Genomic DNA, 144,179 nt, shown 5'->3' with positions numbered 1-144,179 from the left:
GGACATTTAGGTTGATTCCATGTCTTTGCTATTGTGAATAGTGCTTCAATGAACATACATGTGCATGTGTCTTTATAAAAGAATGATTTATATTCCTTTGAGTATATACCCAGTAATGGGATTGCTGGGTTGAATGATAGTTCTACTTTTGGCTCTTTTAGGAATCAACATACTGCTTTCCACAATGGGTGAACTAATTTACACTCCCACCAATAGTGCACAATTGTTCTCTTTTTTCTGCAACCTTGCCAGCATCTATTTTTGTTAGTTTGTTTGTTTTACTTTTAGTAATAGCCATCCTGACTGGTGTGAGATGGTATCTCATTGTGGTTTTGGTTTGCATTTCTCTAATGATCAGTGATATTGAGCTTTTCTTCATATGCTTGTTGGCCGTGCATATGTCTTCTTTTGAAAAATGTCTGTTCATGTCCTTTACCCACTTGTTAATGGGGTTGTTTTTTTCTTGTAAATTTGTTTAAGCTCCTTATAGATGCTGGATAATGGACTTTAGTCAGATGCATAGTTTCCAAAAATTTTCTCCCATTCTTTAGGTTGTCTGTTTACTCTGTTGATAGTTTTTTGCTGTGCAGAAGCTCTTTAGTTTAATTAGATCCCCTTTGTCAATTTTTGCTTGTGTTGCAGTTGCTTTTGGTGTCTTTGTCATGAAATCTTTCGCTGTGCCTGTGTCTTGAATGGCATTGCCTAGGTTGTCTTCCAGGGTTTTTATAGTTTTGGGTTTTACATTTAAGTCTTTAATCCATCTTGAGTTAACTTTTGTATTATATGGTATAAGGAAGCTGTCTAGTTTCAATCTTCTGCATATTGCTAGCCAGTTATTCCAGCACTATTTATTGAATAGGGAATGCTTTCTTCATTGCTTGTTTTTGTCAGGTTTGTCAAAGATCAGATGGCTGCAGGTGTGCAATTTTGTTTCTGGGTTATCTCTTCTGTTACCAGTGAAGGGTGTCCAGGTTTTTGGTGTTTTGAACAAAGAATTGGACAAAACGCTCAAATAAAGAAAGGAAAGAATGAAGCAAGGAAAGCAGAAATTTATTGAAAATGAAAGTACACTCCACAGTGTGGGAGCGGGCAGAGCAGTACCTCAAGGGCAGGGATACAGAATCTTCTTGGGTCCAAATATCCTCTAGAGGTTTTCCCATTGGCCACCTGGGAGGCAGAGAACCTAAGGCCATTTCACGTCGACTTCCTAGAACTAAATTGGAAGGAAAACCCTAACTTTCCACACCTAAGCAACAAAAAGACCAGAGGCTACTCCCTTTGCAAACCCCCACATTTTCTTCTTGGCAGATGGGAAATTGAAAGTACCTCTGAGGCCGGGGGCGGTGGCTCAAGCCTGTAATCCCAGCACTTTGGGAGGCCGAGGCGGGCGGATCACAAGGTCAAGAGATCGAGACCATCCTGGTCAAAATGGTGAAACCCCCGTCTCTACTAAAATTACAAAAAATTAGCTGGGCATGGTGGGGCGTGCCTGTAATCCCAGCTACTCAGGAGGCTGAGGCAGGAGAATTGCCTGAACCCAGGAGGCGGAGGTTGCGGTGAGCCGAGATCGCGCCATTGCACTCCAGCCTGCGTAACAAGAGCGAAACTCTGTCTCAAAAAAAAAAAAAAAGAAAGAAAGTACCTCTGATTGGTTGCTTTTTGTCTTTTGCAAACAATCAGATATTTGCATGGCTTAAAGGCAAGCAATCAGAGGCTGAAGTGAAGTTACAAAGTTGCACTTCTATGCAAAGAAGACTTGGCCCACAATCGGTCTACTGGTTGCTGCAGAAATCAAACATCAAGAAAGTGAAAGGGAAAAAAAATTAAGAACAGAAATTGATGGCTTTTCTCTGCTGCGAGCTTCTAAAATGACAAAGAAAAGAAGGAACAACGGTCGTGCCAAAAAGGGCCGCGGCCGTGTTCAGCATATTCGCTGCACGAACTGTGCCTGATGCGTGCCCAAGGCCAAGGCCATTAAGAAATTTGTCATTCGAAACATAGTGGAGGCCGCAGCAGTCAGGGATATTTCTGAAGCGAGCGTCTTTGATGCCTATGCACTTCCCAAGCTCTATGTGAAGCTACATTACTGTGTGAGTTGTGCAATTCACAGCAAAGTAGTCAGGAATCGATCTCGTGAAGCCCGCAAGGACCGAACACCCCCACCCCGATTTAGACCTGCAGGTGCTGCCCCACGACCCCCACCAAAACCCATGTAAGGAGCTGAGTAAAAGATTGAAGACAACTATTCTCTGGAGAAAAATAAAATGGAAATTGTACCTGAAAAAAAAAAAAAAGAAAGAAACTGCTAAGCCAAATCAAGAGGAACAGCAAAATAAGGATATTAATAAGAGGAACTGCAGACAGCAAGCAGTCAGAGGCTGAAGTTACAAAGTTACACTCCTATGCATACATCTGATTGGTTGCTTTTCGCAATTTGTACTTTAAATTTCTCATCTGCAGAGCAGAAAGCGGGGGTGGGGGGTGGGGGGGGGTTGCAAAGGGAATAGCCTCTCATCCTTATTACTTAGGTGTGGGAAGTTAGTGTTTTCCTTTCAATTTAGTCCTAGGAAGTCAGTGTGAAATGGCGTTAGGTTCTTTGCCTCCAGACCCTATTCTCCTGCCTCAGCTCCATTAAAATGTGTGTTTGTTTTTGTACCAGTTCGTTTCCATTCTTATTATTTGTCTTTTCTCCTTTTTGCTTTCATCAATCTAACAGAATTTTCTGTTTTTCGAACAACCAGGTTTTCATTGTATTTTTGTCTGTGAATGCATTTGCAGGATAGACTTATGAAGGCTAAGCCACATTTAATTCTCTACTTAGTCAATAACCTTTGTTAGAATAAAATTATATGAGAAGAAATACCAACTGTAACAATAATCTGTTAACATAACAAATATATGAGATCAAGCCAATCCTGACATATCTAGCATGTATATTTGTCAACTTTATAGTCATATAAAAAACTAGTATTTTATTTTGCTGTTCCTCAACTTGGCTTAGTATGTTATTTTGTCAATTTCTGTTCTTAAAATTTTTTTCCCTTTCACTTTCTTGATGTTTTATTTCTAATTTCTTAAATCATTAGTCTTTCACCTTCTCTAATATAAGAATTTAAAACTCTATATTTTCCCTAAGTACCTCCTTAACTGCACTCTTTATATGCTCTGATATTTTGTATTTTCACTGTCATTCAGTTTTAAATATTTTCTAGTTTCCAGTACAATTTCTTCTTTGACTCATATGATATATAATTATAAACATCCAAGTATACATGGCTTTAAAATTATCTTCTTTTATTATTTTAATATAATTTCATTGAGGTCAGAGAATATTCTTTCCATGATAATATTTGGTATTTGTTATTTTGTTTTCAAGTTAGGGATCAATTTTTTAAAATGTTGTATGTGTGCTTGAAAAAAATATGTATTATCTAATTGATAGATGTGTGGGTCTATGTATGTCCACAAGAAAAATCCTGTTGTGTTTTCAAGTATTTTATACCCTTACTAAGTTCTCATCTGCATTTTCTCTCAAATATGAGGAGAAATGTGTTTTTTAAAATTTCCTATTTGTGTGCATTTAGCCTTTTCTTCTTGTGATTTTGTCCATTTTTACTTTATTTTTCCTCATAATGAAAATACACACAAGTTTAAAATTGTTATACGTTTTGATGAATTGTTTCTTTCATCATGATGTAGTAACCATATTTATGCCTAACAGTGTTTTCTACCTTAAAGTTTATTTTGTCTGATATTAATATAGTGCCACCAGTTTTCTTTTGATTATGCTTCCCAGATATATTTTTCTTTTGTCTTTTTACTTTCAAACTTCATGTCCTTATATTTTAGGTGTCTCTCTTATAAGCAGTGTATAGTTGGATTTTTAAAACACAGTCTGTCAATATATACTGTTCAACTTGTAAGTTTCATCTGTTTACGCTTGTCATTACTGGTTTATTGGATTTCTTTTTACCACCTTAATTTGTGGTTTCTATTTACCCTCTTTATCTTCTCCTGATTTTACTATTTATTTGTGCTTGTTGTCTTAGTGCTATTTTTAATCTATGGCTGGATTTGGGGAGAGGTTGAGCAAAAGGTATTTGTTTTTACTAGAATCTTTTAAATTCACTTTTACATTTTGTAAGGTTTCATTTAGTTAAAACAAAATCATGTTATCCATAAATTCACTTGACTTGGCGCAGTAAACAGTAAAACACTGCAATACAGTAGAAGCGAAAGGATGAACATGGCACCACTGCCAAACCCTCTGTACTATGGAACTTCCAGTCTTCTTCCAGGATACCTTGTATCCTGTTTCTTACACCAATGGTCAGACATAAGACTGAGTGAGGATGCCAATGATAGCAATCCATATATTAAATATTGATGCCTTACTCTTTGGTTTCAAAATATAAATGCATATTCTAATATTTTTATCTTACTCATCAAAAGAGCTGGTGTTATGGGTTGTGTTGTATCCCCCCAACAAACAGATATGTTGAAGCCCTAACCCCAGTACCTCAGAATGTGACCTTATTTGGAAATAGTCTTTACAGAGGTAATCAAATTAAAATGAGGTCATTAGGATGGGTTGGTTTTTTTCTTTTTTTCTTTTTTTTTTTTTTTTTTTTTTTTTTTTTTTTTTGAGATGGGGGTCTTACTCTGTCACCCAGGCTGGAGTGCCCAGCTTACTGGGCTCAAAAACATGCCAGGCTCGGCCGGGCGCGGTGGCTCACGCCTGTAATCCCAGCACTTTGGGAGGCCGAGGCGGGTGGATCACGAGGTCAAGAGATCGAGACCATCCTGGTCAACATGGTGAAACCCCGTCTCTACTAAAAATACAAAAAATTAGCTGGGCATGGTGGCGCGTGCCTGTAATCCCAGCTACTAGGGAGGCAGAGGCAGGAGAATTGCTTGAACCCAGGAGGCGGAGGTTGCGGTGAGCTAAGATCGCGCCATTGCACTCCAGCCTGGGTAACAAGAGCGAAACTCCGTCTCGGAAAAAAAAAAAAAAAAAAAAAAAAAAAAAAAAAAAACATGCCAAGCTCAAGTGATCCTCCCACCGCAGCCTCCTGAGTAGCTGGGACTAAAAGCACATGCCTGGCTAATTTTTCTATTTTTTGTAGAGATGAGGTTTCACCATGTTGCCCGGGCTGGTCTCAAGAGATACGCCCACTTCAGTCTCCCAAAGTGCTAGGATTACAGGCATGTGCCACTGCACTCAGCCTAGGATGGGTCCTAATTCGGTATGACTGATGTCTTTATAAAAATGGAATGTTTGTGCACGTTTGTTCACTGAAGCACTATTCACAATAGTAAAGACATGGAATCAACCCAAATGCCCATCAGTGATAGAACAGATAAAGAAAATGTGATACATATACACCATGGAATACTAAGGAACAAGATTATGTCCCTTCCAGGGACATGCATGGAGCTGGAAGTGATTATCCTCATCAAAATAACACAGGAACAGAAAACCAAACACTGCATGTTCTCACTTATAAGTGGGAGCTGAACACACGGACACAGGAAAACAACACACACTGGGGCCTGTTGTAGGGGGTATGGGGAGGGAGAGCATCAGGATAAATAACTAATGCATCTGTGCAGCAAATCACCATGGCACACCATGGCACGCGTTTACCTGTGTAACAAACCTGCACGTCCTGCACATGTATCCCAGAACTTAAAATAATTTTTTTTTAAGATGGGGTTTCACCATGATGGCCAGGCTGGTCTTGAACTCCTGACCTCAGGTGATCCACCCACCTCAGCCTCCCAAAGTGCTAGGATTACAGGCGTGAGCCACCGCGCCAGGCTTAAAATAATTTTTTTAATGGAATGTTTAGACAGAGATTGAGATGTGGGGAGAAAGCCACATGAAGAAAGATGAAGGCAGAGATTGATTGAAGCAATGCATCTACAAGCCAAGGAATGCCAAAGATTGGCTGCAAACCCCCAGAAGCAATGAAAGATGCATGGAAAAGATTCTCTTTCACAGACTTCATAAGAAACTGCCCTTGCTGACACCTTAATTTCAGACTTCTAGTCCCTAGATCTGTGAGACAATACATTCCTGTGCTCAGTTTGTGCCACTATGTTACAACAGCCTTAGGTAATGAATGCAGCATTAGTTAATGAAGCATTGATGTTATCCACCATAACACTGGACTAGATGTCCTTAAGGACACTTCTTTACTTCTCTAATACAAAATATTTAAAATGGTTCAATTCAATGATAGAAGACAAAAAGTTGTTGGAAATATGTTTAATTCATTTATTCATCAATAAATATTCATTGAACACACTATATGGCACTTGCTGGGGATACAGCATGGAACAAAACAGACAATCCCCTACCCTGGTGGAGTTTACATGCTAATGAAGGAGACAGACATGAAACAAACGATAAATAAGTAGGCACAAACTTGTTAAGTGACATTAAGAAAATACAGGGTGTGGCTGGGCGAAGTGACTCACGCCTGTAATCCCAGCACTTTGGGAAACTGAGGTGGATGAGTCACCTGAGGTCAGGAGTTCGAGACCAGGCCAGGTAACATAGTGAAACCTCATCTCTACTAGAAATACAAAAATTAGCGGGGTGTGGTGATGCATGCCTATGGTCCCAGCTACTTGAGACCCTGAGATAGGAGAATCCCTTGAACCTGGGAGGTGGAGGTTGCAGTGAGCGGAGAAAGCATCATTGCACTCCAGTCTGGGCAACAAGAGTGAAAATCTGTCTCAAAAAAGAAAAAAGAAAGAAAGAGAGAGAGAAGAAAGGAAGAAAGAAAGGAGGAAAGGAAGAAAGAAAGAAGAAAGAAAAAGAAAAAAGAAAGAAAGAAAGGGAAAGAGCCGGGCGCGGTGGCTCACGCCTGTTATCCCAGCACTTTGAGAGGCCGAGGCAGGTGGATCACAAGGTCAAGAGATCGAGACCATCCTGGTCAACATGGTGAAACCCCGTCTCTACTAAAAATACAAAAAATTTAGCTGGGCATGGTGGCGCATGCCCGTAATCCCAGCTACTCAGGAGGCTGAGGCAGGAGAATTGCCTGAACCCAGGAGGCGGAGGTTGTGGTGAGCCGAGATCGTGCCACTGCACTCCAGCCCGGGTAACAAGAGTGAAACTCCATCTCAAGGAAAAAAAAAAAAAAAAAGAAAGAAAGGAAAGAAAGAGAAAGAGAGAAAGAAAGAAAAGAAAATGCAGGGTACTAGGAAAGAGTATCAGAAAGCACTCACAGACGTCCTCTCTGGAGAGATAATATTTAAACTGGAAGTTTAAATATAATAGGAGAGGCAATCCCAGAGCTGGGCTTGTTAATAGAAGCCAGTTATAAGAGCCAAGTGGCTGTGTTTAACTGCTCAAAGCCAGAAGGCTGCAATTACCATAATGACTAGCAATCAGAGGAGCAGTCAAAGACACTTGACCACGGAGGAGTCAAGAGGAGTAATAGTGCATGATGTCCCTAGAGGCAAGATAGGTGGACTGCCAACAAGATATTAATTACATAATTTTTTAAGTGGCAATAGATGAGCAGGAGGTTGAGGGTCAACACCCCTATAAAAAGCCATGATCTCCTGCCTAGTTCCTGGACCTGAGTCAGTTATCAGACTCAGGACTCATTCACTGACGAGGTGGCTAGGTCTCCTGGAAGAAGAACCCTACATCACCATGGCAATTATAAACCATAGCTTGAGTCCTTCCCCAAAAAAGACCTAAGACTTAGATGACATTTAGAGACTACTGGAAATTGATATCTAGGGACCCAAAAAGTCTAACAAGGGATTCCAGGTAATAAGCAAGGAGGTAGAACACAGATTTGGATAGAAGATAGTTTACCAATAAAGGAGTACTCTCCTGGTATACAGGATTTAACACCCTAGGAAGGACCCTGGAAGATAGCACGAACACAATGCTAGGATAGATCCTAGAAGCATGAAAAAACATGTCTGAAACTAAGGTGCAGTAGAAATGCCTAAATTGCCCTGGCAGACAGTGAGGAAAGGAATTAGAAGGCTTAGGGAGGTGGACATGCTGGATGCATATGTTATGTGAGGCCAGAAGACCCACTGGAGGATTCTGTTGTACAGAAGGACTCAGGGAACATCCAGTTCACCCAGTCCATGAGGAATGTGCTGGAGAGAGGGATGCCAGCATCACCAGTAAATTCAACGTGGCTCTCCTCTGCAGGCCAGAGTGGATGGTAGGAGGGCAATCACAGAGCTGGGCTCATAGCTATCAACAGGGACGATAGGGCCTTTTCCATCCTAGAAGGGCCAGCAATGCATTCTCACAGGATGGACGCTCATTCTGAATATGGTTTTGCCTTTCCTGCCCACAGAATCTCATCCAGCACCACCATCCAGGGGCTTAAGAAGTGCCTGACCCACACCACGGATCCAACGCAGCACAGCATCCAAACAGGGAATTTATTTCATAGCAAAGGAAGTTAGGGAGTGTGCCTGTGACCATAGGATCCTCTAGGCATGTCACATTCCACACCATTCATAAGTAGCTGGCCTGACAGAGCAATGGAATGACAAGGAACAGCTAAAGCACCAGCTCAGAAGCAACACTCTGCAAAGATGTGGTAGCATCCTCCAGGATGCAGTGAAAGCACTAAATTAGAGACCTCTATATGGCACCATCTCCCCAAGAGGAAAAATACATGGGTGCAGGAACCAAGGGGTGAAAGCAGGAGTACCATCATTCTCAATAAACTCCTAGTAGCAAGACATTGTGCTTTCAGTCTCCACAAGCTGGGGCTCTACAGTGTATGAGGTGGGCGCACTCTTGCCAGGGGCATAGCAGGAGTCCCATTGAACTATACACCACAGCTACCACCAGAGCATTTTGGAGATCAGAGACATGGGAAGCAAGAATTAGAATACTCTGTTATAAGGTGCCTGCATTACTCATGGAGCAGTGTAGTGTTAGTTGAAGGTTGACTTGCATTAGTTTCAAATGTACATTACAGGCCGGACATGGCGGCTCCTGTGTGTAATGCTGACACTTTGGGAGGCCAAGACAGGATGATCGCTTGAGCTCAAGGGTTTGAGACCAGCCTGGCCAACATGGTGAAAACTCATCGCTACAAAAAATACAAAAATTAGCTGGGCGCCGTGGCATGCATCTGTAGTCCCAGCTACTTGGGGAGCTGAGGTTGGAGGATTGCTTGAGTCCAGGAGGTCGAGGCTGCAGTGAGCCAAGATCGCAACACTGCACTCCAGCCTGGGTGCAAAGTGAGATCCTGTCTCAAAAATAAATAAATTAATTAAAATGTATATTATAAACTCTAGAGCAACCATTGTAACTGATACATTAAGAGAGGAGAAAAAATGGAATCATACATTATAAAGGAGAAAAAAAAAGAAAAAAATGGAATCATACAAAAACCTCACTTTAAATCAGAAAAGGCAGAAAAAGAAGATGGGGAAGAAACAAAGAACAAAAGCAATTAATAGAAAACGGTTATTAAAATGGGTACAAATACACACTTAGAAGAAATAAGACCTGGTTTTCGATCATCAGTGGAGTGGCTAAAGTTAACGTGAATCAATTGTACATTTTTTTTTTTTTTTTTTTTTGAGACAGAGTTTCGCCCTTGTTACCCAGGCTGGAGTGCAATGACGCGATCTTGGCTCACCACAACCTCCGCCCCCCAGGTTCAAGCAATTCTCTTGCCTCAGCCTCCCGAGTAGCTGGGATTACAGGCATGTGCCACTATGCCCAGCTAATTTTGTAATTTTAGTAGAGATGGGGCTTTCTCCATGTTGGTCAGGCTGGTCTCGAACTCCCGACCTCAGGTGATCCGCCCACCTTGGCCTCCCATAGGACTGGATTACAGGCATAAGCCACTGAACCCAGCCAAAAAAAAGTTATTTAAAAAATGTGAAAAAAAATCAGCTGGGCATGGTGGCTCGTGCCTGTAATCCCGGTTATTCAGGAGGCTGAGGCAGGAGAATTGCCTGAACCCAGGAGGCGGAGGTTGCAGTGAGCTAAGATCGCGCCATTGCACTCCAGCCTGGGTAACAAGAGCAAAACTCCGTCTCAAAAAAAAAAAAAAGTGAAAAAATAATAATAAACCTATGCTGTTTATAAGAAATCCACTTTTAATATAAAGACATATACATATTAAAAGTCAAAATATGGTGGCTTACACCTGTAATCCCAGCACTTTGGGAGCCTGAGGCAGGAGGATTGCTAGAGCCCAGGAGTTTGAGACCAGGCTGGGCAACATAGTAAGACCCCATCTCTACAAAAAAAAATTAAAATAAACTAAAAAGGTAGCCTCAGATACACACACACACACACACACACACACACACACACACACACACCAAGAGAAAGTTGGGATAGTTATATTTCTATCAGATAAAGTAGGTTTCAGAACAAGGAATGTCATCAAGAATAAAATGGGGATCACACTGACCAGTGCTCCACAGGTCAGGTGGCTGTATAGTCGTGGCAGAGGGGACCATAGCCACATAATGTCCATAGTTCGTTCATCTATCTATGCCAAACAGATTGTGGGGAAGGTGATTGGGACAAAAATGCAAAAGACTGCTAAAGTGAGAGTGACCAAGATTGTTCTGGATCCCTATTTATTAAAGTATTATAAGCGAAAAACCTACTTTGCTCCAATGCCCTTCAGCAGTGTGCAGCTAGGGATATCATGCTTCTCTAAGCTTCACCTGTTCCACGAACAAAGCATGTGAAACATGAACTGGCTGAGATCATTTTCAAAGTTGGAAAAGTCAGAGATCCAGTGACAGGAAAACCCTGTGCAGGAACTAGGTACCTGGAAGTCCGTTGAGTTTGGAAACCAACCAGCTAAGCAAAAATCTGGAGGAACTCAGTGTCTCTTCAGCACAGTGAAGGGGGAGTGGGAGAAGGAGCTAAAGGGAAAGATTTACATGTTTATTTTATGGAAAAAGAAATTTTTCTAAGTTTCATCACAAACTGTGTCCAGTCTCCCTTGTGGTATTTATGAAATACCTAAAAGCAAATGAAGTAAAAGGCATACTATGGTTTTTCATAAAGGATAATGGTCATGCTTCAAATTTGCTTTTCAGTGAACATACTTTCACATTACACTAAGTATGTCTAGAAATCGGTTGCATTTTGTAAGATCACTGTTTTAGAAGGTTTTGTTTTTGTTTTTTGAGACAGGGTCTCACTTTGTTGCCCAGGCTGGAGTGCAGTGATGTGATCTTGGCTCACTGCAGCCTCAGTCTCCCTGGCTCCAGCAATCTTTCCATCCCGGCCTTCTGAGTAGCTGAGAACACAGGAGAATGCCACTGTACCTGACTAATTTATTGTAAATTTTGTAGAGATAGGGTCTCCCTATGTTGCCCAGGCTGGTCTGGAACTCCTGCTGCGATTACAGGCCTGCACCACTGTGCCCAGCTGGTTTTCTTTTCTTTATTCTAAGGAATCTTGAAATTGTCTTAGAACCTTTATTTTGAAGGAAGAAAGCCTTTGAATATAAACAGATAAGGCCACATTAAGTGAATATTTTGGATGCTATATATTCAGAATAAATATGTTATTTTTCTGATGTCACCAGTTCCAAAAAGAAATAATCAACATGTTTATGGTCAGAATTTTTTCAATCAAGCTGTATTAATAAGAATGTTGATGTGTGGAAAATATAATTTTCCAATTCCTAAAAAATAATAAAAGGGCATTATGGGGGTCAAGTCTCAAGAAAACAATACAATCTTAGAACATGTATGTACCTAACAACAAAGCATCAAAATAAATGAGACAAAAACTGATAGAACTACAAGAAGAATTAGATATATCTACTATTATCATTGGAGATTTCAACACCCCTCTGTCAGCAATGGATAGCTTGAGCAGGCAGGAAATCAGTACAAATATAGAATGGATTGTGGAGAAGGGAGAAGCTGAAACCTAGTGAGAGCCTTGAGACCAACTGCAGCAAGATGAGCTGTAGCTCTTCCTGCTAACCTCCTCTTCTAAGTCTTCCCTCAAGAAGAGAGGTTCACGGGAACTCTGAAGTTAATCCAGGCAGTACAAAGGGTGGACTGTGGCAACCATGAGGTACATAGCTCAGAACTCCCTTCAAGAAAGATTTTGCCATGGAACCATGAGGAGTGAAATTAGCTGACAGCCTCAGGTTGCAGGACTTCCAAGACCAGCTGCAGTATTCTTGACAAACCATGCTTTCCCTGGTCAATAACTAAGCAAGGTGGCAGTACTAGGGCCTGGCCACTTCTGCCCAATGTGAGGCTCTTTTAAGAGGCACTCTTACCTCCAGAACTCCACACTGGGTTGAAGAAAAGACTTTGTCATATTTGCCTTAAAGTCTAAGGCAATTCTGCCCAATTCTGCTTCCACTCCTTATCCTTTTCTATGTGTCAGATATGCACTGTGGTTCGAATGCCTTTCCTGCCCAGTCTTGCTCTCTGTCCTTTTATTTTCACAGGTATTAGCCATAAACAGCATCCTGCGTTCCTAACTCCATATTAGCATGCTTCCTAGAGGACCCAAATTGACACAATTAGCCACTTACCACTGCCATCCACTTTGGAAAAATTCTTCAGAATACATTTAATCAAGCATTTCAAGAGTCTCTTCATTATGATCAAAATGTTTTCAGCAAGTTCTTCAGTTGAATTCATAACTAGGTAAATCAGATAATGAAAACCATTTAATACCACAGCCTCACAATCTCCATTACAGCATGTGTGCTGCAGCTACAGTTTTTGCAATTATTGTGTTCAATTTATCTTCCAGGATAGAACACTGGTGAAGCTTGTCATACAAGCATATATTTAGGCTGTGTAAAGGTAATCCTAATCATGCTTATGATCGTTTTTTGATCCAGAAAGACACAAGATTTTTCTTGAAACTCAGTCAAGTGATGAATTTTCCTTAGGGAAGTCAGTGACTTTTCTTGAACAAAAGTAATTATTTATGGTCATTACTCACCTCATAACAAAGCTGGAAAATAACCTTTAACGTAACTGGCAAGCATTAAGTGCTTCTCATAATCTTCATGTGTAGCTTAGGTAGAGAGGGCTTTCTTGTGGTCAACAGTGTATACATGTGTTAGTTAGTGCTATAGTTTGGATGTTTGTTCCCCTAAAACTCATGTGGAAAATTGAGCCTCAGTGTTGGAGATGGGGCCTATTAGGAGATGTTTGGGTAATGGGGCAAATCCCTCATGAATAGATGAATGCCCTATCGAGGGAAGTGGTGAGTGAGTTCTCACTCTATTACTTCTCATCAGAGCTGGTTGTTAAAAAGAGCCTGGTACCTCCCCCTTCTCTCTCTTCTCCCTTGCTTCCTCTCTTGTCATGTGATCTCTGCACACACCGGCTCCCCTTTGCCTTCTACCATGAGGTGAAGCAGCCTGAGGCTTTTACCAAGATGCCCAATATTCTGGCCAGTGGAACCATCAGCCAAATACACCTCTTTTATTTTCTTTATTACTCAGCCTCAGATATTTCTTTTCCTTTCCTCTTTTTTTTTTTTTTTTTTTTGAGACAAAGTCTTTCTCTGTCACCAGGCTGGAGTGCAGTGGCGCAATATAAACTCACTGCAACCTCTGCCTCCCAGACTCAAGCAATTCTTGTGCCTCAGCCTCCCAAGTAGCTGAGACTACAGGCACGCGCCACCATATCCAGCTAATTTTTTGTATTTTTAGTAGAGACAGGGTTTCACTATGTTGGCCAGGCTGGTCTCAAACTTCTGACCTCAAGTGATCTGCCCGCCTTGCCCTCCCAAAGTTCTGGGATCACAGGCATGAGCCACTGCGCCTGAACAGATATTTCTGTATACCAACACAAACAGACTAAGACAGTCGGGTAGACTAGAATCTTCTGTGGTAAGAAAGAAACCGTGAAATTTCAGTGGCTTGACCAAAGGTTGATTTTTCACTTACACAAAGTCCCATGAGATGGTTCCTGTACGAGTAACTCTCCAGGGTGGTTTTCCTATGAGTGGTGAACCCAAGGATCCAGGTTCCTTGCAACGTTTCAGAATCCTTTGTTTCCTGCTGTACTAACAGCAAAGAGATTTATTAATAGCATGAAAAATCATGAAGGGTATTACATGGGTTAGGCATTTATCAATCCTACACACATCCCCTTGTCAAAACAAAACCAGATGGTCCCACTTAGGCAAAAAGAAAGCCTGGAAATGTAAGGGAGCATGTGAATATTCTCTGCATGGGAGGCGTAATAGACTTTGCTTTTGATATAATAGCTTAAAAACATGAAACAAGCTCTAAAGTTGGATTTACCATAGCTTTTACACTCTTTATAGTTTATCTTGACGCATCACTTTCAGTCTAAGTCATTCAATGAAGTCATCAATAAGCTTAAATTTCTTCTCTATGAACTATATCACCATCTGCTCGTTTGCTCAAGTACAAAATTTAGAAGTTATCCATGTTTCTGTTACATAGAAACTGAATAAAGGAGCCGGGCATGGTGTCTCACGCCTGTAATCCCAGTACTTTGGGAGGCTGAGATGGGTGGATCACTTGAGGTCAGGAGTTCAAGACCAGCCTGGCCAACATGGTGAAACCCCATATCTACTAAAAATACAAAAAATTGGCCAGGCGCGGTGGCTCAAGCCTGTAATCCCAGCACTTTGGGAGGCCGAGGCGGGTGGATCACGAGGTCGAGAGATCGAGACCATCCTGGTCAACATGGTGAAACCCCCTCTCTATTAAAAATACAAAAAACTAGCTGGCCGTGGTGGCGCGTGCCTGTAATCCCAGCTACTCAGGAGGCTGAGGCAGGAGAATTGCCTGAGCCCAGGAGGCGGAGGTTGCGGTGAGCCGAGATCACGCCATTGCACTCCAGCCTGGGTAACAAGAGCGAAAACTCCGTCTCAAAAAAAAAAAAAAATACAAAAAATTAGCCAGGTGTGGTGATGCATGCCTGAAATCCTGGCTACGTGGGAGGCTGATGTGCGAGAATCGCTTCAACCCGGGAGGTGGAGGTTGCAATGAGCCGAGATCATGCCACTGCACTCCAGACTAGGTGACAAAGCAAGACTCAATCTCAAAAACAAAAAACAAAAAACAAAAAAAAAAGAGAGAGGTTTTTTTTTTGTTTTTTGTTTTTTTTTTAAGAAAAATATATAGTATGTCAAATAGTGGTAAATTCTCTAGAGAACAAGAAAACAGGAAAGGGGGACAGGATATATCAAGGTGGGGGGTTATAATTTTAAACAGTGTTCAGGCCTCACTGAAAAGAAGACATTTGAGCAAATCTGAAGGAGGTGAAGAAAGTAGCCATTGAGATGGCTATGGAAAAACATTCCAGGCAGAAGAGACACCAAGTGCAGAGGCCTGAGGTGGGGAGTACCTGGTTTGTTTATGGGTCAGCAGAAAGGCCAGTATCACTGAAGTGAACACAGGGGACAGTAGTGGCGAGGAGTCAGAGAGGTAATGTAGGGGCAGTGGGAAGATGAGGGAAACATTGTGTAGGGCCTTGCAGAGCAGTGTTAGGATTTTGGATTTAACTTTGAAATGTGGAGTCATTGGAGGGTTCTGAACAGTGAAGTGACACCATCTGACTTTCATTCTAAAAGGATCAATCAGCCAGGCACCGTGGGATCAAGGGATTCTCCCACCTCAGGCTCCACAGTAGCTAGGACTACAGATGCACGCCACCACACTCAGCTAACTTTCAAAATTTTTTGTAAAGACGACATCTCACTATGTTGCCCAGGCTGGTCTCAAACTCCTGGCTTCAAGTGATCTTCCCACATTGGCCTCCCAAATTGCTGGGATCATAGGCTGATCCACCATGCCCAGCCTATAAATAGGATTTTTTAGTGTCACAGTAGATAAAGATAAACCCCTAACAATCCAAAAATACATATGCACAAGGTTATTCGTCACAACATTGTTTATAATTGCAAACTATTGGAAAGAATCTAAATGTCTATACATAGGTTTATTGTTGAATAAGCTATGGTACATCCATACAATAGAATACTACATGGCTGTAAAAAAAAAAAAAAAAAAAAAAAAAAAAAAAAAAAAAAAGTGAGAAAAATCACTACAAAGTGGAGTGACTTCTAAAATAAAAGTTACAGTGAAAAAGCAAAGTGCCAAAGATACGTCTGTAGAATGCTACCTTTTAGGTAGTAAATAAAAGGAAGCATTTTCATACAAACACCTGTGCATTAATGCTCACAGCAGGATTATTCATAATAGCCAAACACCAGAATCAGCCCAAATGTCCAACAACAGATGAATGGATGCTATCATTTGAATGTGTCCTCTCCAAAATAAAGGTGTTGCCAATGTGATGGCATTAAGCAATGGTGCCTTTCACAGGTGATTAAGCCATTAGGGCTCCTCCTTCATTAACAGGATTAAGGGCCTTATAAAAGAGGCTTCAGGTAGCATTTGGATAGCTTGCCATTCCACCTTTTGCCACAGGGTGATGCAACAAGAAGGACTCACCATACCAGATGCCAGCATCTTGGTTGTGGACTCTTCAGCCTCCAGATCTGTGGATAATAAATTTTTGTTCTTTTTAAACTACCCAGTCTCAGGTATTTTGTTGTAGCAGCACAAACTAAAACAATGGATAAACAAATTGTGGTACATCCATACTATGGAATTCGTCCCAGTAATCAAAAGGCAGAAACTATTGATGAACACAACATGGATAAATCTCAAAGGTATTGTGCTGAGTGGGAGAAGCCAGTCTCAAAAGTTTACATGCTATATGCTTCCATTTATATGACATTCTCGGAAGGCAAGATGACAGGGACAGAGAACACATCTGTGGTTGCCCAGGTGGGGGTTGGGGAGGCCTCGACTACAAAAGGGCAGCACATGAGAAGTTGGGAACAGTTCTGGATTCTTATTGTGGTGGTGGTCACAGGAGTCTATACATGTGCTCGAATTCCTAGGACTGTACACCAAAACATGGTGATTATGCTGCATATCAATTACAAATAGTGGAGTGGTAGAATTTGTGGTAAAAATGTTATGACTTTAATTGCAGGTCAGCTAGTTATTAGAGATGTATCACTCCAACACTTGGACCCTCTACTGGTATAAAAATAAATACCGGCCAGGCACGGTGGCTCAGGCCTGTAATCTCAGCACTTTGGGAGGCCGAGGAGGACAGATTACCTGAGGTCGGGAGTTCAAGACCAGCCTGACCAACATGGAGAAACCCCAACTCTATTAAAAATACAAAATTAGCCAGGCATGGTGGTGCATGCCTGTAATCCCAGCTACTCAGGAGGCTCAGGCAGGAGAATCGCTTGAACCCAGGAGGCAGAGGTTGCGTGAGCCAAGATCTCACCATTGCACTCCAGCCTGGGCAACAAGAGTGAAACTCCATCTCAAAAATAATAATAATACCAGTAGTGTCAGGCATAGTGGCTCATGCCTGTAATCTCAACATTTTGGGAGGCCAAGGCAGGAGGAGGATTGCTTGAGCCCAGGAGTTCAAGACCAGCCTGGGCAACATAGTGAGACTTCATCTCTACCAAAAAATATCGAAAATTAGCTGGGCGTGATGGCATATTCCTGTAGTCCTAGCTACTTCAGAGGCTGAGGTGGGAGTATCGCTTAAACCCAGGAGTTGGCGGCTGCAATGAGTTATGATCATGCCACTACACTCCAGCCTGGGTAACAGAGACCCTGTCTGTGAAAACAAAAACAAAAATAAAAAACAAATTAAAAAATGGCAGCAAAGAAACTAAAAGTATCATGCAACTCCCATGAAAAATAACTGAAATTTAGATTACCATGGCCTGGCCTATTGGTCTATTTTCACACTGCTGATAAAGACATACCCGAGATTTGGCAATGGATTTCCAATTCCACATGGCTGGGGAGGCCTCACGATCACGGCAGAAGGCAAGAAGCACCAAGTCACAACTTACATGGATGGCAGCAGGCAAACGGATAGCTTCTTCAGGGAAACTCCTGTTTTTGAAACCATCAGATCTCTTGAGACTTATCCACTATCACGAGAGCAGCCCAAAAAAGATCCACCCCAATGATTAAATTACCTCCCAATGGGTTCCTCCCACAACATGATGGAATTGTGGGAGTTACAATTCAAGACGAGATTTCAGTGGGGACACAGCCAAACCATATCACCTGGTAGTGAGAGAAAATTAAACTCCATTATGTGACATATATATCCCTTGCACAGTTCCTGATATAGAGTAAGTATTCAATAAACATTTGTGGAATGAATAAATGAATAAATGAGTGAATGAGTGAGTGAATAAATGAAAAGGCTCATATATTTTGATACGAAATCTTCCTGCTTCAAATGTCACCAAAAATTCTGAAGCAGAATGGAAGGGCATCATCACCTAAAGCTAAACACAATAAGCCAAAGGCAAAAGGTGTGGAAACCACATTTTATAATGTCATACTGAATTGCAAAGATTAGACCTATGGAATTCATTGTTCACACGCTTATTAAAACCGCTATTGAAGACACGGTAGAAATAATGACTGGGAACAAAGCAAGTGTCTTTGTCAAATACCACAGTTCTTTTTAAAAATTACACATGTGGCTAGAAACTTAAAATAGCAAATATCCCACTTTGGAGGAGGTTGATACTATTTGATGCAAATTGATGAGTCTACTGATCTTGTGAATTTAGCTAATATTTTGGTATTTATTGTGTTTAACCTAAATAAGCTATTTCATGAAGACATCATGTTCTACCAAGCTTTTGCAACTTGTACAACTGAAGAAAAGATTTCCTTCCTTCCTTCCTTCCTTCCTTCCTCCCTCACTCTCTCCCTCCTCCCTTCCCTTCTCCTCCCTTCCCCTCTCTTCCCCTCCCCTCCCTCCTCTTCTCCTCCCTTCCCCTTCCCTCTCCTCCCTTTCCTTCCCCTCCTTTCCCCTGCCTTCCCCTCCCCTCTCCTCCCCTCCCCTCTCCTCCCCTCCCCTTCCCTTCCCTTCCCTTCCTTTCCTTCCTTCCTTCCTTTCCTTCCTTCTTTTCATCTAACTAATGATTGCTGGCCACTAATGTGCCAGCCACCATTCCAGGTAACAAGGACACTGCTGTGAAGAAGTCAACTCTGCAAATGGGGGAAAGAACATTCCAATCAGAGGAAGCAGCTAGAGCAGTGGTTCTCAGCAAGAATAGCCATACTTCCTAGGAAGCATTTTGGACATTTGCGGGAAGGGTACCACAATGACTGAGGTATTCTGCTGGCATTGACTGGAGAAAGGCCAGGGCAGCTGCACGTCTGCAATGCACAAGACATTTCTGCATCTTTCATGGCTCTCAAAGATCCCATCAAACATTCATGTAGGTGGAAAACCTGTTTACAGTTATCTGCATTGAGAAATTAACTCTGCTTTAATCCTAAAGACAAAACATTTTTTGCACAGTATTTTTGTACATAGCATTTTCCAGGAACACAAGTACCATGTAAACAGAAGGAAAGTTGTATTTTGTTTGTTTCATTTAGAACTTCAAGTTGCCGGCCAGGCACAGTGGCTCACACTTGTAATCCCAGCACTTTTTGGAGGCTGAGCTGGGTGGATCACCTGAGGTCAGGAGTTTGGAGACCAGCCTGGCCAACATGTAGAAACCTTGTCTCTACTAAAAATACAATTAACTGGGTGTGGTGGTGGGCACCTGTAATCCCAGGCTAAGGCAGGAGAATCGCTGGAACCTGGGAGATGGAGGTTGCATCGAGCCAAGATCACGCCATTGCACTCCAGCCTGCACAACAGATTGAGACTCCATCTCGAAAAAAAAATTGGCAATGAAATAAAGATGTGTCATTAAAAGGACAAAAAAAAAAAAAAAAAAAAACCTCACCAATGGCAAGGCAATGTCACAGAAAACACTGCACCTTCAGAGAAAATTGATGGAGAAGAGAATTTTGTTTAATTAATAATACATGTCCGTAGCAAAAAGAAAAGAGGGGGGAAAAATAAACAGTATAAAAGGGCACACAAGGCTGGGCGTGGTGGCTCACACCTGTAATCCCAGCACTTTGGGAGGCTGAGGCAAGTGGATCACTTGAGGTCAGGAGTTTGAGACCGGCGTGGCCAACATGGTAAAAATCTGTCTCCACTAAAAATACAAAAATTAGCCGGGCAAGGAGGTGTGTGCCTGTAGTCCCAGCTACTGGGGAGGCACGAAAATCACTTCAACCCAGGAGGCAGAGGTTGCAGTGAGCTGAGATTGCGCCACTGCACTCCAGCCTGGGTGACAGAGTGAGACTCCATCTCAAAAACAATAAATAAATAAATAAATAATAAATAAAAGAAAAGGGCACTTAGTCAAAGCTCAATCTCCCTTTCACCTCTGTTCCCAAGTCTCTTGGTTTCTTTCCCCAAAGATAACCTGATTATCAGTTTTTTGGATATCCTTCCAGAGGTATTATTTTATTTTTGTATCAAAGGAAGGAAAGAAGGAAGGAAAGAAGGAAGGGCAGGAGGGAGGAGAAAGCAACCCCATATAAATATTTATTGGTCCAAGGCCCAGTGCAGTGGCTCATGCCTGTAATCCCAGCGCTTTGGGAGGCCAAGGCCGGCGGATCATGAGGTCAGGAGATGGAGACCATCTGGGCTAGCACGGTGAAACCCTATCTCTACTAAAAATACAAAAGATTAGCTAGGTGTGGTGGCATGCATTTGTAGCCCCAGTAGGGAGGCTAAGGCAGGAGAATCGCTTGAACCAGGGAGGCAGAGGTTGCAGTGAGCCAAATCACACATTGCAATCCATCTCTCTCTCTCTCTCTCTCTCTCTCTCTCTATATATATATATATATATATATATATATATATATATATATATATATGTCTAAGCATGAAAAAAATTATGAGGAAGAACATTCACAGGCACACCAAGCTCAACTGTGGTTACCTCAGGGCGTGGGCAGGGGAGCTTAACTTTCTTTAATACACTTCTGGACTATTTGTCTTGGTACAACAGGTATATACTACTTTTATAATTTATTGATATTTTTGACTCTTTTCCAAAAGAATCAAAAATAAAAGAAAATTAAGAGAGTGGGAATCAACATTAGTATAAATATAACAAGACAAACTATCATTTAAGAAATACTAGCAAGTTAAACTAAAGCAATGTACTGAAATTTCGGTTGGTGAGAAGATAAACTGAAAAATGAAAGCTGGAGAATTTTAAAAACTGTATAAAAGGGCACACAAGGCTGGGCGTGGTGGCTCACACCTGTAATCCCAGCACTTTGGGAGATGCCCTGATTGGGGCAACAGGAGGTCGCCTATGGCTTAGCTTTCAGCTGGCCACCTTTCTCCTTATATTAAACAATATAACTTCTAATTTTTTTTTCACTCACTGCCTCTTCCCTTTTCTTTAGTTATCATACATTGATTTTTTTAGCAGAGCACCCCAATTTCACATCACGTACATTTTCCAAAGTTGGAGATCATTAACCTACTATGTTCTCCACAGACTTTTCGACAAACGTGAAAAAGAGGCAGTAAGGTTGGCTTGAGTCTACAAGTCGAAATCCGAATCCAGGATATCCTCAGATTTATTTATTTAGGATCAATATACATAAGGTGCCCAATACTAAGCAGATGAATAAGACTCTGGGCTGGGGCAGAAGGATGGCTAGAGCCCCGGAGGCTGAGGCTGCAGTAAGCCAAGAGCATGCCACTGCACTGTGGCCTTGGTGACAGAGCAAGACTCAGTCTCCAAAAAAAGGTTAAAATAGAATATCAGTTCATTGTCTTTTTTGGCCAATAAGTATGAAGACTAAAATGACTCTTCTTGTCTCTGGCTCAATTGAACATCTTATTTTTCCTGAAGACAAGAAGAATGGCAGGGCTAAAGAAAACATGGCTGGCGCAGTGGTCTGTAATGCCAGCACTTTGAGAGGCCAATGCGGGCAGATCACTTGAGCTCAGGAGTTCGAAACCAGCCTGGATGACATGGTGAAATTTCATCTCTGAAAAAAAAAAAAATTAGCCAGGTGTGGTAGTATTCGCCTGTGGTCTCAGCTACTTGGGGGCTGAGACAGGACGATGGCTAGAGCCCGGGAGGTTGAGGCTGCAGTAAGCCAAGATCATGTCACTGCACTCTGGCCTTGGTGACAGAGGAAGACTCTGTCCCAAAAAAATGTGTGTATGTTGGGGGGTATACTTGATCCCCAAGATTAATGTAGTTGAAGCTCTCACACAAAATTCGTGTTAAAACAAAAGAAAAACGGGTCGGGTGTGGTGGCTCCTGCCTGTTTAATCCCAGCACTTTGGGAGGCCGAGGCGGGTGGATCACCTGAGGTCAGGAGCTCAAGACCAGCCTGGACCACATGATGAAACCCTGTCTCTACTAAAAATCCAAAAAATTAGCTGGGCGTGGTGGCGGGTTCCTGCAATCCCAGCTATTTGGGAGGCTGAGGCAGGAGAATCACTGGAACCTGGGAGGCAGAGGTTACAGTGAGCCGAGACCGTACCACTGCATTACACCCTGGGCGACAGTGAGACTCTGTCTCAATAAATAAACAAATAAATAACTTGGTTGATCCAATCTCCATACAATGGGATTATCGCATGAAATGTTCCAGACCCAGAAACTTCCTGAAGGAGCTTTAGAATCTTGTCCCCTTGTCCAACAAAGGGCTTTAGGAAGTACTGGTACCCGCCGGTTCCAACTCGAGCCCTTTTAAAGTCAGGGTCCTCAGGTCTTCAGAGTCATAAATCTTTCTCCAGCTTCCCCCAGCCATGAAATTAGCTTACAGCAAGACAGGAGAATTCATAAAACATGAAAATAAGCATTCCCCAATTGTTGAGACCAGAGCAAGGCTTCTGCCAACTAGAAAAAGTTCTCACAGTCAAAACCTTGTAATGTCTTACTCAAGTGATATTGACAGTGAAAAATAAAAAAGGAGAAACCCTGCAATGCCTTTTAGAAAACATCCCTCTAGCATTGTGTGTTAGTAAATGTAAATAACTACACAAGCCTAAAAGCAACTATGTACCCAGGATATCTTGCTCACGCCAACAGACAGCTGACTGTTCCTTTCCTTGTAAGTATTAGTGACATGGCTTTTTTTAGAAAAAAGGAGAGAGAAAGAAAATCTGAAATTTTGAAAATTTTTAACTGATTTTAAAAATCCTTGGATTCTGTCCAAGCCCCGCTTAACCATTCTTTACCTATATTGTCCTCTTAGCTTACAGAACCACTGAAAATGTCCCTACTGGAGTTAACTGTGCAGTCCTAGTAGACGCATAGTGTAGCTGTTCATGGAAATTGACATAAACTGACATAAATTTGAAACTGGTCTCTGCCTTGCAGGTAGCTGTATAAGCCTGAGCAAGTCCTCTCTGTGTCTTGGTTTACTCTTATGTAAAAGAATATCTGGGTTAGATGCAATGGCTCATCACTGTAATCACAGGAATTTGGGAGGCTGAGGCAGATAAATCACCTGAGGTCAGGAGTTCCAGAACAGCCCCTAACATGTCGAAACCCAGCCTCTACTAAAAATACAAAAATTAGCTGAGCATGGTGGCGCAGGCCTGTGATCCCAGCTACTCAAGAGGCTGAGGCAGGATAATCGCTTGGATCTGGGAGGCAGAAGTTGTGGTGAGCCGAGATCACGCCACTGCACTCCAGCCTGGGCAACAAGAGCAAAACTCCGTCTCAAAAAAAAAAATTAATTTTTTTAAAAAAAGAATATCTAATCAGAACTAAGACATATAACCTGCTTGCCTGTACGAGTCATTGTTCTTCAATCCTTACAACAACCCCGAGGAGGAAAGAATTACAATCTCTATTTTATAGATAAAGCAAATGATGAACAGAGAGGTTGAGTGATGTCCCCAAGGTCACACAGCTAATAAGCTGCAGAGCCAAGATCCTTAACGCAGGTTCAAGAGTCCAGCTTCAAATTCCCACACCCACATAGCCTCTGGTAACGAGGATACTCGTACTGTGGGCCGTTTTGAGGATTACATGAGAACGTCTGTAGAGTCCAGTATTTGACAAGTGCCTGAGAGATAGCAGCTGTGTTTCATTGGTCAGAAAAAAGCGAAGGGAACAAAAACAAAAAGCTAGCAGCTGTGGTTCTGTGGTTGGTAGTTTTTAACCTTCTGCACCGGGAAACCATCAAGGCTTTTTTGGTGAGGCAGGAGGGGGAAAAAAAAGAGGTTGGAGGGAAGAGGAGGAGGAGGAGGGAAGAGCCAAGGGAGGAAGAGAGAGAGGTGGGGTGTGAAAGGGAGAAAAGGGGCAAACCAGAGAGGCAGCGAGGGGCAGCGGGCGTGCGCTGAGCTCAGGAAGACGTCTAGCAGGCTGGGCCTTGAGAAAACAGTGACGGTTTCGCAACTGAAAATCGCTACTCCAGCTTTGCCAACTGGGGAGACTATAGCCATGATATCAGAGGCCTGGGACCCCGGGCCCTGCTGGCCCTCACGTCCGACTCCCTCCAGCCTCGGGCCGGGCTCAGGCGTGGATGGGCCCGTCCCTCACGCTGGTCCGCCCCACGCCGGGCGGGGCCTAGGGTCCGCCCCCTCCGCTCGTGGCCTGAGAGTCCCAGGCCCAAGCCACGGGATCTCCCCGGGCAGGGCCCGGGCTCGATGGCGACGTGGAGGCGGGACGGCCGGCTGACCGGCGGCCAAAGGCTGCTGTGCGCGGGGCTGGCAGGGGCGCTCAGCCTCAGCCTCACCGCGCCCCTAGAGCTCGCCACCGTGCTGGCCCAGGTTGGCGTCGTGCGAGGCCTCGGCCGGGGGCCGTGGGCCACGGGGCACCGGGTGTGGCGGGCAGAGGGGCCCCGGGCCCTGTGGAAGGGGAACGCAGTGGCGTGCCTGCGCCTCTTCCCCTGCAGCGCCGTGCAGCTCGCCGCCTACCGCAAGTAAGAGCCGGGCGGGGGTGGGGGTGGGGGTGGGGTGGGGGTGGCCGCGGCCCGCTGCCTGCACTCGGGGCCCTGGGGTGGGCACGGCCCCCTTGCCGATCACGGGGTGCCCCTCGGGGCGGTGGGCCACCTCTACGGGCCCCAGAGTGCAGTCCCAACGTTTTTCACATTCTCTTGGGGTTCCCGCCGCGCAAGATACAGTTTGTGGTCCTCAGCCCTTGCCAGAGAGGCTTTCCCGGTTGGACCCAGCGAGGAGGTGGAATGCAGCAAAAGGGTTTGTGGGAAAGGAATGAAGAGATCTCCAGAGAGATGAGTCCTAACCATTCCTACCATCCCCCAATTTGGAAACTTCTGCGTTGGCTGGCTTAGGAGGACAGAGACCCTTTCAAAAGTGTGGGTATTTCTGTGACCCAAGCCCCAAGAAGAAAGTGCTTGGTATAGGAAAAGGACCCAATCCATCCTTACGAAAAGGCCGGAGATGGCTGTCCACACATCTCCCCAACTTAAGTAAAGCTTGACTTCAGGATCGGAAAGAGGCTGCAGCTTCCCCTCCCCAAGCTGAGAACGGCCCCTCAGCCTGCTACTACACACCCCTGGCCTCATTCTTTGGGCCTTTTCCACCTTCTCCCACATCAATAGCTGCTCCTTAGCTAAAGGTGTAAATGCAGTCTTAGGGCTTCCACCGAGCTCAGAGGTACCTGCATTTGAAGTGGATACCAAGCCTAAAAGAATGAATTGGTAGTGGTGGCCTTTCAGGAAGCAGAGATGTTTCTCTATTGGGGGGATGGTCCCTGTGTTCCTCATTCAGTGGACACAGTGGCATCTCTGAAATCACCTTGGCTCTGAACGAGACAAACAGCCCACAGTTGGGACAGGCGGTCGTGACCATGTAGTTTAGCCTTGACAGCTAATCGTCAAAGGATTTTGCCTTGACACTGTCACTCACTTGGTATGCCGGAGCTGGAAGGCTCCCCTGGCATCTGACAAGCCGAATGGAATCATCCTTATCATCTAGGCCTCTATGCCAGTATTCATTCTGCCTCTGCCTGGAAATAGAGTTCTCTTCTCTTCCTCTGCAGAGGGACTCCTGGATAGGATCACGACAAGGCCCTTTTTCCTCCCCACCTCCACTTGCCCTCATCAACATCTGGCCTGCAGGCTGTAAACAGGTCTCCTCTGGACCGGGTGCAGTGGCTCACGCCTGTAATCCCAACACTTTGGGAGGCCGAGGCAGGTGGATTACAAAGTCAAGAGATCGGGACCCTTGTGACCAACATGGTGACATCCCATCTCTACTAAAAATACAAAAATTAGCTGGCAGTGGTGGCACGTGCCTGTAGTCCCAGCTACTCGGGAAGCTGAGACAGGCGAATCACTTGAACCTGCCAGGCGGAGGTTGCAGTGAGTCAAGATTGTGCCACTGCACTCCAGCCTGGTGACAGAGTGAGACTGCATCTCAAAAAAAAAAAAAAAAAAAAAAAAATCAGTTCTCTAAGTCTTAATGACTCAATTTTTCCCCCACTTCACCCTCTTCTCTACAAAGTAGTATGGAAATCTTCCTTTGGATGGGATAAAATATGTCCAGAGGGATGGGGAACAAAACTTCAAAGGCTGCTTTAAGTATTCTGGCTCTTCTAACCACCTAGTATATGCACATCATTAGGTTTTTATAGCTCCTGCCTCCTGCCCTGTGAGGTCCAGAAGACAGGAAGCATTGTGCCTGTTTGACAGATGCAGAATTCGGCTCTGAGTGATCACACCACTTGGTCAGTGACAGAGCCGCGCTCCACCACCTGGCCTTCTAACTCCAGATCTCACAGTCTTTCTATTAAATCATGCTGCCTCTCTGCATCCCTTTGGCATTAATGTAGTTAGACTTTATTAAGTCCTCACTGTGTGCATGATGCTGAGGACAATGCCGAAATGGAACAGTCATAGTCCCTCTGCCCCAGGAGCTTACAGAGTAATAGAAGAATAAGATTAATATGGCCATGACCATAACGCACAAGGTAACATGTGATTGTCATGGATAATGTGCTCTGTAAATGTGCCCTTCTGATGAGCCATGACGAGGAGAAAATGTGAAGACTTCATAGAGGAGGGAAAAAAATTGAGTTTGGCATTGAGAGAATGAGTAGGAGTCTGCTGGGCACAGATGGGGAGAAAGATACCGCGGGTGATGTCAGCAAAGGCACAGAGGTAGGAAGGCAAGCAGCAGAACAGGAAATATGGCCAGAAAAGCAGGTTGGAATGAGATCTTAGAGGGTTGGATTAAGGAGTTTGGACTTGACTTGGTATCCTAGGGTAGCCGTGGGAGGTTTTTGTGAGTGGTGAGGGGAGGAGTGTTGTGATTAAAGCAATTCAATGGAAATTATCATCACGTGGTGGCCAAGTGAGACCAGTAGAGCGGAGGAAGACTGGAGACAGCAGGATGAGTTAGGAACCTGTTGCCCTGGTCCACATGGCAGCTGAGGGCACCGGTGGTCAGTGACTGTGGGAGGAGAGGGGAGGAGATGTGTGGGAGAACAAGAACAGAGACTTCCCTGGGCTAGGTTTGCTAGCAGTTTTTTTCCCCTACAGGATTATTTTCTTTCTGGAAACTGAAAGTAATTATTTTGATAAATGGCAAGGTATAGTTGGAAAGCAAAGTGATTGATTAATCATGCTGCTGTCCTACCTCCATAAACATGATACTCTTGATTCATCAAGATACTGATTCACTTCTACTCTTTTCTGACCATGAATTTGCAAAACGCTTGGCTGGGGGCCTGTGATCATTAGTTTGAACAAAACATTAACATCCAGAATGTTCGGAGAATGGGGTGGTTACGTGACTTGTCCACAAACACAATTAATGGAAGAGCTGGAACTTGAAGCTAGGTCTTCTGGCTCCTTAATTCAGGGCTCTGTCCACTATCACACAGCAGAAATATCTCCTTAGTTGGATTTACAATGAAGAGTCCACTCAGTAGTCTATTGGGAGCTGGGTTATTGTAATGGTTGGCTTTCAGATGTATCAAATAGAAGACCCTCCCACACTTGTAACTTTACAACTGATTGTCTATCTTGTCTATTAGACATCAGTTTGGGTCCCTGAAGCTCTGAAATTGTTCATAACCAACACTATTTCCTTATTGAATAAGCACTTTATGAGCTTGTGTTTGGCTGCGGTTCCTGCTAACCTGTTAGGTTGAAGTGTTGGCAGTTCTAATTACATATATCCAGGGTGTGTGTTGTGTCTGTGCTGGTTAAAAGGAAAGGGTTGCTGCAATTCTCCAGTGTATCCAGTCTCACTGGAAAAAGCTTCTGTGCATGTATGTGTGAGGGTGGGAGGAAGAACAGAAAAGGGACCACTGCCACCCTAGCCAATCAGGCAAGAGTTTAAGATGCCCCGAGCAGGATGACGTCACTGGTGGACTATCAGGGTTGCCTGCCTTGACTCTGAAATTCTAAGGGGGAACAATTGGTAGGCCTTATCTCTGTATCAGATGGGAGAAGTCTGAGAAAAAAGGACTTCCTATGGTTCTTCTTTTTAATTGTGTGTATTTGATATTGAGACCCTATAAAAGAAACTGATATAAGGGCCGGATGTGGTGGCTCACACCTGTAATCCCAGCACTTTGGGAGGCCGAGGCGGGTGGATCACAAGGTCAAGAGATCAAGACCATCCCGGTCAACATGGTGAAACCCCGTCTCTACTAAAAATACAAAAATTGGTTGGGCATGGTGGCGCATGCCGGTAATCCCAGCTACTCAGGAGGCTGAGGCAGGAGAATTGCCTGAACCCGGGAGGCGGAGGTTGCGGTGAGCCAAGATCGCGCCATTGCACTCCAGCCTGGGTAACAAGAGCGAAACTCCGTCTCAAAAAAAAAAAAAAAAAAAACCAAAACCGAAACTGACATAAAATACAGCTCATTTTCCTAGTTCATCAAGTCATTCAGTGAATTAACGGCCTGTTTCCTCTCCACTTGCCCCTACCTGTCATATCGTTGTCAGAAGTGTTGAACTCCCTTAGGCACTATGCTGAGGGCTAACACAGGGTCTGCTACATTGTAGATGTTCAATAAATGGGTAATGTATTAATGGTGCTCTAGAAGTGACCAGGTGGGATGGGGAATAAGAGTGGGACAAGGAGGCCAGGTGCGGAGGCTCACGCCTGTAACCCCAACACTTTGGGAGGCCAAGGTGGGCAGATCACGAGGTCAGGAGTTTGAGACCATCCTGGCCAATATGGTGAAACCCCATCTCTACTAAAAATACAAAAATTGGCCACATGCCTGTGGTCTCAGCTACTCAGAAAGCTGAGGCAGGAGAATCACTTGAACCTGAGAGGCGGAGGTTGTAGTGAGCCAAGATTGTACCACTGCACTCCAGCCTGGGCAACGGAGTGAGACTCTATCTCAAAAAAAAAAAAAAAAAAAGAGTGGGACAAGGACAATGGATGGTGTTTCTCTGGGCATTTCAAACTCTACCTTCTAGGGTTCCAGCTTGCTGCAGATCACCCCTTCAGTCAAAAATTTCTACTTCCTCTGTTTCCCCTGCCTTTCCTAAGGTTCTCCTCCAACTTCCAGGGCAGAGAGGACGGAGGAATGAGGAAGCAGGCAGGCAAGCAGTACAACTGAGGCAGATGGTCTATTAGTGAATACCAGCTGTTTGGGAAAAACTCGGTCAAACTGGGGTTTTCCTGCTCTCATACCACAACAACTCTCAACACAGAAGACTCCTGTGACCAAATGTGTGGGAGTTTTCCCCAACACTCCAATAAATGGATACCAGCTAGGTGTCCTCTAATTCAGTTCTGACATTGTATACCCAGACATAGCATCATATATCACAGGTTGAGGGCTTAGTCACCAAGACTGGCCACCCACCAGACACCAGTCACAAGTCCAGACCTCCAGAAATTCTTTAAAAAAAAAAAAAAAGACTGAGTCTCACTCTGTGACCCAGGCTGGAGTGCAGTGGCATGATCTTGGTTCATTGCAACTTCTGCCTCCTGGGTTCAAACTATTCTCCTGCCTCAGCCTCCCAAGTAGCTGGGATTACAGGCACCCGCCACCTCACCCAGCTAATTTTCGTAACTTTTTTTTTTAGTAGAGATGGGGTTTCGCCATATTAGCCAGGCTGGTCTCAAACTCCTGACCTCAAGTGGTCTGCCTGCCTCAGCCTCCCAAAGTGCTGGGATTGAGCCACCATGCCTAGCCAGGCCTCCAGAACTTCTGACCGACCAGCTTCAAGTCTGGGTTCCCAAGACCCCCTCTTTGGGTTTGATTAATTTTCTAGTGTGGCTCACAGAACTCAGGGAATACTTAGCGTTTACCAGTTAACTGTAGAAGATACCACAAAGGATACAGATGAAGAGATGTGAAGGGTGAGGTAAGGGGCAAGGGGTGTGGAGCTTCCATGCCCTCCCTGGGCACACCAAACTTCAGGAACCTCCACGTGTTCAGCCATCCAGAAGCTTCCCAAATCCTGTCCTCTTGGGTTTTTATGGAAGCTTCGTTACAGAGGCATGATTGACAACCATGCAGACATGTGAATGGACAAAAAGCACATGATCTAAACCCAGCAAGGCCCGTCTGTTCAGACTCTTCTTGGCTTCTGTGCAGCATTCCTTTCTCTAGGGCAAAGGTGTCCAATCTTTTGGTTTCCCTGGGCCACACTGGAAGAAGAATTGTCTTGGGCCACACATAAAATACACTAACAATAGCTATGAGCTTTAAAAAAAAATCGCCAAAAAAATCTCATAATGTTTTAAGAAAGTTTACAAATTTGTGTTGGGTCACATTCAAAACCATCCTGGGCCATATGCAGCCTGTGGCCTATGGGTTAGACAAGCTTGCTCTAGAGTATGGGGAAGGACTGATTTGGAATAAGGATCTTTTGACCCACAATCAGATTAGAGCCCTACCTTGGGGAGGGAAAAAGAGGGCAAGAAGCCGGGCGTGGTGGCTCACACCTGTAATCCCAGCACTTTGGGAGGCCGAGGCGGGTGGATCACAAGGTCAGGAGTTAAAGACCAGCCTGGCCAATTTGGTGAAACCCTGTCTGTATTAAAAACACAAAAAAATAACAGGCCGTGGTGGCACATGCCTGTAGTCCCAGCTGCTTGGGAGGCTGAGGCAGGAGAATTGCTTGAACATGGGAGGCAGAGGTTGCAGTGAGCCAAGATTGTGCCACTGTGCTCCACTCCAGCCAGAACAACAGAGCGAGACTCTGTCTCAAAAAAAAAAAAAAAATATATATATATATATATATATATATATATATGTGTGTGTGTGTGTGTGTGTGTGTGTGTATATATATATGTGTATATATATATATATAAAGCTGAAGACCTCATTATTTTCATTCCCAGTCCCATCCCCTCTCTACTTTCCCAAAAGTCTATTTTTATGCTTCATATGTATGTTTCCAGCTATGAATAATATAAGATACTGTTTTGTGGGTATTTGTAAATAGTTAGTTTTCATATAAAAAATATTAAGCTTTTTAATTCAACATTATGCTTTTATGTTTATCCATATTGATAAACTCATTCTAAGCTCATTCATTTAGTACCCATTATAAATATCATCCATTGTATGATGATACCACTATTTATCCATTTGCCTGCGATGGACATTTAGCTTGTTTTTCATACTGCTGTGTCTTTGTATGTACACATGCAAGAGTTTCTCTAGGGGGTGCACCTAGAAATGGGATAAAGGTAGATGTTTTTACAATTTTACTAGATACTACAAAGTGGCCATACAAATTTACATTTCTCTCCGCACTGGGTAAGAGTTCCTGTTTGTACACATCTCCACCATCAGTTGAGATTATCAGACTTTTTAATCTTTGCCAATCTGCGGGGTGAGAAATGATATCTTGTTATTGTTTTTGTCATTTCACTGACAGTGAGGCAAACATCTTCTCTCATAATTATTCAACCAACATATTTTTAAAACTCAGCCAGGTGTTGTAGCTCACGCCTGTAATCCCAGCACTGTGGGAGGCCAAAGCAGGCAGATCACCTGAGGTCAGGAGTTCGAGACCAGCCTGGCCAACATGGTGAAACCCCGTCTCTACTAAAATTACAAAAATTAACTGGGCATGGCAGTGTGTGCCTGTAGTCCCAGCTACTAGTGAGACTGAAGCATGAGAATTGCTTGAACCTGGGGAGCAGAGGTTGCAGTGAGCTAAGATCATGCCACTGCACTCCAGCCTGGGTGGTGACAGAGTGAGACTCTGCCTAAAAAACAACAACAAAAAAACACAATTACTGAGAAACTCAAAGTTATCATTTCAAGAAATTTTATTCAAGTTTCAACAGAACTGAAAGATTGCACTCCAGTTTGATATTTACCAGGTACTTCTGTGCATTTACACCCCACAGGCAAGCCAGGGTTGATAGTTAGGTAGATAAAAGCAGAAAATGCTTAAAGTGGGAAGGACTTGGGATAGATGTAAATAAGAAAGTTAGGTATCTCTTCCTTATTGCTAAGTTAGCATCACAGAAATACAGAAAAATGTAAATGTTATTCATGAATGTTTACATAGTATTAACTTTTCACTTTGTAAAGCACTTTGAAATGCTGGAAAATATTTCAAGAACTAGTGGAGAGAACTCTAGCACAATCCCTAGCTGATTCCTCTGGCCTTTTTCCTTATTTTCTCCCAGGTTTGTGGTGCTATTCACAGATGACCTGGGCCACATTTCCCAGTGGAGCTCCATCATGGCTGGGAGTCTTGCAGGCATGGTTTCCACCGTTGTAACATATCCTACAGACCTTATCAAAACCCGGTTGATCGTACAGAACATGCTGGAACCATCGTACAGGGGGCTCCTCCATGCTTTTTCTACTATTTACCAACAGGAAGGGTTCCTGGCCCTTTATCGAGGGGTTTCCCTCACTGTTGTAGGTAAGATGGACCTTTTCACCTTGTCCAAGAAAAGGCTGTGTCCTCTGAAATATACAAATGTATTGTATACATTCGTGAGCCACTAAATCAGTTTTACTTAGGTCAAGGTTGTATGGATTCAACCTACATAGAGCCAACTAGTTTCATTCTATTACATAGTCATACACTCTACTCCTAAACTTTGGTTTTTTTGTTTGTTTGTTTTTTGTTTTTTTGGTTTTTTTGTTTTTTTTTTTTTGAGATGGAGTCTCACTCTGTTGCCCAGGCTGGAGTGCAGTGGCACCATCTCAGTTCATACAACCTCTGCCTCCTGGGTTCAAGCGATTCTCCTGCCTCAGCCTCCCAAGTAGCTGGGATTACAGGTGCACACCACCACGCTCGGCTAATATTTTTGTATTTTTAGTAGAGATGGGGTTTCACCATGTTGGCCAGGCTGGTCTTGAACTCCCAACCTCGTGATCCTCCCATCTTAGCCTCCCAAAGTGCTGGGATTACAAGCATGAGCCACCGTGCCCGGCCTCACTCCTAAACTTTGGCCAGTTATATCCCCAAGAGGGGAGTAGGACAGAAAGTGGAGGTGACTCAGCAAACTGGTAGGAATGCAATCCTAACCACTCTCCATCTGACTGCAGAAGGAGTCTTCAGTGTGCATACACGTTTTTATGCCATGAGGGCAACTAGGGTAGCAACTGTGTCTTCTGAGGTCTTTGTAACCTTTGCCAGAGCTACACATTTATGGCCCATTTGCAAAATCCAGTAGACTTTTACCCTTTATCTGACCTTGGTTGTAGCATTTGATAAGGTTGATCACCCCTTCTTCTGGAAACTTGGCTTCCAGGAGCCCTCCGAGTCCTGGGTGTCTTCCCATCTCTCTGGCAGCTCTTATCCGACTTACCCAGCCCATTTGGGTCATCTGACACTGCCAGCTCCTACATGTTGGTCTTCCCTTGGGCTCCTTCCTTAGCTTTCATTTTACCCTTCCCTTTAGCTTGCTTCTCATCCTCCAAACCCTCCCTGAGTGGCCTCATCTATGGTAGTGGCTTAAACAAGTGTCACTGTACTCCGTGACTCTCATTCTCTACCTCTTTAATAACAGTGACCAACTTCTCAGGGGAAGTACTTACCACATGTTGGGTACTGCGCCAAATGCATTGCACGCAGTTTCTCATGAGGCCTTATGTTACAGATGAGGAGATAGATGCTTCAGGAAGCTAAGTGACTTACCCAAGGCCACAGAGATAGAAAGCAGGAGAAACTAGCAATAGAACTCCAGAGCCCTCTGTTATCCCCTGACCAATACCAATTCCCAAATGGTAGTATGAGTCTCTGCTGTTGGACACCTTCACCTCCATGCTCCCTAGGCACATCAAGTTCAAGACTAACCCTGATGTCCTCATTGATCTCAAACTAACTCTTCCTCCTGTGTTCCCTAATGAATGAGACTACCTTCTTTTCACCCCATGGCCCAAGCCAGAAAAAAACCTAGGGATCACTTCAATTTCTCCTCTCACTCCATCCCCACTTGAATCACCAAGTCCTGTCAATTTGGCTCATCCTCTTTCCCACAGATTCTTGCGACTCAGAATATCAGGATCTCCCACAGACTCCAGCTCCTACCTGCTTCCACTGTTGGTCTCTCCTGCCCCAGTCCCTGTGTACTGCTGCCCGGCTGACGTGATCTCTCCACGTACAGTTTCATCGTTTCACGGCCCTAATTTCACTGCCCTCCTTAAAAGTATTCAGTGACTCCTGAGCTACAGGAGAAAGCCCAGATTCCTTAGGACATTTCAGACGCTTCTGACCTGGCCCATGCCAATCCTACCTCATCTCCTGCCACACCTCCACCTGCAATCATGCTCCAGCCATTCAGAAAAACTTGAATTTCCTGGAAATACCACTCCCTTTATACATGCTATTCCCTCTGCCTTTCCACTCTGTCAGTGTCTCATGAAGCCCTATTCATTCCTCAAGACCCAAATCAAAAGTACTCTCTTCCATCAAGTCCCTCCTGACTCCGCCAGGCACAATGAATCCCTTTGATCTTTGTGTGCCTAATGCATGTCGTAGAGCCCCCCTGTTGTGGCACACATCAGTAGTGTTATACTTAGTTTTCCCTAGCTGTCTCTTCTCCTCAATGATGAGCATCTCCAGAAATTAGCCTGCTCCTCTTTCAATTCCCAGTGCCTGGCATAGGGCCCGGCACATAACCTAAGCTTTCCAGATGTTTTCCGAATGAAGGTATATGGAAGGTTGGTGAGCCAATTAAATAAACATTACATTTTTCTAAAGATAAGCAATCTCACTTATCCCCTATTTTTTTTTTTTAAGACAGGGTTTCACCATGTTGGTCAGGCTGGCCTTGAACTCCTGACCTCAGGTAATCCACCCGCCTTGGCCTCCAAAGTGCTTGGATTACAGGTGTGAGCCACCACGTCCGGCCTATCCCCTTTTTAAATTTCATTTTGAGGGAGAAATTGAGTCCCTCTGTAAACCAAAGATGGCTCCTGAAGTTTCTGGAAGTTTCTGAAAGTGATACCTACTGTATTACTTGCTCATCATCTCAGTTCCTGGAAAGATGAGGAAGCCATACAATGTAGGGTACCCACTGGGCCATGATAAGATCACATCATTCCCAAAGGTGAGGTCAGGTGACCTCCCTCACCACCAAGAGCCTCTCACGTTCCAGTTTTCACAGACTGTTTCCTTCTCAGCTAGAGATCAGTCCCTCCTGTCCTCCAAAACATAATGAGGTGCTGCCCACTGATTTTTTTTTTTTTTTTTTTTACTGGAGTGATTTTTCCCCCACCATTAAAAAAAAAGTGTCAAACATCCAGAAAAATTAAAAGAAGTGTAGAGTATACACCCATGGACTATCTAGATGCAACAGTTAACATTTTGCTACCCATCTGTCCAGCCATTCATCAGTCCATCTTTTTTTTTTGAGACAGAGTCTCAGTCTGTCACCCAGGCTGGAGTGCAGTGGTGTAATCTTGACTCACTGCAACCTCTGCCTCTCCAGTTCAAGCAATTCTCCTGTCTCCGCCTCCCAAGTAGCTGGGATTATAGGCATGCACCACCATGCCCAGTTACGTTTTATATTTTTAGTAGAGACAGGGATTCACCATGTTGGCCAGGCTGGTCTCAAACTCCTGACCTCAAGTGATCTGCCCGCCTTGGTGCTGGGATTATAGGCATGAGCTACTGTGCCCAGCTAGTCCACAGTCCACAGACTGCCCAGCCAGTCCAGATCACAATCCCTCCCATATTGCTGGGATTACAGGCATGAGCTACTGTGCCCAGCCAGTCCATCTTTTTTTGTTTGTTTTATGATTTCAGTGTAACTTTCAGATATCAGTACACTTCACCCCTAAACCCTTCAACATGTGTATGATTAACTAGAGTTCAATATTTATGGATTTTTTTTGTTTGTTTTTTTGTTTGGTTGGTTTTTTTTGGAAACAGACTTCCGCTCTTGTCACCCATGCTGGAGGGCAGTGGTATGATCTCAGCTCACTGAAACCTACGCCTCCTGGGTTCAAGCAATTCTCCTGTCTCAGCCTGTGGCTGGGATTACAGGTGCCTGCCACCATGCCTAGTTCCTTTCTGTATTTTTAGTAGAGACGAGGTTTCACCATGTTGACAATATTGGCTGGTCTCAAACTCCTGACCTCAGGTGATCCACCCCCTTGGCCTCCCACAGTGCTGGGATTACAGGCATGAGCCACCACGCTCAGCCCATGTATGTTATTTTTAAACGTGTGATTTACATCCAGCAAAGTGGACAGACCTTTAGTGAACCATTTGATGCATTTTGACAAATGACACAACCCCTACCAAAATAGATTATCATCACTCAAGAAAGTTCCCTCAAGCTCCTTGGGTTGGAGGGATTGTAACAAGCCTAGAGCCCCTCCTGTTTACTTTCTCTGGAACCCCCTCCCCCAGGCATTTATGTTCTCAAACCGGTGTTTTCCCAAGACAGCAGCAGCCTCTTCCTGGCCTTGTTTTGCAGGTGCTCTCCCGTTCTCTGCTGGCTCCCTTCTTGTTTACATGAACCTGGAGAAAATCTGGAATGGACCCCGAGATCAGTTTTCTCTCCCGCAGAACTTTGCTAATGTCTGTCTGGCTGCTGCAGTGACCCAGACCCTCTCCTTTCCCTTCGACACTGTGAAGAGAAAGATGCAGGTGAGGAGTTATAGGGGCGGGTGGGGGTGGAATGCTTTGCAGTGTTTGTGGGTGGGTAACAACAGCAAAGAACACTGACCCCAAGTGATGCCAGGTTTCCAGGGAGCTTCCAACTGCTCACACAAATACTGTGCAAACCCCCACTCTGTGGCATTTTTGCTGCTATTTTCAGGGCTATTGGCTAGACCGAAGACTGCCTCCTCATGCCCATCCTCTGTTTTTGGTCTTTTAAGAAGCCTCCAGGCTGGGTGTGGTGACTCACGCCTGTAATCCCAGCACTTTGGGAGGCTGAGGCACGTGGATCACTTGAGGTCAGGAGTTCGAGACCAGCCTGGCCAATGGTGAAACCCTGTCTCTACTAAAAATACAAAAGTTAGCTGGGGGTGGTGGCAGGTGCCTGTAATCCCAGATACTCAGGAGGCTGAGGCAGGAGAATCACTTGAACTTGGGAGGCGCAGGTTGCAGTGAGCGGAGATTATGCCACTGCACTCCAACCTGGGTGACACAGAAACACTCTGTCTCCAAAAAAGAAAAAGAAGCCTCCAGATGAAACTGCCTTTTCTTTCCTGTCTTCCTGATTATATCACTTGTGTCTCTCCTTCCTCCAAGACCAGCAGAGAGTAGAATGTGAAATGCAGCCTGCTAATGCTCCCTGTTCTTGCTGCCTCTACAGCTAGGATGCCACTCTTGCTTTTCTCACTGTGCCCTACCACAGTGAAGCAGACTGGATAGGACCAACATAAGCTAGGAGCTATAACTAACAAGGCTCCAGCATCCCTGACTCCCTCACTGAGGAAGGAACTGCATTTAAAATGGGGTGGCATCTTAGTGAGACCCCTGAGGCAAAATCCTAGAATCAGAGGTTCCACAGTGAGTAATTGACTTAGCCTAGAATAAACCAATTTTGATGAAAGAAAAATCGGACTGGTTCAAATAAGGTTGGATGGATAACAGTTGTATCTGTACAGTGGGGGCAGGCCCAGAATCCTAGCAGGGCTGAGGCACTGTATCTTCTGTTAGCCCCGCTCAGGCCCTTAAAATTCAAAAATAGCTAATGCATGCTGGGCTTAGTACCTAGGTGATGGGTTGATCGGTGCAGCAAACCACGATGGCACACGTTCACCTATGTGACAAACCTGCACATCCTGCACGTGTACCACAGAACTGAAAATACAAATTGGCTGGGCATGGGGGCTCACGCCTGTAATCCCAACACTTTAGGAGGCCAAGGCAGGTGGATCACAAGGTCAGGAGTTTGAGGCCAGCCTGGCCAACATGGCGAAACCCTGTCTCTACTAAAAATACAAAAATTAAGCAGGGGTGGTGGCAGGCAATCCCGGTTACTCAGGAGGCTGAGGCAAAAGAATCAGTGAGCCGAGATCATGCTGTTGCACTCCAGCTTGGGTGACAAGAGCAAGACATCTCAAAAAAAAAAAAATTAAAATTAAAAACAATTCCACTTCCATAGGCTAGCCTGTCTCTGTGGCCTCTTCTGGGCAAACCCTGATTTATACAAGCAATATATTCCTGGAAGAACTCTATGGAAATTAATTTGGGGTCAGCCGAATCCAAGTTTAAATGATCAGTCCCAGCTGGGTTTGGTTTTCCCCGTGACTCTAACTCAGGCATCCCCAAACTATGGCGGTCCGCGGGCCGCATGCGGCCCCCTGAGGCCATTTATCCGGCCCCCCGCCGCACTTCAGGAAGGGGCACCTCTTTCATTGGTGATCAGTGAGAGGAGCACAGTATGTGGCGGCCCTCCAACGGTCTGAGGGACAGTGAACTGGCCCCCTGTGTAAAAAGTTTGGGGACGCCTGCTCTAACTTACCCTCCTTGCTCAATGCCCCTCCCTGCTCCTGCCTGCCCTCTGTAGTATTCCCGGCTGCCCTGGGCCGTCCCTTACCTCAGCACTGAACAGCCTGAAGGTGCTTATCAAAGCTGCCTTGAGACAAAACACACTATGATTACACTCAACAATGCCACTCCACTCTGAAACTTTTATCTGTCTGGGTGGCATTCCTTTCCTATCCTTGTCCAAACAGATAAATAAATCAGTGGTAAGAAGTCCTTATACATTAAAGGTATTAAACCTTTGTCATTTTCCCAGTTTGATATTTAGCTTTTTTTATTTTTTTATTTTTTTAGACAAAGTCTCACTGTCTCCCAGGCTGGAGTGCAGGGGCACGATCTCAGCTCACTGCAACCTTCTCCTCCTGGATTCAAGCCATTCTCCTGCCTCAGCTTCCCAAGTAGCTGGGACTACAGGCGTGTGCCACTATACCAAGCTAATTTTTGTATTTTTAGTAGACATGGGATTTCACTACATGTTGATCAGGCTGGTCTCAAACTCCTGAGCTCAGGAGATCCGCCCAACTCAGCCTCCCAAAGTGCTGGGATTGCAGGCAGGAGCTTCCGTGCCCGCCAACATTAGGTTTCTAATGCTGTTTATGTGTCGATGGTGGTAGGGTTTTGTTGTACATATTTTTAGAATTTTATCTAATTATAGCTATTACTATACTTTTGTTTCTAACTTTGCTTTTCTGCTTAAATGTAAAGTCTGCTTAGTGCACGCTTATCTTTTTTTTTTTAAGTAAGTATTTCTAACTTTAAAAATAATGTATATTTGGGAGGCCATCATGGGAGGATCACTTGAGCCCAGTAGTTTGAGACTAGCCCCAACAACATAGTGAGACCTTGTCTCTACTAAAAATAAAAAATTACCTGGGCATGGTGGTGTGTACCTGTGCCTGGGACGCAGCTACTTGGGCCCAAGAGGTTGAGATCACAGTGAGCTATAATATTGCCACTGCATTTCAACCTGGGTGACAGAGAGAGACCCTGTCTCAAAGAAAAAAAAAGTAATGCACATATACTTAAAAATGGTTACAATGGTTCGTTTTATGTATGTTTGACCCCAGTGAAAAAAAGTAATATGAATAAGTTGTAGAAAATTTGGGCGATACAGAAAAGTACAAAAAGGAAAATAAATTACCCGTAGCACAACACCCATGGATTATAATGATTAATAGTTTTCCTCCTATGAATCTTCATGTATATACATATACACACTCACACAGACACATATAAATATATATAAAATTATTTCTTTTACAAAATTGTGTTCACACTGTATATAAAAATTAGTATTCTTCTTTTTTCACTTATTATATGATGGGCATTTCCCTGAACCATTAAATATTTAATTATCAAATAATATTCCACCATATGGTTATGCCAGAAATATGTAACAATTTCTCATTTTTTTTAATATTTAGGCTTTTTCTAATTCTTGAGCATAATAACATTGTAATGAAAACCTTTGTATTCTTTTCATATCTGTGATGATATCTTTAGGCTGTATTCCTAGAAACTGACTTTTAGGTCACAAAAAAAACAATTCTGACTCTTCATGAAATTTGCACTCCAGAAAGGTTGTAAGTTTGTAACTTGCACCAGCAGTAAAGAACAGTGGTTCAGCTTCTAAACTCTCTATATTAATTGGTATTAATTATCAATAGTAATTACTTTTAAAATCATTGTGAATCTAATTGCTGAAAAATAGTATTCCATTGTTTTAATTTGAATTTTATTGATTATAAGCAAGGTTGCACTGGCCTTTTGTATTTCTTTGTAAGTTCTGTATTTATGTCCTTGCCCTATTTTTCTGGAATATTCAACTTTCTCTATTCATTGGTAAGAAATCTTTGTATTTTAAAGATATTAACCCTTTGTCATACATTTCATGTATTTTTTCCCAGTTTGATATTTGGCCTCTAATGCTGTTTATGTGTTGTTGGTGGTGGGGTGGTGGTGGTATTTTTTTTTTTTTTTGAGACAGGGTCTTGCTCTGTCACCCAGGCTGGAGTGCAGTGGCGGTTCAAGTGATTTTCCTGCCTCAACTTCCCAAGTAGCTGGGATTATAGGCGCATGCCACCACTTTTGGCTAATTTTTGTGTTTTTGATAGAGACAGGGTTTTGCCATGTTGGCCAGGCTAGGGTGGTGATGTTTTGTTGTACATAATTTTAGAATTTTATCTAATTATATCTATTAGTATTAGTTTTTGTTTCTCACTTTGCTTTTCTGCTTAAAAGGCCTATTCTATGACTATTCACTTATATGTTCTTTGAATACTTTCTTTGTTATGATTTTTACACTTGGGTTTTTTGTTTGGTTGGTTGGTTGGTTCTTTTTTTGTTTTCTTGTTTTTTTTAGGAGACAGGGTCTCACTGCCACCCAGGCTGGTATCAAATTCCTGGACTCTAGCAATCGTACCCATCTCCAACTCCCAAAGTTCTAGGATCACAGGTGTGAGCCACTACAAATGGCCTTACACTTAACATTTTGATACACTTAGAATTTACCTGGTATGGCCAGGCATGGTGGCTCACGCCTGTAATCTCAGCACTTTGGGAGGCCGAGGAGGGCAGATCACCTGAGGTCAGGAGTTTGAGACCATCCTAGCCAACATGGTAAAACCCCGTCTCTACTAAAAATACAAAAATTGGCTGGGTGTGGTGGCGCAGGCTTGTAGTCCCAGCTACTCAGGAGGCTGAGGCAGGAGAATCACTTGAACTCAGGAAGTGGAGGTTGCAGTGAACTGAGATCATGCCGCTGCAATCCAGCCTGGGCAACAGAGCAAGACTTAATATCCAAAAAAAAAAAAAAAAAAAAAATTACCTGGTGCACCAGTGCCGTGGCTCCTGCCTGTAATCCCAGCACTTTGGGAGTTTGAAATAGGTAGAATCACTTGAAGCTAGGAGTTCGAGGCCAGCTGGCCAACATGGTGAGACCTGTCTCCACAAAAAATACAAAAATTAGCTGGGCACACCTGTAGCTGGTACACACCTGTAGTCCCAGCTACTCGGGAGACTGAGGTGGGAGGATCACTTGAGCCCTGGAGGTGGAGGTTGCGATGAGCCGTATTTGTGCCACCACACTCCAGCCTGGGTGACAGAGCAAGACCCTATCTCAAAAAAAAAAAAAAAAAAAAAAAAAAAAAAAAAGAATTTTCCTGGTGCATGATGTGAAGCTAAGTTTAAAAAAAGAATAGTTTATCAGTTAAGTACCATTTTTGAATAATCCTTCTTTTCTCCACTACTTCGTGCTGTGGCTTTAACCACATACTAAATGTTTATATCTATTCTAGAGTCTCTGTCTATCTTAATGACCATAACTTTAGAAAAATGCCTTTTAATATCTAGTGGAATATAGCTCTCCTCATTGTTTTTCTTTTCAACATTTCCTTGATGATTTTCAGGCATTTGTTCTTCCAGATAACTTTAGGGCTATGGACTTTGTGATTATGACTGGAATTATGTAAAACCCATAAACTTGGAGTAATTTATGTAAAATATTTTCTCTTTTATTCAGAGACACAGTATGTCTCTCCTTTACTTTCAATCTTCTTTCTTTAGCTTGAATCAGATGAAATGACCAATATCCAACTTTGTTGACTTCATTCAAATAGCAATTTTATCTGGTTCAAACCTTAGAAAAGTTGTTTTCTTCACAGGATAATTATGCTCTCTCCAAACAAGAAAAAAAATAGTTTCTCTTAAAAAAGCTGGGGAGATCCACAAACAGAAGATCAGAAGTGAAAAAGAAAAAAAACTTGGGAGAAGTAGGGTCGTAAAGAAGTATGCTACACTGTAAGCTTTTAATTCATTTTTTAAAAACCCTGGTCCTAAGATTTTCTCACTGCCCGGGGCATCTCTCTGGCATTTTCTGCCACCTCATGCATAGTTCAGGGCTTCATGAGCTTAGCTTCCTCCCCATAGTGGGCCAGTCCAAAATCAGGGCCTTGAGCCTCAGCGAGTAGGGCTAGTCGGTGAAAAAGGATTTCAGGTCAGGCGTGGTGGCTCACATCTGTAATCCCAGCACTTTGGGAGGCTGAAGCGGGTGGATCGCCTGAGGTCAAAAGTTCAAGACCAGCCTGACCAACATGGTGAATCCCCATCTCTACTAAAAATACAAAAAAATAAGCCAAGCATGTTGGCACGTGCCTGTAGTCCCAGCCACTTGGGAGGCTGAGACAGGAGAATCTCCTAAACCTGGGAGGTGGAGGTTGCAGTGAGCCAAGATCGAACTTCTGCACTCCAGCCTGGGTGACAGAGAAAGAAAAAGAGAAAGAGAAAGAAAGAGAAGAGAGAGAGAGAGAAAGAAAAGGAAAGGAAAGAAAGAAGGTTTCAGATGAAGTTCAATGACATCTAAATCAGAGAGGGGAAGGGTCCCAGTCTTCCCCATAAACCTTAGTTTTCCTTTCTCTTCCTGGGAGCTAGAACAGTGAGCTCATCTGGAAGAATACAGCCAACACCACATTCTACACCATCTGCATTCTATATCCCTACCACAGCAACCCACTATACACTGGGGTAAGATACACTAGAAGGGGTATTTAGGGGTAATCCTGATTATCTTTTTCCTTGTATGGGAGCCTTCCAGATAAAGCATATACAGAGCATAAGACGACGTTTTCAAATAGATGCAAAGTCATGATGGTTGTTTAAAAAAATCCAAAGTGGCTCACACCTGTAATCCCAGCACTTTGGGAGGCCAAGGCAGGTGGATCACAACATCAGGAGTTCGAGACCAAACAGGCCAACATGGTGAAACCCCGTCTCTAAGTCTCTAAAAAAAAAAAAAATCCAAAGAGGTAATTGCACTGGTTTCACAAAATAGGATCAGCATGTAATTATGAGTAATAATATAAATGTCATCCAAAGATATAGGAAGTGAACTTTAGGCTTTCAGTGAAAGTGTTATTTTGCAGGGGTTAATAAACATACCAATACTTTGTCTACCCTATGTTAGAAAAAATTCACCCCCAAGACAGAACTGCAAGGCTGCTTTTAAATGCAAACATGGCATTGGGCTTCTCTGGCCATTAGATGTCACTGCAGTAAGTGGCGAGTAGCTGAACACCACCTGATTGCAGCCTGAAGTTTAGTGATCTCTGTCGAGTTAACAACTTCATAATCTTTGCCTGAAATCGATCTCCAGTTGGAGACCTAGAAACCACAGGCTAATGCTAAACTTGTTGGTTTTGTTGTTATTGTTGTTTGTCCTACAAAGCACACACTCCAAATTCACCAAGAAGAGAGGGCTCTAATAAGTCTGTCCCTGAAGGAGCAGGCAGGGTTTGCCAGCAGAATAAGTAAAGAGGGACCTTTGCAAGGCCACCGGGCTGCTCTGTCCTGAGAGCAGATAATGGCAACATTTGCATTCCATTGGCTTTCCCCATTGCACTGCCTTTCGTGAAGCAAATCAATGGCAGGTGTCTGTTGGATAACGAGCTACACAGGGAATTTTTCTCAATCCCTGCACTGACTGGCCCCTTTGTCTGGATGTCTCTTTCTCTTAATATGCTTTTCTCTTGACACACACAGCCCATTTAATGGCACATCAGGTTGGAACTCTTTTGAACATAATGACAGTAATCAGAAGTCTTGTTTAACCAGCTGAGCCCTTCCTTCACCATGCTTACACTCATTTTAACCCTTTTTACTTTACTTGCCTTGGCTCCTGGCTGGCATGCTAGAGAATGGAGAGGTAAATACATTATGCACGTGCATGTCTTGATAGAATGGATTCTGGTGGGAAGGGGGGTGGGTCAGGCCTGTGCAAACATGGAATGAGGTGCCCCCAACTTCGTGTGTTTTCACGGACCCCAACCACCCTGCGTGAACTCCCCTTCTCCACGCTTCAGAGCATCTTAGCTCAAACCCTTCCAGGTACAGCCTGGCCTTCTTGTCTCTCCCACACCTAGCCCAGGTCCTGGGCCAGAAGAGATGGCAGAACTTAAGTGTATTGAGAGAACAAGTAGGAAGGGTAAGATATTGACAGACATGAATTGATCTGATTAATCTGCATGCTTCTAATAAGAACCAGGGAGTCCTGAGAAAATGGTTCTCTGCACAGCTGCATGTGGAGGAGAAAGGGAGATAGGCTGGGGAAGGAACACTGCCCTGAAAATCCAGGGAGCAGCTAAGAATGTAGGAGCCTTGGAACCTGGCAGGCCTTCTGAAAGAATCAGAAGAGAGAGGCACCAGACCCGTGCTCGGTCCCCCCACAACTCTGACATCCTCCCATGTTACCCGTATTAGGTGTCTCAATGTCATCAAATATAAAACCAAGTGTGAGCCTGTTGCTTTATGCCCCAGTGGACTTTGACCCCATCCCAGCTCACAAGGTAAGCAGGATTGGGCCAGGTCAGCATTTGAACCGAAAGCACATAAGATGAAGGACAAAGGTGGCATCCGAGTGGTACAGCTGACTGAGCAGAATACACATGGTCGATGAATCAACAGAGGCCCCAGCCTGCTCAAATACCAGAGGCTCAATACCTCGGGTTACCTTTGCTGAATTGGACACAGTCACTTCATTCATTCCCTCTCATCCCCTCTTGTAGTTTTTTGTGTTCATATCTACAGCTTCAACCCTGACCTCCCTCCGGAGCCATGGTCCCACACTCCCCACAGCCTACTCGACATTACTGTTTGGCTATCGTATCCCACTGTCACCTCTAACTTAATATGCATGAAGGTGACTTCTTTTCCTAATACTTTCTTCCCAGAGTTTTCCACTTCAATTCCATCATTGCCGCAGTGAGTCCGGGTGGAAATCCACAACCTGGGTTTGATTCTTCCCCTTCCCCTCACCCAGTCAACCTTGAGCCCAGGTGCTTCTTCCTTCCGTTTTTTTTTTTTTTTAGCCCCAGCTGTTGCAAAATTCTTCATTCCTAATGCTCCCATGCTGGTCTTTCTTTCTGTCACTGCCCCCTGCCCTAATCTAGGACCTTATCAGCTCACATCTAGGCTATTGCAGTAATCTCCTCATTGTCCAGGATTAATTCTAAAAATGATCTTAAACATTGAATATTCATATGTACTAGGCACTGTACTAAGTGCTTTATGTTCAATATCTCATTTAATCCTTACAACAAGCCCTACAAGGTGGGCACTGTTATTACTGAGTCCATTTTACAGATGAGAAAACTGAGCTACCATAGCCTGCAAGTTCACCCATCCAGTAATTGAGCTGGGATATAAGGCCAGGGAGCTTGTCTCCAGAGTCAGTGCTCATTTCAGTCTTCTCCAGCCCAGCCCATATGGGATTCTGTTAGATGAAACTTTCTCAGATCTGTTGTCTGTGTTATATCCATTTTTTTTTTTTTTTTTTTTTTTTTTTGAGACAGGGTCTTGCTCTCTTTCCCAGCCTGGAGTGCAGTGGCACAATCACAACTCGATGCAGCCTCAACCTCCCGGGCCCAAGCAATCCTTCCACCTGAGCCTCCCAAGTTAACTGGGACCACAGGCATGCGCTACCTATGCCTGACTAATTTTTTAAATGTTTTGTAGAGATTGGGCCTCCTGGTCTCCTTATGTTGCCCAGGCCGATCTCTTGGACTCAAGTGATCCTCCCGCTTTGACCTCCAAAAGTGTTGGGATTACAGGTGCGAGCCACTGCACTCAGCCTGTTGTGCCCTTCTTGGTTGTCCCCAGAGAAAAAAGGCTGAGCCCCTTGGCCTGGCATGTTTCCCATACCAACTTCACAATCCTTATTGCACAGACGCCCTTTATATAAGAAGTTACAAAAGCAAATGCCTGCAGGAACTTGGAAGTAACATGAAAAAGAGAATGTAGGGAAACCCAGATAACATACACTCACCCTGCAAAGAATAAGCCTTCAGGCCTGAGCCTCATGGTCCACGCCTATAATCCCACCAATTTGGGAGGCCGAGGCAGGTGGATCACTTGAGGTCAGGAGTTCAAGACCAGCCTGGCCAACATGATGAAACCCCATCTCTACTAAAACACACACACCACAAAAAACTAGCTGGGCATGGTGGCAGGCACCTATAGTCCCAGATACTCAGGAGGCTGAGGCGGGAGGATCACTTGAACCTAGGAGGTGAAGGTTGCATTGAATCAAGATTGCGCCACTGCACTCCAGCCTGAGTGACAGAGCAAGACTTCATCTTAAAAAAAAAAAAAAAAAAAAGGCCGGGCACGGTGGCTCATGCCTGTAATGCCAGCACTTTGGGAGGCCGAGGCGGGTGGATCACGAGGTCAAGAGATCGAGACCATCCTGGTCAACATGGTGAAACCCCGTCTCTAATAAAATATGAAAATTAGCTGGGCGTGGTGGCGCACGTCTGTAGTCCCAGCTACTCGGGAGGCTGAGGCAGGAGAATTGCTTGAACCCAGGAGGCGGAGGTTGCAGTGAGCCGAGATTGTGCCACTGTACTCCAGCCTGGCACCTGGCGACAGAGTGAGACTCTGTCTCAAAAAAAAAAAAAAAAAAAAAAAGGAATAAGCGTTCAAATGCATTCTGAGCCATCATGGCTTTTAAAAGCTTTCTGGAGAGCTAAACTTCACTGTGCTCACAAAATGTGATTTGCATCTAAATATCGATAGCAGAAAAGAATAAAGAGAGCCAGCCAGTGGAGGCTGTGGCCAGCTCCTCCTCTCCAAAGGATGGATGACATTTAGAAATATAGACCCAGTTTTCAAAGGAGCCTACAATCCAGAATTTTATGTAAAATCTCCCAGTTTTTCACTGCTGGCAAATGGAAATTGTTAAGTGCTGGCTGGGCTAAACAAAACACACATTTGTCTGAGCTCTACTCTATTCAAGCCTCCAAGTTCATCGAACTAATCTTCTTAGCTTCTTCTCCCACGTCCTGAAGACTAGCGCATTTCACATTCCAGTCACCAGGCCTTTGTTCATGAGGTTACCTCTGTCTTGGAACATCTGTCCCAATTTCCTTGAAGGCGCAATTGAGATTTGTCTCAGTGATGGCTATCTTTTCTAACCTACTATAGCACCTACCTGTTGCTTTTGAGAAATGAGTTGGCTTTTCCCACCCCCAAAACAAGTGTCCTATGTTGATGGATCAAGGCAGATGTTTTGCCTTTGTAGAACCACAATGGAGGTGCTCCAGCCCACTTCAGAGGGGATTCTGGGGCAAGAGAAGCTGAGTTAACTAGCCCTCTGAAGTGGCCTGGAGCACCTCCATTCTGTATTTGTAATAGAGACGGGGTTTCACCATGTTGGCTAGGCTGGTCTCGAACTCCTAACCTCAGGTGATCTACCCACCTTGGCCTCCCAAAGCACTGGGATTACAGTCATGAGCCACCACGCCTGGCCAAATAACCCCTTTTAAATAATGCTGTTAGCCTATATGTGCCCTCTGATCCAGCCAGTTTCTTTTCCATGGCATTTCTCTCCATGCCCTATGTCTTCCCATCTACATGATCGCCCTGCTGTCTCTTCACTATCAAAGCCGCCTCCTGAAGTCTTCTGCCATCTCCCCAAGCAATAGTCTAGTGCTCCTGAATGTCCATAGCTCACTCTTGCTAGAGCTGTCTTCTGGCCCATGCCATATGCTTCCTTTTGATATAATCTTTTGTGTCCCTTATTTCGCCTAGATTGCAAACTCTTTGCCTATGGGAAGTATGCCTTACACATTTGTATATCCTCACAACACACAACCTCATGTAGCAGACACCTAATACTTGTTTAAAAATGAATGAAGTTTGGGGCTGGCTTAGGAGATCTCACTGCCTGTGAGTACAGAATTGAACCTTAGCTGCTGTTGGGTGAGCCCCAAGTCCGTGTGGTTGTACCTACCCAAACTGAAGGTAAGAACATCCCAAGCCTGCCTCCCACTCAACCTGCTGCCCTAAGAAAACCCCAGCATGTCCCCTGTCTAAAACTGCCTACCCGCTTCACTCTGAGAATGCACTCTTCCATCTCCTCCCCTGGCAATCAGGTTCTATGTGTCTCAGTGCAAACAGCCGTTAACATTTCAGGATAGACAGATATGCTAAAAGGAAGAAGGCAAAATTCTTGACACCATTTTGATCGACATCTCGTCTTCATTCCAGCCTACCGGTGCTTTGTATGGTGCCTGGAAGTGCTTGGGAAATCATAGCACCATCAAATTTATACAGTTGCCCCTAGGTATCTGCAGGCCATTGATTGCAGGACCCCTCTCTGATACCAAAATCCACTCATTTCTCAGCCCCAAAGTCAGCCCTGTGAAACCTGTGGACACAAAAAGGTGGCCCTCCTTATACACAAGCCCCGCATCCCAAATTTGGTTGTGGATGCAGAACCCACAGAAACAGAGGACTGATGTTATTGATTGAAAAAAATCCACATATAAGTGAACCAGCGCAACTCAAATCCACGTTGTTCAAAGGTCAACTGTAGGCCAGGCGCAGTGGCTCACGCCTATAATGACAGCACTTTGGGAGGCCCAGGCTGGCCGATCACCGGAGGTCAGGAGTTTGAGACCAGCATGGCCAATATGGTGAAACCCCATCTCTACTAAAAATACAAATTAGCTGAGTATGTTGGCACATGCCTGTAATCCCAGCTACTCAGGAGGTTGAGACAGGGGAATCACTTGAACCCACGAGACAGAGGCTGCAATGAGCCAAGATCATACCACTGCACTGCAGGCTGGGCGACAGAGCAAAACTCCGTCTCAAAAAAAAAAAAAAAAAAAAAAAAAAAAGTCAGCTGTGTTTGTTAGTTGATTGCTTTCTGTAAATGTGACCAGATCCGAATGAATGCATGTAAATCTATGCTGTACTTTGTTGGGGAGGTTTTTGTCAGGGATAAGGATGGGGGTAAACTATGTCAAGGGAGGTAATGCCAGGAAAGCCTTCCCTGGGATGAAGAAATTATAATACTATAACAATAACTACCACTTACTGGTCACTTAATGTGTACAAGGCAGTTTATTATCCCATTTAACTGTCTTTATTGACCCTATGAAATCAGTACTCCTACTAGTCCTATTTTATAGATAAGGAAACAAGGCACAGGGTGTCAGTCACTTACCCAAACATCACATAGCTAGTAAGTAAGTGGTGGCGCTGGGACTTGAACCTAGGTCTCTCCTTCCTCAGGCCCTTCCTTTACTCACCGAGAGTACAGGGGCCTATTCCTATAGCGAGGTCATCCGATCATTTTGAGTTCAGTTCCTTTGCCCCAGGTGCGGGAGTAGGAAAGCAGGATGAGGGAGCAGGAAAGCAGACCTTGAGATTGGGAGTCCACAGCCTCTGTGCAAGAGGAGTTGAGAAAATCAATACTTTGCAAGCTCAGAAACTGACAGGCCAGGCTGCAATAAAAATACCATAAACTAGATGGCTTGTAAACAACCAAAATGTATTTCTCACCATTCTGGAGACTGAGAAGTCCAAGGTCAAGGCAGATTTGATACCTGGCAAAGGCCTGCTTCCTGGAGCCTTCTTGCTTTGCCCTCGAATGGTGGAAGGGGAAGCTAGCTTTCTTGCATTTCTTTTATAAGGACCCAATCCCACTCATGAGGTCTTTACCTTCATAACCTAATCACCTGCCAAAGGCCCTGCCTCCTAAAACCACCACCCTGGGAGTCAGGATTTCAACAGATGAATTTTGAGAGGACACAGACATTCAGAGCATAACGAGCCTGACTTTGGCCAGGGAATGGTTAACTCAAGTTACAGAGAGAAAAAAAAAAAATCTTTGGAAAACTGAGCTGTCCTGAGGCCTGATTTAGTCCTTGGCAGGCTAGCAATGGAAAGCCCTACTTGTAGCTTTGACTTGAAGAGCTGTCCAATCGTAATGAGCAGTGAGCCACAGGCATAGACCATTCGGTAGCCACAGACCATTGGCCACCCTTGAACGACAACTGCTCAGAGAGGCTGAGAAGAAAGCCCACCTACCACAGGGGGCGGGGCAGGGGGCAGAAGCAAAGCCCCAGGACGGGAAAGTAAATTGTTGTAACTATCCCATCTTATACCCTGTGCTTTGTTTCCTCATCTATAAAATAGGAGTACTAAGAGTACTTATTTCGGCCGGACACCGTGGTTCATGCTTGTAATCCCAGCACTTTGGGAGGCTGAGGTGGGTGGATCACAAGGTCAGGAGTTCGAGACCAGCCTGACCAACACAGTGAAACCCTCTCTAGTAAAAATACAAAAATTAGCTGGGCATGGTGGTGGGCATCTCTAATCCCAGCTATTTGGGAGGCTGAGGCAGGATAATCATTTGAACCTGGGAGGTGGAGGTTGCAGTGAGCCAAGATCATGCCACTGCACTCCAGCGTGGGCAACAGAGCAAGACTCTGTCTCCAAAAAAAAAAGAGTACTTATTTATAGGTCAATAAAAACAGTTAAACGCCGGGCGCGGTGGCTCAAGCCTGTAATCCCAGCACTTTGGGAGGCCGAGGCGGGTGGATCACGAGGTCAAGAGATTGAGACCATCCTGGTCAACATAGTGAAACCCCATCTCTACTAAAAATACAAAAAATTAGCTGGGCATGGTGGCGCGTGCCTGTAATCCCAGCTACTCAGGAGGCTGAGGCAGTAGAATTGCCTGAACCCAGGAGGCAGAGGTTGCGGTGAGCCGAGATCGCACCATTGCACTCCAACCTGGGTAACAAGAGCGAAACTCCGTCTCAAAAAAAAAAAAAAAAAAAAAAAAAAAAAGACAGTTAAATGGGATAATAAACTGCCTTGTACGTAGTAAGTGACCAATAAGTGGTAGTTATTATAATTTCTTTTTTTTTTTTTTTTTTTTTTTTTTTTGAGACAGAGTTTCACTCTTGTTACCCAGGCTGGAGTGCAATGGCGCGATCTTGGCTCACCGCAACCTCCGCCTCCTGGGTTTAGGCAATTCTCCTGCCTCAGTCTCCTGAGTAGCTGGGATTACAGGCACGCGCCACCATGCCCAGGTAATTATTTGTATTTATTTTTAGTAGAGACGGGGTTTCACCATGTTGACCAGGATGGTCTCGATCTCTTGACCTCGTGATCCACCCGCCTCGGCCTCCCAAAGTGCTGGAATTACAGGTTTGAGCCACCACGCCCGTCTATTATAATTTCTTAATCCCAGGGAAGGCTTTGCTGTCGTCACCTCCCTTGACATAGTTTACCCCCATCCTTATCCGGAACAAAAACCTCCCCAACAAACTACAGCATAGATTTACATGCATTCATTCAGATCTGGTCACTTTTACAGAAAGGAGGAGGCGCTGTGAGGAGGTGATAACAGAGCTCCAGGTTTTCTGCCTACTTCAATATTTCCTGGTTGGCATAGCATCTACTCTCAGTAGGAACAGAGCTCTATTTTCCTAACAGAATCGAATTACCTGTCCAGAAGTACAAACACTGGTAGGTTCTGAGCCTTCAGGGTAGTGGGAGAGAAGGGAGCCTTACCTTTAGTTTGTTATATTTTCAATTCCCTGCTGTCATCTTACTTTTAGGTCTGGCCCCTTTGTGAACCAACTTCTACCTAGTCGGGAAGAATTATGTTAGCAGTCAGGGGGTGGGGAAGGATGCTTTTCAAATCCAAGTGGATGTCTGGACATCCCTTAGGCAAGATGGCTTTGTATGAGCATCACTGTTAAACTGAAAGGAAAGGAAAAGTCTCCCCCATTTTTTTTCAAAAGGTATAGAGTGCCCAAAATACTTTAGAGATGGCAGTTGTTGATCTTGGAAATAAGACTTGTCCCTAGACGGAAAGCAAGGGAGGTGTGGGAGGAGCCTTCCTAACTCCACTGAGGGTAAAATCACTCTCTCCTGTTCCCCTGACCTGAGCTGGCTTATTTCCTGGAAGAGATACAGGTCTGGGAGTCAAAATGACCACCCTGTGCTAAGCAGGCTTCTTTGAACTCCAGCTAAACAGTAACAGCAGCTAAGATAGGATCTTACCACCCTCACACCCCACCTCAAAGTGGAGGTGAAGAGGGAGGTAGGGGAAAGGGAGAGAAACGTCCCGGGAAAGATCTGCTGTCAACAGGGAAGACTCACAGCTGGCTGGGAGCATTCACAGGAAGCACCAGTTTTCACTTTTTTTTCACATAGCTGTTGCTTATTTGCCTACGATGGGTGTGTTCCTCTTGAGGCTGCAATGGGCAGACTAGCTCAGTGGTTAACAGTGTAGCGTAGGCTTTGGATCCCAGCCTTGCCCCTTACTCCCTCGTGAACTTGTGCATACCATGTAACCCTTCCGAGCCTCATCTTCCTCATCTGTTTTGAGGGTAAGAATGGTGCCGACCTCATCTCCCTGCAGCAAAGACTGAATTTGTTTAGTGCAAATGCAGAGCTGGACCCATAATAAGTACTCTCAATAATGCCAAGGTGCTACGTTTATTCTTCTTCAAGCATCCCTTCAGAATCTGTGCAGAGCGTGGAAGGCCTGATTAGAACCATAAAAGCCAGTCCAGGGCCAGGCGCAGTGGCTCCCACCCTTAATCCCAGCACTTTGGGAGGCCGAGGCAGGCAGATCACTTGAGGCCAGGAGTTCCAGACCAGCATGGCTAACATGGCAAAACCTTGTCTCTATTACAAATATAAAAATTGGGCCAGGCATAGGTGGCTCACGCCTGTAATCCCAACACTTTGGGAGGCCAAGGCAGGCGAATCACGAGGTTAGGAGTTCAAGACCACCCTGGCCAACACAGTGAAACCCCATCTCTACAAACAATACAAAAAATTAGCTGGGCATAGTAGCAAGTGCCTGTAATCTCAGCTACCTGGGAGGCTGAGGCAGGAAAACTGCTTAAACCCGGGAGGTGGTGGTTGTAGTGAGCTGAGATCCTGCCACTGTACTTCAGCCTGGGCAACAGAGTGAGACTCTGTCTCAAAAAAACAAAATATATATATATATATATGTGTGTGTGTGTGTGTGTATATATATATATATATATATATATATATATATATATATATATAAATTAGCCAGGTGTGCTGGCGCACGCCTGTAGTCCCAGCTACTCGAAAGGCTGAGGCATGATAATCACCTGAACTGGTGAGGTAGAGGTTACAGTGAGCCAAGATCACACCACTGCACTCAAGCCTGGGCAACAGTAAAACACCATCTCAAAAAAAAAAAAAAAAAAAAAAAGCCAGTCCAGATGTGTTTCCGTATTTCATATTTCCTGTGATTACTGTAAACATAAAAATGAGCCAGGGTCACAGAACCTCAATAGCCCCTTGATCTGTATAGCTAATGATGAACAGGGACAGGAAGAGAGTTCGTACAGAATTTTTTGGTTTGGTTAGTGTAACAACAGGCTTTACAGAGAGGCTCCACGCGCAAGCACAACACACGTCTGTATGTTCCCAGCCTTCTGAGAACTGTCACTGCCAAATCTTTTCCTTCACCCTCCCCACCCAATCTCACCCCCAGGCAAGGCAACACTCTCAAAGTTGATACAGCAGGCAGCACATGCAGGGCCTGTGACCTGGGCCTCAGCAGCTCTGCTCACTTGCATGGCAATTGCTTTCTGCAGTCAAGCCCGGCTGCAGTTGGGTTTCCCCACCCCACCCCCACCCCCAATCACCGCACAGGAACTGGCTGTTTCTCTTCTCTCTGTCTAAGCTGAATACTAACCTACTGTGCTTTGCTTGCTTCCCCCACGGTGATCGCAGGCTTTCTGAGCAGCTAGTCAGACCCCTGGTCTGCCGCTGAAACGGGAGGCATTCACGCTGGAGGGGATCAAGGGGAGCTTGTAGGCTTGCTGTGCTGGCGGGCAGCTGCCTCCATCCACTTGTACCAATGTCCCCGAGACAGAGTCCCGGCACTTCCCAGCTGTACGAGGACAACTATTTGGGTCCCGGCTATGCCAAGAAAAACATGGGTCATGTGGTTCACAGGACAGAAAGGCCCATTTACTCCAATACGATTGGCATTTTTTTTTTGTTTGATTATTGGAGATTTGCCAAAAGACTGAAACCTCCTGCCACAACCTCCTCCCCCACATGTATGTCCTCAGATGGACACCTTAGTCATCAGGTCATGTCCTCCACATCCACAGAAGATACAGGTTGTTTCCAGATAACATGCAGAAGGTTCTGAGCTCCTTCCTGTGTGCCCCAGCTCGAAGACTCTTCTTTTCCCTATGAATTTTTTCCCTTTTCTTACTCTGTTCTCTCCTTTCTAATAAATGGACTGCACTCATATTCATAAATGAGATTAAAGAAAAATTAAGTATTCTGTCTTTTGAGTAGGTAACACATGCACATGATACAGAATCCAAAAGGTGCAACGAGTATATGTTGAAAACTAAACCTTTCTAATCTTTGTCCTTAGCCGCCCAGCTCTCCTGTGAGTCAATACTGTTGGTAGCAGTTTCTTACCTGTATCTTTTTTTTTTTTTTTTTTTTTTTTTTTAGACGGAGTTTCGCTCTTGTTACCCAGGCTGGAGTGCAATGGCGCGATCTCGGCTCACCGCAACCTCCGCCTCCTGGGTTCAGGCGATTCTCCTGCCTCAGCCTCCTGAGTAGCTGGGATTACAGGCATGCGCCACCATGCCCAGCTAATTTTTTTGTATTTTTAGTAGAGACGGGGTTTCGCCATGTTAACCAGGATGGTCTCGATCTCTTGACCTCGTGATCCACCCGCCTCGGCCTCCCAAAGTGCTGGGATTACAGGCTTGAGCCACCGCGCCCGGCCTTCTTATCTGTATCTTTCCAAAGATGGTCTATGCAAAGATCCACATAAACTTGTACATTTATGTTCTGTTTTTATGTCAGCAACAGCACACTACACACACTCTTCTGTGTCCTGTTTTTTTCCACCTGAAAATGTATCTTGGCTGGGCATGGTGGCTCACACCTGTAATCCCAGCACTTTGGAAGGCAGAGGCAGGTGGATCACTTGAGTTCAGAAGGTCAAGACCAGCCTGGCTAACATGGTGAAACCCCATCTCTACTAAAAATACAAAAATTAGCCGAGCGTGGTAGCGGGCACCTGTAATTCTAGCTACTTGGGAGGTAGAGGCGGGAGAATCGCTTGAGCCTGGGAGGTAGAGATTGAAGTGAGCCAAGATCATGCCATTGCACTCCAGCCCGGGCGACAAGAGTGAAACTCCATCTCAAAAAAAAAAAAAAAAAGAAAAAATATATATCTTGGAAATGATACCACATCTGTCCTGATAGAGCTGCCCATATTTTTCCATTTATTTATTTATTTGTTTGTTTATTTATTTATTGAGATGGAGTTTTGCTCTTGTTGCCCAGGCTGGAGTGCAATGGTGTGATCTAGGCTCACAGCAACCTCCACCTTCCGTTTTCAAGCGATTCTCCTGCCTCAGCCTCCCAAGTAGCTGGGACTACAGGCATGTGCCACCATGCCTGGCTGATTTTTTGTATTTTTGGTAGAGACGGGGTTTCTCCATGTTGGTCAGGCTGGTCTCAAACTCCCAAAGTGCTGGGATTACAGGCGTGAGCCACTGTGCCCGGCCATATTTTTCATTTATAACATGGTATTCCACAGTATGATATATTATTTATTTAACTAGTCCCCAATTGGTGGACATGTAGATTATTTCCAGTCTTCTGCTAGTACTAACAATGCTGTAACAAACCTCCTTGTAACATACATGTTTCATGCACATGCAAATAGATCTGTAGGATAAATCAGGGGTCCCCAACCCTTGGTCCATGTCCTGTTAGGAACCAGGCTGGGCCACACAGCCCAAAGTGAGTGGCCAGCAAGTGAGCATTATGGCCTGAGCCCTGCTTCCTGTCAAATCAGTGGTGGCATTAGATTCTCATAGGAGTGCAAACCCTATTGTGAACTGTGCGTGCATGGGACCTGGGTTGCACACTCCTTATGAGAATCTAATTCCTGATTATCTGAGGTGGAACAGTTTCATCCCAAAACCATTCCCCCCAAACCCCTGTCTGTGGAAAAATGGTCCTCCACGAAACAGGTCCCTGGTGCCAAAAAAGTTAGGAACCACTGGGATAAATTCCTAGGATTTTTGCTTTGGTCAAAGGGCATATGTGTTTTACATCTTGATAAATATTGTTCAGTTATTTCAGTACTCATGGAAAGATTGAACAACCAAAATATTGCCTCTGTTGGAAGACCTCTGAAGAGTTTATCACAGGAATAATCAAACACTTTGCTTTTTTTTTTTTTTTTTTTTTTTTTTCTTTTTGAGATGGAGTCTTGCTCTGTCACCCAGGCTGGAGTGCAGTGGCACAATCTCGGCTCACTACAACCTCTGCCTCCCAGGTACAAGCAATTCTCCTGCCTCAGTCTCCTAAGTAGCAGAAATTATAGATGCCTGCCACCATGCCCGGCTAACTTTTGTATTGTTTTAGTAGAGATGGGGTTTCACCATGTTAGCCAGGCCGGTCTCGAACTCCTGACCTCAGGTGATCTATCTGACTCAGCCTCCCAAAGTGCTGAGATGACAGGCGTGAGCTGCTGCACCTGGCTCAAGTGCTTTGCTTCTAAGTCTTTGTTCTTTATTTGTATCTACTGTGCATTTGTTCTTTCTTTCCTTTAATATGTATTAAGCACCTCTACTGTGCACCAGCTAAGCTTTGAGGCCAAAACCATAAACATAACAAATGTGGCTGCTGCCCCCACAGTATTTACAGTCTAGGAGATGGAGCAGATGGGGGCAGGAGTACACATGAAAGAAATAATTATACAGTCAATCATTATAAACTGTGTTAAGTGCCATGAAGGAGAAGTACAGGTTGACTGAAAGTGTTCAATAGGCTCCTGACTTTGTGTGGGGGTCTCAGAAGACTTCCCTGGGGAAATGATGTTTATCCTGATCAATAAGACAGACTTAGCGAGGCTGAGGAAATGGCAAGTTTGAAGTCCTGGAGGAAGGATGGAGCATGGATTCCGGCCAGCAGCATGGATTACAGGATCTGGAAAGGGTCTTCAAAGTCATTTTGTTTCAGTCACCTCATTTGACATGTGAGGAAACGAAAGCTCAAGGAGCTAAATGACTTGACCAGGGTTATACAGATAGAAACAAAGTCAGGCCGGGCTGCTCTGATTGTTTCAGATGATGCCAGGCTGCAGAATCCAGTGTGCTCTTCCCAGGAACTGTGGATCTAGACTAGACAGCTATGGGATAGTTGCCTGGGTTTGTGTAGGAGGAATTAAGTTCCAGTTCTTGTGACAAGCTGCCTGACATGTTTCATGTAAGATAAAGTTTGGTTGAATGGCCATTCCAATCTAGTGGGTTGGTTTGGTCTTCAGTATACTTGTTTTTCTTATAAGTTTAAATAATAACAACAATAATGGTTGTTAATTCTCTAGCACTTGCTATATGTCAAATACTGTTCTAACCAGTTTACATGTATTAAATCATTTCATTTTGACAGCAGTTCTATAAAGTAGGTGTTATTATTACCCCATTTTACAGATGAGGAAATTGAATCTCCAGAAAGTAAAGGCCCTTGCCAGCCATCACAGAGCTAGTGAGTGGCAAAGCAGGGACTTGGTCCAAACAGTCTAGCTTCAGGGCCCATGTGCTTTCTCCCCCAGGCACTCTCAGTTTCAGCAGCGGGCTGATGGACTCAGGTTTGAGCCCAGAGCTGCCTTGTGCCATGGAAGGTCCACATCAGTGGCTCTCAACCCTGGCTGCACGTCAGAATCAGCTGGGAAGCTCATGAAAAGTGCTAATGTCAGCGGGGCACAGTGGCTCATGCCTATAATCCCAGCAGTTTGGGAGGCCAAAGTGGGTGGATCACCTGGGGTCAGGAGTTCGAGACCAGCCTGACCAACATGGTGAAACCCCATCTCTACTAAAAATACAAAAATTAGCTGGGCGTGGTGGTGCATGCCTGTAATCCCAGCTACTTAGGAGGCTGAGGCAAGAGAATCACTTGAACCTGGGAGGCGGAGGTTGTGGTGAGCCGAGATGGTGCTGTTGCACTCCAGCCTGGGCAACAAGAGTAAAACTCCATCTCAAAACAAAAAAAGTGTTAATGTCCAGGCCTTACCCCAGTTCAGTTAAATTGCAATCTCTAAGGGTGGTTCCCAGTCACTAAGGATTTTTAAAAGCTTCCGTGGTCAGCCTAATGCAGCTTAGGGTTAAGATGTACTGGAATCTGGCCTTGTCATTCCTTTGCCCTTTGGGAGCAACCAGCAACCCCTACTTGCCTTTGTGTTCTGGACACCCACTTAGTAGGACGCTTGTAGAGGCACTTATTCATACCACACCACAGGCTCCTGTCTCGGGATAAAGAAGTCATGCAGTGTACGTGCTGTGGCAGCCACATCCACCAATGATGTGTAGTAACAAGTCTGTAAAAGGCTAAGAGGGTATTTTCAGTCCTGAGCGTCAGGAGACAGTGTACCTTAGTGGTGTGCAGCTTGGCTCTGAGTCAAACACACCCAGATTCAAGTTGATGTGTTGTATCATGGTCTGTAATTTTAGAGACTGGTGTTTATCCTCTCACAGACTCCATTTTGTCATCTATTTAATCAAGCTAATATGACAATACTACCTCTTTCATGAGGCTTTTGTGAGGATTAAATGAGATAGTACATAGAAAGCACTCAGTCGCCTGTAATCCCAGCACTTTGGGAGGCTCAGGTGGGCAGATCACCCGAGGTCAGGAATTTTGAGACCAGCCTGGCCAACATGGTGAAACCCCATCTCTACTAAAAATACAAAAATTAACTGGGTGTGGTGGAGGTCAGCCATAATCTCAGCTACTCAGGAGCGAGGTGGGCAGATCACCTGAGGTCAGGAGTTTGAGACCAGCCTGGCCAACATGGTGAACCCTCATCTCTAATAAAAATATAAAAATTAGCTGGGTGTGGTGGAGGTCAGCTGTAATCTCAGCTACTCAGGAGGTGAGGCAAGGCGAGGCCTTAGATCCCTCTTTGGGAACAGAAAGTATATTCTCCTTTGAGGAGGCAAGGCGCTAGGAGTAGGTGGCCATCATGTTATCCCCCGTGGGATTCCATTTTTAACTTGACCCAGATTGTCTTGGGCTCCCTTTGCTTTCAGGGGACTGCTTCCCTGGGCCAGGCTGGGTAGCACTTCCTGCCCTCAGGCATGAATACAGACGGGCCAAAATGGTTATCCACTCAAGGCCAAAGCCTGCCCTGAGCCCAGGCACACGTGAGTCCCTCAACAATCTCTTCCTCAGCCAGCACAGGGAAATCCAGACTCAGGGTTCCAGAAATCCCCCATTCCCAAACCAAACCAATCATGGATCTTCACTTTAAGGGGTAGAATCAGCCTTTCGAGTTACAAGCCCCTGGAAAGGGAAGCAGGTCCCTATACAATCAGCCTTCCTCCTCTCTCTTCTTGAAACAGGAAGAAGGGCTGAACAGTCCCTCTTCCCCACTCCTGGCTGTCTGAGTGGGCACTTGTCTGGCTGCTGGCCAGCAGTGAAGGGCCACTTAGAGAAGTGACATGGCCTGGAGGAGATTCGGGGTACCTTTCCTCAGTGAGCTTTGATAGGATCCAAAAACAGCCTTACATCAAGAATATTTGTGGTCGAGGTGGGTGTGGGAAAGGCTGGAGAAGAGTTAGGTTTGTGCTTTGTAATCTTGGCATGGCTCTGCTGAAAGCTGCTAACTGGTAACAGGGTGGATCATGGTGAGGGCTAGGGATAAGGTCAGGGAACTCTTAAGCTCTGTCCCTGCCCTCTGTTCCTCTTCTCCTTTGGGAGCAGTTCTCTGACCTGCTACCAAACACAAGGGCAAGCTGTGTCTCAGGAAGGCAGCTCCTGTGTGTGCCTGGGTATGGTTAAGGCGTGGCCCAGAAGGCTTCCCTGGTACTGTCAGTCCGGGCAAAGCCCAGAACATCTGAGTGCATCTCTAACTTCCAGCAGCAACAGGTTGCTCAGAGTTCGAGTGTGGTGAAACAGGGTGTATTCTTTTCCACATTCTGTGTCATCTAGTCGTGCAGGTAGGGAAAAGTTGGTCTAATTGAAGATTGTACAGTTCCTAGTGGCAAGTGCCAAGGGGTTATGATACGGGTTTCTTGGGTCTGATGTAGTGTGAATAAATGGTTGCAGCTCTTAGCCCTTTTTTGATCAATGAAGCACATTTTTATTAATATTTTCTTATGTTAAAGGAGGAACCGTAACTCTCTATAGCTGTACATATAACACTTTTCTCCTAAAGAGGAATCAGTCAGTGCTCCTATGTTTTTAATTTCTTTGTCAAAGCAAGTAAATACTTTAGAATTTTTAAATGTATAAATAAAGTGAATAAACTTGAGTGTTCTGCAAACACACACACACACACACACACACACACACACACACACACACACGTGCCTCGGCCTCATCCAATCAGTCAGTGAAGGCCTTAAAAGAAAAGACAGCTGTTTACTCACATAAGCCACCCCGCCCTGCCCCTGGCCCCGCCCCGCCTTGCCTCCCTACTTTTTCTAGCCAGCACCCCCAAAGCAGTGGCTTCTCACAGGAAAGGACAAGTGGGGAACACAGCTGAGATGACTCTTGATGACAAGATGCTGCAGCTGGCCTGCTGTAAAGTTGTGGATGTGTATCCAGAATGCCTGATGGCCTGTGGGGGTCCTTACCAAGGAGATGCTGGCTTGACCCAGGCCTCATTTCCCTAGGAGCAGCAAGAGCTGAGGCACAGGGACTCCCCATCCCCTTCTGGCCAGCAAGCTGCTCCTATGATGTCACCCTCTGTCCACCATGACAAGGACAGACACATTGTGCAGAAGACTCTGGGCCACAGCAGTGCCCCATCTCCAGCAGGAGGCAAAACCAAGGCGGGAGAAGCAGGAGAGCAAGGAGACAGATACTCCGAAGCTCTCTCCATCTTCCTCCCCAAATGCTAGGCGACAGGAAGGACGGGGACAATGCAAAGTAAATGTGTGCTGTGACACCCATGTGTGACACAAGCCAAAAATTCTAAGTGGATTCACGAGCTACGCCACCCAGCCTCAAGTCCTCCCTCTACAGCTGTCCGAGGTCACAGAGCCCGGATTGGTCTCTGACATTGCACCGAAAGCTGCTGTCCCCTCACACGGTGTCTGCACTCTTGCTGAGCAGGGGAGGCTGCCCTGCGTCCCCATTCTGGACAAGCCAGCAACCACCCGCCCAGTGCTGAGAGCTGCATGCAGGTTTCCTGAGCACCCTCTGTGTAATCACTTTCCAGAGCTTAGAGCCCCAATGAAAGTGGGGGTGGGGGCAGCACGGTCCCAACAAGCCCCAGGCACACTCCTCTGTGTCTTCCACCCAAGTGCCCATTTGGTAGGCACGCTGCCCTGACTGGACGCTGAAGCCCAGCCTGCCACGACTGGCCACACCACTGAAACGACCAAGATGTCCTCTAGTCCCTCAGCCTGGAGCAGCAGATGAGATGCTGAAGAGTTAGTGGGGGAAAGAAGAGGAACCCTGGCTTGCTGTGAGGTGCAGGGGGCAAGGCAGGGCAAGGGCGAGGGCAAGGCGAGGCGACTCATGTTTTGAGTCAAGTGGGTAGTTGATTACATGATCCTGTGGTTCAGAGGAGAGATACAGATAGAAATCATCAAGCAGAGGAGAACAGAAAGAAGGCCAGCACAGTTGAAGGGTTTTGTGACTTTGCTCCGCATTGCAGCCAAGTACCCTTCCAAACTCATCAGATGCTATTGCTTTGCTAACAGCGACCCAAGATAAAGTTGAAAAGGTGGGCAGATCAGGCATGGTGGTGCATGCCTGTGGTCCCGGCTACTAGGAAGGCTGAGGAGAGAGGATCACTTGAGCCCGAGAGTTCTGGGCTGTACAACACTGCATCTGATTAGCTCTCAGATGTCCATATTCAATTCATTATCACTATGGTGACCTCCTGGGGGCAGGAGACCACTAGGTTGCCAAAGGTGGGGTGAACTGGCCCAGATTGGAAACCTAGCAGATCAAAAACTCCCGTGCTGATCAGTAATGGGACTGCACCTGTGAATAGCCCGTGTTGCTCACTCCAGCCTGGGCAACATAGTGACACCACATCTCTGTTAAAAAAAAAAAAAAAAAAAAAAAAATGTTGTTTTTTTTTTTTTTTTGAGACAGAGTCTCGCTGCAGTGACCAGGCTGGAGTGCAATGGTGTGATCTCGGCTCACTGCAACCTCCTCTTCCCAGGTTTAAGCAATTCTCCTGCCTCAGCCCCCCCAAGTAGCTGGGACTACAGGCATGTGCCACCACACCTGGCTAATGTTTGTATCTTTAGTAGAGACGGGGTTTCACCATATTAGCCAGGCTAGTCTCGAACTCCCAACCTCAAGTGATCCGCCCCCCTCAGCCTCCCAAAGTGCTGGGATTACAGGCATGAACCACCCCACTGCACCCGACCTAAAACATATTTAAATTTTTTTTAAAAAAGAGAAAAGTAGGTGGGCAGAGCAGATCATATAAGACTTTATAGCCTACAAATAGCATGCTGGAGCTACTTCCTACTGGCTCAGAAGAACTGACTGTTACATTTCAGGAAATCTGGGAGCTGGTTGACTTCACATTTGGTAGCCTGATATCAGCCATAGTGGAAGGACTGACACTGTTGAAATTGGTAAATGCTACAACTCAGACCTTTTTTTTTCTCCTAGAGAACCAGTTGTTAAACTTTACCACCATATTAGTACTATGGCTTGTAGGCTCCAGTAAGAAATTTAGATTTCATTCTAAGTGTGATATAAAGTCATTAAAATGTTTTAAGCAGGTGAGCAAAAAAAAAAAAAAAAATCTGATTTTAAAAAATCACTATATGTGGCTGGGCACAGTGGCTCATGCCTGTAATCCCAACACTTTGGGAGACCAAGGCAGGCAGATCACCTGAGGTCAGGAATTCGGGACCAGCTGGGCAACATGGTGAAACCCTGTCTCTACTAAAATACAAAAAATTACAGGGCGTGGTGGTGCGTGCCTGCAATCCCAGCTACTCAGGAGACTGAGGCAGGAGAATCACTTGAACCCAGGAGGTGGAGGTTGCAGTGAACTGAGATTGCACCACTGTACTGCAGCCTGGGTAACAGAGCAAGACTCCATCTCAAAAAAAATAATCACTGTACAAGAATGGACTTTCAGTGGGAGAAGGCAGGATTGCTAAGGAAAGTGCTACAGTGATCCACATGAATACTGATGCCTTGGCAGTGCAGGTAGAGTGAAGTCCAGAAATTAAGGAAGATAGTCAAGGTCCTAAGACTGGATATAGATGGCCCTTGATTAATCACAAGTTGTTTGTAATTGACCTGTTATATAATTCGTGTTACCTAGTGTCTTTTTGTTTTAGTTCTGGGGAGCACCAGATTACAGAATGATTACCTTGACTCATAACTTGGGGCTTTTTACAATTCTTACCAGAAACTGGCAGGTGATAAATCAATCACCTCATTTGGTAGGAAAATAAGGAGGTTACTTTCCAGCATAAACATAATTTCCTCTTTTCAGTATTTCAGTCTTACATTAGCAGGAGGAACTTAAAGTCTTGTGATTAGGCCGTTTCTTTGTAAGGGAAAAGGAGGCTTACTATCCCTTTGGTAACAGTTCTTTACTGATAGGGTAAGAAGGGAAGGTTGAGTTCGAACAATGCTAAAGGAAACACTTTAAAGTAAGACATCCACCGAAGAGCCCTAGCCATTTTGCCTACTGTAAGGAAGCTGGGAGACTTCCCTTGTCCATTTCATGTTCTATTTCTCACAATCATCTGTGTTTGCCTGTCATTGCACCTTAAAGAGAAGGCCTAACTCCAAAGTTTCACCCTTTAACTTGATGGAGAACTCTATTTTTATTTTTATTTTTATTTTTATTTTTATTTTTATTTTTATTTTTTGAGACAGAGTCTTGCCCTATTGCCCAGGCTGGAGTGCAGCGGTGTAATCTTGGCTCACTGCAGCTTCAATCTCCTGGGCTCATTCGATCCTCCTGCCTCAGGAGCTACTCCCTCCTGAGTAGCTGGGACTACAGGTACATGCCACCGTGGCTGGCTAATTTTTTTTTCTTTTATAGAAATGAGGTCTCATCATGTTGCCCAGGCTGGTCTTGAATTCCTGGGATCAAGAGATCTTCCAGCCTCAGCCTCCCAAAGTGCTGGGATTACAGGCATGAGCCACCATGCCCAGCCATGCTATATTTTTAAAGCATAGAATATTGATCCTTTGAGCTGGATTAATATGGAAAGATATAACAATCCAATAAAAAATAAAGAATTGTGAAACCTCATCAATTTTTATGCCACTAACCTAAAATTCTAATAACCCAGGGCTTAGTTAGCAAATTAGTCATATAAATGGCATAATTATAGGGATATTTAAACTCTTTACCAAAAGAAGCTGCTTTTAAAGCCTGCTGAAATACCTATTTATTACTAATAATGGCTAACATTATTGACACTTATAATGTTGCTGGCACTCTTTGTTGTATCATTTAATTTTCACAGCAACTCTAAGAGCTAGGTATTATCACTCCCCTTTTTGAAATAAGGAAATTGAAGCTCAGAGAAGTTAAGGAGGTTGCTGTGCGAGGTGGCTCATGCCTGTAATCCCAGCACTTTGGGAGACTGAGACAGGTGGATCACTTGAGGTCAGGAGTTCGAGACTAGCCTGGCCAACATGGCAAAACCCCGTCTCTACTAAAAATACAAAAATTAGCCAGGCGTGGTGATGTGTGCCTGTAACCCCAGCTACTCAGGAGGCTGAGGAATAAGAATCAGTTGGAGGCAGAGGTTGCAGTGAGCCAAGATCATGCCACTGCACTCCAGCCTGGGTGAGAGAGTAAGACTCTGTCTCAAAAACAAAAGTTAAGGAACTTGCTTATGATCAAATAGAGACAAGGGTTCCAATCCAGGTCTGCGTGATGGTAAAGCCCACATACAGAACATTCATGCTCTGTCTTGCCTTCCACAGATCACTCAGCCATGCATGTAAGTAAGGGCTGAAAGTGTCTTTATTAGGTTGCCCTTCGTTAATCTAGTTCCAGTCATATATAATAAAATGGAATGTCTTTCCAAATTTTCATAATTTAGATTTCATTCATTGAGGCTGACTCCTCCCACCCCCATACATTCCCGCATTTGGAATCAGTGACCTTTTACTATATTGTTGTATTGAATGTCCTTATAGTTGGGGGTCATGAGAGAAGCTAAAGTCTAACTTGGACAAGATAATGACTGGCATTGCCAGGGTTGTGCAGCAACAGTAATGGGGTGGGGTGTCCTGCAAGGGCATGAGTTAGGTGGCTGTCAGGTGCAGCATAAGTTGTAGTGTGAAGCCTTGGAGCCTAGAGGCCAAGGTCAGAGTCACCAGGAGGCAGGATCCTGGAGTGCAGATTGCCCTGGCCCAGTAGGCGGAGCATCTGGCTTCTAGGCCTGCCTCTGCTACGCACCAGCTGGGGGCTTTGGTTAAGTTGCTCTGCTTCTCCAGGTAGGTTTTCATTTGTAAAATGAATAATTGGACAGAAAGATCTTAGGATCCCTTTCAGATTTGGGTCTCTGGTTTAGGGAGCTGCATTATTGGAGCCTAAAGTAATCAAGGCCTTGGAGATCTAGTCATCAGAAGGAGAGCAAGAAAGAGCCAGCTTTCATGGTCAGGGGCAACAAAGAGGTGGCTCACGCCTGTAATCCCGGCACTTTGGGAGGCCAAGGCAGGAGGATCACCCACCTGAGGTCAGGAGTTTGAGACCAGCCTGACCAACATGGCAAAACCCCATCTCTACTAAAAGTACAAAAATTATCTGGGTGTGGTAGCGTGTACCTGCAATACCAGCTACTCTGGAGGCTGAGGCAAGAGAATTGCTTGAACCTGGGAGGCAGAGGTTGCAGTGAGCCGAGATCACACCACTGCTCTCTAGCCTGAGTGACAAGAGTGATACTCCATCTCAAAAAAAAAAAAAAAAAAAAAAAAAGAGTCCAGAAAGCCTGATTTGAATCAGTAAAATCTAGTTTTCACACTGCTTCTCTGATTGTAATTCATTCTTCTACCGATTTTTAAGCAGAGTAGAAGAGAGAAAAGCTAAGTAAAACGTGGTCCTAGGCATCACAGATCTCATAATCTCCTGAGGGAAAGAGACAGAAAACAACTAACTAGAATATAAAACAGAATAAAATCTGTTCGTTACCTGCTGTCTGACCTTGGTCAAATCACTTAACCTGTCCCTGAGCCTCAGTTTCCTCAACTGTAACAGACACATAGGCAGTCAATAAATGTCAGTATTGGTATGGCAGTAGTAATATGGAATACATGTGTGATATTTTGTACTATGCCATTACATCTTAGTAAAATAGAACCATCAAAGTGTCTTGTGAAGAGAGAAATGAAATGAATTTTGGTATTTGTTTTCTGCAAAGATTCTACATTACACTGTATGTCTTGACCTCTCATTTTTATAACTCATGCATAAAATTATATGAAAATGCTTTAAAATTTCCAGCCCACTCTTATACTGAGAATTTTATGTACTCACTCATTCAGTAAACCATTCATTGAGCACCGATCATGTGTCAGCTGCTGGTTAAGGCACTAGAGATACAGAAATTAACAAGACCTAGTCCTCACAGAGTTCACAGCACACTAGCAGAAGCAGATATGTAAATTGAACATGATTACAATACAATTGTGAAAGAAGCCGCTTTGAAAGAGTTGTCTATATTAACCATCTCCAATCTTTCTCTTCCCATTCTCTCTCTCTCTCTCTCTTTTTTTTTTTTTGTTTTTTTTTTTGAGACAGAATGTCACTCTGTTGCTCAGGCTGGAGTGCAGTGGTGCAATCTCAGCTCACTGCAACCTCCACCTCCCCAGTTCTTATGCCTCAGCCTCCTAAGTAGCTGGGATAACAGGTGTCCACCACCATGCCTGGCTAATTTTTGATATTTGTATTTTTAGGCAATATGGGGTTTCACCATGTTGGCCAGGCTGATCTCAAACTCCTAACTTCAGGTGATCCACTTGCCTTGGCCTCCCAAAGTGCTAGAATTACAGGTGTGAGCCACCGTTCCCAACCCCACTTCTCTCTTTCTTCTCTCTCTCTCTTTTTTTTTTTCTTTGAGTCAATCTCTCTCTGTCACCCAGGCTGGAGTGCAGTGGGGTGATCTCAGCTCACTGCAACCTCCACTTCCTGGGTTCAAGCAGTTCTCCTGCCTCAGCCTCCCAAGTAGCAGGGATTATAGGCGTCCACCACCATGCCTGGCTAATTTTTGTATTTTTAGTAGAGACGGGGTTTTACCATATTGGCCAGGCTGGTCTCAAACTCCTGACCTGAAGTGATCCACCTGCCTCGTCCTCCCAAAGTACTGGGATTACAGGCGTGAGCCACCGTGCCCAGCCCCATTCTCTCTTAAATCTTCCAGTTAGACATTTGCTCCACCACCCAGTAAACTTCTCTTTTATTTTTTGAGACAGGGACTCACTCTATCACCAGGCTGGAGTACAGTGGCACAATCATGGCTCACTGCAGCCCCAACCTTGAGGGCTCAAGCAAGCCTCCCACCTCAGCCCCCCAAGTAACTGGGACTACAGGTGTGCACCACCACACCCAGCTAATTTATATATTTTCTGCAGAGATAGGAGTCCCACTATGTTGCTCAGGCTGGTCTTGAACTCCTGGGCTCAAGCAATCCTCCCACCACGGCCTCCCAAAGTGCTGGGATTGCACATGTGAACCACCACACCCAGGCAAAACTTCTTTTTATGATAACTGGTGACTTCCATGTGTCTAGATTCAGTGGTCAATTCTGAGTCCTCATCTTACTGGGCCCTCAGCAGCACCCTCCTCCTTGACATAACACCTTCACTCAGCTTCCTGGATGCCACACTTTCCTTTTCCTTCTTCACCGACTACTCCTGCTCAGTCTTTGCTGGGCCTCCTATTTCCTTGACCTCTACATGTGGAAGTATCCCCAGGCTCAAGCCCTAAGTGATCTCATCTGGTCTCCTGGCTTTAAATACCATCTGTGTACTGACGACTCCCAAATTATGTCTCCAGCCCTGACCTCTCCCCTCAACTCCAGACTTCTGTAGCCAACTCCCCATCTCCATTTGAATGGCTAACAGGCATTGCACAGTTGAACTCCTGATGCTTCCACCCACCCTCAAAAAACAAACAAAAACAAAAAGCCAACCTGCTTCTCCCATAGCATTCCACATCTCAGTTAATGGCACTTCTGTCTATCCTGTTGCTCAGACCAGAAACATTAGAGCCATCCTTTAACTTCTTACATAGGATGACAAAAGAAAAACAAAACAAAAAATTTTAAATAAAGCCATCCTTGACTCCCCTCTCACACCCTCATCCAGTCCATCAGCCAATCCTGTTGACTCCACCTTCAGAATATATCAAGTCTGACCAGTGCTCACCACTTCACCAGTAGCATCCCAGTCTAAGCTACCATCATCTCTTGCCTAAATTACTCTAGTAATCTCCTAACCAGTCTCCATCCTACTTTTCCCTCCATCCTTGAGTCTTTTTCAACACAGCAGCCAAAGTGATCATGTGAAAATATAAATTAGGTCATGCTACTCTTCTGTTCATAACTCCCCCACCCCCACCAGCAACCTGTCTTCTCACTCAGTAAAAGCCAAAATGCAGGTCGGGCATGGTGGCTCATGCCTATAATCCCAACACTTTGGGAGGCTGAGGCAGGTGGATCACCTGATGTCAGGAGTTCGAGACCAGCCTGGTCAACATGGTGAAACACCATCTCTACTAAAAATACAAAAATTAGCCAGGCATAGTGGCACACTCCTGTAATTCCAGGTACTCAGGAGGCTGAGGCAGGAGAATTGCTTGAACCTGGGAGGCAGAGGTTGCAGTAAGCCAAGATTGTGCCATTGCACTCCAGCCTAGGCGACAAGAGCAAAACTCCATCTCAAAAAAAAAAAAAAAAAAAAAAGCCAAAACGTTTACTGTGTGGCCTACCAGCCTTATACAATCTGGCCACCATTTACTTTCTGAAATCATATCCCATTACTCTCTATTTTGTTCATTCCATTGCCACCTCATTAGCCTCCTCATTGCCTCTCTAACACCCCAGACATGCTCTTGTCTCCCGGCCTTTGAAGATACCTGTACAACTCACTTCCTCACTTCCTTCAGATCTCCACTCAAAAGTTATCTTCTTGGTGAGGTCTTCTCTGATTACCCTAATAAACACTTCCGCATCCTCCAGACACTCCCTATATGTTTCCCCTGCTTTTATTTTATCCAGAGCACTCACCTCCTCTTAGTATTTGGCATTATTTGCTTATATATTTTCTTTCTTTCTCTACTCTTCCCCTGCAATTAGATTTTCAGCTTTATAGGAACAGGGACTTTTGTCTGTTTGGTTCACTGATGTATCCTGAGTGTCTAGCATATACGAAGTCTCAATAAATATGCAAATAAATGAATAGTCTTTAGAGGGGATAATGGGAGTACAAAAAAGAGCGGGCCAGGTGCAATGGCTCATGCTTGTAATCCCAGCACTTTGGGAGGCCCAGGCAGGTGGATCACGAGGTCGGGAGACCATCCTGACCAAAATGGTGAAACCCCATCTCTACTAAAAATAACAAAAATTAGCTGCACATGGTGGCGGGCACCTGTAATCCTAGCTACTCAGGAGGCTGAGGCAGGAGAATCGCTTGAACTTGGGAGGCAGAGGTTGCAGTGAGCAGAGATCATGCCACTGCACTCCAGCCCGGGTGACAGAGTGAGACTTTATCTCAAAAACAAAAAGAGTGAAGGATTGCAGTCAGTATGATTGGGGTGAGTGACACTTTTCATGCTGGAAAAGTTGTCATGAAGGGCCTTACATATTCTAAGGAGCTTAGATTTTATCCTATAGGTGGTAAAAAGTCAACAAAGGAGTCAGTGGTCTGAATTGGAATCTTAGAAATGTGTTCTGACTGTAGTATAAAGAATGAAGCCGGGCACAGTGACTCACACCTGTAATCCTAGCACTTCGGGACGCCGAGGTGGGTGGATCACCTGAGGTCAGGAGTTTGAGACCAGCCTGGCCAACACAGGGAAACCCCATCTCTACTGAAAATACAAAAATTAGGTGGGTATGGTGGCGTGCACCTATAATCCCAGCTACTCAGGAGGCTGAGGCAGAAGAATCGCTTGAACCCAGTAGGCAGATGTTGCAGTGAGTTGAGATCGTGCCCCTGCACTCTAGCCTGAATGACAGTGAGACTCCATCTTAAAAAAAAAAAAAAGAAAAAATGGAGAATTGGAGGCTGGATGTGGTGGCTCACACCTGTAATCCTAGCATTTTGGAAGCCTGAGGTAGGAGGATATATGAGCCCAGGAGTTCGAGACCAGCCTGGGTAACATAGGGAAACCCTGTCTCTATTAAAAACACACACACACAAACACACACACACACACACACACACACACAAAATCAGCTGGGCATGGTGGCACATGCCTGTAGTCCCAGCTACCTGGGAGGCTGAGGTAGGAGGATCACCTGAGCCCAGGAGGTTGAGGCTGCAGTGAGGCATGATTGCACTCCAGCTTGGGCAACGGAGTGAGATTCCATCTCAAAAAAATAAATAAATAAATAAATAAATAAATAAATAAATAAATAAATAAAAGAATTGAAAATGACAATAGTGGGTCCAAGAGACCAGTAACAGACTGCTGCAGTGATGCACACATGAGATGGTGATAGCCTGAACTAACAATGCCACACGGGATAGAGAAGAGGGGCTGGATTTGAGAAATGCTCTATTTAGAAGATAGGACTGATAGGACTTGATGATTGCTTGGATGGGGCAGTGAGGGTGAGCAAACGAAGAAATCCCAGGTTTCGGGCTTGGGGTAGCTGGTTGAACAGTAAGGCCATTCATCACTGAGATAAGAAGTACAGAAGAAAGAATAAATCTGACATTGTCAAGGAGAAAGGCAACAGTGGGTTCTAGGTTTGTCGAGTTTTGAGTACTTGTGAACTATACAGGCAGAGCTGCCCAGTAGGCAGTTGGGTGCTTGGTTTTGGAGGTCAATGGGAGGTCAGAGCCAAAGATAAAGATTTGGGAGCCATCTGCCTGTAGGAGTGTTAAAGCAAAAGCTATGGTAGAATTTTGTAGAAAGGGCATATAAATTGAGAAGGACCAAAAGAGTTGCTGGTTACCAGTGCCAAATATTGCCCCCTTAAAAATCCAGTAATAACCGGGCTCAGTGACTCACGCCTGTAATGTTAGCACTTCAGGAGGCTGAGGTGGGTGGATCACTAGGTCAGGAGTTTGGGACCGTCCTGGTTAATATGGTGAAACCCTGTCTCTACTAAAAATACAAAAATTAGCCAGGCGTGGTGGCACATGCCTGTAGTCGCAGCTACTCGGAGGGGGCTGAGCCAGAAGAATCACTTGAACTCAGGAGGTGGAGGTTGCAGTGAGCCAAGATTGCGCCACTGCACTCTAACCTGGGACACAGAGCAAGACACCATCCCAAAACAAAAAAAAAAAATCCAGTAATGATATAACCAAAAAGAGCCACTGGATTTGGCAACCAGGAGGTTGATTTCATTTATTCAAATGTTGATTAAATATCTACTATGTGTTAAGGATACTAAGGATACAGTGAATAGAACAGATCAAAAAAATCCCTCCTCCCATGTAGCTGAAATTCTAGTTGCAAGGAGGGAGCAGACAAATAAAGGAAATAAATAAGTAAATTATATCAAGTGTTAAAAGGCAGTGAATGCTCTGAAGGTTAGGTAAGCTGCCTCGGGTCACATGGCCAAGTAAGTGCAGAAACCAGGACTAGAAACGAACCTGCTCAACTCCAGAGTTGTGCTCTTCTTACTGTTGTACCACACCTCCTCTCCCACTTCAAAAATCTTGGTTCTATTGCCACAGAGTGCCATATAGCCCCAGCTAAACATATCAGAAACAAACCAGAGTACGTGCAGTTTAATCTAAACTCGACGCCATTTCTGAAAGCCAGCTATGCAGGGACATCCCCAGACAAGTAGTACCAGTTTTATATGCAGATGGTATATTGAAAAGTCACTTCATCTGATCATAAAATTACTTTTCTAAGAGGATGACTGGGTACAGTGGCTCACACCTATCATCTCAGCACTTTCAGAGGCCAAGGTGGGTGGATCACTTGAGGCCAGGAGTTTGAGACCAGCCTGGCCAACATAGTGAAACCCCGTCACTACTAAAAATAGAAAAATTAGCCGGGTGTGGTGGTATGCACCTGTAGTCCCAGCTACTCAGGAGGCTGTGATAGGAGAATCGCTTGAACTCAGGAGGTAGAGGTTGCCGTGAGCCGAGATCATGCCACTGCACTCCAGCCTGGGCAACAGAGTGAGGCTCTGTCTCAAAAATAATAATAATAAAGGATAAAACATTCCTTTCAGAGATGGAGCATTTGGGTAATAACAGGGTTTGGTCAGGATGGCTCTGAAGGTGGTGATGATGTCCATGGGATAGCCAAAGTGGTATAAAGGTGATGATCACTGAAGCCGAGGGCCAGAAACTGGTCATAGGCTGGGTCATCTTTATAGATGCCAAAGTTACCTAAGATGATGGTGAGGCTCAGAGAGGGTGAGCTACCAGGTGTCACAGTCTTCAATGAATGTGGAAGAGTGGCCAGATTAGGAGATAATAGCAGGACAAGGAGTATGGTTCAGTGACATCAGCCCCAGCTAAGTGCTTCTGTCATCAGAGTCAAGGAGGAAGGGTCTGGGAACAGCAATAGAGTGTGAGAAGAATGCCACCTATGCTGTCACATCTGTGATGTGGAGAAATGAACAGCCTCTGCTTGGGAGCTTCACAGAGGAAGTACCAGTAAAGACAAGGAAACAGGAGACTACTGTAAAAAGGCTAAGGGCATGGGAGTATGTTTATCATGTCCAGAAGGCATAGGTTGGGAGGGACTTTAAGTATGAAATTGAGTCTGTCCCAAATGTCTGCTTCCTTCCAGGCAAAATAAACCACAAATATGTGCACAGGGTATCATGATTGTATTGCATGTTAATATCCATTCTAAGCCCACAGAACAAGAAGAACCCCACGGCAGCCATTCTTTGCTATCATCTTGGCCAGGAGCACAACATCTAGAGTGCAGACTTGAAACCCTGGCTTCTTCCACTAGGACATTTATTTCCTGGTGTTTCAATCATCTCATCCCAGCTTCTGTTTCCTGCCAGGCTCAGAGCCCCTACCTCCCACACAGTGGAGGAGTAGATGTCCATTTCTCAGGAGCAGTGGACTGCTTCCGGCAGATAGTGAAGGCCCAAGGGGTCCTGGGGCTCTGGAATGGATTAACAGCCAATTTACTGAAGGTAAGAAGAGCTACCGGTCTCTGCTGCTCCTCTGCCTCTTCCAATTCTACCCTCTTCTTTTGTCATCCCCCATCACAGTTAGCTTGGAAAACCCCTTCTAGCACTAACGGGTAGCACAAGGCCAATGAATGCACACTGTCAGCTCTTTAGAGAGGGGAACATGTGTAATGGTGGAGTATCTTATACCACATTCCAGAGGAGCTGAGCATTTAGTGCAGAAATTCCTAATGTGGAGGTTCATGGGCCCCTAAGGGGAACCTAACCCCTCATCCTAAAATTCTATGCAAAAATGTATGTGTATATGCGTATGTGCATCATATTCCCAAAGAACTCCATGACCAAAAAAAAAAAAAAAAATGGTTAAGTACTCTGGACTAACCTTGCACTAGCTGGCATGTAAATGATTCCAGTCAAGGCCAGCATATCGTGGCAGGCAGTATTAGATCGTCTGCGTGCATATGACCCAGATCCAGTACCTCCCAGGCAGGGCATCCCCTTCAATCACTGTCATTCCTCTACCAACCCACACTGGACCAGCTTTCCTTTTGCCATCTTCTCTGATTCCAAAAACAGTTGCCATTTGTATTGCCACTGCCATTATCTCACTTTACCCTAATCCAAGTTGACTGCAGACACATTGTTTTCTTTTTAAGAATTTAACTTGATTTTCATTTTCTGTTTTAACAGATAGTTCCATATTTTGGAATTATGTTTAGCACTTTTGAGTTCTGCAAGAGAATCTGTCTTTATCAAAATGGTTACATTCTGTCTCCACTGAGCTATAAATTGACCCCAGGAGTCGATCAGAGTTTGCAGCCCCAGGAATTACGAGAATTAAAGAAGTTCTTCAAAATGAGAAAACTGAAGTCTAAAAAACCAACTCTATAAAATGGAATGGAACTAGAAGTGCACTGACGGTGTGTTGCAATCACAGATAACTGCAGCCTCCTAACCGGGCACCTAAGGAGGGAGGAGAAGCTGCTGCTGTCTGCTGCTCTGGGATATGAGACAGTATTGTCATGCACCACCTCAAATCTCCACACTGATGTCCCCATGAACTCCTGCACCATGAGAAGGTTTCCCAACATGAGTGTGTCATGATGGCATTCCATGAGATTTTGTAATCAGAGTCTAGCAGTGATAAAATGTACAATTTATGCTCTGAATAGAAACATAACACCAAAGAAAGGGCATTGTCCTAACATCTCAAAGCAACATGTAATTGACGTGGCTGAGTGGATGCCACATTGTGAGCAGAGCCACCGGGTCACTTGTACTTAATGCAAAGCTTGCACAAACCAACATCAGCCTAGTTTTGTTTAGTTTGACCTGAGACTTCCCAATACAATCTGTTGTTTTGTTTTATTTTTAGAGACAGGTTCTTGCTCTGTCATGCAGGCTGGAGTACACCGACACAATAATAGCTCACTGCAGCCTCCAACTCCTGGGCTCAAGATAACCTCCTGCTTCAGCCTCCCAAGAGTTGAGACCATAGGTGCGCACCACCACACCTAATTTTTTTTTTGGTGGGAGTAGGGGGGTCTTGCTATGTTGCCCAAGCTGGTCTTGAACTCCTGGGCTCATGCAATCCTCCTGCCTTGGCCTCGCAAAGCACTGGGATTACAGGTGTGAGTCACTGCACCCGGCCTCAATACAATCTTTCTTGAACTCGAATTTTTGCTGACTTCTGAGTGTACACACCACTCAGTGATGTGTATCACAATAGTGATAGCTTTTAAATGTTCGATATTTTTATTTAGTTTCATCAGAAACTAAATAAAATTTTAATATTTAGTTTCATTAGAAACTAAATAAAAATATCGAACATTTAAAAGCTATCACTATTGTAGTAGAATCATCCTCCTTTTTTGAAATTTGAAGCATCCCAGGCTTAAAATCTTGTTTCAGGAAGACAGTTTATACCATGACGGCTTAATTATGCCCCCAAAGACCTTCTTCTGATTGAAGTCATGTACAGTTCAGTGGCCTGAATTCTCTGCCTTTTTAACTTGCTTTGCAAGCCTACCCTGAAAATAAATTCTTTAGTCAAGTTACTCTCAAAGATGTCCCAGTTGCCTAGAAAGGATCAAATGGAACATTTGACACACATACCCCAAAAAATGTAACTTGGCTATAAACAATTTAGCTTAATCATCTGTATCAAACTCTCTAAAAATCAAATTTGAGGATTGTTCCACCTTAGGAATTCTATGTAAAGTTTAAATAACTATACTTTTCAAATAGCACCTATCCATGCATTTTTAAATGCCTTAATATAAGGCCAGGTGTGGTGGCTCACGCCTGTAATCCCAGCACTTTGGGAGGCCGAGGCAGGTGGATGATGAGGTCAGGAGTTCGAGACCAGCCTGGCCAAAATGGTGAAACCCTGTCTCTACTAAAAATACAAAAAAATTAGCCAGGCGTGGTGGCATGCGCCTATAATCCCAGCTACTCAGGAGGCTAAGGCAGGAGAATCACTTGAAACCAGAAGGCAGAGGTTGCAGTGAACTGAGATCACGCCACTGCACTCCAGCCTGGGCAACAAGAGCAAAACTCCATCTCAAAAAATAAAAATGCATTAATATCTAACATTAAATTGTTAATTTATACACACACCTACACTCATACAGAGAGAGATCTTCAGTATGTTGCAAGTATTTTTTTCCTATTAAATTTATTTTCCAAAGAAAAAATGATGTGTTGGGCATTTATTGCTAATCTGAGTTATAAAACTATGGTTAAATACATACTGGCCAAATCTGTAAACTCTCTGAGCCTTATCCTATTTAAGTATACCAAAATAATTCACTTTTCCAACTGCTGTGGTATTCTGGGTTTTTTTTATAATAATTTATTTAAATTGGGATCCAATAAGGTTTACACGTTGCAATTAATGACTTGTAAATTTCTTTTAATATATAGGTCTTCTTCCCTGTTTTTCTTTTCTCTTTTGTTCTGTAGTTTCCCACAGTCTGCATTTTGCTGATTGTAGCCTTCTGCCTCTTGCGTTTCCTGAAAATTGGTAGTTTGAGGCCTGATGAAATTCAGGTTTGATTTTTTTTTTTTTTTTTTTTTTTTTTTTTTTTTTTTGATGAGACGGAGTTTCACTCTTGTTACCCAGGCTAGAGTGCAATGGCGCGATCTCGGCTCACCGCAACCTCCGTCTCCTGGGTTCAGGCAATTCTCCTGCCTCAGCCTCCTGGGACTACAGGCACGCGCCACCATGCCCAGCTAATGTTTTGTATTTTTAGTAGAGACGGGGTTTCACCATGTTGACCAGGATGGTCTCGATCTCTTGACCTTGTGATCCACCCGCCTCAGCCTCCCAAAGTGTGGTATTCTGTTTTATGGAGAATGGCACTTAACACACACACACATGGAAATCTCATCTGTAGCTCAATCGGTTAGAGTTTGGAGGGTGGCAGATTCTTTACCCAGAGTGAATAGTTCATGTTTATTACTCTTTATTTTCCTTGAAACAGACAACTTTTCAAACAGTTCTGAAAGCTGCAAAAATATTTTTTACTTTATTTTTTTAACTAACTCTAAAATCCTAACCTCACATTATTTCATGGTAATATCTTGTGTATTCCTCCACAAGTTTTTTTTCTTTTGAAAAAAATTGTCACCTAGGCTGGAGTGCAAAGGCGCGATGTCAGCTCACTGCAACCTCTGCCTCCCAAGTTCAAGCGATTCTCAAGCCTCAGGCTCCCAAGTAGCTGGGATTACAGGCACCTGCCACCATGCCTGGCTAATTTTTGCATTTTTAGTAGAGACAGGGTTTCACCATGTTGGCCAGGCTGGTCTCCAACTCCTGACTCTAGGTGTTCCACCCACCTCCACCTCCCAAAGTGCTGGGATTACAGGTGTGAGCCGCTGCGCCCTGCCCTTCCACAAGTGTTATTAAATAGATAGCCAAGCTCTTGCAGTTGTCATGCACAGAAATGTTTTCTGAGCTGCGGTTTTGATTTTTTCTTCATTAAATTAAGAGGGGAAAACAATATGCCTGATTTTTCTAATTTCAGAAGAACTCTAAAACTCTTGTTCTGTTTCTAAAATAAATTTCCAACTAATTTCATTTCCTTGGAGGTATGAAGACAGAGTTCTGCCTTTCTGCTTTATGGCTGGCAGTGAGCACCACACTGGTTAAGTACTTGAAAAGGATTATAAAGATGTGTGATGCTTTAAGTCAAAAGATACTGGGTTGGTGAAAAAAAAAAAAAAAAAGGTGTGTAATGCAATATTGATTCAGAAGGAATTTATGGGCTTAAGGAACAAAACATACATACCTACATATATGTAATGACTGATTACAAAGCAAATGCAAAGGCATGATAATGTAGTATCAACTGTTTCTAAGATTGCCAAGGAGCTGATACTTAGTGAATAAAAAACTGAAGGGATCATTACGGGAGAGAGACTAGTGATCAACAGAGATTTGGGGAGGTTGTGAGTCTTATTATTATTATTTTAGACAGAGACTCATTCTGTCACCCAGGTTGGCTAACTGCAACCTCTGCCTCCGCCTCCTGAGTAGCTGGGCTACAGGCACCTGCCACCATGCCTGGCTAATTTTTGTATTTTGTTGGTAGAGACAGGGTTTCACCATGTTGGCCAGGCTGGTCTCAAACTTGTGGCCTCAGGTGATCCACCTGTCTCAGCCTTCCAAAGTGCTGGGATTACAGGCATGTCCCACCACACCCAGCCATGAGTCTTGAACTAAATTTTGAAGGAAGTTAAGGGATGTGTATTGGTCATGAATAGGAAGGCATTGCAGGTTAATGTCAGGACATATGCAGTGTCACAGAGAGGGAAGCAAGCAAAGGTGGTTTAGAGTAAGAAGAGCGGCTTTGTGCATTTATTCAATAACTGCTAGGCACTATAGAGACAGTGGCACAAAAGGCAGATAAGGTCCTTGCCCTCAAGGAGCTTATATTCTAGTGAGAGTGGCAGTCAATAAACAAGTAAACCAATCAATAATTTAGGTAATCATGGACTATAATGTTATGAGGGTGCTTATATACAGGGTGCTTTATTAGAGAATTATGTGGAGGTAAGGGGAAGGGGAATATTTTATTTTTGGTTTTTGTTTTGTTTTGTTTGAGACAGGGTCTCACTCTGTCATCCAGGTTGGAGTGCAGTGGCACGATTTCAGCTCACTGCAACCTCTGCCTCCCTGACTGAAGCCAGAGGGGAATATTTTAAATCAGGGTGCCAGAGAAGGCCACTCTGACAGGTGACATTTGAGATGAGACCTAAAGGATGAGAATGAGCCAACCATGCAAAGAACTAGGGAAGGCTGGTCGAAGTGCAGTGGGGTTTACACATAATTGATCACAACCAGCTATATATTTCTTTGTTCCTTCCTACTCACAATGCTTCACTTGACTTGACTTAAAAAGTAAAAAAAAAGGGGGCCGGGTATGGTAATCCCAGTACTTTGGGAGGCCAAGGCAGGTGGATCACTTGAGGTCAGAAATTTGAGACCAGCCTGGCCAACATGGCAAAACCCCGTCTCTACTAAAAACACAAAAATTAGCCCCACGTGGTAGTGCATGCCTGTAATCTCAGCTACCTGGGAGGCTGAGGCAGGAGAATCGCTTGATCCTGGGAAGTGGAGGTTGCGGTGAGCCAAGATCGTGCCACTGCACTACAGCCTGGGTGACAGAGCGAGACTCCAACTCAAAAACCTTCATTCTCAGCAAACTGACACAAAAACAGAAAACCAAATACCACATGTTCTCACTCGTAAGTGGGTATTGAACGATGAGAACACATGGACACAGGGAAGGGAACATGACACACCGGGCCCTGTTGGGGGGTGGGGGGCTAGGGGAGGGATAGCATTAGGAGAAATGCCTAATGTAGATTGCGAGGGGATGGATGCAGCAAACGACCATGGCACGTGTATGCCTATGTAACAAAGCTGCATGTTCTCCACATGTACACCAGAACTTAAAGTATAATAATAATTTATAAAAATAAAAGGAAAAAAAAAGAACAAGGGAGAAAAGCATTCCTGGCAGAAAGAAAAACAAGTGCATAAGCGTGGCAGTGGGAAAGCCTTGGTGAACAGAAAGGAGGCGAGGGTAGCCAGAGTGTGGTGAGAGTGGGATGAGATGAGACTGGAGAGAGCCAGCCAGATCTTATGCGGCCACGTGGGCCAGAACAAGAAGTTAGATTTTATTCTAAATGCAGTGGGGAGGCAACGAAGATTTTTAAGCAGAAAAGCAATATAATCTGACTTTAATTTTTAAAAGATTACTCAGTTGCTGTGTGGAGAACGGATTGGAGGGAAGCAAGGCGGTGAGAAGACCAGTTAAGAAGCGATTTCTGAAGTCCAAGCAAGAAAGGATGGCTTGGACTAGAATAGTGGCAATAAAGACGGAGAGGAATGAATGAGTTCAAGATGTATTTTGGAGGTGGACTCAGCATGATTTGCTGAGTGATTGAATGTAGGGAGTTAAAGAAAGGAGTCAAGGGTGGCACCTAGGCTTTTGGTTTTTGTTTGCTTTTCTGAGACAGGATATCTGTTGCTCCAGGCTGGAGTGCAGTGGAGCTATTTCGGCTCACTGCCGAAATAGAACTCCATCTCCCAGTTTCAGGGAATCCTTCTACCTCAGCCTCCTGAGTATCTGGGGTTACAGGCACAAGCCACCATGCCTGGCTATTTTTTGTAGACATGGGTTTCACCATGTTGCCCAGACTGGTTTCGAACTCTTGAGCTCAAGTTAGCAAGGCCTGCCTTAGCCTCCCAAAGTGCTGGGATTCCATGTGGGTGATTTTTGGCTTTTGACTTGAGAACAGGTAGATCATCTTGCCATTTGCCGACGTGGGGAAGACCGAGGAGGGCCAGAGTTTTGGTGGGGAGGAATTAAAAGTTCTGTTTTGGAAATGTTAAATTCAAAATGCCCATGAGACATGCAAGTAGAGAAGTCAAGTACACAGTGGGCTGGAGCACATGCTGTCTACGTAACTGTCCAAACCAGTCACGGTAAGCAGAATAATGGCCCCTAACAAAGGTGTCCAAACCTTAACCCCCAGAACCTGTGAATATGTTACCTTTCCTGACAAAAGAAACTTTGCAGATGTGATTACTGTTACAGACATTGAAATGGAGGGATTCTCCTGGATTTGTTGGGTGGGCCCAATCTAATCACAATCCTTAAATCCCAGCACTTTGGGAGGCCGAGGTGGGTGGATCATTTGAGGTTAGGAGTTCGAGACCAGCCTGGCCAACACGGTGAAACCCCATCTCCACTAAAAATACAAAATTTAGCGAGGTGTGGTGGCAAACACCCATAATCCCAACTACTCGGGAGGCTGAGGCACGAGAATCACTTGAACCTGGGAGGCAGAGGTTGCAGTGAGCCAAGATCATGCCACTACAATCCAGCCTGGGCAACGGAGTGAGACTCCATCTCAAAAAAAAAAAAAAAAAAAAAAAATCACAAGCGGAAGAGGAAGGCAGAAGAATGGATCAGGGAGATGCAAGGATAGAAGAAGAGGCAGGAGAAATGAGGCCTGAGGAGAACTGGATTCGCCATTGCTGGCTTTGAAGACAAAGATTTCCAGGAGCTAATGACCTCTAAAAGCTGAGCATGACCCTCAGCTGACAGCCAGCAAGGAAACAAAGGACCGCAGCCCTACAGTCACTATCAACTGGACTCAGCCAAGATCCTGAATGAGCAAGCTGACAAATTCACCTCTGGAACCTCCAGAAAGGCACTCAGGCCTGCTGACCCTTCAGCTTTGGCCCAGTGAGATCCATGTCAGACCTGTGACCTACAGAACTATAAGCTAATAAATTTGTGTTGTTTAAACCAATGCATTTGTGGTAATGTTATAGCAACTATAGGAAACTAGCATATCAGAACATTTTTAATAATTATTTCAGGATAATAGGGACAAGTCTAGAGTTTGGGGAAAAGTGATGACTGGAGAGATGGGAATTTGGGTGTCATCAGCAGAGAGATGGCATTTAAAGCCAAGGGACTGAGTAAGAACACTAAAGGAGTGGATGGGAAGAAACTTCTGGGGGAAGGGGAAGCAACAAAAACTGACACTGAAGATGGTGGCTAAAGAAAGGCCTCAAGATGGGACTTGAGGCTGGGCACGGTGGCTCACGCCTGTAATCCCAGCCCTTTGGGAGGCCAAGGTGGGCAATCACTTGAGTTCAGGAGTTCGAGACCAGCCTGGCCAACATGGTGAAACCCCGTCTCTACTAAAAATACAAAAATTACCTGGGTGTGGTGGTGTGCGCATGTAATCCCAGCTACTTGGGAGGCTGAGGCAGGAGAATCACTTCAACCTGGGAAACAGAGGTTGCTGTGAGCCAAGATCACACCACTGCACTCCAACCTGGGCAACAGAGCAAGATTGTCTCAAAAAAAAAAAAAAAAAAAGATGGGACTTGAACCAGGCATGCTGACTTGAAGCCCTAGTACATTCTATTGTGATGCAGGTGCCTCTAATCTAATCACAAAGACAATGAGGAGGGAAAAAACAAATATAGCAACAATAGAAGACTGGAGAAGGGATAGACACAGGGGGAAAGTGTACCAGCAGAAAGCAAAAATAAATTCTTCAGTCATAAGCATCCCTTTTGTCATTGCTAGCCAAAAATAAAAGTAATATCCAAACTAACTGATATAATATTCAGGTCCATTTGACAGTTACTTAGGCAATGTCTAAAATGTTCCAATGGGGCCAGGCACACTGGCTCACACCTGTAATCTCTGCACTTTGGGAGGCCAAGGTGGGAGGATTGCTTGAGCCCAAAGAGTTCAAGACAAGCTTGGGCAACATAGGAAGACCCTGTCTCTACAAAAAAAATTCAAAAATTAGCCAGGGGTGGTGGCAGGTGCCTGTGGTCCCAGCTAATCAGGAGGCTGAGGTAGGAGGGTCACTTGAGCCCGGGAGGTTAAGGTTGCAGTGACAGTGAGCCATGATCACACCACTGCACTCCAGCCTGGGTGACAGAGTGAGACCCTATCTCAAAAATAAATAAATATAAATAAAAAATAAAATTTTACAATAGGATGATGGAAACACATCACACCGTATGTACTCTAGTACATACAGCTAGGGTAGCCATCAGAAAATAAATATCACATATTAGGTCCTGAAATAAATATTTTTGCTCACATTTCTAAAAGGAAACTTGAAATAAGATTTTGTGCACTCATTATGTTTACTTTGGAATTAGAAGAAACTATACATCTTTATCAAAGATGAATCTCTGCTCCATTTTCAATGGACTCACCTGGGGATCCCGATTGTTATACCAAGCTGCCTGATTTTATATATATCAAATTACATTTAATTCTATATATGTAATATGTAATTTTTCCCATGAAGTTATTTAGTCTTACTCAGACTAAAGTTGGAGATCAACAAAGCAAAATGTACCTGTGCAGGGGATGTTTTGTGTAAATTTAAGGGGTATAAGTGCAATTTTGTTATATGAATATATTGCTTAATGGGGAGGTCTTGTCTTCATATAACCATCACCTGAATAATGTACATTGTACCCTGCACAGGTTTAGAAGATAATCACAGCTTGTAAAATTTATTAAAATATATCAAATATTTCTAAGTTAAATTTTTCTGAGTTAAATTATTTATATACAATTGGGCCAGGTGCAGTGGTTCATGCCTATAATCCCAGCACTTTGCGAGGCTGAGGCGGGCTGATCACTTGAGGTCAGGAGTTCGAGACTAGCCTGGCCAAGATGGTGAAACCCCATCTCCACATAAAATACAAAAATTAGCCAGGCCTGATGGCAGGCACCTGTAATCCCAGCTACTCGGGAAACTGAGGCAGGAGAAGCACTTGAACCTGGGAGACAGAGGTTTCAGTGAGCCAAGATTGCGCCACTGCACTCCAGCTTGGGTGACAGAGCAAGACACTGACAGCTAGCAAGTGGCAGAGCCTGAATTTAAACTCAAGCAACCTGGCTGTAGGGCCCACCCTCTTAACCACTGGGCTAAATTACCTTTCTCTTCCTATTTGCCCCAAATTCCCAGACCCAGACCCAGATGCTGAAAGCCACTTATCTTATAGACATAAAAGGATGCAGCCATAGAATCTTAGAAACGGAAAGAGTGTAGAACTCTCTTTCAGACCAACACAGCAATTTCCCCCATAGCATCCCTAACAAGTGGTTATGCTGCCTCAACTTTTAGCCTTTCCAGTAGCAAAAAGTTCATCCCCTCATACAGCAACCCATTCTACCTTTAAGTAGCTCATATTTTAGAAAGTAATGTCTTGTTGAGCTGACGTCTACCTTCATGAAACCTCTGCCAGCAGGCGTTAATTCCATATTGAATGTTTTAATTCTCTTCTACCAGACAGTCCTTCAATTATGAAGACAGTTATGATGTCCCTCTTTCACCCAAAGCTCTTTCCCAGTTAAATATCTCTCATTCATTCAGCCATTTCTCATAATACATGATTTATAGACACTTCACTTTCCTGATTGCCTTGTTTGAATATATTCCAGTTTGTTAATGTCCTCTTAAATGTAGCATCCGGAATTAAACGTAAAACTCTATGGGCTGGCCAACAGAGACCCAAGTGGAACTGAAAGTCCCTCTGATCTGGTCACTACCATTCTCTTAGTGCAACTCAAGAATCATTAATATTTTTTGGCATTGCCAACCCACAGTGAACTAAGACACGTAGTTCTAGTTCTCTTTTTCACACATGCTACCATTAAGCTCTATCTCATCCTTAAATGTCTTGCACTAAATAGGGCATTAGAACCCTTTATTGCAGTGCCTCCCATTTTATAAGCCTGGGTTTATTCTGGACTTTAGCACTTATGAGTCAATTCCCAGAGGTATGTGATATTCTTTGGGCTTTGTCATTGGAGGCATAGTCCTCCTTCTGTCATCTATACATGTACTTTTAAGATGTGAGCTCATCAGAGAATAATCTATAAGGACACTGTAGTTTATTAGAAATCTCTCCCTTTTTATCACTGGGACTTTTCCAAATTCTACAGTTCTGAATTTTCAACTGGATTCTTCCTGTCCCTCTTGAGCTATCTTTCTCTTTTGGTGTTAGGCCAAGAGATCATACTTACCTTTTTTCTGATCCTTTTGAAGTCTACCTTATATACACACATACATACACCGCCCCCTCCCCCACACACAGGTTAATTAACCTATGTGACCAGGCCCAACATTTTTTTTTTTTTTTTTTTTTTAGTTTTTTTGCTTAACAGATATCCAGATAACAGGATCACTTTCCCCAAGATTCTTGTCACTTTCACTTTGCTAACCAGATCTTCCTTATTTATTATCAGGATTAAGCCCAGCTTAGCAATTTACCTCATTGCTTCTTCATTCTTTTGAGAACTATAATTACACTGTATTAGCAAGAGAGCCAAGAATCTATCAGATGTTTTCTTAACTTTAAGCTGGTCTTAAAAATAAGAAAAAAGAATGTATCGGCTATATTGCTAATTAGAATAATGGAACTTCCAGGTGTTCAGAATTGGATTAGAATTGGAAAGGGTGTAGAACTCTCTTCTGGACCAGTTTCCTAGTAATTCTCAAGGAAAAACAAGGAAGAGAGTCAGGAATGACACTTTTAAGACCTTTAAGATGTTCAGATATTCCCAAAATGCAGATTATTCTATGTTCTATGTCTTTAATCACTCTTTCTCATCTATGTGACAGTTTTATGAAGTACCATTCATACTTTTATTTATTTTACTTTTTATTTCTTTTTGAGATGGAGTCTTGCTCTGTCACCCAAGCTGAAGTGCAATGGCACAATCTTGACTCACTGCAATCTCCACCTCCCGGGTTCAAGCGATTCTTCTGCCTCAGCCTCCCAAGTAGCTGGGATTACAGGCGCGAGCCATCACACCAGCTGATTTTTGTATTTTTAGTAGAGACGGGGTTTCACCATGTTGGCCAGACTGGTATTGAACTCCTGGCCTCAGGTGATCCACCCCCCCGCCTACCTTGGCGTCTCAAAGTGCTGGGACTACAGGCATGAGCCACCGTGCCTGGCCCCATTCATACTTTTAATCTGAGCAGTCTCTTGTATACTTCTACAACTATAATGACTTTCATTTCTCCCTTTCATTCTCACTGAATGCTTTCACCCTCCAGCCAATGAATTATTGGTTATACCTTCTTGATATATTACTGCTCTCCTCTTCTTCTGTATGGTATCTCTCTGAACGAAGTTTTCCAGATGCCAGCCAGAAATTCCTACCAAGTTTTAACAATACCTATAAAATTGCATTTTTCTGAGTGTATTAAAATTTTACATTCCATTTATTACCCATATTCTGGGTGTTGGTACATAGATATCTGAGGCCTTAAAAGTGTCATTTCTGACTCCCTTCCTTGTTTTTCCTTGAGAATTACTAGGCCTTACCTTAGCTTTAGTTCCTCTGTATTAGACTTGTATTTTACATAGCTCCCAGAAACACAATAATTACTAACACAGCACTATGTCTCAATGAAGGAATTCGTTTTGATTAACTTACCAGCCATATATCATTATCAATATCATCATCATCATTATTATCATTAATATTCTTCTCAGCTGGGTGCAGTGGCTCATACCTGTAATCCCAGTAGTTTGGAGGGCCAAGGCAGGAGGATCACTTGAGCCTAGGAGTTCGAGGCTGCAGTGAGCTATGATTGTGCCACTGCACTCCAGACTGCATGACAGAGTGAGACTCTATTCTCTATTTTCCTGGATGCTTGCTCCTGGTTTCTTCTTCCTTCTTTTTTCTTTAAAAATTTTTTAAACTCTCAGACTTGTCAAAATGTTGCAAAAATAGTATGAAAATGTCCACATATCCTTTATTGAACTTCTCTAAATGTTAACATCTTACATGGCCACCATAACGAAAAATAGTATTGGTAATCTACAGATATTCAAACTTCACCAATATAACCAAAGTCCTTTTTCTGGTCCAGGAGCCAGCTGAGGATCACATAATTGCATTCAATTGTCAAGTCCCTTTAGTCTCCTTTAATCTGTGACCATTCCTTAGTCTTTGTTTGTCTTTCATGACCTTAAGACTTTCAAGAGTATCTGACTCCTTAAAGTATACGTGGTGATAGGCGACTAGGAAAGCTCCAGCTCACCACAGATTTAGCAAAATACCAAGTGATGGCATGAAGTTGCTTTTAAATGACCCATCTTGTATTTCATCATCAATAGAACCACACTTAGTTACCCAAAGACTGAGAAGGGGAAAATTCTATGTAACTATTTGATCATCTTTTTTTGTGGAGAGAAAAAAACTGACAAAACAATGAGTTCTGAAACAGAATACAGTAGAGGCATCATGCTCAAAGAGAGTAGCAGATGTGGTCGGGGAAAGGTCACATGTAGAAAAGGGATACACGAGTGATGGCGAGGTATACTGAGAAATAATTAACAGTTGAATAAAAATGCATTAATCAGAATGTCAAGTTCAAACTAGAAGGGTTTTGAATTTTGGCCAGGTGCGGTGGCTCACACCTGTGATCCCAGCACTTTGATAGGCCAAGGCGAAAGGATCACGAGGTCAGGAGTTCAAGACCAGCCTGACCAAAATGGTGAAACCTCATCTCTACTAAAAGTACAAAAATTAGCTGGGCATGGTGGTACACACCTGTAATCCCAGTTAGAAGGCTGAGTCAGAAGAACCACTTGAACCCAGGAGGCAGAGGTTGCAGTGAGCCAAGATTGCGTCACTGCACTCCAGCCTGGGCAACAGAGCGAGACTCCGTCTCAAAAAAAAAAAAAAGGTTTTGAATTTTATTTTTAAATGCATTATAAATAAAATCCACCTCTCTCCAAATAAAGCCCTGTAGAATTTTGCTTTAGCTCTTGCTTCTCTCACCAGAACAGAGAAGTGAGTATCACCTTCGGAGGAGATACTCTACCATTCTCTCAAACTGTACAGCAAGGTCATTTTTGTACCCAGCTACCTCACTGCTATAATCATCTGAGAAACACTACAGCCTTTCACTAACACAGGTCGAAGATTTCTCCCAGGATCAACAAAGCCAGATTTAAAAACTGCTCCTTTGAACACATACTGTTTGCGTGTATCAGTTTGGATCGCTGAGGTTCTTGGGGAGACTAACAAATGGCAAAGTGTACTTTCAGAGGAAGGGTCTAACCATCCTGGAGGGTCCTAGAATTGGGTCCTTCCACAGGCAGATCTGGAGAAGATGAGAGAGGGCAGGAAAGGAAAGTGAAGGATATGAACACTGTCTTCTGTGTGCAAAGGCCTGCTGGCATTTTGCCTTTGGGAATTCTGAAGTCTGAGCACATAAAGTTCAGTTGCAGTTGCAGTTTTCCGCAGTTACCCTTATTTTTATAAACATTGCTATGATTATTCACACACGGAATTTGTGATTGCACTGTCTGCTCCCGTTCTGAAACTGAGGGAGTACACTTAAGCTAACAAGTAGTTTTTTGAGGACATGTGTGGCAAATGCTTACCCAGTGCAGGGATTAAGGGGCTCAGTAAGCACTTGTCCCTTGGTACAATGGCTGCCAATCTAATTCTATTGACTCCTCTAAATGTTTCTGGAGTTCAGAAATCTATTCGATCCAAGGGCACTTTACCTGGAGTCCTGGGAGCCAAATGTCAACGTAGTTCTTAACCTTTCTAAGCCTCTTAGCCTTCTGGGTACAACCTCTGTATTTGCCTTCTGACTAAAAATCACTTCCCCACCCCCAGCCCAGTCCTTTGGACTCTCCTAAGCCAATTCTCGGCAAGATCTTTGTTAAACTGTATTTGCAAACCAGAGTCTGGGGCACGGTGGCAGTTCGTGCGTCTGCTGTTCCCTTAATTTTGTCTGGTTTCACTGGCTCCAGGACAGTGCCTGGTCTAGGGCGGGAAGAGTGAAGCACTCCCCTTGGTGAGAAACAACTCAGTAATTAAGACAAATTATTTTTAATATACTATTTTTTAAAATAAAAAGCAATGCAAAAACCATGAACAAATGATCAACATTTGAAATACAGACAGGATCCCAACCTGCACTTACATGACCTGGTCGCTCTTGCCTCACCCTAATCCCAGCCTTGACATTCCAATTAAGCTTTATTTACAAAACAAGGGGTCCGGCCAGCAGGATAGTTTGCCAATACGACTTTTTTAAAGTATCGCATTAACTAATGTTTATCTCGATGACTGAAGGGTTTTTTTGGCATCCCTGTAACAAATGCGTCTCACCCTAGTCCTGGTCCTTCTCCAAGGGTTTTTGTCCAGGCACACGGTGACCTCACCCTTTCTCCCCACTCCGAGGGCTCTCTCAGGGTCCAGCGTTCAAGTCCCGGGTGTTCTCTGGACACGCCCCTTCCACCCGCCCAGTCTGGTGCCAAGGGCGAGCCGGGGCAGCCCGGACTGCGGTCCCGGCCCGCCCTCCAGGACTCCTCCCCCTGCGCGCTGGGCCACTCAACTGCTCTGCCGCCCAGCGCGCCGGGGCCCAGCCACCGCCCCGGCCCCGCCTCCGACGCCTGCCGCTCCGGCGCCGGCTCCCCCTATATAAATCGGCCGTTTGCGTCGCTCCGCCCCGCAGCCCCGGAGTCAAAGCCGGTTCCCGGCCCAGTCCCGTCCTGCAGCATCCTGCCTCCTCTTTCCTTTCAACATGACAGATGCCGCTGTGTCCTTCGCCAAGGACTTCCTGGCAGGTGGAGTGGCCGCAGCCATCTCCAAGACGGCGGTAGCGCCCATCGAGCGGGTCAAGCTGCTGCTGCAGGTACAGCCTGGGATCCCGGAGCCCAACCAGGAAGTGGGGGGAAGGGTCGCTCAGAAGGCGGGAGCCCAAAGGGTGGCGGGGAGAGAACTCTAAAGACAGGCCCTGGCAAAGAGAGGCCAGAGGCAGGGCAGAAGGCAAACCTGGTGGGAGGCTCCTTTAGTGACCTGAAGTTCTGAGTCTAGGAAGGGGCCGGGGGCGGAGGGGAGGACCAGGCGCTCGGCATCCCCGAGGCGCCGGACTCGGATGGAGCAGTCCCGGAGGGACGGTCACCACGGGCCTGGGCGTCTAGGACGAAGGCCGAAAGCCGGCGTTAGATAGGAACCCCAGTCCTTACCGAAGACCTCAAGGTCGCGGCAAGGAGATAACTGCCCGGGGGAGCCCATGCGCCCGGGTCCAGCGGCCGCCCAGCCCGCGGACGCGCTCGAACCTCGCCGGGCCGGAAGCCGGCGCCGGGAAGCGCGTGTGCCTTTTACGTCCGCCCCCGCGCAGCCGCGGCCGCCTGGGCCCCTCTGCCTGCGTCGCTGCGCCGCGCGCTCTCCAGTGCCGGCTCTAGAGGGCGCGCCCGGACGAACACGTAGGGGTGGCGGCGGCGGCGCTCGGGTCACCTCTGGGAGCGGAGTGGGGGCGGAGCGGGGCGGAAGCAGTTTTGGAGACCTGAGGCGGAGGCTGCAGTCCCCAAGGTGACCGCGCCCTACCTGGGACTCGCCCTAATGCCTCTGAACCTGGGTTTGAGGTAGTGACCTTTCTCCCAGGTCTAAAGGTCATGGGTCCGCTGGAGGGTACCCCCTCCCCACCCAGAGGAGTGAAGGCTTAATGCCTCTGGTGCACATCACCTCTTCCCTTGTGACAGGCTCAGGGGGCTGGGAGGGTCCAGCCGGTATGATATAGGAAGACTAGATTTGGGGAAAGGGGAGCCGGCCTTAAAGGGCATTGATTGAGATGGCATATGCTCTTCCCTTTCCCTTCCCCATGGTTATAACTGTCCCTGTTGGCTTCCTTCCTAGGTACAGCATGCCAGCAAGCAGATCACCGCAGATAAGCAATACAAGGGCATTATAGACTGCGTGGTCCGTATTCCCAAGGAACAGGGAGTCCTGTCCTTCTGGCGTGGTAACCTGGCCAATGTCATCAGATACTTCCCCACTCAGGCTCTTAACTTCGCCTTCAAAGATAAATACAAGCAGATCTTCCTGGGTGGTGTGGACAAGAGGACCCAGTTTTGGCGCTACTTTGCGGGAAATCTGGCATCAGGCGGTGCTGCTGGGGCCACATCCTTGTGTTTTGTGTACCCTCTTGATTTTGCCCGTACCCGTCTAGCAGCAGATGTGGGTAAAGCTGGAGCTGAAAGGGAATTCCGAGGCCTCGGCGACTGCCTGGTTAAGATCTACAAATCTGATGGGATTAGGGGTCTGTACCAAGGCTTTAACGTGTCTGTGCAGGGTATTATCATCTACCGAGCTGCCTACTTCGGTATCTATGACACTGCAAAGGGTAAGTTTGCTGTGGGCTTTAAAGTTGTGATCATAGCAGACAAGTTAAAAGAGCATTGTACCAACCTACCATTCCAAGAGCCAGAGAGTTGTTTTTTGTTATTGCTGTAGGAAGCCGAGATCATCCAATGCAACCCTCGTGTATAAATGACATGTTTAGGGGATGTGGGGAAAGGAAGTCAGTAAAATTCTGCTTTTTGGTAAAAGCGTTTCTTTCCTATTCCCAGGAATGCTTCCGGATCCCAAGAACACTCACATCGTTATCAGCTGGATGATCGCACAGACTGTCACTGCTGTTGCCGGGTTGACTTCCTATCCATTTGACACTGTTCGCCGCCGCATGATGATGCAGTCGGGGCGCAAAGGAAGTAAGTTTCGCTTGAGCAGAAGATAAAGTCATAGGCCTGGGGCAAGCTGCGGCCACAAACTAGTGAGGCCCACCTTTAAAAATGGCTATCTGCCTGAGCAACGTGGTGAAACCCCGTCTCTACTAAAAATACAAAAAAAAAAAAAAAACAAAAACAAAATTTGCTGGGATGGCAGCATGCACCTGTAATCCCAACTACTCAGGAGGCTGAGGAAGGAGAATTGAGCTTGAACCCAGGAGACAGAGGTTGTAGTGAGCTGAGATGGGGCCACTGAACTCCAGCCTGGGCGACAGAGTAAGACTCTGTCTCCAAAAAGAAAAAAAAAAAACGGCTGGCTGTCCAAGTCAAGGGATGGGGTTGATAGCATCGGACTCTTCAGATGCCTATGAATGAGGGTGCTTAAATGGTATTAGAGGTTAAACCCAGTGGGTAGTCTACATATTCCTGCTGTTTTCTCTAGTCACAGCATTAATATTTCAGTATTGCCCATGCTAATGTGCGAATGTTGGGTTTAAAGCTGACGTTAGTCCTTAGAGAGGTGGGGCTCTGCTTTATTTAGCCTAATGAATCTTAGGATTTTTCATCAGCCTTCACTGACTAACTCCATGTCTTTATTCTTTGCAGCTGACATCATGTACACAGGCACACTTGACTGCTGGAGGAAGATTGCTCGTGATGAAGGAGGCAAAGCTTTCTTCAAGGGTGCATGGTCCAATGTTCTCAGAGGCATGGGTGGTGCTTTTGTACTTGTCTTGTATGATGAAATCAAGAAATACACATAAGTTATTTCCTGGGAATTTTCCCCCTGTGAACAGGCATGTTGTATTATATAACGTATCTTGAGCATTCTTGGCAGACTCCTGGCTGTCAATTTATCTGTGGCAACTATTTACTGGTTGAAAATGGGAAGCAATAATATTCATCTGACCAGTTTTCTCTTAAAGCCATTTCCATGATGATGATGATGGGACTCAATTATATTTTTTATTTCAGTCACTCCTGAGAAATAACAAATTTGGAGAAATAAAAATATCTAAAATAAATATTGTTTGCAGTTTATTTTCATATTAAAACATACTTTATATTTGATTGCTACGTTTGAATACTACCTTTTTAGTGAATGCTACATTTTTAATGCTACATGATCTCCGGAGATGAAGGACGGTCTTTGTAAAACCAGTTGTCAGCCATCCACTTATCAAAGAATAAGTTGGTTGTGCCACCCACCAACATTCCCAACACATTAGCAAAGGAATTCAGGCCCAATGCATGCAAAAAACATTGTTCATTGCCTATGGACGGTCACAGCTGAATGAGCTTTCTCTAATAAATACTATGAACCCACCTTTCTTAGTCCTATGGTTATTAATCAAGGACTACAAGCTGAATTGTTCACAATAAAATGGTTACATTTGGGTGAATATCACCTCATTTAAACAAAAAATTTTTAGACTGTAAATCATTAACCAACTTCATCCAGTTTCCTTCGTTTTCACGTGGCTCAAGCCTTTTCACGTGGCTCAAGCCTTTTTTTTTTTTTTTTTTTGAGGCAGGGTTTCACTCTGTCGCTGGGCTGGAGTACAGTGGCTCAATCTTGGCTCACTGCAACCTCCGCCTCCCAGGTTCAAGCGATTCTCCTGCATCATCCCAAGTAGCCGGGACTACAGGTGCAAGTCACCACACCCAGCTAATTTTTGTATTTTTAATAAAGATGGGGTTTCACCATGTTGGCCACCAGGATGGTCTCAATCTCTTGACCGTGTGATCCGCCCACCTCAGCCTACCAAAGTGCTGGGATTACAGGCGTGAGCCACAGCACCCAGCCAGCTCAAGCCATTTTTAGTCCCATTCAGAGCAGAGGATTAGAGCTGGCACAGTTGCGTAGTGCTGAGATTGCAGTACTGTTAAAGATTATGAAGAGGGCTAAACATTGGCCACGACCTCATAACTCACCTTAAAAAGAGGAAATAGCATCTGCATTTTGCTTCATGCTAATAAGCCCGGTCATTGGAAGGCATTTATGTCTATTTTCAATAAACCTTATTTGGAATCCACGTGAGAGTGTTTGGATTTTCTGTAGCTCTTGATTAGGGCTCAAATCCAGTGGATTTTTGCCATGAGATTTGTACTAAGAATAAAGTATTATGTCTGTCAAGGCACACCATTAAAAATGATAGGACGGATGGTTCATGTGCACATGTAAAACTCATTCCTGAGGAACATCCCACACACTGGCATGTATAAGCTATTCATAGAGAAGTCTGCACGGCATGCATGAATGCCCGAAGATCCCAGACTTTATTGTTTTGTCCTGTGCCCAGGCACCTGAATCATAGTATAGCTTAGTTAAGAATTCTGTTCTGGTATCAAAAAAGCCTGGGCTGAAGATCTGGACTCTGATGCTTAGTTGTGTTAGGTCAAGTTATTTAATTTCTCTAAACCTCAGTTTTCCTTATCTAATAAAGGGGGCTATTAATAGTGCCTGCCTCAGAGGGTTGTTGCAGAGATTAAATAATTTATGCAAAGCATCTACCATAGAACATCATAGGCACTCCATAACTGGTGACTGACAATTCTTAGGAGGCATATTTCAGGGGCTCCAGAATCAATCAGACGTACCTGAATTTTAATCCTAGCTCTTCTGAGTACTGTGTGATCTTAGGCAAGTCACTTAATCCCTGGGAGCCTCAGTTTCCCCATCTATGAAATGGGGATATAATAGTGCTCATACATTTCTTTCTTTCTTTTCTTTTTTTTTTTGAGCAGAGTCTCACTCGGTCCCCCAGGCTGTGGCGCATTGGCGCAAGCTCTGCTCACTGCAACCTCCACCTCCCAGGTTCAAGCCATTCTCTTGCCTTAGCCTCCCAAGTAGCTGGGATTACAGGCGCACACCACCATGCCTGGCTAATTTTTGTATTTTTAGTAGAGATGGGTTTTCGCCATGTTGGCCAGGCTGGTCTTGAACTCCTGACCTCAGGTGATCTACCTGCCTTGGCCTCCCGAAATGCTGGAATTACAGGGATGAGCCACTGCGCCCAGCCTGCTCATATATTTCTTAGGGGTGTTGTGAGTGAGGGCTAAGCACAAAAAACATGTAGAGCCAGAAGTAGGGTACCTGGCATTTAGCAAGCACTCTGATGTGAGCTTTCTCATAATATGGCACTGAAAAGACGGTTTGTTGAGTGAAGATTTGCCCAAGTACAGCCCTGCTTAAGAATGAATTCAAGCCCACCTTTCTTTTTCTGCAACAGACTAGACATACTATACTGTGTAGCATTTGTACAAAATAAACTTCAGCTGAGGTCTTTTTCAGTTGTAGATTTTGTTCCTGAAAGGGGATAAGAGGCTCTCCAGTAAGGGCTGCGTACATGATGCAAGAGGACCCAAGCCCCCTTTATGGTTATTACAATAGATGTGGACTCACTGAGCTGGCAGCTATTAAAATAAACCTAGGACCAGGCATTAATGATCAGAAAGCAAGAAGTGGTGCCTCCCGCAACTGGGTAGCTAACATAGATGAGGTGGAGTTTTTTTTGTTGTTGTTCTTTCTATTCTTGTTGTTCAATGATTTTTGAAATTTAATTTAAAGACAAAGTGGTTTTAATCTCTCCAAGCTGTGCAGGTTAGTGCTATAGAATTCATTATGTCCATTATGTTCATGCGAACGTTGATGGTACACAATCTTAGCAACACCCTAATTTATGCTGTTGTTTTGTTACTATTCAATGCATAACAGGATCCGTGAAGCCTGATTCCAGGTGAGAGAGCCGGAATACAGGTCAGCTTGTGCACAGCCGTGCTTCCTATTCCAAGGGCCCTCTGCACTCAGTGACTGGAAGCAGCGTACTACGGGTGCTCCGGACCGCCGGAGAAAGAAACGAGGGGTGTTCTTCCCAGAGGGGCAGTTTTCGTGGACGGTAAGTCATTTAAGGCTTTATTTTTGTATCAAAAGAGGTGCCGAGATGCTAAAGAGTCTATTAATTTGAAGGTATTTAAAAAACGTAAACTGCAAAGAGAGTTGTGTTATACAAGGGCCATTTCTGGCACTGCCCCCGGACTCCGGGGGGAACCAATTCAGTTTCCTCTGTCATTACAGATACTTTAGGAGAAATTTTTTTTAAAGTACTGCTATACCGTATCATAGATTTTCAAGCCTCCATGTTACTGGCGCAAATTCTATTTCTCCTTTGAAGTTTGTAAACATATTATTTCTAATTTGCTCTTGAGATTTTTAATAGTTAACATTGATACATGGTAATAAAAGCCAAATAGTAAAGAAAAGATGTAAAATGAAAAGTAAACATCTTCCTGTCCTGCCTCTCTCATCACTAGCCCGCTCCTCAAAAGTCACCATTATTAGCAATTTCTTGGCTATTCATCCCCCTAAAATTAGTGCATATTGTTGTAACGGCTGCTGATTTCTTTTATCGGAATCGTATTCTGACCACTTGGATTCAAAATGGCATGATTCATTTAGAACCGAGTCAGACTGCAGGGTACCAGGACTAACAGAAGCTGTCGGAGGCAGGAGGGCAGGGAAAGGGGTAGCTTCCAGACTCTGGGCAAGGATTTCTAAGTGTGACCCTTTATTAAAATCCTAACCCAGGATTTTTTATTTTTGAGGGGGGTTAATTTTGGTCGCTGAGTGACCAGGGGGCAAGTCATTTCTAACAACAGGGTTTTCGTTTCTCATTTTTGAATGGAGAAATTTGGGGAAGAGACAAACTCTAAAGTCCCTTATAGTTTAGACGTCCTCTAGCTCCGTCATTTTTTACAGAAAGCAGAACCGGTGAAAGGACTGGGATTAGACTATTTAATCCTTTCAGAGAACATTTTAAAATATCTAACACGATTGTAAATGAATAGTCTCTGACTCAGAGCAGTCATTTACAGACTGTGTGGGTGGGTTGGCATTGGCGAGTAAAATTACGAATGTAAAGATTTATATTAATTTCAGGACCCAGAAGCTGAGCAACAAATTACAGCTCGGTGTTTGGGTCAGAGGTGCTCTGATTTACCTCAAAATAATTAACATCTGTCTTCTCAAAGCCTCATCTTATTATGTGTAATGTGCACTTCCGTATGCAGGTTGAGATTTATTTGAACAACAAATATTAGATGCTGCAATTTCGGACACAAAAATGCCTTGTGTTCCACTCCAAATGTTTGGAGGAGCTTTCTTATCATTTTAGCCATTATTTGCTTTATGTGCAGGTGAACAAGGTCAGATGCATGGTGCTCCTCTTAGCCAAAGGCTTAAAAGAGCCTTTGGTATCCCGGCAACAAATATAAACAGTGTTCAAACAACAGATTGGGCAGTTGCTTTCACTGGACCCTCATCGCAGACGAAACCGAGTTACATTAAAGGAGTCTATTAATCCTTGGCTTTTCCATGACTATCAGGGAAGGGAACAGAGGAACGGGGGGTTGTTTTGATGGCAAGCATCCATCCTGGGATTTCATTTCCTTGGGCAACTTTCGTAACATGGGGAGGAAATTTAGCACTGTTGAGATTTTAGACAACATGCCGAATCTGATCACAGATCAGATATGTTACACTGTCTCTAACGTTTTCACTCCCAGAACTGAGATGGTTATGGTTGCAAAGACATAACCAGAGCAAAGTATCAGTTAGATAGCTGTTGACTGATAACTTCTGAGGGTCTCATGTTTGGGAATGGAAAGGAAAACTCTTCTGTCTAAATGAGCTCCAATGTCCGGTTTGGCAAGAAGCGGGGACATCTCATGGGCAGAGGCACAGGCAGATGTACTGTGGAGCTAACAATGCTTCACCTTCAGAGACACCCCTTGCATGAACCCCTCCCTAGCCCGAACAATGAATTCATTTGGTCATATGGTTTGGCAACATTTTCAAAAGATATATTTTGTGTTTTTAAAAAGAGGGAGCCAAAATTATGTAAGCTGACACTTCCACAAAACCCAGATCCAGTCCTGCCCGTGGAGCTGGAGTAGATAAAGGGATTTGAAGGTAGCCCTGTCCGTCACGAAGAGGTCTGGGACTTCCTCACCAACCGACCTCCCTCGGAGCACACGGCTCCTCTTCTTTCCGCTCAGGACTCGCTCAGGAGAAGCTCTGAGGCTAGAGGTCTCATTTTCAAATACCAAACTTTCTTGCTTGACGACAATTCAACTTTTACTTAACTGCTTTGTGCCTTAGTTTCCCCATGTGGGCTATGGGGATAACAGTACCTACCTCATAGGAACAGTGTGAAGATTAAAGGAGTTAATAGATATAAAGTGCTTAGAACAATGCTGGGCATCTGCTTTACACAATTTCACTCTTATTATGACTGTTACTGTTTTTGTTTTTGAGACAGAATCTTGCTCTGTCACCCAGGCTGGAGTGCAATGGTGCGATCTTGGCTCACTGTAACCTCCACCTCCCGGGTTCAAGCAATTCTCCTGCCTTAGTCTCCCGAGTAGCTGGGACAACAGGTGCATGCCACCATGCCTGGCTAATTTTTGTATTTTTAGTAGAGACGGGGTTTCACCATGTTGGCCAGGTTGGTCTTGAACTCCTGGCCTCAAGTGATCTGACCGCCTTGGCCTCCCAAAGTGCTGGGATTACAGGTGGGAGCCACTGCACCCGGCCGACTGTTATTGTTTTATTGAAATGCTTTAAATTATTTTCACTTCATTCATGGGAGAATGGTGTAATGGATGCATCCTTGACCTGCAGATTTTCTAAAATGGTCTCAAGAAAATACCATATATACTATAGAAAGTGAATCACACATACACAGAGAAAGACTGAGAGAGAGAGAGAGAAAGTTGGAAAGAAAGAAAAGGACATTTTTGGAATGGACTGAATGAATAGGAACATGTGCTTATGGTGATAATCCTGAGCTCTAACCCAGAGCACTCATTTTACAACACTGATTATGAAAGAGACCAAAGGCCAAAGTTAAATCCGTCCTGCCTCACAACCAGACTGCATTGCTCTCCTGACCTGGGGGCCACTGCGTGATCACCAGGATTCTTCTCACAGCTTCCTTTGCTCTTGTAGTATTTCAAGGAATCCATGAGGTCCCAGCCTGATTACCCAATCCTATGACTCCACTCCCTAGGGAAAGGAGCTGCAGGGAAGAGAAAATTTAGTGAGACCGTTAGAAGCGAAGGATGTCCTTTCACTTTTATAACTAAGCTCAGGCTTCAGGAGTCCATTTATTACAAAAATTGAGCCTTGTAGTGGCTTTACCCTAGAAGTGAAGATCAAGGGGTAAAGGCACTTGGGCTTCTGCGTAAAAGCATGCTGTTTGCCAATTAGAGTAGAAAGCTGGGATCTGACCACTGAAATTGTAATCCCGCTTCAGCTCCATGCTTCTTTGTCTTGGATCATATCACACCCTGTCACTAGTTAGTGGCTCCATTTGTCTGCCAGGAAACCTGGAAGTGAACTTTTCTTGTTTAAGCTGCAATGTAATTTCTCAAATCTACCGTCAGCTGTGGTTCTTTTTGGAGTTTCTAGGGCTACACAGATTGAATTAAGTTAAGCCTGCATCTGCAGATTAAACAATCGATACAATCAGGTTACAGTAATTTCTCTCAAACTACGGAATCAAGATCATAGCTCATTATTTTGACATCTTATATGCCAGATGTCATGTTAAGCACTTACATGGATTAACTCTCCTGATCATCTCAACAGCCCTAAGAGGTAGGAATTATTCACTCCATTTCACAGCTATGAAACTGAGGCTTAGACAGGTGAGATAATGTCCTCTGAGCTATCTGATTCGACAAAAGGCTTCAAAGAGAACTTCAAGGTGACCCTGTCCAATCATTTATTTTGGGTCATGAAGTATATTAAGATATGAAAGCTGGCTAGTTTCAGCACCAACTGACAAAATCCATTTGATAAATGTAAAATAGAAATTATAATAACCTCAGTTGGATTAAAAAAAGAGATAACAAAAGAAAAAATAAATCATAATAACCAAAGCAGTGTTTATAAAGTGCATTTTAAGAGTATGGGTTATTTTCTAGTTTCAGCCAATTTAACAATTATGCTCATTAAAAACTACTTGACCCTAAAGCTCTAGAGTTAAATTTGATTTTATTCACATCTCTTCGGCTTTTCCAAGATAGATCGTCCTTTTAAATGATGGCTCTTTGCAAGGAATACTGAGCCTCTCTCTAAGGTTACAAGCCTGAGGCTGGGGTCACTAGGATTTTGGGCAAGGCACAGGAGCAGCTGGTGCTGGCCACACCCTTACCTCTAGCCAGGGTTGGCTGTCAGAAAAATACAGTGAGGCTGGGCACTTTGGGAGGCCTAGGTGGGCAGATCACCTGAGGTCAGGAGTTCGAGACCAGACTGGCCAACGTGGTGAGACCCCCCACACACACACCCTAAAAGTACAAAAATTAGCCAGGCGGACACCTGTAATCCCAGCTACTCGGGAGGCTGAGGTAGGAGAATCACTTGAACCTGGGAGGGGAAGGCTGCAGTGAGCCGAGATCATGCCATTGCACTCCAGTCTGGCTGGCAGAGGGAAACTCTAAGAAAGAGAGAGAGAGAGAGAGAGAGAGAGGAGAGAGAGAGAGAGGAAAGAAAGAAAAGGAAAGAAAGAAAGAAAAGAAAGAAAGAGGAAGGAAGGGAGAGAGAGAGAAAGAAGGAAAGAAAGGGAAAAGAAAAGAAGAAAATGCAGCGAGGTAGGCTTTGGGCTACTTGATCTGATTGCACCTTAGATTTAGAGACAGTACTGTGCACCTCATGTTCTGTTCCTCCTCCTGCGCGCCATCTGCGATCCCACTTGCCATTTCCTACCTATGCCGTTCACTTTCATATTTCCAAGCTTGGCTGTACTATTGTTTTTCCCAGCATGCCCTTACCTGCCTTTCTGCCAGAGCATGGTCCTTCAAGACCCAGCTCAGGTTGCACCCACTCTGGGAGCCTTCACAGACTCCACCTGCCCATACTAATTGCTTTGTCCTCTGCACTTCTAATCTATCTCTGTCAGCTTCACAAAGGCAGAGATTTTGTCTGTTTTATTCATATGTTCCCAGTGCCTAGAACAGTGCCTGGCACACAGTAGATGTTCAAGAAATATTTGTTAAGTGAATGAATTATAATGTTTATTTCATGGTATCACAATCAAGCGTTTACTTATCTGTCCTCATTCAGGGCTATGTCTCATTTCTCTTTATGTTCCTAAAACCAAGCATAGAACCTAACACACAGTGAATCTGTGGTAAATGTTTGCTGGAGGAGGAGATAAATGAGAAAATCGGCCGGGCACAGTGGCTCATGCCGGTTATCCTAGCACTTTGGGAGGTCAAGGGGGGGTGGATCATTTGAAGTCAGGAGTTCAAGATCAGCTTGGCCAACATGGTGAAACCCCATGTCTACTAAAAACACAAAAACTTAGCCGAGAGTGGTGGCACATGCCTGCAGTCCCAGCTACTCAGGAGGCTGAGGTTAGAGAATCGCTTGAGCTCCAGAGGTGGAAGTTGCAGTGAGCTGAGATCGCGCCACTGCACTTCAGCCTGGGCGACAGAGTGAGACGCTATCTAAATAAATAAATAAATAGCCAGGCGCAGTGGCTCATGCCTGTAATCCTAGAACTTTGGGAGGCCAAGGCGGTCAGATCACTTGAGCTTGGGAGTTTGAGACCAGCCTGGCCAGCATAGTGAAACCCCATCTCTACTAAAAATACAACAATTAGCTGGGTGTGGTGGCAGGCGTCTGTAGTCCCAGCTATTTGAGAGGCTGAGGCAGGAGAATCGCTTGAACCCGAGAGGTGGAGGTTGCAATGAGCCATGATAAAGCCACTGCACTCCAGCCTGGGTGACAGAGAGAGACTCTGTCTCAAAAATAAATACATAAATAAATATTGTAAAATACATAGAGAATGAATGAATAAATTAATGGCATGTTTATTGTAGGGTTTGTGCATTGGTTATTGATTGTCATGAGTGAATTTTGACTCGATCCAGCCACTTGATACCTGGGAACAATTCTGTAGCAATCAATGTACAGGGCTGTTCTTTTTCATTTTCTTATATAATAAATCAGCAAATGTCCAGGGCCTTTTGATTTGCAGCTATTGTTTTCCCAGACCCCGGGCTTAGAGGGAAGATCTGGATACTGCAGCGGTTGGGAAATCACCTGGTCCCTCTCCTGCTGCTATGTTGCCCATGCTAGAGAAGCAGAGAGGCAGGCGCTTGGCACACACCCCTCCCCTACTGAAATCTGTGTGAAAAACAGGTGACTCCACATCCGGGGCTTCTACCACCCTGTGTTCACAGGATGCTAGCCTGTGCCACACATGTGCTGGCCATTTTGTCATGAGCCCCTGACACAGAACCCTCCACATAATCCCTGATGGGTGTCTGGTTGTGATGATGACAATATTGAACAGTGGCTGTCACACCACATGACTCAGGCCACTCCAAGGGGAGAGGAACAGACATGTTCCTGAGGCACCTGAGGACGCTGCCGACAGAGCTGTACCAACTGCACAGCCATGTGACTGATTAGGGCTGATTAAGCCAGACCTGCTCCCAGACCTGGGCCTAATGTTCCCAGCTTCTAAGACAATTTCAGCCACTAAAAGCCCATGAGAACCCTTGAACAAATGTGGCCCTCTTTGACCTGCTCAGAAAGGAGGCAGAGTTTGTTCTCTCTGATTTGTGAGTGGGAGGCCTCCAGGGGTGCAGCAGAGGACTTCTCTTATGGCGCAGTAGTAACATCCATTGTCATTTCTTGAGCTTTGACTGTGGGCCAGGCAATCTTTTAATTGTGTCTGGATATTCATTTAATCCTTTCAGAAGCCTTACGATGCAGGTGCTGGATTGCCATTTCCCCGATGAGGAAACCGAGGCACCTGGCAAGCCACGTGTAACACCTGCAGCTGAGAACCCTGAAAGCAAAGATAACCACCCCTCCAACTTAAAGCGAGTCAGGAAGCAGCATTAATGGTGCGGTGCCTGGAAATGACCACGGAGACCCAGAGGAAGGAGAGGGAGGGGTTAGACTCTTTGGGGACTGTCGGCCTGTTTAGGGACCGACCCCATGTCAGGAGCCCCTGGAAAGGCGCTTGGTGCAGTAGTTACGAGCATGGTTCCGCCCCTTTCCAGCTGTGAAATGGTGAGCAACATTCTAAGTCCCAGTGCCTCACCTTGCTCAGCCGGAAAATGGGGTCAAGAACACCACCTGCCTGGCACTGTAGTGAGGATGAAATAAATCAGTATTTGCGAGGCGCTTGGCACAAAGCCTAGCACGTAATACGCGTTTGTTTGTTAACTGACCACGGGGCTCTCTCAGAGTCGGCCCCTTCCCTTTAGGCACCGATTTTGTAATCTGGGAAACTTTGTAAAGAGCGCTCTCAGCGCGGTGGCTGTAACAGTCCGCTAGGACTGCGCCGAGTAGCAGAAGGAAATGTCCCCGCCCGCCAGGCAGGGAGCTGCAGACAACTACGAGAGAGGAGGGCTGGGCATGCCCTGAGGGGAAAACACGGCTGTTGCGGGCCTAATGGCGGTTGAAAGTCGCCGAAGTGCAAGGCTGGGTGAAGGGTACAGGCTGAGAAAGCCACAGCGCAGCCGCAGCGGCAGCAGCCGATGGCCGACTTCTTCCTTTCTTTTCCAGTCCACGCGCCCAGCCGGGTCTCCCGCCGCCTCTCGCAGCTGCCTGCAGAGGGCGCGCTGCTTCTCGCCTCGGCCTGGGCACCGCGGCCGGCCCCGCTAGGAGAGCTGTGCGCTCCACGCAGGCCGCTTCCCGTCCCTCTCAGCTAAACCCACCTCCTCCAGGAAGCCTCCCCTGGCCACTCCAGCCAAGCTTTTCCTCCCCTGAACCCCCAAAGCATCATCAGCACTGCATAATTTAGAACTTGGATATGTGCTGGCTAGTCACTGTGTCCTACGTATCGGACAAATCTTGGCTCAACAATATCATACTTTGTATTTCTTCCCCTAGTAACACACGGCCCTTGGCATACCGGCAGCCATATAGCGTGTGCCCAGCAAACACCCGGTGCAACTCTAGTAGGTCTCACTCTATTGGCTCCCAAAGGAGACTCTCAGGGTCCCTGATGTCGCCAAGCCCTGGGGTGGCAGAAGGGACACCTAGGAGTATGCCTGCATGGCCTCAGTTGCCGCTTCCAGTCTTCACTGACCAGATGAGGTCGGTGTACCCACCTCGGAAGGCAATGCCTTCGTGCAAAGGAAGCCCTCTGGCGGGGAATCCACTGATATGGAAACATTTGCTGAGCCCCAGCGTTGGTGCAGAGCCCTGTGCTGGGCACCAGGGACACGGTGAGAACAGGATTCTCCCGGTGATGGGAGACAGTGTGGAAAAATGAGAATAGAAAGAGATTTAGAGTCAGGCCAGCCATGGTGGCTCAAGCCTGCAACCCCAGCACTTTGGGAGGCTGAGGTGGGCAGATCATTGGAGGTCTGGAGTTCAAGACCAGCCTGACCAACATGGTGAAACGCTCTATTAAAAATACAAAAAAAAAAAAAAAAAAAATTAGCCAGGCGTGGTGGTGCATGCCTGTAGTCCAAGCTACTCTGGAGACTGAGGCAGGAGAATCGCTTGAACTCAGGAAGTGTAGGTTGCAGTGAGCAAGATTGCACCACTGAACTCCAGTCTGGGTGACTGAGCGAGACTCTGTCTCAAAACAGTTTAAAAAAAGAGAGAGAGAGAGAGATTTAGAGTCAGAAAATCCCCCACAGGCACTAGCTGCGTGACCTTGGGCACATCATGTCACTTCTTTGAGCCTCAGTTTCCTCTTCTGTATCTCTGAGTGAGTCTGGAGTAGGGTAGGGGTGGTCAGATCCATAATGATAGCCAGGTTTATAATGTTTTAATTTTCATGAGAACATATTTATCCATGAAGTAATTTAAATTACATTTTTAACAATACACATTTTTTCTTTTTTCTCACTTTGTCGCCCAGGCTGGAGTGCAATGGTGCAATCTCGGCTCACTGCAACCTCTGCCTTCTGGATTCAAGCAATTCTCCTGCCTCAGCATCTCAAGTAGCTGGGATTACAGGCACGCACCACCACACCCAGATAATTTTTTGTATTTTTAGTAGAAACAAGGTTTCACCATGTTGGTGAGGCTGATCTCAAACTCCTGACCTGAAGTGATTCGCCTACCTCACCCTCCCAAAGTGCTAGGATTATAGGCGTGAGACACTCTGCCAAGCCACATTTTTTCACTTTTTATTGATACATAATATTTGCACATATTTATGGGTACCTGTCATTTTGATATACACATACAGTGTGTAATGAACAAATCTACCTATTTAGCATATCCATCACCTTGAGCATTTTTCATCTTTGTGTTGGGGCCATTTCAAATCTTCTAGCTATTTTGAAATATACAATATATTGTTGTTAACCATATTCACTCTACAGTGCTACAGAACACAAGAACTTATTCCTTCCATTTATTTATTTATTTATTTATTTTTGAGACAGAAGTTTCATTCTGTCGCCCAGGCTGGAGCACAGTGGTGAGAGCGCAGCTCACTGCAACCTCCACCTCCTGGGTTCAAGGGATTCTCATGCCTCAGCCTTGTGAGTAGCTGGGATTACAGGCACTCACCACCACACCCAGCTAATTTTGTGTTTTTAGTAGGGATGGGGTTTCACCGGGTTGGCCAGGTTGGTCTCAAACTTCTGACCTGAAGTGATCCACCTGCCTCAGCCTCTCAAAGTGCTGGGATTACAGGCATGCGCCACTGCACCCAGCCTTGTTCCTTCCATTTAGCTTTGTAACCAAGCTCTCCCTATCCTCTCCTCCCCTCTACCTTTCCCAGCCTCTAATAGCCATAATTCTACTCTCTACTTCCATGAGCTCAGGATTTTTTTTTTTTTTTTAGCTCTCACATATAAGTGAGAACATGCAGAACATGCCTGACTTATTTCACTTAACATGATGTCCTCCAGGCTTATCTTGTCATGAATGACAAGATCTCGTTCTTTTTTACGGCTGAATAATATTCTGCTGTGTATATGTATCACATTTTCTTTATCCATTCATCCGTGGATGGACACTAAGGTTGATTCCATATCTCTTCGATACACTAATTTCTTTTTTTGGTGGGTAAATAAATATCCAGTAGTGAGTGGAATTGGTGGATTATATGGTAGTTCTATTTGTAGTTTTTGTTTGTTTGTTTGTTTTTGAGACAGAGTCTCTCTCTGCTGCCCAGGCTGGAGTGCAGTGGCGTGATCTCGGCTCACTGCAACCTCCACCTCCCGGGTTCAAGCGATTCTCCTGCCTCAGCCTCCCAAGTAGCTGGGACCACAGGCATGTGCCACCACGCCCAGCTAATTTTTTTTATTTTTAGTAGAGATGTGATTTCATTTCATTAGCCAGGATGGTCTCCATCTCCTGACCTCGTGATCTGCCCGCCTTGTCCTCCCAAAGTGCTGGGATTGCAGGCGTGAGTCACCACACCCGGCCTGTAGTTTTCTTTAGAAACCTCCATACCATTTTCCATAATGGCTGTACTAATTTACATTCTCATCCACAGTGTACAAGTCTCCTTTTCTCTGCATCCTCGCCAGCATTTTTTTTCTTTTTGACAATAGCTATTCTAGCTGAGATATACATTATATTTTTTAAGTTGAAACATAAAATGGAAGTGGTGGTGTTTTGTAGAAAGCAAATGATAAAATAGTTATGAAAGCTGTTGGTAACTGAAAGAGGCACCACAAAGGTTCATTCTGTTTTCCACTGCTAAAATACATAGGAGGCACCCGGTTAACGTTTCTTGAGGAGAATGGAAATGTTTACTGAGTGATAGGATTCACATGTAAACATGAGAGTTAAAAATGCCCTGCCGGGCGCGGTGGCTCACGCCTGTAATCCCAGCACTTTGGGAGGCCAAGGCGGGTGGATCACGAGGTCAAGAGATCGAGACCATCCTGGTCAACATGGTGAAACCCCGTCTCTACTAAAAATACAAAAAATTAGCTGGGCATGGTGGCGCGTGCCTGTAATCCCAGCTACTCAGGAGGCTGAGGCAGGAGAATTGCCTGAACCCAGGAGGCGGAGGTTGCGGTGAGCCGACATTGCGCCATTGCACTCCAGCCTGGGTAACAAGAGTGAAACTCCGTCTCAAAAAAAAAAAAAAAAAAAAAAAAAAAGCCAAAACAAGGCCGGGGCGGTGGCTCTCGCCTATAATCTCAGTGCATTGAGAGGCCGAGGTGAGCAGATCACCTGAGATCAGGAGTTTGAGACCAGCCTGACCAACGTGGTGAAACCCTATCACTATTTTAAAAAATACAAAATTAGCCCAGCGTGGTGGTGCATGCCTGTAGTCCCAGCTACTTGGGAGGCTGAGGCAGGAGAATCACTTGAACCCAAGAGGCGGAGGTTGTGGTGAACTGAGATTTCGTCATTGCACTCCAGCCTGGGCAACAAGAGTGAAACTCCATATCAAAAAAAAAAAAAAAAAAAAAAAAAAAAAAAAAAAAAAAATGCCAGAACATCTGACATGTGGCAAATGAGTTGTCCAGATGGTAAGTGTTTAACGGATTCCCTTAGAGAGCATTCACCGGGGGCGGGTGGTCAGGTCTGAACGATGGAGGTGAGATTTGAGTTGGGCCCCGATGACTGCATTGATCTTTGGTGAAGAGGCATGCAGAAGACAATCCAGACAGAGGGGGAAGGGCATGCACTAAGGGCACAGAAGCAGGAAGGTATGATTGATTGGGAATGCCAAATGCAGGAGGGCAGAGCCCTCTGCCTCTTCTCTATTCTCAGTGTCTAGCACAGTCCCTGGCATCTAGTAGGCTCTCAATATGTGCTTGATGAAGGAAGGAAGGAAGGAAGGAAGGGAGGGAGAGAGGGAGGGAGGGAGGAAGGGCCAGGTGTGGTGGCTTACCCCTGTAATCCCAGCATTTTGGGAGGCCAAGATGGGAGGATCACTTGAGCCCAGGAGTTCCAGACCAGCCTGGCCAACATGGTGAAAACCTGTCTCTACTAAAAATACAAAAATTAGCTGGGTGTGATTTGCGGACACCTGTAATCTCAGCTCCTCAGGAGGCTGAGGCAGGAGCATCGCTTGAACCCATGAAGTGGAGGTTGTAGTGAGCCGAGATCGAACCACTGCACTCCAGCCTGAGCAACGAGAGTGAAACTCCAACTCAAACAAAACAGAACAAAACAAACAAACAAAAACAAACAAACAAAATTAGCCGGGTGTGGTTGTGCATACCTGTAGTCCCAGCTACTCAGGAAGCTGAGACAGGAGAATCGCTTGAACCCTGGAGGTTGCAGTGAGCCGAGATCTGTCACTGCACTACAGCCTGGGAGACAGAGCGAGACTCTGCTCCAGAAAAACAGATTACATGACACAATGTGCGTGAAGTGCTTGCTGCAACCCTCAAGGACAGTTGTTTGCCATTGTGATCACACCCCTTAGGCTGAAGCAGATTTCGGAAGAGTGCTTTGTATACAGTAGATCATCAGCTGGTATTTGTTGACTGAGAGGAAGGTTGGGGCCTTGAAGCTTTTCTCCCTATAGGCAGTGGCAAGGGGTGGGGGGGGCGGCTCACACACAAAGTACGATGGGTGTTGCACAGTGAACACAGATGTGGTGTGAGGTGTAGGTTGAACTGGAGGAGGGAAGGAGACACAGGTGTGGCGGTTGTTGCAAAAGCAAAGGGATTAGGGACAAGCTAGGATGATGGCAATAGGGGTGAAAGGACAGGTATGACTGCAAATTAGAAAAGAGAGACAGGTATGAGCTCAGAAAGATGCAGAGACCTGCCACGAGTGTTTTACTGCCGAAAAGCACAGAACTGAGCCTGTCTGCAACCCCATCAAAGTGTAAAACAACCTGGAAGACTCACAGGGGGGTTCTGCTGGCCCCGGTCTGTGAAAGTCGGAATGGCCAATTCCCAGATGCTGCAAATTTTTCCGACAGTGACATTTTCCCAGGAATTTTAGAGACTGCCTGTATTTTTTTTACCCTTCTCTTCCTTCAAATTGTCAGGACAGAACGGTCCACAAGGGGGCAGATGATATCCAGCAGAGTCCAATTACGATGGCAATACTAGTGATATGAAAGGCAAGCTCCCGGCCCAGCACCTTGGCTCACGCCTGTCATCCCAGCACTTTGGGAGGCTGAGGCGGGCGTATCACTTGAAGTCAGGAGTTCGAGACCAGCTTGGCCAATATGGTGAAACCCCATTTCTATTGAAAAAAACAAAAATTAGCCGGGTGTGGTGGCAGGCACCTGTCACCCCAGCTGCTCAGGAGGCTGAGGCAGGAGAATGGCTTGAAGCTCGGAGATGGAGGTTGCAGTGAGCCAAGATCGCACCATCGCACTCCAACCTGGGCATCGCAGCAAGACTCCATCTCAGAAAAAACAAAAAACAAATCTCCCCTCATGGGTGCTTCAGCTATCTGAGCAAGAACAAAGAGGATATCGATGTCATTCAATTCCCCTGCCCTTTTTTTTTTTTTTTTTTTCTGAGACAGAGTCTTGCTGTCTCCCAGGCTGGAGTGCAATGCCACAACCTCAGCTCACTGCAACCTCCACCTCCCAGGTTCAAACAATTCTCCTGCCCGCCACAAAACCCGGCTAAATCTTGTATTTTTAGTAGAGACGGGGTTTCACCATATTGGCCAGGCTGGTCTCAAACTCCTGATCTCGTGATCCACCCGCCTCGGTCTCCCAAAATGCTAGGATTACAGGCATGAGCCACCGAGCCCAGCCTCCCCTGCCCTATTAGCAGGAGCTGCAATGTCAGAGGTATGTATGTTGCCATGTGGCAATGAGGCAAGTGCTGGGAAGCCAAAGGGCCCTTACCCAACTACAGAGCTTGACACTTCCTCCTGCTTCTAGCTCCTGGACAGCTCACCATTTGCATCTCCCTAACAGAGCCAGGAAGGAGCAGAGTGTGAGGCCCAGTGAGCCTAATGGGGCTAGGAAGACCCCTGCCAACTGAGATCGGTCAGGCAAGTGCCCACTACAAGCTGAGCCCAGGATCGGGTGCGAGGAGGTGGAAACCCAGGAGAAATCAAAGACTCCTTCACTAAACCCAACCTGATGGAAGAGAAAAGGCAAGCCCACATTGGTTCAGAGATCATAGAGACCTGGGTTCAGATCTCGGTCCCATCACTTCTTAGCACTATGTTGTCAGTCAAGCTGCTTAACTTCCTGAACCTGTTACCCCATCTGTAAAATGGGGAGGACAAAAACAGGTGGTTGTGGGGTTTCAATGAGTTACTGCATACATGAGAGAGCGCCTGGCTCACAGGCAGCACTCAGTAAAAGGTAGCTGGAATCCATGCTATTGTTCCAGTAACAATAAAGCAATGTGGTACCTTTGACTATACTGAGAATAGAAAACCCTTGGAAGACACAAGTGGCAGGTGAGTAGGTAGTGGGTTTTACCTGAGTGATTGAAGGCGAAGGGGCATGAAGTGTGAGAGCAGCGTGAGACGGGCATTCCAGGAAGAGGGAAAGAGAGGATGTCTTCAGGGCTGGCCCCATGGGTCTGCCTCAGCAAGGATGGAGGCTGCTCTCATGGAGCTGTGTGGCTGCAGGCCCAGCCCAGCCAGGCACAGGCAGCTGCTCAGTTCTCCGACTGTGGATTAAGAAGTCAGTGAAGAGGCTAGGCGCCTGTAATCCCAGCACTTTGAGAGGCAGAGGCAGGTGGATCATGAGGTCAGGAGTTCGAGACTAGCCTGATTAACATGGTGAAACCCCGTCTCTACTAAAAATACAAAAATTAGCCCAGCATGGTGGTGGGTGCCTGTTGGGAGGCTGAGGCAGGAGAACTACTTGAACCCAGGAGGCGGAGGTTGCAGTGAGCCAAGATCGTACCACCGCACTCCAGCCTGGGCGATAGAGTGGGACTTTGTCTCAAAAAAAAAAAAAAAAAAAAAATTCAGTGAAGAAGTAATAAGACGGGCTGAGCACAGTGACTCATACCTGTAATCCCAGCACTTTGGAAGCCAAGCCCGGCGTATTGCTTGAGGTCAGGAGTTTAAGATCAGCCTGGCCAACATAGTGAAACTCCATCTCTACAAAAAATGCAAAAATTAGCCGAGCATGGTAGAAGGCACCTGTAATCCCAGCTACTTGGGGGGCTAAGGCAGGAGAATCGCTTGAACCCAGGAGGTGGAGGTTGCAGTGAGCCAAAATCATGCCACTGCACTTCAGCCTAGGCAACAGAGTGAGACTCCATCTCAAAAACAAAAACAAAGAAGTAATATGAGGAAAAGAGTGTCTCGGGTGATGGTTAGAGAAGCCACAGCATTTCAGAAGAGGAAGACAAATCCATGACAGCAAGCTAAGGAAAATGAGGCCCAATCTCCCTCTGCAGGTGCAGAGAAGCTGAGAATATGGGATAAGGGACTCTGGAAGTTTCTTTCTTCTGGGCCTGAACATATATCTAGAATTCCAAGAGCATGACCCAATGGGACCCAGAAGCCAGCCCACAAAACCCTCAGCTATCAACTACAAAATGCTCATCCTGGGCCTGTGTCTCCCCCACTCCAAACTACCCACTCCAGGGACAGTAAACTGGAAGGCGATTCTTGACATTTCTGATTCCAGGGCCTAGTCTAAGGTTTTCATTTTCATGCTGGGTTGTGGTTTTGTCTTTTGGTTTTTGTTTTGTTTTGTTTTTTTAAGAGAGTCTTTTTTTTTTTTTTTTTTTTTTGAGGATGTTTCCTTCTATTCTTAGTATGCTAGAATTTTAATGAGAAATGGTTGTTGGATTTTGCCAAATGTTTTCTCTATATTTATTAAAATTATTGTTTCTCTTCACTATGTTTACTAAAATTATGGTTTTTCTTAGTTTTTTTTTTTCCCATCAGTATGAGGGTTCCAATTTCTCCATATTCTCACCAACACTCGCTATTGTCTTTTTTATTTCAGCCATCCTAGTGGGTGTGAAATAGTATCTCATGGTGGTTTTGATGTGCATTTCTCTAGTGAAATGTAAATGAGGTTCAGCATTTTTCTTTTTTTTTCTTTTATTATTTTTATTTTTTTATAAGAAAAAGAATAAAGAAGAGGAAGAAAGAGGAAGAGGAAGAGGGAGAGAGAATGGGGGTATTGCTTTATTGCCCGGGCTAGAATGCAGTCTAAATATGGGTATGCCTATAATTGTCCTTAATAATGGAGATATAAAAGAAAATGAGGGGAGAGAATAACAAACAAGGAGCCAACGAACATTTCGTTTAAACTTCTAAGTTGATATGATGTGGTACTGATCTACGTATTCCTGTATTAGGTCTTTTCACATAGTCCCATATTTCTTGGAGACTTTGCTCATTCCTTTTTATCCTTTTTTCTCTAATCTTGTCTTCTAGTTTTATTTCATTGAGTTGGTCTTCGACCTCTGATATCCTTTCTTCTGCTTGATCAATTCGGCTGTTAAAACTTGTGCATACTTCACGAAGTTCTCCTATTGTGTTTTTCAGCTCCATCAATTCACTTATATTCCTCTCTAAATTGTGTATTCTTTTTAACATTTCATCAAATCTTTTTTCAAAGTTCTTAGTTTCTTTGGATTGGTTTAAAACAAGTTCTTTTAATTCACAGAAGTTTCTCATTATCCACATTTTGAAGCCTGCTTCTGTAATTGGAACACACTCGTTCTCCATCAAGCCTTGTTCCGTTGCTGATGAGGAACTGTGATCCCCCGTTGAGGGAGAGGCGTTCTGATCTTGGGTATTCTCAGCCTTTTTTGGCTGTTTTCTTCCCTTCGTTATAAATTTATCCATCTGTGGTCTTTGTATTTACCGTCTTTGTAATTGGTTTTCTGAGTGGACGTCCACCTTATTGATTCTTAGCGCCGAAATCTGAGCAACCCACTGCGCCGACTCAATCGGCAGCGTTAAGATTGATGGTGCTTTTCTGACTCTGCACCAAGAACCGACGCTCCGAGGCGCCGGCAAAACCGCCTCGCCGGTCACAAGAGTCACGCTGGCGACCCGTGGGGCTCCTCCGCTGGGAATCTCCTGGTGCGTGAGCAACAAGAATTCATGTGAAGGTATGGCGTCCTCTCGTTCTTTGCGCTTTCACTGGGAGCTACAATCCCGAGCTGTTAGTGATCAGCCATCTTGGATCTCTCCCAAGAGAGTCTTGCTCTGTCACCCAGGCTGGAGTGCAGTGGCACAATCTTGGCTCACTACAACCTCAACCTCCCCAGTTTAAGCGATTCTCCTGCCTCAGCCTCCCGAGTAGCTGGGACTACAGGCTTGCACCACCACACCCAGCTAATTTTTTGTATTTTTAGTAGAGATGGGGTTTTGCCATGTTGGCCAGGCTCATCTCAAACTCCTGACCTCAAGTGATCTTGATCTCAGCCTCTCAAAGTGCTGGGATTACAGGTGTGAGCCACCGTGCCTGGCCCATGCTGGTTCTATAAGTTTAACTTCCCCTGTGAGTAGATCTTTTTAGGGCCCTGACAGAGCCAGCAGAGGTGGGCTAATTTCCTGTCTGCCCAGATGCTAAGCTGCCACATGTCCCTTGGTTACACAGGCCCTTGGAAGGAAGCCTCAGACTAAATAGCCCCCAAACAAGTGATAATAGAAAAGCCTTTTATATTTAGCTTTAGGATATCGTAAGTGATTTTTGGCAGCATATTTCTCTTCCTAAATAGAGTTGGATTAGGCTCATTAAAATTAACTTTATGGGATGCAGAATAGGAGAGTGGTTAAGAGCCTTTATAGACCAGCGGTATGGGCGCTCAGCCACACAGTCTGGCTTTCAGTCCAATCACCACCATTTGCTGTTTATTTCCCTGAGTTTCTTTGCTTTGCATTTTTTTTTTTTTTAATTTTGACTGAGTTTCACTCTTGTTGCCCAGGTTGGAGTGCAATGGTGTGGTCTTGGCTCACTGCAGTCTCCCCCTCCTGGGTTCAAGCTATCCTCCTGCCTCAGCCTCCAGAGTAGCTGGGATTACAGGCATGCACTACCACGCTCAGCTAATTTTTTGTATTTTTAATAGAGACAGGGTTTTTCCATGTTGGTCAGGCTGGTCTCGAACTCCTGACCTCAGGTGATCCACCCGCCTCAGCCTCCCAAAGTGCTGGGATTACAGGCATGAGCCACCGTGCCCGGCCCTGAGTGTCTTCATCTGCAAAACACAGATAGCCAGAATACCTTTCTCGTTGGGTATTTGTGAGGATTGCATGAAGACTAATACATGTAACACAGCCTGATGTCTGGCCCCTGGAAGCATTCAGTAAAGGGTAGCAGTCATAGTTATCATGACATTATTATTTCTCTAGCAGACCCACTGGGCTTTGGATAAAGGAAGTCTAAAGGTAGCCTGGGGGAGGGGTATATGAGGGAAAATCAGGCCAGGATTAAAAACTGTCAGTATAGGCCCCGAGAAGTGGCTCACACCTGTAGTCGTACCACTCTGAGAGGCCAAGGTGGGTGGATCACTTGAGGTCAGGAGTTCGAGACCAGCCTGGCCAACATGGCAAAACCCTATCTCTACTAAAAATACAAAAATTATCTGAGTGTCATGGTGAGCACCTGTAGTCCCGGCTACTCGGGAGGCTGAGGCAGAAGAATTGTTTGAACCCAGGAGTCGGAGATTGCAGTGAGCCAAGATCATGCCCGGGTGACAGAGTCTGTCATGCAAAAAAAAAAAAAAAAAAAAAAAAAAAAATTGTCAGTCCATAATCCAGAAAAAAACAATCCACCTGTGGATAATTGAGTTATCCATTTGTTTTGTTTTGTTTTTTATTCTTTTTTTTTTTTTTTTTTTGAGACAGGGTCCCGGTGTTGCCCAGGCAAGAGTGCAGTGGTATGATCATAGCTCACTGCAGCCTTGAACTCCTGCTCTCAAATGATCCTCCTGCCTCAGTTTCCCAAAGTGTTGGGATTATAGGAGTCAGCCACCACTCACAGCCAGAACTTGATTTCTTGACCCTTTTTCTCAGGATTGTGCTAGCTCCTCAGCAGGTTTAGGCCAGAGTGAGCAGGTGGCGTTTCCCCAAGACCAGTTGGATGCTGAGTCTGTCAGGAATCACTTCCCTATGCCAGGGAGTAGGTCTGGCTAGGCACAGGTATGTGCTTGCAAGATAAATAGCTGTTACTGACAGTCACCTTTGTCTGTGAGGGGAGGAGGAGGCCAATGCCTGTGAAAGCACAAAACTCCTGCCTTCTTGTCAGGTTATATACTGCTCTTGCGATGTGTTTGGAAAAAGACTAGAAAACACGCCTTTTTTTTTCTTCTAGCCGGGACCTCTGGCTAGAGGTAGAGGGACTTCTTAGATGTCACTGTCACGGCTGAAGCCTCAATTCTGTCCTAAATCAGGAAGCCAAATTAGTAAATTCAGTCTTTTTTTTTTTTTTTTTTTTTTTTTTAACAGGGTCTCACTCTCATCTGCCAGGCTGGAGTGCAGTGGCACAATCTCAGCTCACTGCAGTCTCAACAGCCCAGGCTCAAGTGATCCTCCCACCTCAGCTCCCCAAGTAGCTGGGATTGCAGGCATGAACCACCATGCCCAGCTAATTTTTGTATGTTTTGTAGAGACAGGGTTTCGCCACATGCCTCTAAAGTGCTGGGATTACATGTGTAAATTCAATCTTTATACCATTGTTCCTCCATTATTGTCAATAACTCTAGCACTGTAAACATGCTTTTGTGAGCTCATGCTGCTATTTACTTCTCTACTTACACATTTAGGTATTTGTGTCTCCTTGTTACAGTATTTATTTTTTGAATGGGTAATATATGCCTCGGATACCAAATTGAAAACATATAAAGGGTTTACAGTAACAAGGTATTTTCCCTCCCACCCCTGTTCCCTCGCCACCCACAGGTAATCTCCATGACCACATTCTGGTGTTCCCTTCCAGAGACAATTTATACCTATGCTCAAGCATCTATTATTTTAGGTGGTAGCGTTCTTACTCATATTTGTATCCCAGTGCCTAGAGGGTTGCCAAACAAAAGTGTGCTGTCAAAAAAAAGCTTGTTGGTTCCATGTTTGTTGCTCCAGATTTGTTGCTCTCATCCCAGCCATGGGTGCCTGAACTCTCTAGTTGAAATTTCCATGAGCTTATGAAAATTTTACCTGTTTGGACTTGCAGCTCTGGCTTTTTCTTCTCCAGACTGAAATTTACAAAGAGGCCACTGGGCCTTGCTTAATATAAATAAGTCGTTCTCTTTCACATTTCACTTTCTTCCCTGCTCTGCCCTGTGAAAAGCAGAAGCGTAGTTCCCCCTGCTCCTCTTTGTTAGGTCACTATTCCCTGAGGCAAGGGTTAAAGAGACTTTGATGCTGCTCATCTTAGGGGAGTCTCTAAGCATACTCATCTCAGACTTCTGGCTCAGGAGAGAAAACGCAGGAATTTTCACTGCAATATTCCTCAGTCCTTGACAGAGCTGGCTTTTCCAAGAGCATCGAGGCAGCACTGCCACCTTCATATTCTCTCAAATTCTCTCTCTCTCTCTCTCCACACACACATACACACACACACACACACACACACACACACACACACACACACACACTTTTTTCTCCCAGATGTGGCTAGGGAACAGGCTGCTGGACTCCTAAACTTGATCCATATAAAAGAACCTAAGGAAGAAAGGAAAAGGGAGGAGTAAGAGGGCCACTCCCTGTCCTGTTCTATGATCACAAGGCTTGTAAAGTCAGGGAGGCAGCAGGGCAGAGTGCCAAAGCAAACAGAGGCTGCCTGGGCTGGAATCCTGACTGCCATTTATCAGCTGTGTGACTTTGAAACCACCTTTGCAAAATTATAACTGAGGAAATTATGACTGTGAAAGAAATCAGACAATCAGATCTGACTGATTCCATCTTGCTTCTAACTTTTAAGCTGTGCTTGTTCATTCCTGGGCGTAGGCAGAACTCTTCATTGCAATTCCCCTGTCTTGATAAATCGGCTCCTTCTAGGCAGTGGGCAAGGTGAACCCATTGGGCGGTTACAACTTCGGGTAAATTATTTAACCTCTCTGTGCTTCCATTTCTTCCACTGTAAAATGGGGATGATAACTGTACCTACTTTAAAAGACTTGTTATGAGGATTCAGTGAATTAACAGATTGTAATGCATTTAGAACAGTGCCTGGGCATGTGGTAAGTGCAATATACATGCTTTTTATTTATTTATTTTATTTTTTGAGATGAAGTCTCACTCTGTTGCTCAGGCTGGAGTGCAATGGCACGATCTCAGCTCACTGCAACCTCCCCCTCCTGGGTTCAAGCAGTTCTCCTGCCTCAACCTCCCAAGTAGCTGGGATTACAGGCATGAGCCACCATACCTGGCTAATTTGTTGTATTTTTAGTAGAGACAGGGTTTCACCATGTTGGTCAGGCAGGTCTTGAACTCCTGACCTCAAGTGATCCATCCACCTTGGCCTCCCAAAGTGTTGAGATTACAGCTGTGAGCCACCATGCCTGCCCTATACATGCTTTTTAAACAAAACAAAAATGTCCATTTCAGCGGTTCTTGTGTTAGATGCATGTCCCTCTATTCACTGGCTGTAAGTTTCAAGGCTTTCATGTACCGATCTTGGGCCCTTTTGGTGCATTTTTTTTTTCCTATTGGGAAAGAGCTGAATGTTGTGCTGTATGGTGCATTTCTTATACAGAAAGGAAAAACTAAAGAATAGCCTGTATCTAGGCTAAAATTCCTGTATAAAGGCAAGATTGTGGCTGGGCGCAGTGGCTCATACCTGTAATCTCAGCACTTTGAAAGGCCAAGGTACGGGCATCACCTCAGGTCAGGAGTTCAAGACCAGCCTGACCAACATGGAGAAATCCTGTCTCTACTAAAAATACAAAAGTTAGCCAGGCATGGTGGTGGATGCTTGTAATCCCAGCTACTCGAGAGGCTGAGGCAGGAGAATCACTTAAGCCTGGGAGGTGGAGGTCGCGGTGAGCCAAGATCATGCCATTGCACTCCAGCCTGGGCAGCAAGAACGAAACTTCATCTCAAAAAAAAAAAAAAAAAAAAAAAAAGGCAGGATTGTTTCATAAGTTCTTGCTACGCTGACTTTTTCCTGATGCTGCCCTTGGGGCCCCACTCTGCCTCTAGACGGCTGGTCAGAGTCCACAGGAGAACTTCCCAGCCAGTGCCTTCTAGGAAGAGTCGCTCTGGCCATGGAGCTGATCAAAGGTCTCAGCGTCCTCAAAGAAGCATGTACTGCTGTGGTAATGGGCCTGACTGTACAGGGGCCCCGGGGTTGCAGAGCAAGACAACAATCTGGACTCCAGCTGTTGTCTCCACCATCATCTGAGGTCATTCTGCCAGATTGGTGGGCTGTGCCCCAGACCACAGAGGTGGCCTGTGCTCTTCAAAGAGCTGCATTGGGATCATGTAGAAAGAAGAAATATTATCCAAGTGACATTGGCGTCCAAGTGACATTGCATCAGAAAGACTTCCAAAGTCAGCTCACCTGCCTAGGTGAGCCCTCTGCCAGGGGCTCCAATGAGGGATTCCATAGGAGGAGCCAGAGATTCCTGTCATCTGGGAAGGCTTCACAGCTTCAGGATAGGTCCTGGACAACCTTGATCGCCCTCAGAGACTCACTCAGGTTTTGGCATCCCTCAGTTATGGAAACCCTCCTGACCCTAATCACATTACAACTACATTTCCTTCCGGTGCCTCAGGCTCAGTCAGTGTTGGGCCCAGGTGTGCCAGAACGGCAGGAGTTCAAAGACCACATCGCCTGCTTCTCAGATCTTGCTCACACACAGTTTAGTGCAGTTCTATGGAAAGGAAAAAAAAAGTGTACCCTTAACAACCAATATGCACATACAGACTCATTCAGTAAACATTTGTTGAGTGCCTATTATGAGCAAGGTCCTGTACCAAGTACCAAGGGGAGGGGAAGAGGATGCAAAGTTGACTTGAGCATAGTCCTTTCCCTTAAGGACTTTGTCCTCTGCCAGAGAAGCCAGTCATAAGTGGAATTAGTTATATATATATATACACATATATAACTAGCTATAACGTAAGACCAAACTATTAATTTGACATTTGCGGAACAGATATTGTGGGCCAGGTACTGCCCTAGGAGCCAGAGATACACAGCAGAGAAGAGAGAAAAAGTCTTACTGTTATGGACCTTATATCCTAATGAAGGAGGCAGACAAGTACAGTTACAATATAGTGTGACAAGGGTGTTAAGAGGGGTCAGAAGACTGAGATTTGGGAGCAAAGAGTGTCAAACTAACTGACATTTGTGGAATATGGGAACACTTCCAAGAGGAAGCTCCATTTCAGCTGGGCGCAGTGGCTCACACTTGTAATCGCAGCACTTTGAGAGGCGGAAGCGGGTAGATCACTTGAGGCCAGGAGTTCAAAACCAGCCTGCGCAACATGGCAAAACCCTGTCTCTACTAAAAATACATAATTAGCCGGGCGTGGTGGCACATGCCTGTAATCCCAGTTACTCAGGAGGCTGAGGCAGGAGAATAGCTTAAATCCGGGAGGCGGAGGTTGCGGTGAGCCAAGATCGCACCACTGTACTCTAGCCCAGGTGACAGAGCAAGACTGTGTCTCAAAAAAAATAAAAAGGAAGTGCCATCTCAACCACAGCTGCCACGTGGCATGGCTACAATGTGAATGTTGTGCATTACCAATTGTAGCAGCCCAGGCTGAAGGATAAATAGGACTAGCCAATAGTACTTAGCAGGTGCAGAGAACCAACAGTGGTTGAAAATGGCTACAGTGCAAGGGCCAACTGGCACATGTGGATGGAGGGAGCCTGAGAGTGGGAAACACGTCATTTTGCAAATATCATTATATAGATTGGATGGGCCAGATGTTGGGCTCATGCCTGTAATCCCAACACTTTAGGAAGCTGAGGTGGGAGGATCGCTTGAGGTCAGGAGTTCAAGACCAGCCTGGCCAACACAGTGAGACCCTGTCTCTAAAAAAACAAAAATTAAAAAGATAAGCTGGGCACAGTGGTACAAGCCTATAGGCCTACCCTAGCTATTCAGGAGGTTGACGTGGGAAGATCACTTGAGACCAGGAGTTTGAGAGTGCAGTGAGCTATGCTTGTGCCACTGCACTCCATCCAGGGGGACAGAATGAGACCCTGTCTCAAAAAGAAAAAAATATCGAATGAAATACAAGATGCCAAAATCTGTAAGATACAGTAAGAGCAGTACTAAGAGGAGAGTTTACACCAATAAGCAACTATGTCAAAACGTAGAATGATTTCAAATAAACAACCTAACAATGCACCTCAAAAAACTAGAAAAGCAAGAAGAAACCAGACCCAAAATTAGTAGAAGAAAAGAAATAATAAAAGCCAGAGCAGAAATAAATACAATTGAGACTAAAAAAATACTAGATTAATGAAATAAAAAGTTGGTTTTTCATTAAAGAACTTATCCATGTAACAAAAAACCACCTGCACCCAAAAAAACTACTGAATTTTTTTTTTTTTTCAGTAGAAGTCTCACCCTGTCACCCAGACTGGAGTGCAATGGCATGATCTTGGCTCATTGGAACCTCCCTCCCCAGTTCAAGCAATTCTCGTGCCTCAGCCTCCCGAGTAGCTGGGCTTACAGGCACCTGCCACCGCACCTGGCTAATTTTTGTATTTTCAGTAGAGACGGGGTTTCCCCATATTGGCCAGGCTGGTCTCGAACTCCTGACCTCGTGATCTGCCTTCTTCAAAACTACTGAATTTTTTTAAAAAAACAAAAGTTGGTTTTTGAAAAGATTTAAAAATCAACAGGCTGGGCATGGTGGCTCATGGCTTAATCCCAGCACTTTGGGAGTCCGAGGCGGGCAGATCATCTGAGGTCGAGAGTTTGAGACCAGCCTGACCAACATGGAGAAATCCCTTCTCTACTAAAAATACAAAATTGGCTAGGCATAGTGGTGCATGCCTGTAATTCCAGCTACGCGGGAGGCTAAGGCAGGAAAATCGATTGAACCCGGGAGGCAGAGGTTTTGGTGAACCAAGATCACAGCATTGCACTCCAGCCTGGGCAACAAGAGTGAAACTCCATCTCAAAAAAAAAAAAAAAAAAAAAAGCCAACAAGTATGTGAAAAAATGCTAAGCATCACTAATCATTAGGAAAATGCAAGTCAAAACCACAATGAGATGTCATCTTACCCCAGTTAGAATGGCTACCATCAAAAAGATTTAAAAAAAAAAAAAAAAACCTGACAAATACTGGCGAGGATGCAGAGAGAAGGGAACTCACTGTTATTGGGAATGTAAATTAGTACAGCCATTATGGAAAACAGTGTGGAGACGTCTTAAAAATTGTTAAATAGAACTACCAGACTATTCAGCAATTCTGCTACTATTTATCCAAAGGAAAGTAAATCAGTATATCAAAGGGATACCTGCTCCCTCATATTCATTGTAGCACTAGTCACAATAGCCAAGATATGGAACCAACCTAAATGCCCATCAACAGATAATGGATAAAGAAAATGTGGTACATATACACAATGGAATATTATTCTTTTTTTTTTTTCTTCTGTTATCTTTGTCCCAGAAGGATACCTGCCAACACAATGGAATATTATTCAGCCATTAAAAAGAATGAGATCATGACTTTAGAAGGAACATTGACGAATCAGGAGGACATTATGTTAAGTGAAATACGCCAGGCACAGAAAGATAAATATCACATATTCTCACTCATATGTGGGAGCTGAAAAAAAGTGAGCTCATAGAAGTAGAGAGTAGAATTATAGTTAGAGGCTGGGAAGGGGAGGGAGAAGGGCTGGACAGGGAAGGGTTCGTTAATGGATACAAAGTTATAGCTAGATGGAAGGTATAAGTTCTAGTGTTCTGTAACACTGTAGGATGAATATGATTCATAATAATTTACTGTGTATTTTCAAAAACCAAGAAGAAAGGATTTTGAATGTTTATAACATAAAAAAAGGATAAATGTTTGAAGTGATGAAAATGCTAATTACCCAGATTTGATTATTACACACTGTATACATGTATCAAAATACTACTCTGTATCTTACAAAAATGTACAATTATTATGTGTAAATGAAAAATAAACAGAAAAAGATCATCAAATGTCAGAAAAATAAAAAGGATTTTGGAAATTGCAAACAACAACAAACTACAGAAGATTATGTGGGTAGGTTAATGCATGGAGTATGGGGCGGTTGCTTCTACATATAGAGATTCACCAGGGAAACGAGAGGGAAAGCTGGTTTTTGGTTTTTTTTTTTTTGAGACTGAGTCTTGCTCTGTCACCCAGGTTAGAGTGCAGTGGCATGATCTCAGCTCACTGCAACCTCCATCTCCTGGGTTTAAGAGATTCTCCTGCCTCAGCCTCTCGAGTAGCTGGGATTACAGGCGCCCACCACCACGCCCAGCTAATTTTTGTATTTTTAGTAGAGACAGAGTTTCACCATCCTGGCCAGGCTGTTCTTGAGCTCCTCACCTTGTGATCCACCCACCTCGGCCTCCCAAAGTGCTGGGATTACAGGCATGAGCCACCGTGCCCAGGTGAGAGGAAAGTTTTTACAGATTACTAGGAGAAGTGACCAAAGCAAGATCTTTTTTCTGTCCCTCATTAACCCTGGGCCTGGTTCCCTCACTCGCTTTCTTTATTACTCATTTGTACTCCTTTTTATTCACTTGATTAAAATGACTTTTGAATGTACATCATTCTTGTCAAAAAAAAAAAAAAAAAAAAAACCTCTTAGAGAGAAAGAAAATAAACCCATAGCTATTTTCACTTCTTCACTTTAATCAAAAGGATAATTACTTTGGCCTTTGAAAATAACAAGATTTCCATGCAGTTTTCATCACTGAGATTTCTTATACCTAAATCATTAATTCCCCCAATAAAAGTCTTACCCAGTTACTGCAACTTCACTTGTTTCAGCATCTACTGCCACAGCACACGGAACATAAAGCGATTTGTAGCTGGACCCAGAGAGACTTTTCTTTTTAAGCTCTAAATACAGTTTAATGTGCATCAGGAAAAAATATGTAACTTGCAATTCAACATGCAATTTTATGAACAGAATTGTGTCAAGCCAGGTTAACACGTATGGCTAAGTAAACAACTGGAAAATCAATGGTAAGGGAATAACAGCAAAAGCGGTATGTGGAAATAGCAAAATCGTGAGGGTGGACCTTAGAGAACTGAAATTTAAAATATCCTGAACTAAACGCTTCTTATGGCCACTTTGAACTACAACATGAAATGCTTTTATGAAATCCTTTTTTCCAGCTGGGCGCAGTGGCTCACGCCTGTAATCCCAGCACTTTGGGAGGCTGAGGCAGTGGATCATTTGAGGTCAGTAGTTCAAGACCAGCCTGGCCAACATGGTGAAACCCCAACTCTACTAAAAATACCAAGAAAACTAGCCGGGCGGTAGTGGTGCACCCCTGTAATCCCAGGTACTCAGAAGGCTGAGGCAGGAGAATTGCTTGAGCCTGGTAGGCGGAGGTTGCAGTCAGCTGAGATCATGACATTGCACTCCAATCTAGGTGACAGAGTGAAATCCTGTCTCAAAAAAATGAAAACAAAACAAAACAGAAATATTTTTTCCTTCTGGGCGACTCTAAAACCTCTCAGAGGATGAAGTGTACCTGAAGGATGTGGCAAAGATGCCCACCTAGAGATCTAAGAAGGAAGCTCAGCACTTTACCTGAGATACAAATTAAACCCCTAGAAATAATGAACACATCCCTTAGGACATGAATTTACACCTGAGATGGGCTCAGTAGGGTGAACTTCCATGGTTGCAGATAAAGAAAGATCCCCGGAAGTGATACTGAGGCTCCTGGGAATGAAACTAACTCTTACCATGCAACTAACTTTTCCCATAGAGATTATGCTAACGGAAATGCTAAATTATCTTTCTATTCTTTCCATAGAAAATGGTTTACAAATTATGATGATATGAAGAGAATTTCAAAGAATAAAGAACAAGAAGGAATAGGAAAAGCATAGAGGTCTATCAGGCAGTCAATAAAAACCTTACGCACGTAGACTTTTGAAATCTTTGTGATATATGTCGGTTTTTTCAGGTTGTAATTTGTTGTGATATATTTCCTTATTCAAATATATAGTCACCCTTGTTTTTTTTTTAAAAAAAAAAAAGTGGATCAGACAGGAATTATCAATGGATGCTAGATACAGGAGGGATTTTTTGATCACTAGTTAAAAGTGGTGCCCAATTTCTCTACTGTATGGCTACTTCTTTTCCTTCCTTTCATGTAATAAGCAGGCAGAGGGAGCTACTTTAAAACCATGTACATATTCTGCTTCTCATTAAAATCCCTCCTAGAGGTTGCAGTGAGCCGAGATTGCACCACTGCACTCCAGGCTGGGCGACAGAGGCTCTATCTCAAAAAAGAAATCACTCACACTGCGGACAAATGAATGCAATCTGGTATCATTATTTCTCACTTAAATGAAAATATCAACCAACAGCCATGTCAAAACTACATTTTTTGGCCATGTTGGCCAGGCTGGCCTTGAACTCCTAAGCTCCAGCGATCCGCCTGCCTCAGCCTCCGAAAGTGCTGGGAATGCAGCTATGAGCCAATACATCTGGCCTGAAATTCCTTCCAAATAAAGAGTTTTTAAAGTATGGCAAAACACAGGATACTAAGAATGGGGGAGGGAATGGTGAGAATCTGGACTTTGGGGCAGTAAAAGATATATTCTCAAAAGAGTGAAAGGGGCCAGGCATGGTGGCTCATGCCTGTAATCCTAGGATTTGGGGAGGCTGAGGTAGGAAGATCTCTTGAGGCCAGGAATTCAAGAGCAGCCTGGGCAACATAGAGAGAACCCATCTCTACAAAAAATACAAAAATTAAACCAGGCACGGTGGCTCACGCCTGTAATCCCAGCACTTTGGGAGGATCACCTGAGGTCAGGAATTTGAAACCAGCCTGGCCAACATGGAGAAAACCCCATCTCTACTGAAAATACAGAATTAGCCGGGTGTGGTGGCACATGCCTGTAATCCCAGCTACTTGGTAAGCTGAGGCAAGAGAATTGCTTGAACCCAGGAGGCAGAGGTTTTGGTGAGCTGAGATCGTGCCATTGCACTCCAGCCTGGGCAACAAGAGTGAAAATTCGCCTCAAAAAAAAAAAAAAAAAAAAAGAAAGAAAAAAAGTACAAAAATTAGCCGGGTGTGGTGGCACGCACCTGTAGTCCCAGCTAATCAGGAGGCTGAGGTGGGAGGATCAATTGAGCTGAGGTCAAGTTTCGGTGAGCCATGATCATGCCACTGCATTCCAGCCCAGGCAACACAGCAAGACCCTATCTCCAAAAAGCAAACACAAGACAAAGAACAAGAAGGGTGTAGGGGAGGGGGCTGACCTTGGAGGAAGTACCGGGATGGAGAAAAGATGGGCATTTTGCAGGCTGAGCAGAAGGATGCATGGTGGTCATCTTCTTAGCTCTGGTTATGTTTGAGGGACATGTCATAGTACAGACACAAAGATGAACGAGGCACGGTGGGCTCTTCCCAAGAAGTTCAGTGGTGTTGCATCCTAGAGGACTGGTTGGGATAGTGTACTGGAGATGACAGAGGCAGCCACAGAAGGGTGTGGGCTTCTATGTCACCTTGCAGGACTCTAGAGAGGTTGGTGGAAGCTATAGCTTATAGAGGGCTGTCTCTCCAGCTGGCCTAGAGGGTGGTGGTGAAGAAGAGACTTGAGGTCAGGCATGGTGGCTCACGCCTATAATCCCAGCACTTCGGGAGGCCAAGGCAGGCAGATCATCTGAGGTTGGGAGTTCAAGACCAGCCTGACCAACATGGAGAAACCCCGCTTCTACTAAAAATACAAAATTAGCCGGGCGTGGTGGTGCCTCTAATCCCAGCTACTCAGGAGGCTGAGGCAGGAGAATCGCTTGAACCTGGGAGATGGAAGTTGCAGTGAACCAAGATTGCACCATTGCACTCCAGCCTGGGCAACAAGATTGAAATTCCATCTCAAAAAAAAGAAAAAAGAGAGAGAAACTTGAGTTTTGTAAGACAAAAAGCCTCCCTCAGACTGAGGATGATCAGGATCCGCCCACCCAGAGGAAGAAATGCGTGGCTCTGTCAACTTTCCGGGTCAGAGGTCGTGAGTGGGAGAATGGAGTGGCTTCTTCAGCCCCACCCCCAATTTCCTGCCATCAGTTTCTCTCCCTCCTGGAAGGAAGCCCGGACACCGCCTTCTGGGAGATCATAACATCTCCTCTGAGAGCTATTCGCTGGCTCGCCCCACAGAACAGCCTTGGGAGGGACACACAGTCACCAGTCGTGGCAGTAGCTGACAAGCTGAGACCTCTCCCTTACACAGGGCACTGCCTTCTTCAGGTCATGGCTTCCTCACGGGCTGTCCCTTCAGAATCCAGCTCACACCTTTTCTGGAAGCCACTTTCCCCAAATCCCTTCTGGTCCTATGGACATGCGCATTACCTTTCTCTGGGCCTTCCGCTGATTTCCTCAATGGTGTCAAAAGTTTCATTTTTGAGATAAGTCTTTTTTTTTTTTTTTTTTTTTTTTCTGAGACCGTTTCACTCTTGTTGCCCAGGCTGGAGTGCAGTGGCATGATCTCAGCTCACAGCAACCTCTGCCTCCCAGGTTCAAGCGATTCTCCTGCCTCAGCCTCCTGAGTGGCTGGGATTATAGGCATGTGCCACCACGCCTGGCTAATTCTGTATTTTTAGTAGAGATGGGGTTTTACTATGTTGGTCAGGCTGGTGTCGAACTCCTGAGCTCGGGTGATCCGCCGGCCTCTGCCTGCCAAGGTGCTGTGATTACAGGTGTGAGCCACTGCTCCCAGCCCCGAAACTTTCTTCTCAGTTCACATTGCTTCCTTTCTGCCCATGCCAATGCCAGTAGGCTGAATCAGATAACCTAGAGTGGTGAGCTAGCTAATATGGCAGTGCTGTCCCCCGAATCGAGGGGGAATATCAGGCACCTACCATCTGGAGAGAAAGATTTGTTTGCCAGGCAGGTCTTCTTCCTGCTGCCTTGGGCGCTTCCTTTGGGACTGGTTTGTTGAGAGGGTTGAAAATGGATTGGAGGGTGGGGTGGGGAGGTGGGGGAACTGGAGGCAAGAAAGTTCTTCAGGAGGCGTGGCTGCACTTCCACGTAGCTGGGGACCTGACCCGAAGTAGTTAGTGACTGTGTATGCAGAGCGAGGTTGATGAAGTGAAGATGTAAAGGCTAGAACAGGCCTGAGTAGATGACTAGGCTTGTGGGGGTGTGACACAAGGGCGTGTCCGGATTTCCTGCTTGGCCAGGTAGGTGAGTGACAGTGTCACTTATTGAGAAAGGGGTCATCAGGCAGAATGATCTGTGAGTTTGAGGGGGAAGGGAAAAATGATAAGTTGTGTTGGGTAGATTAAATTTGAGTTGCCAGCTGGACGCAGTGCCGAGGCGGGTGGATCACCTGAGGTCAGGAGTTCGAGACCAACCTGACCAACCAGCCTGACCAACATGGAGAAACCTCATCTCTAATAAAAATACAAAATTATCTGGGAGTGGTGGTGCATGCCTATAATCCCAGCTGCTCAGTAGGCTAAGGCGGGAGAATTGCTTGAACCCAGGAGGCGGAGGTTGCGGTGAGCCGAGATCACACCATTGCACTCCAGCCTGGGCAACAAGAACGGAACTCCATCTCTAAATAAATAAATAAATAATTTGAGTTGCCTATGAAACGTGTAAGTGAAGGTGTCCAGGAGGCACTTGGATTGGGAGTGTGTGTATTTGAAGCATAGAAGCAAAGTCTGGTCTGGAAACAGAGTATTAATTTTCTCTCTGTTTCTCTCTCTCTCTCCTTCACACACACACACACACACACACACACACACACGTGCAAACATCACACCCACAGGGTCATTAAGCCCAGGACATGTTGACGAAGGTGTGGAGGTGTCATCCTCGGGGGCCTACAGGGAAGGTTTCTGGACAGCGGCTTTTCCATTGCCTCCGTAATTGTCCGTAACCAAAGCCATGATCCATAGCCATAAGGACAATAGGAATTGTGGTTCCCCCAGATGTTTTCCTGCTGAAACTCCAGAGTCACACCTCTCTGCAGACTTCGTAGCAGGCCTTCCCTTCCCTTGTTTTCCAAACCCCTGTGAATTTTGTTGTCAGACAGCATCTGCGGGAGGATATGTGTGAATGCTGGGATGTAGGGGCCTTGGCGGGGAGTGGGGCACTTGTAATTCTATTGAGGTTAGAACCCTTCCCTTTCAGACTGCCTTGAGCCCTTAGTGTCTGCACCCTCGCCCCGATCAATTCCGAATCCCTGTGTTGCAGGGAGAGCAGCACCTTCCTCTCAGCCTCACAGGATGTTCTCAGGCTGGTTCCAAGAGCAAATTGTTCCCAGCCAGCACGCTTCTGCCAGCCTTGGTAGGAACAGGGTGTAGTGGTGCACATGGGAGTAAGGACAGAGGTGACTCTTCTCATATGTTGCTAGAAAAAAAAAATGGCATCTGAACTTCTGGATACAGAACATCCAGCTAGTAGAAACCTTTGTGTGTGTGTATGTGTGGGGTGGGGGGGGGGGGATTAGTGAGGTTCCCCTCCCTGCAAGCATTAGCAATAATGAAGGACACTCTTTGTACAAGACGTCAGGATGAGAGCGTCCACACAGGACTCCACACTGTGCTTCTGTTTCACCAGGAAGAAATCTTGCCTGTCAGCCAGGCTTGTACCATCAATTCATTCAGCCAGTTCCTGAGGGCTGGTCCTTCTACTGGGTGCTAGCTAGGGTGGGGCTGAGGACTGTGTCCCTGGAGAACTGCCAGCCTAGGTGCAAACACAGAACCTTCGTCGATGCAATGACGTCAGAGCAGCCCATCACAACACTGTCCCATCAGCATCAGCAGACTTGCACCTGGTAAGTTTCCCAGAGGTTACCTGAGGAGCAGAGACAAGTGCACGCTACCCCAAAGGAGACAGCATACAGGGCCTGCACGCTGAGGACCGCCCAAAATGCTGGCGCAGCTTTCTCCACCAGGGAGGGTCCGATTCTAAAGCTGACTAAGCCAGTCAGCATGAGGCCCAGACCCAAATCCCGCTCCCAGCCACTTCTGCTGAAAAGGAAACAGGACCCAAAATGTAGACTCCAAGAGCAAACACTGGATCGCCCTTCGGAGTAGTTTCCAGAGCTCTGGGTAACATCTTGGAGGCAGAAGACAAAGGTTTGCCCTGCCACCTGTCCTGCCCACAGTCTCCAGCATCACCAGCCTTTCTGGAAAGCCTTCTGAAATCCATTTCAGCCCAGCCAGGAGCAGGGCCAAGCTGACAGAGGGCTGAGCCGGAGCTACCCTGCACTCACTCCTTGATCTTTCTCTTCTCCTCAGGTTTGAGTGCTTGCCAGGTGTGCATTCCAGAGTCAATGCAAGTATCCCTTGCCTCTCTTCTGGGCCTCATGCTGACTGGGCCCCTTCCCAGACAAAAAGAGGCCACCCACCCATAGAAAAGCCACTGCTGTCAATCTCTTTGGGAGGCTGAGGCGGGAGAATTGCTTGAACCTGGGAGGCAGAGGTTGCAGTAGGGAGAGATCGTGCCATTGCACTCCAGCCTGGGCGACAAGAGTGAAACTCCATCTTGAAAAAAAATTTTAATTTCAATCGCTTTTGGCATACAAGTGGTTTTTGGTTACATGGATGGATTATACAGTGGTTAATTCTGAAATTTTAGTGCAGCCATCACCACGTAGCGCAGAATCCTTGCTCAAGGTGGCAGTGAGGCTTTGGTGCCAGCTAGGGTTTGCTTTGGAATCCAGTAGCTCCCATCCAAGGCAGTGGGCTGTGGGGTCTTGAATGAATGGCAAAGGGGCACGGGAGTAGGGATGAGGGTCTTTCAGGACTTGGAAATACAGTTGGCCCAAGCAGAAAGAGCTTGCTCTTTCTGGCCTGTGAGAGACAGATGCTGTATTTTCACAAGTGTTCTGAATCACTCATTAAGCATAGCACTTATTTTAAAACATAGAAAATTACAATTAAATAAATTATATTAAAAACTAAGGTAATCAGTGCCCTACCACTCATCATTTCCTAATCATTTTACTATTATCTATGCTCTTCAGATGACTTATATCTTCGGTATCTGTAGAGTTGAAATACTATAGAATAGTGTGCAACTGCGTCTCTTCCCAGAATCACACTGAAATTAACTGCTTGAAATCAAACCATGGTGGGAATGCTTACAACTCAGAAATCAGCAAATGCTATAAATCACGCTTGATCTATTGTTTTGCTGTCTATCTAGACTGAAAGCGATAGAAACAATGTTAATAATGCAGATTACATTCAAAGGTGCGCCCTACCTATAGGTGTTACATTGCGAATAATACCAAAAAAGGAGAAAATAGTCTTTCAGTGTTCAAAAACCGCTAACCTATTCAGCAAAGAAATAGGCTGGGCATGGTAGCTCACACCTGTAATCCCAGCACTTTGAGAGGCCAGGCGGGTGGATCACTTGAGGCCAGGAGTTCAGGACCAGTCTGGCCAAGATAGCGAAACCCCATCTCTACTAAAAATAAAAAAAATAGCCAGGTGCGGTGCCGTGCGCCTGTAATCCCAGCTACTCAGGAGGCTGAGGCAAAAGAATCACCTGAACCCGGGAGGCAGAGGTTGCAGTGAGCTGAGATTGTACCACTGCACTCCAGCCTAGGCAACAGAGTGAGACTCCATCTCAAAAAAGGCAATAAACAAAAAATAGAAATCACTCACATTGTGGACAAATGAATGCAGTTCTGACATCATTTTCTCACTTAAATACAAATATCAAACAATATTCATGTCAGAACTTCATTTGTTTGGCTGGGCCTGTTGGCTCACGCCTGTAATCTCAATACTTTGGGAGGCCAAGGTGGGTGGATCACCTGAGGTCAGAAGTTCCAGGCCAGCTTGGCCAACATGTTGAAACTTCATCTCTACTAAAAATATGAAAATTAGCTGGGCCTGTGCCTGTAATCTCAGCCACTTGGGAGGCTGAGGCAGGAGAATCATTTGAACCTGGGAGGCAGAGGTTGCAGTGAGCCGAGATCGCGCCACTGCACTCTAGCCTGGGCAACAAGAGTGAAACTCCATCTCAGGAAAAAAAAAAAAAAGAACTACATTTGTTCATCAAGTGCAACCACAAATACAAGAGTTGGGCAACAATTGCTGAAAGCATTCTGTGAGAATCACTTGGCTATACTGAATTTACAATAAATAATATTGTATATTTTATTGTTATAGGTCATTTGTGCACTATATATTCTTTACATTAGTAAAATTTATAATTAGCTTATGTACATAAACACACACACACACAAACACACACACACACACGCCTTCCCCCACCCTGAGAGCTGCTCGTTAAACATTTACTAACACACCACTGGTTAAGCCCAAGGTTCACAACTACTTTGGTATCAGAAACACAAGCTTCAAAGGTGCCAGAGGTACTCCGACCCTGCCCAGACATGACGGGGGACAGACAACGTGGCTAGAAAACATCTATGTGCTAAAAAAGAAAAGCAAACAAAAAGTTTTTTGTTTTTTTTTTTTTTTTTGCTCTCACTTGGCCATAAACTCCATGTAGGTAGGGACTTCTCTCTCATTCATAGTGGTATCCTTGGCACCTAGTCAGCTCAAACAGCTGTTTTTGTTTTTTGTTCTTTGGATTTTTTTTTTTTTTTTTTTTTTGGATATAGAGTCTCCCTCTGTCACCCAGGCTGGAGTGCAGTGGCATGATCTCAGCTCACTGCAACCTCCGCCTCCCAGATTCAGGCAATTCTTCCAAGTAGCTGGGATTACAAGAGCTGGCCACCACACCTGGCTAATGGCTTTTTTTGTTTTTTGTTTTTTTAGTAGAGACGGGGTTTCGCCATGTAGGCCGTGGTGGTGTCTAACTCCTGGCCTCAAGTTATCCACCCCCCTCGGCCTCCCAAAGTGCTGGGATTACAGGTGAAATATACGGCTTTTTAAGTCTCCCCCACCCTCAGCCTCCAGAGAGCAGACAGACAGGAACGTTCTGGCCTAGCAGACACAGCCCTGTGATATTTTTGATTCTAGTTATTACTGTGGAGATGGCTGCAGCTTTCCAGGCAGACGGAAGCACGCCAGCTGCCCCATCTGCACCCAGCCAGCTTTTTGTTTTTGTTTTTGTTTTGAGACGGCGTCCCTCTGTCACCCAGGCTGGAGTGCAGTGCTGCAATCTCAGCTCACTTTATCCTCTGCCTCCCAGGTTCAAGTGATTCTCCTGCCTCAGCCTCCCAAGTAGCTGGGATTACAGGCACTTGCCACCATACCTGACTAATTTTTGTATTATCAGTAGACATGGGGTTTCACCATGTTGGCCAGGCTGGTCTCGAACTCCTGACCTCAAGTGATCCGCCCACCTCAGCCTCCCAAAGTGCTGGCATTACAGGCGTGAGCCACCACACCCGGTCTCAATCAGTTTTTCTTTAAAAAAATGAATGGCTCTTCTATGCCAGCTAACTTTGGTCTGACTTCTAACTTCACCCGGCGATGGCCTGGAATGGAGAGCCAGGCCTGCACTCCTGAGGCTAGAAACGGCCTTCTCAACCGGTTCCTTGCTTCCCTCTCAGACCGGCTCGGCAAGGACTCTAGCTCCAGCATGTCTCCTTCCTCCCTGCCAGGAAGAGGTACTACTTTACTTCCTGAACTGGCATTGAATTAAAATCTAGCTGGTTCCTCAGAAGGTGCCCCAGGCCACCTTGATGCCTCTGCCTTCTGTTCCTGGATCTGACAAACCAAACCACTTTGGTATAGCTGCCAACTGTGGCTGTGTGGACAGAATTAAAAGAGGTCATGGGAGGATGTAAGGAGAGTTAAAGCAATGAGTTTATCTAGAAAAAATAAAGCCAAAATGGGAAGTCATTTGCTTTGGGGGAAAAAGCACAGACCTGTCTCCCTGACTAGAATCCTAGGAGGATTTCTGGTTCTATCGACCACTTAGTAGCTGTGAGACCTTGGACAAGTCACTTTAACTTTCTGGTCCTCAATCTGCTTATGTAGAAAATACATAAAAAAGGCTACTCCAGAAGATCTCAGTTCCCTCTCCCTCCAGTTTTGCTGGTCTTGAGGGCAACTGCTAACACAGACTCTTGGAGGGAATCCTTTTTTTTTTTTTTTTTTTTTTTTCTGAGTCAGAGTCTCCCTGCATCGCCCAGGCTGGAGTGCATTGGCTCGATCTTGGCTCACCACAACCTCTGCCTCCCGGGTTCAAGTGATTTCCCGCCTCAGCGTCCAGAGTAGCTGGGATTACAGGTGTGCACCAGCACGCCCAGCTAATTCTTGTATTTTTAGTAGAGACAGCATTTCACCATGTTGGCCAGGCTGCTCTCCAACTCCTGGGCTCATGTGATCTGCCCGCCTCGGCCTCCCAAAGTGCTAGGATTACAGGCGTGAGCCACTGTGCCCGGCCAGAAAATCTTATATACCAGAAGAAGGGCATCACCTGACGTTTGGGAAAGGTGTGTTTTGCGGCAAGGAGGCGGGGGTTGTTTGTTGGTTGGTTTATTTTTTAGAGATAGGATCTCACTATGTCGCCCAGGCCGGCCTCAAACTCCTGGGTTCAAACAACCTTCCGCCCTCAGCCTCCTGAGTATCTAGGACTATAGGCATGCACCACCACACCTAGCTTGGACAGGTGTGTTTTTATTTTTGTTTTTTTCCCCTTTTTAAAAAAAATTTTTTTGCTGGGTGCAGTGGCTCACGCCTATAATCCCGGCACTTTGGAAGGCCGAGGTAGGTGAATCACTTGAGGTCAGGAGTTCGAGACAGCCCTAATCAACATGGCAAAACCCCATCTCTACTAAAAATAGAAAATTAGCCTAGTGTAGTGGCACACGCCTGTAATCCCAGCTACTTGGGAGGCTGAGGCAGGAGAGTCACTTGAACCTGGGAGGCGGAGGTTGCAGTGAGCCGAGATTGCACCATTGCACTCCAGCCTGGGCGACAAGAGCAAAACTCTGTCTCTCTTTATATATATATTTCAATAGCTTTTGGTGTGCAAGTGGTTTTTGGTTACATGGATGGATTATATAGTGATGAATTCTGAGAATTTAGTGTGCGCATCAACCAAGTAGTGTACATTGTACCCATTATAAACATTATACAGTCTTTTATCCTTCACCCACTCCCACCCTCCCCTTTCTGAGTCTCTAGTGTCCAGCATACCACTTCGTATGCCTCTGTGTACCCATAGCTTAGCTCTCATTTCTGAGTAAGAACATACAATTTTTTGGTTTTCCATTCCTGAGTTACTTCACTTAGAATAACAGCCTCCATCCAAATTGCTGCAAAAGACATTATTTCATTCTTTTTTTTTTTTTTCTTTTTTTTTTTTTTTGGAGACGGAGTTTCACTCTTTTCACCCAAGCTGGAGTGCAATGGTGCAATCTCAGCTCACCACAACCTCCGCCTCCCAGGTTCAAGTGATTCTCCTGCCTCAGCCTCCCGAGTAGCTGGGCTTACAGGCACTCACCACCACACCCGGCTAATTTTTGTATTATTAGTAGAGATGGGGGTTTCACCACATTGGCCAGGCTGGTCTCGAACTCCTGACCTCAAGTGATCCACACACCTCAGACTCCCAAAGTCCTGGGATTACAGGCATAAGCCACCATGCCTGGCTTATTTCATTTTTATGGCTGAATAGTATTCCATCATGTATATATTCCACTTTTTAAAAATCCACTCATTGGTCAGTGGGTACTTAGGCTGATTCCATATCTTTGTAACTGTAAATTGTGCTGTGATAAACATACGTGTGCAGGTGTCTTTTTGATATAGTGGCTTCATTTCCTTTGAGTAGATACCCAGTAGTGAGATTGCTGGATCTACTTTCAGCTCTATAAGAAATCTTCAGGCTGGGGCCAGGTGCGGTGGCTGACGCCTGTAATCCTAACACTCTGGGAGGCTGAGGCATGTGGATCACTTGAGCTTAGGAGTTCGAGACCAGCCTGGGTAACATGGTGAAACCCTGTCTCTACAAAAAAATACAAAAATTAGCCAGGAATGGTGGCTTGCCCCTGGAGTCCCAGCTACTTGAGGGGCTGAGGTGGGAGGATGGCTTGAGCTTAGGAGGTGAAGGTTGCAGTGAGCCAATATCGTGCCACTGCACTCCAGCATGGGTGACAGAGTGAGATCCTGCCTCAAGAAAAAAAAAAAAGAAAGAAAGAAAAGAAATCTCCAGGCTGGGCACAGTGGTTCACACCTTCAATCCCAGCACTTTGGAAGGCTGAGGCAGGCAAATCACTTGAGCTCAGGAGTTCAAGACCTGCTTGGGCACACAGGGAGACCCCATCTCTACACAAAACACAAAACTCAGCTGGGGAGGTGGCGTGTGCCTGTGGTCTCAGCTACTCTGGAGGCTGAGGCAGGAGGATCACTTGAGCCCAGGAAGTTGAGGCTACTGTGAGCTATAGCTATGATGGCACCACTGCACTCCAGCCTGGGTGACAGACTGAGACCCTGTCTCAAATCAAAAAGAAAATTTCCATACTGTTTTCCGTAATTGTTGCACTAATTTGCATTCCCACCAGCAGCATATGAAAGTTCCCTTTTTACCACCTCCATGCCAACATCTATTGTTTTTTGACTTTTTAATGACGGCCATTCTGAGCCAGGTGCAGTGGCTTGCGCCTGTAATCCAGCACTTTGGGTGGCCGAAGAGGGCATATCACCTGAAGTCAGGAGTTCAAGACCAGCTTGGCCAACATAGTGAAACCCCATCTCTAGTAAAAATACAAAAATTAGTCCAGCCTGGTGGCAGACACCTGTAATCCCAGCTATTAGGGAGGCTGAGGCAGGAGAATTGCTTGAACCTGGGAAGTGAAGGTTGCAGAGAGCCGAGATCATGCCATTACACTCTAGCCTGAGTGACAAGAGCAAAACTCCATTTCAACAAATAATAACAATAACAATAATGGCCATTCTGGCTGGGGTAAGGTGGTATCTCATTATGGTTTTAATTTGCATTTCCCTGATAATTAGTGATGTTGAACATTTTTAATGTGTTTTCGGCCATTTGTATATCTTCTTTTGAGAAGTGTCTCTTCATGTCATCTGCCCCCTTTTTAATGGGATTATTATTTTTTTTTCTTGCTAATTTGTTGGAGTTCCTTGTAGATTCTGGATATTAGTCCTTTGTTTGATGCATAGTTTGCAAATATTTTCTTCCATTCTGTGGGTTGTCTGTTTCCTCTAATGATTATTTCTTTTGCTGTGCAAGAAGCTTTTTAGTTTAATTATGTCTCATTTATTTTTGGTTTTGATACATTTGCTTTTGGGGTCTTAGTCATAAATTATTTGCCTAGGCCAATGTCCAGAAGAGTTTTTCCTAGATTTTCTTCTAGAATTTTTACGGTTTCAGGTATTAGATTTAACTCTTTGATCCATCTCAAGTTGATTTTTGCATAAGGTGAGAGATAAGGAACCAGTTTCATTCTTCTACATGGGGCTAGCCAGTTGTCCCAGCACCATTTACTGAATAGGGTGCCCTTTCCCCAACTTATGTTTTCATATGCTTCGTCAAAGATCAGTTGGTTATAAGTATTTGGCTTTATTTCTGGGTTCTCTATTCTGTTCCATTGGTCTAATGTCACTTTTATTTTATTTTATTATTATTTGAGACAGGGTCTCTCTCTGTTGCCCAGGCTGAAATGCAGTGGCTTGATCTTGGCTCACTGCAGCCTCCGCCTCCCAGGTTCAAGCAATTCTCCTGCCTCAGCCTCCTGAGTAGCTGGGATTACAGGTGCCCAACACACCCCGCTAATTTTTGTATTTTTAGTAGAGAGAGGTTTCACCATGTTGGCCAGGCTAGTTCGAACTCCTGACCTCAGGTGATCCACCTGCCTCTGCCTCCCAAAGTGCTGAGATTACAGGCGTGAGCCACTACGCCCAGCTAATGTAACTACTTTTACATCAGTACTATTTTGTTTTGGTAACTATAGACTTGTAGTGTAATTTGAAGTCTGGTAATGTGATACCTCCAGATTTGTTCTTTTTGCTTAGGATTACTTTGGCTATTCAGGCTCTTTTTTGGTTCCATATGAATTTTAGGATTGTTTTTTTCTAATTCTGTGAAAAACGATGTTGGTATTTTGATAGGAATTGCATTGAATCTGTAGATTGCTCTGGGCAGTGTGGTCATTTTCACAATGTTGATTCTCCCCATCCATGAGCGTGGGATGTGTTTCCGTTTGTTTGTGTCATCTAGAATATCTTTCGGCAGTGGTTTGTAGTTTTCCTTGTAGAGCTCTTCCAGAGAGCTGTGTTTTTAATAAAATAACTTCTCATTAAATGGAAGCAAAAATGTGTGGAAAACATCCAGATTGGTGAGGCAGGCTGAAAAGAAATAGTGCAATTTGAAAGTTTTGGATAAATTCACAGCTGATAGTTTACCAAAGGACTCAAGGATGACATTTGGGTCTTCATGTCCCATGATGACCTTGTCTGAGTCAGAAGAATCCATGGCTCAGCCACAGGGTGGCATTTTATGTTCTCGTGTTCTCACATCCTTCAAATGTCCTATATGCACGCCCACACCTTCCTCCCACATCCTGAAACCACTGCCCAAAGACAGGCCAGGCGATCAGCAAAATGAAGCCCCTCCGCTTCCAGTGAACAGACAGAAGGCTTCTTAGCCCCTCCTTCCCCTTGCTACTTCCCAGGGGAGATTCAGACTGTGGGTCTATGATTTTAGGAGCAGTCCCCGTCCCCAGTTGCATTGTGGGCTCAACTCCCAAAGATTTATTAGTCCTAAGCCTCTTGCTCTGCCTGTACTTTATGATGTTCAGAGCAACTCTATGAAATTGATAAGGCTGGCATTTTTCAATCCTGCCTCTACCCTGCAGGTAGGGGCGAAGCCTCTTCAACAGTGTTTTCCTGCCAGGCATGGTGGCTCATGCCTGTAATCCCAGTACTTTGGGAGGCTGAGGCAGGAGGATTCCTTGAGCCCAGGAGGTCGAAGGTGCAGTGAGCCATGATTGTGCCATGGCACTCCAGCCTGGGCAACAGAGTAAGACTCTGCTTTTAAAAAACAAACAAATAATAACAACAACAACAACAACAAAAACTAGTGTTTTCTTCCTGCTACTCTTCTGTTCAGAATGGTTTCAACTGCCTGCTATTTTGAGTGCAAATTCATGACTTGACCTTCAAAGAGAAGTTATCGTTAATTCAGCACTTACTATGTGCCAGACATTGAATCTCTTGTATGCCCTGAACCTAGTAACAGCTCTAAGGCAGGCATGCCACTGTCTTTCAAATGAGTGAATAAATTCTCAGAACAGCCAGAAAAGCACTTATTATTATTCCCCATTCTATTAATGAGGAGACGGAGGCCTAGAAAAGTTAAGTCACTTGCCTGAGGTCACAGTTAATAAGAGGAAAAATCAAGATTCAGATCTGGGTATGTCTGATTCTAAATCTTAGGGATGCTACATATATAGATCTTTTTATTTTATTTTATTTTTTATTTTTGAGACAGAGTCTCGCTCTTTCACCCAGGCTGGAGTGCAGTGGCACAATGTCAGCTTACTGCAACCTCCGCCTCCTGGGTTGAAGCAATTCTCCTGCCTCGGTCTCCCGAGTAGCTGGGATTACAGGCATGTGCCACCATGCCCGGCTAATTTTTATACTTTTAATAGAGATGAGGTTTCACCATCTTGGCCAGGCTGGTTTTGAACTTCTGACCTTGTGATCCACCTGCTTCAGCCTCCAAAAGTGCTGGGATTACAGGCATGAGCCACTGTGCCTCGCCTTTTTATTTTATTTTATTTTGTTTATTTTAAGACAAAGTCTTGCTCTGTTGCCCAGGCTGGAGTGCAGTGGCACCATCTTGGTTGACTGCAACCTCTGCCTCCCAGGTTCAAATGATTTTCGTGCCTCAGCCTCCCCAGGAGCTGAAACTACAGATGTGCATCACCACACCCAGCTAACTTTTGTATTTTTTAGTGAAGATGGGGTTTCACCATGTGGTCTCAAACTCCTGGCCTTAAGTGATCCGCCCGCATAGGCCTCCCAAAGTGCTGGGATTACAGGTGCAAACCACAGCGACCGGCCATATATGACTTTTTAAGTCTCCCCCACCCTCAGCCTCCAGAGAACAGACAGACAGGAACGTTCTGGCCTAGCCAGCACAGCCTTGTGATATCTTTGGTTCCAGTTATTACTGTGGAGATGGCTGCAGCTTTCCAGGCAGACGGAAGCACGCCAGCTGCCCCATCTACAGACACTGCCCTCCCCAAATGGCTTGAGGATTGCAAAATAATAAAGAGGCTTCTCCGGGAACTCCCACAGCCTTCCCGGGATAAGCACATCCCTGGCCAGCCACAACCACTGGTCCACCCCTGGAAGAAGGACTTCTCGGAAGTCCTGGTGGTAGAAGGATTTCCTTCTAGGGAGCTGCTGTGTAGCCAGTAACCAGGGCTGCTCTAGCCAGTAACCAGGGCTGCTCTCTGGTAGCCAGCTCTGCTCCTGTGGAACCTACTGACCTCTTGTGGGCAGAGTGTAAATGCACTGCAGCTGGACAGCCTCAGAGAGTGCAGGCTTCAGCCAGCTCTCTCTGACAAATCAATGAGTTTGATTTGTCTGTGACGATGCTGGAGCGTGCCAGTCTCTTGACCTTGCTGAACCTTTGTTTCCTCACCTGTACAATGGGGAAAAACAAAGATCCCTGCCCTGCTTGAAAACGTGAGAAAAGGCTTTTTTTTTTTTTTTTTTTTTTGAGACAGAGTCTTGCTCTGTTGCCCAGGCTGGAGTGCAGTGGCACAATCTCGGCTCAGTGCAACCACTGCCTCCGGGGTTCAAGCTATTCTCCTGCCTCAGTCTCCTGAGTAGCTGGGATTACAGGCACCCACCACCACACCTGGCTAATTTTTTGTATTTTTAGTAGAGACAGGATTTCACTATGCTGACTAGGCTGGTCTCGAACTCCTGACTTCATGATCCATCTGCCTCAGCCTCCCAAAGTGCTGGGATCACAGGTGTGAGCCACCACCCGTGACCAAGAAAAGGCTTTAATTGGGGGAAAATATGTGGGTAAATTCACAACACCAAGGTCCCAGGTGGGCATTCAGAAAATTGTAGAACCTGACGGGAATGATTAGCTATTCAACAGTGCTCATTAACCTTTTTCAGTCTGCAGCACACAGAAAATATTTGTCTTGCAGAAGAAGGAGGTTTCTTGTGGCCAGAGCTGCCCCAGGCTCTGCCCAGCTACCCCAAAGCCTGAGAGCAGCAACATCTCAGGATTCCTGGAATCTCTGCAGCACGTGGGGCTGACAGATGTGGCTGTATTATACAAGCAGTTGCAGAAACAGTGAGCATTGTCAGGATTCTCTTTCTCCTCTTTCCAAATAAGTCAGTCAGCAAAACGTTTGGGTGAGTGGCCCTGCCTCTTAGACACCCACAGAGTACATGGACACGGGTAGGAGTCATCACTGCACAGTTGGGCAAGGGTCGTATATGCCTGGTTCAGCACACTCTGGATCTGTTGTGCTTATTTTGTAATGCAGAGAAATTAAGAGATCAGAGCAGATTGCATTTTGGGATAATCTGGGTCTGTCAGAGACCAAAGACAGGGTGTGTAGCCAGAGCAAAACTGTGACACAGGGCATCTGCCTCCTGCCTCCCCTCAAGCCTCATTTCCTTTTCTCCTGCTGCCTACTTGCCCCTCACTGACTCATTCATCTGACAAGCACTTAATAAATGGCAACCAAGCGCCAAACCCTGTGCCAGATCATAGGATGAAACTGTTGCCCTCGAGGAATTCATTCTGGCAGGAAGAAAGACACAGAAAGGGAGGCACTGGGTAGGCTGCAAGAGGTCCAGTGGATGTCTGTAAAGAAGAGAGGAGGCTGGGTGCGGTGGCTCACACCTGTAATCCCAGCACTTTGGGAGACCAAGGTGGCCGAGGTCAAGAGATCAAGATCATCCTGGCCAACATGGTGAAACCCCATCTCTACTAAAAATACAAAAATTTGCTGGGCGGAGTGGTGCATGCCTGTAATTCCAGCTACTTGGGAGGCTGAGTCGGGAGAATTGCTTGAACCTGGGAGGCAGAGGTTGCAGTGAGCCGAGATCAAACCACTGCACTCCAGCCTGGGGGACAGAGTGAGACTTCGTCTAAAAAAAATAACAAAAAAAAACAGGAAGTTCAAGGGCCTAAGTCAGCCTCAGAGAGTCAGGAACACTTGTAAAGACACCTGAACATTAAATAAGGGGTGAAGAGGGGAAGAGTAACCAGGGAGAAACAAGGCAGTTTTCCAGAGAGAGGGATATGTGCAAAGGAGTCTCCAAGACATGACAGAATGAAGTGTGTTGAAAGCACTTCAAGTAGCCCAGTTGTGCTACAATATAAAGTGATAGATGGGGCGGGGGACATGGAACCAGACAAGCAAGGGCCACATGAGAGGGGTGCCAACTGAAGGGATTTTTATTCAATACTTCATCATTTATTAAATAGTTCAGCCACAGGCACGGTGGCTCACACCTATAATCCCAGCACTTTGGGAGGTTGAGGTGCATGGATTGTCTGAGTCCAGGAGTTTGAGAGCAGCCTGGTCAACATGGCAAAAAAACAGTCTACAAAAATACAAACATTAGCCGGGCATGGTGGTGGGCTCCTGTAGTCCCACCTAGTTAGGAGGCAGAGGCAGGATAATCGCTTCAACCAGGGAAGCAGAGGTTGCAGTGAGCCAAGATCCCATCACTGCACTCTAGCCTGGGCAACAAAGTGAGACTCTGTCTCAAAAATAGATAGATAGATAGATAGATAGATAGATAGATAGATAGATAGATACATAGATACATAGATACATAGATAGATACATAGATAGATACATAGATAGATAGAGAAACAGATAAACAGACATATAGATTGACAGGCACACAGACAGACAGATAGACAGATAGCCAAATAGATAGATAGACCGACAGACAGACAGATAGAAAGATAGCCAAATAGACAGACAGATACATACATACATACATACATATATAAGTACATACATACATAGAAAGATAGATACATACATAGATTGAGATACATAGATGGATAGACAGCCAGAAAGACAGACAGACATAGACAGACAGATAGAAACAGATAGATGGATAGATAGATAGATTGATTGATAGATTATAGATAGATAAACAGAGAGACAGACAGATAGACAGAGAGATAGACAGACAGAGAGAGAGAGAGAGAGAGAGAGCCAAATAGACAGGCAGACAGACAGACAGATGCAGTAGATAAATGGTCAGATAGACGAAAGATAGACAGAGACATACAGATAGATAGGTGATAGATAGATAGATAGATAGATAGATAAACAGACAAATAGAGAGACAGATAGATGGACAGATAGACAGACATGCACACAGACAGATAGACAGACCGATAAATAGTAGATAGATAGACAGATAGATAGATGGACAGCCAGATAGCTGGATAGCCAAATAGACAGAAAGAATGACAGACAGCCAGATAGAAATACAGACAGACAGACAGCAGACAGTTGGATAAAGAGAGAGAGAGACAGAGAGAGAGAGAGAGACAGAGACAGAGACAGAGAAACAGACAGAGAGACAGACAGACAGACATGTACATAGTTAGATAAATAGACAGATAGATGGATAGATACACATATAGCCAGATAGATAGAAAGACAGACAGACAGACAGACAGACAGACAGATAGATAGATAGATAGGTAGGTAGCCAGATAGACAGACAGACACAGATAGATAGATAGATAGATAGATAGATAGATAGCCAGATAGACAGACAGACAGATAAAAAGATAGTCAGATAGATAGATAGATGGACACACAGACAGATAGCTAGACAGATAGCCACATAGACAGACAGACTGACAGACAGATAGATAGCCATATAGATAGATAGATAGATAGATAGATAGATAGATAGATAGATAGATAGACAGACAGACAGACAGACAAATAGACAGGCACACAGGCAGGCAGACAGGCAGACAGGTAGGTAGGTAGGTAGATAGATAGATAGATAGATAGATAGATAGATAGATAGATAGATAGACAGAAAGATAGACAGCCAGACAGATATATAGATAGAGAGATAGATAGAAACAGATAGATGCTAGATAGATAGATAGAGAAACAAACAGACAGATAGACAGAAGGGCACACAGACAGACAGACAGGCAGACAGACAGATAGCCAAATATATAGACAGACAGACAGATAGATAGCCAGATAGACAGACAGACAGATAGATAGCCAGATAGACAGACAGACAGATAGAGACAGACAGATTGATAGATAGATAGAAGCAATAGGGGCCACTGGCACACTTTAAACAGAAGAGTGTTCCAAATTATATTTATTTTATTTATTTATTTTGAGATGGAGTTTCCCTCTCGTTGCCCAGGCTGTAGTGCAGTGGTGTAATCTCAGCTCACCACAGCCTCCGCCTCCCATGTTCAGTCAGTTCTCCTGCCTCAGCCTCCCGAGTAGCTGAGATTATAGGCATGCACCACCAGGCCCGGCTAATTTTGTATTTTTAGTAGAAACAGGGTCTCATCATGTTGGTCAGGCTGGTCTCAAACTCCCAACCTCAGGTGATTTGCCTGCCTCAGTCTCTCAAAGTGTTGCTACTACAGGCATGAAACACACCGCCAGGCCCCAAATTACATTTTTTTTTAGATGGGGTCTTGCTATGTTGCTCAGGTTGGCCTCGGCCTCCTGGACTCAAGAGATCTTCCTGCCTCAGCCTCCTGAGTAGCTGGAACTACAGGCACATGCCACCAAATTGCTTTGGTTGTTGGGAAGTAAGTAATAAGGGACATAGATTGTGCTGAGAGAAATTTCGGTTTTCTTGCTTAAGTAACTAGATACATAGTAGCATTCACTGAAACTGGAAACACAGGGAAGACCCAGTTTGAAACAGAGAATGGAGACAAGAGCCATTGTGAATATGTGAGGTTTGAGATACGTGTTAAGATGTAGGGGCGTCTAATAGTCACTTGGATATAAAAGTGTTTCATGGGTAGGCACAGTCAGTTGGATATGAAAATGTTTCATAAGTAGGCACAATGGCTCAGACCTGTAATCCCAGCACTTTGGGAAGCAGAGGGGTGAGGATTGCTTGAGGCCAGGGGTTTGAGGCTGTAGTGGGCAATGATCACATCACTGTACTCCAGCCTCTGCACTCCAGCCTGGGCGACAGAATGAGATCCTGACTCAAATAAATAAATAAAGTAAGTAAAATTTTAAAAATAAAGTGGGAGAGGGCCAGGCGCGGTTGCTCATGCCTATAATCCCAGCACTTTGGGAGGCCGAGGCTGGTGGATCATTTGAGGTCAGGAGTTTGAGACCAACCTGGCCCACATGGCGAAACCCCGTCTCTACCAAAAAACACAAAAATTAGCTGAGAGTGGTGACAGACGCCTGTAGTCTCAGCTACTCAGGAGGCTGAGGCAGGAGAAGCGCTTGAACCCAGGAGGCAGAGGCTGCAATGAGCCAAGATTGCACCACTGCATGCCAGCCTGGACAACAGTGTGAGGAGACTGAAAAGAGAGAGAGAGAGAGAGAGAGAGAGAGAGAGAGGAAGACAGAAAGGAGGGAAGGAAGGAGGGAAGGAAGGGAGGGAGTGGGAGAGGGCCAAGTGTCTAGACATGAAGGGAAGAGGCGATGGCCATCAGAGCCACACTCACACAGAAGTCAAATAAGACAGCGCTGGCCGGGCGCGGTGGCTCACG

At 44.9% G+C, this 144,179-nt stretch overlaps 2 protein-coding genes and 2 pseudogenes across 2 annotated transcripts; all 4 read left to right on the top strand.

Annotated features, from left to right (window-relative positions):
• The first annotated feature begins 1,867 nt into the window (after positions 1 to 1,867).
• Positions 1,868 to 2,302, top strand: LOC101047375 (small ribosomal subunit protein eS26 pseudogene; annotated as a pseudogene).
• Positions 2,303 to 10,491: 8,189 nt separating this feature from the next.
• LOC101034429 (small ribosomal subunit protein uS17m pseudogene) lies at positions 10,492 to 10,879 on the top strand (annotated as a pseudogene).
• Positions 10,880 to 24,477: 13,598 nt separating this feature from the next.
• SLC25A43 (solute carrier family 25 member 43) lies at positions 24,478 to 75,287 on the top strand. The gene is made up of 5 exons (XM_039464185.2): positions 24,478 to 24,836; positions 32,500 to 32,741; positions 36,754 to 36,926; positions 73,778 to 73,912; positions 74,600 to 75,287. Exons 1-5 carry the CDS (start codon positions 24,562 to 24,564, stop codon positions 74,798 to 74,800), a joined length of 1,026 nt encoding a protein of 341 aa, XP_039320119.1. The 5' UTR covers positions 24,478 to 24,561; the 3' UTR covers positions 74,801 to 75,287.
• Positions 75,288 to 89,453: 14,166 nt separating this feature from the next.
• SLC25A5 (solute carrier family 25 member 5) lies at positions 89,454 to 92,551 on the top strand. Its single transcript, XM_039463939.2, has 4 exons — positions 89,454 to 89,650; positions 90,655 to 91,141; positions 91,368 to 91,508; positions 92,133 to 92,551. The coding sequence occupies exons 1-4, from the start codon at positions 89,540 to 89,542 to the stop codon at positions 92,288 to 92,290; spliced, it is 897 nt and encodes a 298-aa protein (XP_039319873.1). The 5' UTR covers positions 89,454 to 89,539; the 3' UTR covers positions 92,291 to 92,551.
• The last annotated feature ends 51,628 nt before the right edge of the window (positions 92,552 to 144,179 follow it).

Source organism: Saimiri boliviensis, chromosome X, assembly GCF_048565385.1.
Source record: "Saimiri boliviensis isolate mSaiBol1 chromosome X, mSaiBol1.pri, whole genome shotgun sequence".
Lineage (NCBI taxonomy): Eukaryota > Metazoa > Chordata > Mammalia > Primates > Cebidae > Saimiri > Saimiri boliviensis.
Note: the sequence above shows the minus strand (reverse complement) of the source record. Positions and strands in the feature narration are given on the sequence as shown.

Excerpts from the sequence above, each read along its gene's own strand:
- SLC25A43 (XM_039464185.2), top strand. The coding sequence starts at position 24,562 with ATGGCGACGTGGAGGCGGGACGGCCGGCTGACCGGCGGCCAAAGGCTG. Across the intron at positions 24,837-32,499 it reads CAGCTCGCCGCCTACCGCAA|GTTTGTGGTGCTATTCACAG; the intron begins GTAAGAGCCGGG and ends ATTTTCTCCCAG. Across the intron at positions 36,927-73,777 it reads CTGTGAAGAGAAAGATGCAG|GCTCAGAGCCCCTACCTCCC; the intron begins GTGAGGAGTTAT and ends GTTTCCTGCCAG.
- SLC25A5 (XM_039463939.2), top strand. The coding sequence starts at position 89,540 with ATGACAGATGCCGCTGTGTCCTTCGCCAAGGACTTCCTGGCAGGTGGA. Across the intron at positions 91,142-91,367 it reads TATCTATGACACTGCAAAGG|GAATGCTTCCGGATCCCAAG; the intron begins GTAAGTTTGCTG and ends TCCTATTCCCAG. Across the intron at positions 91,509-92,132 it reads GCAGTCGGGGCGCAAAGGAA|CTGACATCATGTACACAGGC; the intron begins GTAAGTTTCGCT and ends TATTCTTTGCAG.